The sequence below is a fragment of the Rhinatrema bivittatum genome, chromosome 2, assembly GCF_901001135.1.
Source record: "Rhinatrema bivittatum chromosome 2, aRhiBiv1.1, whole genome shotgun sequence".
NCBI lineage: Eukaryota > Metazoa > Chordata > Amphibia > Gymnophiona > Rhinatrematidae > Rhinatrema > Rhinatrema bivittatum.
Genome location: NC_042616.1, coordinates 392,047,744 through 392,191,922, shown reverse-complemented (window position 1 = coordinate 392,191,922; position 144,179 = coordinate 392,047,744).

Sequence of the window (144,179 nt, the reverse complement as noted above, 5' to 3'; positions counted from 1 at the left end):
GGACTACTCTTTTAGTGGGTGTAGAGTGACTAGTGATTGTTCCTACCTTCATAGTGATAACCGTATACTCAGATGGTCATTGTCGGTGGGATGCTAGTCCGAGCTAAACTTGATACCGGTAGTGACCAAACATTAATGGCAAGTAGTCCGGCCAGGAGAGTAGTTGGTCGCAGGAAAAGGGGGAACCATTGCCTCAAGGTCTGATGTGTTCATGAGGTTATTATGGAGTAGTCCGGCTTGGAGATAGAGATCAAGAAGGGAAGTAGATGGGATCAACTGGTGACAGAGGTAGTGGAGGTACCAGTACCTATGAACCTTTGTAGGGATTGGGAATGTTTAGGGAGTAACCTCAAAGGAATGGAGTTGTGGGTTACTACACGGCCCAAGAGAAGCAAGCTAAAGCACAGAAAGAGCCCACACTAGCAGATATTTTTCCTTTTTCAGGAGTAGAGGTTGTTGTGCCACCGGACAATGGAAGGAAACACAGGGCACAATGGAAAGCTAAGAAGCGGATAAGATGAAATCAGATTAGCAAAGAACAGGGAGCTGAGGTTTTGGGGCTGACTGAGGAAATGCTAGCCAAATTTCCCCAGTTCAGATAGGAATTATGGGGAGATGATAACTTGAGGAGGTCCTTCGAACACATATCTGAGAGGATGGAATACAAGTAAATAAAGACACAATACCTGTATGTGAACTGAAGGATGGTTCATTTATCAGGCAATGAAGGATGTGACTGGGGAGATCCATAAACAAATATTAGTACCAATGATTTTCAGAAAACATTTATAGTCCTGGTGCATTTGCATCCCCTGGTAGGACATATGGGCTATCATAGTACGCTCGCCAGGTCATTATGAAGATTTTTTTGGATATGAATCAATCGGGAGATTCAGGGGTGTTATGACCATTGGCCACAGCCGCCCGCAGCCAACCCAACTCACGTCATGTGCGGTCCTGCTCTCCTCTTTGGGCGAACTTGTGGTTGTGGCTAGCCACTCCCGACGCATGCCGCCTATCTTCCAGGACTTCTTATGGCGGCTGGGACACCGCAGACCTCCATGCCTCCACTGTGCCTTCCCAGGTGTACGCGCGTGCGCGCCACTGAGTCTACCTTTAAGGACGCTATGGTGGGAACCTCAGGGGTGTCACCTATTGATGACATCACCAGCCGGGATTCATAAGCACCGCTTTGGGCCTGCACAAATCAACTTGGATTCTGGTGCTTGTGCCTGTCTGCCCGGACGTCTGTTCCTACTCAGATCTCTACCTCAGTTCCTGTACTCTGGATCAGATACCCGCTCCTCAGGGGCCTGTGTGCGCTTTTTGGGAGACTTGTCTCCAGATGTCCCCACTCCTCGGGGTGGTCCTTGTGCCTCTCCAGAGGTCCTGCTTGTTGGCCTCCTCGTTCCTCGGGGTTGCCCTGGAACTACTATACAGAGACTCTTGCTCTGCACTTCCCCGGTCCTTGGGGCAGTTCCCACTCTTCGGGGCCTACATCACCACGCCAGCAACCTGCTTTGCACTTCCCGCTCCTTGGGGCAGTACCTACGTCTCCATGCCAGTAGCTTGTTCCACTCTTCCCCGCTCCTTGGGGTAGGTTCTACGTCACTGTATCAGTAACCTGCTGCATGCCTCCACTCCTCGGGGCAGTGTCTACATCTCTACTCGAGTGCCTTTGCTCCTGTTCCCTGCTCCTCGGGGCAGCCTACATCACTGCTGCAAGGACTGACTCCTCGCTTCCCCACTCCTTGGGGCAGCCCCTACGTCATCATACCAGAGACTCTGTTACTACGCTATGCTACAGTTGTGTGTTCTACTACTGCTGACCACGCCTCCCGATGGTGAGGACCTGTGGGGCTCCTCCCCTCAGGCTGTAACAACACTCAACTTGGGCCAAGGATCCACAAACCCACGAATCCTAACAGATTGCCAAGTCCATGGCCCTGGCAGAGGTCATAGCTATCCAGGCCATCCCTGGCCTGGCACAATGAATCAGTGAGCAACAAAGGTTCCTGGAAACACTTGCAGCAGCTATTGATAACTTGAGCACTCATTTGGATGCTGCAGTCATTACTACTTCAACGCCTTCCAAGCTCATCACTTCCACCTTTATGCCGGTTCCCCGGTCTACTGTTACCTTGTCGGCACCTCCACGTTTTTCTGGGAATCCTCTTATGTGCAGAGAGTTCCTGAATCAGTGTAATATGCACTTTTGCCTACAACTAGCTTATTTCCCAGATGTGATTACCAAGACCTCATACATCCTTTCCCTCCTGGATGGTAAAGCCCTGGCCTGGGCGTCATCCCTCTGGGAGCATGCCGACCCGATTCTTCAGGACCTGCCTGGGTTTTTGGCTCTATTCTGCTCTGACTTCGACAATCCCGGCAGAAGTTCTGCTCTTCTCTACCTTCAACAAGGTACCCGGCCGTTAACAGACTATGTCATTGAATTCAGGACCTTGTCGTCCAAACTCAATTGGGACGCAGATTGCTTACGGTCCATTTTCCTAGAGGGACTGGGTCCCCAGATCAAAGATGAGTTAGCAGCTTGGGAACTGCCTGCATCCTTGGATTCGTTGATAGACCTTGTTGGTTGCATTGACTGCTGGCTGCAGGAATGCTCACAAGAGTCTAGAGCTTCCAAAAAATCCATGCCAACCTCAGCTCAAAGTTAATGCTCATCTTCTCCCAAGCTGGACATGGCTCCAAGCAAAATGGAAGAAAAGCCTATGCAGGTGGGCCATCTTACAACTCTCCCGCTGGTCTCTGCCTGCCATGCTAACTGCCTGGAGCCTGTCTCGCCTCTGCCTTGCCTGACCTCTTCACTTTCACTTCCCAGCCTTCCTCCACAATATGCATCATTTGCTGACATGTTCTCTAAAGAGGCCGTGGATACCTTGACCCCGCATTGTTCCTATGACTGCGCAATCAACTTGTTGCCTAACACGGAACCTTCTTAGGGTAGGGACTACCCATTGTCACTTACAGAGACTCAGGCCATGTCAGAATTCATCCGTGAGAACCTGGCAAAGGGGTTCATTCGACCCTCCACGTCTCTCTCTGGAGCAGGATTTTTCTTTGTAGGGAAGCAAGATGGCTCTCTCCGCTCCTGCATTGACTACTGGAGTCTGAACGAGATCACCGTAAAAGATCGCTACCCTCTGCCTTTGATTTTTGAACTCTTTGACAGACTTCAAGGGGCTAAGATCTTCTCCAAATTGGACCTCAGAGGTGCCTATAATTTAGTTCGTATCCGCAAAGGCAATGAATGGAAGACCTCATTTAATTCCCGCGACCTTGTGATGCCGTTCGGCCTTTGCAACACCCCTGTGGTATTCCAGAATTTGATGAATGAGGTCTTCAGGGATATGTTGTACCAATGCATGGTGGTGTACCTTGACGACATCTTGGTGTTCTACAAGGACTTACAGAGTCATTGCCACGGCATCGCTTGCATCCTCCAGCGTCTACGAGATATTCAGCTCTATGCCAAGCTCGAAAAGGGTTCTTTCGAGCAAGAGACTCTTCCTTTCTTGGGCTACATGGTCTCTAGTCAAGGTTTCAGAATGGATCCCCAGAAGTTGAAAAGTATTCGTGACTGGCCTCAACCTACGGGCCTCAAGGCCTTACAGAGATTCCTTGGCTTTGCCAATTACTATTGGTCATTTATTCACCATTATTCCACACTGACTACACCACTTATAGCCATGACTCACAAGGGGGCCAACCCTTCTCTGTGGTCACCCAAAGCCATGTCCGCCTTCCAGGATCTCAAGGCAGACCTTCTCCAGGAACTGTGCCTCCGCCATCCGGATCTCAGGCAACTATTCATCGTTGAGGTCGACGCCTCCCATGTGGGAGTAGGGGCGGTTCTAAGTCAATACTCAACCACCCATACCTTGCACACATGCTTCTTTTTTTCCCAACGCTTTTCCCCAGTGGAATGGAACTACGCGATCGGGGATAAGGAGTTGCTAGCTGTCAAGCTAGCCTTCGAAGAATGGCGCCCCTGGCTCGAAGGAGTCCAACACCAGATCACAGTGTATACTGACCACAAAAATCTTGAATATTTACATCATGCTCAGCATCTAAACCATTGCCAGGTCCATTGGGCCCTCTTTTTTGCCCACTTCAATTTCCTGCTGTGCTACCAACCAGCCAACAAAAATTGCAGAGCTGATGCTCTCTCCAAGTCCTTTGTTCCAGAGAATGTTTCTGACACTCCATGGCACATAATTGATCCCGTCAAGGTCCTCCTTTCTGCCACCTTTCCGGTGCCATCTGGGAAGACAGTGGTCCCTTGTCAACTGCACCAGAAGGTTCTCCATTGGGCTCACAACTCCCTGACTGCTGGACACCCAGGGCAGTCTAGAACACTCTGTATTCTCCAGTGGTTCTACTGGGTGCCTACCTTGAAGAAAGACACCCAGGCCTATGTCGAGTCCTGTCCCACCTCTAGTGGGGCATCCGTGGGGACTCTTGCAACCACTGCCTGCTCTGAGTGAGTCATGGACCTATATCGCTACAGATTTCATCATGGATCTCCCTTCCTACGGTGGCAACAACTCCACGGTGGCAACAACTTCCTACGGTGGCAACAACTCCTGAAGAGTTCACTATTGAAATGTAAATAATCATGTTTCTGTTCACTGTAAGTTCCACTAAGTTCCTCCTTGCGCCTTCATGTTTTTTGTTAATTGTTCAGCAAAAAATTATTAATTGTTAATTGTTTAACTGTTCAATGTAAACCGCCAACGAGGCGATAGTTTTCTTCCTTGTAAACCGGTGTGATATGTATATTATACAGGAACATCCGGTATATAAAATCCAAAAATAAATAAATAAATAAATAAATTTGGGTCACTGTCAATCGTTTTTCAAAGATGGCCCATTTCGTTGCTCTACCTGGACTTTCTTCAGCACCGCAGCTAGCGAAATTGTTATCCGCCACGTGTTCCATCTCCATGGGCTCCCTAAACATATCCTCTCGGATCGTGGAGTCCAATTTTCTGCTCGGTTTTGGAGATCTCTCTGCAAAGGGTTTGACATCTCTTTGGCTTTCACTTTGGCTTATCACCCCCAATCCAATGGACAAACAGAGAGAACCGATAGGACCTTGAAACAGTTTCTACGTGCATATGTGAATCTACGTCAGAATGATTGGGTTGACCTTTTTCCCTGTGCAGAGTTCGCCCTAAATTCTCATCAGTCCGCATCCACCGGCTCATCCCCGTTCCAAGTGGTTTATGGACGTCAGCCTCTGCCACCACTTCCGCTTCCACTATCCGTTCCTTCCCCAGCGGCCCAGTCGACCACCCAGGAACTGCATCAATTGTGGAATACCACGAAGCAGCTACTACAACAAGCAGCCCAAAGGTCAAAGAAATTCTTTGATGTGCACCATTGTGAAGCTCCCCAGTTTAAACCGGGTGACAAGGTGTGGTTCAGTACCCGGTTTATCTCACTCAAACTGCCATCGTCTCGCTTTTTTCCCAAATACATTGGCCCTTTTCCGGTGCTACGCCGGTTGGGTCCAGTCACCTACAAACTCCAGTTGCCTTCCTCTCTTAAAATCCACAATGCCTTTCACATTTCTTTGTTGAAACCCTTGTATTGTCCGACTTCTCTAAGAAACCACCAGCTCCTCAACCACTGTCATTGGAGGCCGACAAGACAAACCAAGTTCCAGACGTCCTTGATGTGAGGAAATGTGGAAAAAGGTGGGAGTACCTCCTGTCTTAGGAGGGTTTGGACCTGAAGAGAACAGCTGGGAACCTGCCACCAATATCCTTGATAAGGATCTCATCAGGCAGTTCCATGCCACACATCCTCAAAAACCCAAATCCCAGGGCGGGCCCTAGGAAAGGAGCCCTAGGAAGGGGGGAACTGTTATGACCACTCATGTAATGTGCGGCCCTGCTCTACTCTCTGGGTGAACTTATGGCTATGGCTAGCCATTCCCGATGCATGCCGCCTTTCTCCCAGGACTTCTCATGGTGGCTGGGATGCTGCTGACCTCCATGCCTCTGCCGAGCCTTCCTAGGCATGTGCGTGCGCCACAGAGTCTACCTTTAAGGACGCTATGGCGGGAATCTCAGGGGCATCGCCTATTGATAACATCACCAGCCGGGATTCATAAGCACCACCTTGGGCCTGCACTAATCGACTTGGCAATGAGTTCCTTTGCTTCTGGTGCTTGTGCCTGTCTGCCTGGATGTCTGTTCCTGCTTGGATCTCTACCTTGGTTCCTGTACTCTGGCACGGGTACCCACTCCTCGGGAGCCTGTGTGCACTTCTAGGGAGACTTGTCTCCATACCTCCCCGCTTCTCGGGGTGGTCCCTGCATCTCTCCAGAGATCTTGCCTGTTGGCCTCCCCGCACCTCAGGGTTGCCCTGGAACTACCATACAGAGACTCTTGCTCTGCACTTCCCCTCTCCTCAGGGCAGTGCCCATGTCTCTACGCCAGCAACCTGCTTTGCAGTTCCTGCTCCTCAAGGCAGCACCTATGCCTCCACACCAGCAACTTGTTCCACTCTTTCCCGCTCCTCGGGGTAGGGTCTACGTCGCTGCATCAGCAACCTGTTGCACGCCTCTCTGCTCTTCAGGGCAGCATCTACATCTCTACTCGAGTGACATTTATCCTGCTCCCCGCTCCTTGGGTCAGCTTACGTCAGTGCTGCAAGGACTGACTCCGTACTTCCCCGATCCTCGGGGCAGCCCCTACGTCATCATACCAGAGACTCTGTTAAGAACATAAGAACATGCCATACTGGGTCAGACCAAGGGTCCATCAAGCCCAGCATCCTGTTTCCAACAGTGGCCAATCCAGGCCATAAGTACCTGGCAATTACCCAAAAACTAAGTCTATTCCTTGTTACTATTGCTAGTAATAGCAATGGCTATTTTCTAAGTCAACTTAATTAATAGCAGGTAATGGACTTCTCCTCCAAGATCTTATCCAATCCTTTTTTAAACACAGCTACTCTAACTACACTAACCACATCCTCTGGCAACAAAGTCCAGAGTTTAATTGTGCTTTGTGTGAAAAAGAACTTTCTCCAATTAGTTTTAAATGTGCCACATGCTAACTTCATGGAGTGCACCCTAATCTTTCTATTATCTGATAGAGTAAATAACCGATTCACATTTACCTGTTCTAGACCTCTCATGATTTTAAACACCTCTATCATATCCCCCCTCATCCGTCTCTTCTCCAAGCTGAAAAGTCTTAACCTCTTTAGTCTTTCCTCATATGGGAGCTGTTCCACTCCCTTTATCATTTTGGTCGCCCTTCTCTGTACCTTCTCCATCGCAACTATATCTTTTTCGAGATGCTGTGACCAGAATTGTACACAGTATTCAAGGTGCGGTCTCACCATGGAGCAATACAGAGGCATTATGACATTTTCTGTTTTATTCACCATTCCCTTTCTAATAATTCCCAACATTCTGTCTGCTTTTTTGACTGCCGCAGCACACTGAACCGATGATTTCAATGTGTTATCCACTATGACGCCTAGATCTCTTTCTTGGGTGGTAGCTCCTAATATGGAACCTAACATTGTGTAAATATAGCATGGGTTAATTTTCCCTATATGCATCACCTTGCACTTATCCACATTAAATTTCATCTGCTATTTGGATGCCCAATTTTCCAGTCTCACAAGGTCTTCCTGCAATTTATCACAATCTGCTTGTGATTTAACTACTGTGAACAATTCTGTATCATCTGCAAATTTGATTATCTCACTCATCGTGTTTCTTTCCAGATCATTTATAAATATATTGAAAAGTAAGGGTCCTAATACAGATCCCTGAGGCACTCCACTGTACACTCCCTTCCACTGAGAAAATTGTCCATTTATTCCTACTCTCTGTTTCCTGTCTTTTAGCCAGTTTGCAATCCATGAAAGGCCATTGTCACCTATCCCATGACTTTTTACTTTTCCTAGAAGCCTCTCATGAGGAACTTTGTCAAACGCCTTCTGAAAATCCAAATACACCACATCTACCGGTTCACCTTTATCTACATGTTTATTAACTCCTTCAAAAAAGTGAAGCAGATTTATGAGGCAAGACTTGCCTTTGGTAAAGCCATTGTTCCATTAAACCATGTCTTTCTATATGTCCTGTGATTTTGATATTTAGAACCCTTTACACTATTTTTCCTGGCACTGAAATCAGGCTAACTGGTCTGTTGTTTCCCGGATCCCCCCTGGAGCCCTTTTTAAATATTGGGGTGACATTAGCCACCCTCCAGTCTTCAGGTACATGGATGATTTTAATGATAGGTTACAAATTTTTATTAATAGGTCTGAAATTTCATTTTTTATTGATTTCCTTCAGAACCCTGGGGTGTATACCATCCGGTCCAGGTGATTTACTACTCTTAAATTTGTCAATCAGGCCTACCACATCTTGTAGGTTCACCGTGATTTGGTTCAGTCCATCTGAATCATTACCCATGGAAACCTTCTCTGTTACAGGTATCTCCCCAACATCCTCTTCAGTAAACACTGGAGCAAAAAAATCATTTAATCTTTCCACAATGGCCTTATCTTCTCTGTGCCCCTTTAAACCCTTGATCATCTAATGGTCCAACTGACTTCCTCACAGGTTTTCTGCTTTGGATATATTTAAAAATGTTTTTAAGAACATAAGAACATAAGAACATGACATACTGAGTCAGACCAAGGGTCCATTAAGCCTAGCATCCTGTTTTCAACAGTGGCCAATCCAGGCCATAAGAACCTGGCAAGTACCCAAAAATTAAGTCTATTCCATGTAACTATTGCTAATGGCAGTGGCTATTCTCTAAGTGAACTTAATAGCAGGTAATGGACTTCTCCTTCAAGAACCTATCCAATCCTTTTTTAAACACAGCTATACTAACTGCACTAACCACATTCTCTGGCAACATATTCCAGAGTTTAATTGTGCGTTAAGTAAAAAAGAACTTTCTCCGATTAGTTTTAAATGTGCCCCATGCTAACTTCATGGAGTGCCCCCTAGTCTTTCTACTATCCGAAAGAGTAAATAACCCATTCACATCTACCCGTTCTAGACCTCTCATGATTTTAAACACCTCTATCATTTTACTGTGAGTTTTTGCATCTATGGCCAACTTCTTTTCAAATTCTCTTTTAGCCTGTCTTGTCAATGTTTTACATTTAACTTGCCAACGCTTATGCATTATCCTATTTTCTTCTGTTGGATCCTTCTTCCAATTTTTGAATGAAGATCTTTTGGCTAAAATAGCTTCTTTCACCTCCCCTTTTAACCATGCTGGAAATCGTTTTGCCTTCCTTCCACCTTTCTTAATGTGTGGAATACATCTGGACTGTGCTTCAGGGTGGTATTTTTTAACAATGACCACAGCTCCTGCACACATTTTACCTTTGTAGCTGCTCCTTTCAGTTTTTTTTCTAACCATTTTTCTCATTTTATCAAAGTTTCCCTTTTGAAGGTTTAGCACAAGAGCCGTGGATTTGCTTACTGTCCCCCTTCCAGTCATTAATTCAAATGTGATCATATTATTATCACTATTGCCAAGCGGCCCCACCACCATTACCTCTCTCACGAAATCCTGTGCTCCACTGAGAATTAGATCTAAAATTGCTCCCTCTCTCATTGGCTCCTGAACCAATTGCTCCAGAAAACTGTCATTTATTCCATCCAGGAACTTTATCTTTCTAGCTTGTCCCGATGATACATTACATGTTATAAAATTGGGTGTAGATTTGTGCATGCCAGGTTGTGCACACAAATCTACACCCGCGCGTAGGTTTAAAAATCTGGCCCTTTATTTCTTTTGCTATCATGTTACTACACTATACTACAGTTGTGTGTTCTACTACTGACCATGCCTCCCGACAGTGAGGACCTGTGGGGCTCCTCCCCTCAGGCTGTAACAACATTCACCTTGGGCCAAGGGTCCACAAACCCAAGAATCCTAACAAGGGGTTTTGTGAATCATGCCCAGAGTGCCAAAGTATAGTGACTCATATACTGCCTAAGGCTCTTTTGGTCCCCTTGCCCATTATGACTAAACCTTTTTGTAGAATAGGGCTAGGCATTATAGGGCAAATCGATAAGAACAGGAATGGCTATCAATATATGCCAGAAGTAGTGGATTATGCTGTACGCCTCTGTACGACCACAACAAGGATTATCGCTTGAGAGCTGTTGAAAATCTTCTGTCAAATGGGTTTTCCTTGGAAAGATTTTACCGATTGGGATATGAATTTTATGTCACACCTCATCAAGTAAGTTTGGGATATGTTTGACATCCAGCATGTGCATATGTCTGCTTTCCATTCACAAATAGATGAGCTGGTAGAAAGTTTTAATAAGACCCTAAATGGGATGATTGGGAAATATACGGAATGGGATTTAAGGAACTGGGATAGATTAATCCCCTTTCTCCTATTTGCAGTTAGATAGGTACCACATGCCAAACCAGCTTTTCCCCATTTGAGCTAATGTTTGGGAGGCAACCATAGGATCTATTGGATATAGTTAAAGAGCTGTGTGTGGGTCAGGAAGAAGACCAGAACAGTGTAGATGGGTAAATCACTGATCTTTGAAGGAAGTTGGGCACAATTTCTTGAATGGCTGAATAAGGTTTGGAAAGAGTACAAGAGAGCCAGAGGGGGAATTTCAAATAGGAGCCTGAGAGCTCTCCTTTGCCCCAGGTGATTGGTGTTAGTTCCCAATTCTCAGAATAAATTAATTGCCAATTAGAGATAGCCTTATCAGATAAAACATAAGTTGGCACCTCTAGATTATGAAGTAGAACAATGAGGGGGAGGAAGCAGGTTTACCATATTAATTTGCTAAAACCATGGAATGACCAGGAGAATTTCTTTGGGGATTGGGAAAAAGAAGAGAATGGAGCAGATTTATGGCCCCAAGTATGTGAGATGCAAGAGGGCATAGAAGTCAATATCAATGACCAGCTAACTGAGGAACAGGTTAAACAAGTGCCAAGGGTCCACGAAACCTACAAAACCTAGAAGATTGCCAAGTCCATGGACTCGGCGGAGGTCTCAGCTATCCAGGCCATCCCTGGTCTGTGCAAAGAATCAGTGAGCAACAAAAGTTCCTGGAAACACTAGCAGCTGCCGTAGACAACTTGAGTACTCGTTTAGATGCCTCAGTGACTTCCTACCACAACGTCTCCCAAGCTCAACCCTTCCAACTGTATGCCAGTTCTTCGGCCGACCGTGCCACTGCCGGTACCTCCATGCTTCTCTGGGAACCCTCTTATGTGCAAAGGTTTCCTGAACCAATACAACATGCACTTCTGTTACCAACCGGCTTACTTCCCAGTTGTGATTACCAAGACTACTTATTTCCTTTCTCTCCTGGATGGCAAGACTTTGGCAAGGGCCTCACCCCTCTGGGAGCATGTGGACCTGGTTCTTCGAGATCTACATGGGTTTCTTGCCTTATTTTTCTCAGTCTTCGATGACCCTGGCAGGAAATCCGCTTCCCTAGAGCTAGTCCTGTTACTGCTTCATGGAACAGCTAGTCCTGGAAATGATAAGAAAGATTACTCTAGATCTAATCCTCACTGCTTCTCAGTATTTATTATGAGAGGTAACAGTGGTTGAGCTATGTGGACATTTTGATCATAACATAATCAAAGTTAACATAACCACTGAAGGGAGGAAATTAAGGAAAACTAGTGTGGCAGCATTGAACTTTAAAAAGGGAAACTATGATAAAATGAGGAGAGTAGATGGGAAAACAACTAAAAGGAGTAGTTGCAAAATTAAATTTTTTTTCATTCAGCATGGATGCTGTTTAAAAACACCATCTTGAAAACCTAAACTAGATGTATTCCATGCATTAGAAAAGGTAGAAATAGGACAAAATGTCTGTCAGCATGATAAAATGGTGAGGTAAAAGAGGCTATTAAAGCCACTAGGTCTTCTTTCAAAAACTGGAAAGTAGATCTAAATGAATAAAACAGGAAAGAGCTAATGCTTTACATCTAACTTGCTAGTGGTTAATAAGGCAGCCAAAAGAGAATTTCAAAAGAAGCTTGCCAGGGAAGCATAACCTCAAAGTGAAAACTTTTTCAATTATATTCAAAGTGAAAAGCTTGTGAGGGAGTTGATTTACCACTAGATGACCACAGGGTAAAAGGGGCGCTCAGGGAAGACAAGGCCATAACAGAAAAACTAAATTAATTTTTTGCTTTGGCCTTTTCTCAGGAGGGTTTTAGGAGATAGCAATCCTGAAAGCATTCTTTGTGGATGATAATTCAGAGGACCTGAAGCAAATCACAGAGAACTGGGAAGATTTAAAGGAGCAAACTGACAAACTAAAGCGTAACAAATAATCAAGACCAGATGGTATATGCCCCAGAGTTCTGAAAGAACTAAAAAATGAAATTGCAGACTTAATACTAGTAATTTCTAACTTCTCATTCAAATCAGCTGTGGTACCTGAAGATTGGAGGTGGCCAGTGTAACACTCAATCTTTAAAATGTCTCCAGCAGTGATCCAGCACACTACAGACCAGTGTTTCTGAGGTTACTGCTGGGCAAAATGGTAGAAGCTATTCTGAAGAATACAATTTCTGGCCATCTGGATAGATAGAAATTATTGGTCAGAGCCAACATGGATTTAGCAAAAGGAAGTCTTGCCTTACAAATCTAACATAGTAAACAATGGCAGATAGAAACTGAAATGGTCTATCCAGTCTGCCCAGAAATGTGTTTAGGGTTGCAACTGCTGATCCATGCAGGTTACCCCCATGTTTAAGTGTTACATCTAATGTTACCACTGGTTACTCCATTTATTTATTTCCATCCTCTAGCCACTAGGGATCCTCTGTTAGATTTTTTTTGAAGGGCTTATAAAAATGGACAAGGGTGAGTCAGTTGATGTGGTATATATGGATTTTCAAAAGGCATTTGACAAAGTCCCTCATGAAAGACTCATCAGAAAATTGAAGAGTAATGGGATAGGAAGCAATGTTTTATTGTGGATTGATAACTGGAAAAAAGATAAGAAACAAAGAGTAGGACTGAAAAGTCATTTATCTCTATGGATAAATGTAAATAGTGAAGTATCCCATGGATCTGTAATGGGACTAGTGCTTTTTAATATATGTATAAATGATCTAGAAAGGGAATATCAAATTTGCGGATGACACAAAATTATTCAATATAATTAAAATTACAAACTGATTGTGAGGAATTGCAAGAGGATCTAACAAAACTGGGGAACTGGGTGTTTATATGTATTTATTTATTTAAAAAATTTTATTGGCCATTTCTCTGGTTCCAAAGATTCACCCAAGGTGGTGTTGAATAAACACACAATAAACAAAACAAACTGGAAAACAACAAACATAATATCTGCCATTAACATTTCACAGATCTGTTGGAAACAGGATGCTGGGCTTGATGGACCCTTGGTCTGTCCCAGTATGGCATGTTCTTATGTTCTTAATGCTGATTGATCTTAGCTGTCAAACTAATATTTACCATTTCAGTTTATTAGTAAAATATTTTGGTCCCAACTCCCAAAAAAGACAAAGTGTTAATATCAGTAACTTTAACAGAATATATGGTTAATTGGTAGCCAATAAAGTATCTGTAACACCAGAATCATACATGCCCTACAAGAGCTCTGGGGCACAATCTTGGCAACTGTATTTTGGACCACTTGCAGCCTGAACATAAGTATCTCAGAGAGGCCTATGTACAGGCCATTTCAGTCGTCCAACTGAGACATGAAATAAAGCCTTTTCATTCTCAGCTGTGCCAAGGCCCTCCCTTCCACTGGAGAGCAGAGGGTGGGTCCCTGTTCAGTACATGGCAACCTGCAACTGTATGGAGTGCCTGTCTCAGTCAACGGCATGGCAATCTGGTTGATCCTATAATTAGCATCTGCTTCTATAAAAACGTAAAGATTGAGCCAATCACATAGCTGTTACAACAAAACTGTGAATGGCTCATTAAATCAGTTCTGGTTCTATTTGTTACTTGGATAACTGTGAAAACTGTTGAGCTAATACATGCCAATGACCAATGACTCCCAGGACATAATACAGGGAATCACAAACAGCACAATGGTGTCAAAACCCACAAGACATACAATCAAATGCAAATAGCATAAAGGTCTAGACAGGCCAGATATGAAGACAGAAAACCAGAAGAGAGGTGGAGTGAGAGGAGAAACTTGCATTTTTCTTTTTTCACATTTTTATTTTGGGGACAAAACACCCAATATGGCAAAGAAAATGTAGGATGGGAGAACTAGATTTGGATCTAAACAGCAAAAAACATGTAGGAATCCAAACTCCAAAGGTGGTACATCATAGGCATGGCAGGTAGGCAGAGTAGGTGGTGTATCAGGGGCATGCAAATAGGCAGATTGACAATAAGACTCCTAAGGAGTTACATAAAGGTGCATAGCAGATAGGTATAGTAGCAGCAAGACCTCCAAGGTAGTACATCAGGGGCATAGAAGGTAGGCAAAATAGTAGCAAGACCCCAAAGGTGGTACCAGGGCCATGACTAGGGGGGAAGTGCAGGGGTAGCTTCTTCGGGTGCCAAGCCCAAGGGGGCATCATCATCAGAGCCACTTCTTCCTATAGACATAAATACACAAGACTTTCTTTTGGTTAGTGCCCCCAAAGCTCATGTTCGCTCTTCTCTCCTGTCTGCAGGGAATAGGTAAAGAGTGAGGTGGAGGTGATGCTGGAGTGGATAGCAGAATTTTTCTCTGCATATTTCTATTTCTAATTAGTTATCCTTTATTCTAGATTTGGTAAAGGTTTTATGTTCTGTATGTACAATAGAGGTGAAGCATTCTACTTGCAAGTAGTTTCTGTGTAGGGATCTGAGCAGTCCAGCTTTATATGTTTTCCCTCTAGAGGATGTATTGGTGTTTTAGGGCCATATGGAATATTTTTAGTGTTGCTTTTCATAAAGGGTTGGGGAGTGGGATGGTCCCATATTCTAAAGAGAGCAGTTATGAAAGCCAAAGGAATATGCACATAGCAGGCACCAACTCTCTCCTTGCCCTGGCTATAGAGAGAAGTGGCCAGTTCCATATCTGTTCTCAGGCCCCTAGGTAAGTTGCTGAGTGAATTGGCCTTGCCATGCCAAAGAAAGGTCCCAGTGGTGGATTCCTGCACCATGCCACCAAGTCCTCTAGAGAGGACCCAAAGAGATGCAGTTTTTGGTACCTCAGGGCATTTCAACCTCTGCTCTGTCTTCAAAGTTCTTTCCAAATCCTCTTTCCCTATAATATTTGCCAACCTTTGGTCTTGCCCTGGCCATCCATTGTTTGCACCTTGTTGCACCATTCCTCAGGCCCTTCATGTCACTCCTGCTTTGCCCTTCTTGGTGCTTTGGTCTTTTTATGGCATTCTTCCTCCATCCTCATCACTCAAGGTACACTTTCAGGATTTTTCAGCCACTCTTCTTGCTACATTGCTCTGTTCCTATTGTTCTGCTTTTAATCACCAGCACCACTGTTGTCATTGCAGCTCCAAGCCAGTCCTGGTACCTTAGGATGCTTCCTCCTTTGTTTCAGTTGTCTTTGAGCTTCTTTCCAAATCCCCTTCCTCTATGTTTCTTGCAAACTCTTGGTCTTGCCCTCGCCATTTGATGCTTTACTGAGGCCTTACTCATCCAGTTATCTTTAACAGTTTCATGCCCTCTTGGATGTTTTTGTCAAACTGTGTTCCCTTATGGTTTTTATAGTTATTGATCTTATCCATTATTTAGCTTTTGATACTTTATACAGTTAATTTCTACTTACATTCATCCAAGATCACCCCGTGGAAGCCCTAGAGTCTCTGTTCAGGTGCCATCTTGTGTAACCCCCTCTTAGGGGGACCTCCCAGAATGCAGAGGTGCATAACAGTCCTCAGGCCCACTGTCTCTCCCAGGTCTCCTTTACTACTTTCACACACCATCCACAATTCTCAGTAAGCCATTGAGGTACTGGAGTTCTTCCATTGGGGGGGGGGGGGCTCATAGGGATGGGGACCCCCTCAGATAATCTCTTAAGCTCTCCTTAGTTTCAATCACAGATGTACTCACTATTAAATGTCTTGACTTTTGGACTTCCTTGACCTTGAAAAAATAGACAGCACACTTGAAGTGGGTGTTCAAATTTAAAAATGTATACTGAAACCAAGGAAAAATCATTCAGAGTCTTAATTCACAAAAATAACTTTGGAAAATCATGATTTTATTTATTTATTTATTTTTGTATACCGACATTCGATTCAAGATATCACATCGGTTTACAGTGAAACATAGATTAAATAAGATATAGATTTCTTATTTTTACAGAGTAACTTATTGAAAATATAAAACAGGATTTACATCATCATGTATCTATACAAAATAAAAAAAATCCAAGTGCTTTTGTCTCTCAGGTACTGTTTCTCTGAGTCCGAGTTCCTTTTCTGATGGAGATCTACTTCTGGTGACAGAAAGTCCAAAATCATTCTTTCTTTCCTTAGGTGAATAGGAATATTGTTGGTAAAAATATTTCTCCCCAAAATACTGAAAAAACTGTCTTCAGCAATGAAAACTTTTCTTCTAATGCAGGACTCTGCTAACCCTCTTTTTCACTCTGCAGTGAGGGACAACAGGTCCTTATCCTGCCCCTCCTTAGACAGGAGTGACTTCCCTTCTGGGTAGGAACAGGTCTCAAAAACTAAGTCAAAAGCAGCTGGAACTCCTATGAAAGTCTCTTCTTTATCTCCCAGGGACATTCCCTCTTCAACACCTTCCATCCCAGAGACATTGGTCTCCATCCCTCTCAAGTAATTGTTCCAACATCTGCTCTGTATCATCTATAACTGAGAATTCCTCGAGCTGAAGTCAGTGCCAATACAAGTCTTGCAGGAACTGTCGAATGAATAGTGGCTTGGTATTGAGTCAGAATCTCCTGACCTAGCATCTGTGACTCTGTACTGTGATGCCCAGATGGTCCAGCATTGTCTTTTTGAATTCTGTGTAGCTTCTCACTGCCTTGCTATCCAATGCTGTATATGCATTTCTCATGCCTCCTCTCAGGTACAAAGCCAGATGCACATCTCATTGCTCACTGAGCCAATTGACAGCCTCTTCAACCCTTTCCAAGGTTACCAGGACACTTCCTGGTCATCTTCTGTGTTACTGGTGTGGACCCTTGAACCAAGACGAGATCGATGCTCCCTGAAATGAGGAGCCCTGCAGGTTCCCATCGTCGGCAGGCGTAACTGGCTGGTGTGGAGACCCAACAGGACTTTCACCAATACCAGCCCTCTTTCTCCACAGCTGAGTCCTTGAGTGCCGGGGCTGGTTGGACTTAGGCACAGGTCTCCAATGACGAGGAATCCCTAGATGGGCAGCAGACTGAACCAGAGTCAAGACTTTCCAAGGGTTGGGGCAGTCAGCCAACAAGGGATCCAGAAGACATACCAAGGGTCGAGGCGAGCGACGATGAAGCAAAGTCTGTAGATGTGCCAAGGGTCAAGATGGGCAGTGATCAAAGTCCAGAGGAGGTCTGAGGTCAAAGCCAAAGAATAAATCCAGGGGAAGACAAGATGAAAGACAGGAATCAGGAACACGGAGTCAGGTAACCAGCTTCTCTCTAGGAGCTCGACCTGTTGCTGAGACACCGATAGCTAGTCTGGCCCAGCCTTATATAGGAAGGCCATGATGACATCATCAGGAGGCACCGCAGGAACTTTCCCTACGCGAGGCCTTTAAATTGGCCTGAGTCACGCACATGCCTAGGTATGCTCACCTGGCAGAGCAGAGTTCCCTGCAGACATGGCCTATTGGTGCAGCAGTCTGCAGCACCTGCAGTCAGGGCAACCTCACGGTGCCAGTGGTCCTTCTGGCAGTCCGGCATCTCAGGTAAGTATGGCAGGTCGTGGGCCCATTCCACGGCCAGCTGAGCACAACATACTGGATCTTGCTTAGCCATTCTAATGTTTACTATGCCTTCCCATTTTGGACTTGGCAATATAGCTTGTCTCTGACCTGCTTACTGCTCCAGCTGAACTTGTGAGCCAAACTATTGTTTTAGAGTTAACTTTTGCAGAAATTACTTTTGCAGAAATTACTACCACTGCTGCTAGGCCATAGCTTCCTGATGTTGGGCTATCTGCTGACACATTATGACAGTTCCTTTCTTTACTGGGACATTCTTATTTTATCATATAGAAAAAATGAATTTTATCAGACACCCTAGGAAAAAGAGCATGATGCTGTTTATATCAAGTCTTCATTTTATCCATTCTACATCTGAGCTTAAAATGATAGTGGTATTAAGTCATCTTGATATGAGAACATTTTCCTTTTCCTGCTTTTTTTCTTTCCCATAATGACTTTTGTTTTTGTTTTGTAGAACCACAAAATGAGTCATTCTCATTTCAGGAAGTTCAACTTTCATTTCACGGCATGCATTGCCTAGCCAAACTAAATGCTACAAATTAACATCCATTAAATAAATGAATCATATGCTGTTTGCTAGAAGGCCACTCAGCAAAAACCTGCTTTAGTTTCCTTCTGTACTAACAAAGGACTTCACAGTACCTACCTATCCATCCAAATTGTGCAACTAGAATATGCTGGTCCTGTTGTGTGAAAGAATGCCCGTTAATACTGATTGTGCTTTCTATTCAGGACTAGTTCTATTGTTTGATAGTTGGTCAACTTGCCAGTGATCAGTGATCTTCTTTGGTCTAGAGAAGAAAAGAGAAGGGTAAACATAAACATGTTTGTTAGTCTTAGCCATTCCCCCCCCATAAAAACCTCCCACCCCCTCCCTCAAATAAGCACACTAGTCTTTTCTTTAAACACCAAAAACATTTTTCAAATGGATGGCTACAAAATATAAAACACCTAGACATTGTCCTTCGATAATCCCTATTATTAGTAACTGCCATACCCTAGTCAAAAGCTTCCTTCTCAACCAGTTGAGCCATACTGGATACTTTGGGGCCTGGGACAACTGTGCCATGCTGCTTTTACAAACTTTAGCAATGTCCTTTATAATTTTTCTTTTGACTACCAGTATTCATGGTCTGAGTTACTGTATTTATTGTTTCCACCTTTACTTCTATCAACCGTAGGCCTGGTCTGAGTGAAGGCATTTTCAATATTTATTCCCCAGACCCTCTCCCATCCCTTGCTATCAGCAGCCCAAGTTTAACTAAATTAATACTGACCACCAGCTCCGATGCCCCTTTTGCAATGGCACCTGAGCACCCCCATTTCAAATTGGAATCCCTATTTAGCCAGTGAGCTGCCACCATGGATAGGTTTTAATAGAACCGTACTTGGGTTCAAGCTCCTCCCCTCTTCCTCTTAATGTTTTATCATGTTTTTGACTGCTGATTAATTTTTTAGTTTAAATCTGTCAAGCCCTTGGTCTGTAAGGTATATTCACCTCTAAACAAAAAAGGCAGTTATATGCATCCAGCAACTCTTTGTGACTTATTTCTACTTAACCTAAAGCTCTTACAAAGTTGCTAAGTTCCTGTTTAATTTTTCCCTGCTTCTTTCCACTCTTGTAAGCTCCAATCTCCTCTCCAAACAAAGACAGGGATGCAATACCATTGTTTTCCATCTCTAGAGGATTATAGAACAGTACTTACCAAATCTGTCCTGGGGACCTCCCAGCCAGTTAGGTTTTCAGGATATCCACAATGAATATGCATGAGATACATTTGCATACACCAAGTCTCCATAATATATGAATTTATCTTATGCAATTTCATTGTGGATATTCTGAAAACCTAACTGGCTGTGGGGTCACCAGGACAGGTTTGGAAAGCCCTGGTACAGAAAGAATAAAGAATAATGGGCTTACATTTTAGAAAGAAGATTTAGATTTGACTTTATTCTAATCATACTTAACTAAATTACATTATCTGAATAGATAATGGAAGCTCTACCATGGGAGGTCTCTAAGACATGATTAAATAGCATTTATTAATTTCATTTATTTATTTACACATAACTTGTATTCTTCCCTTTCCCATAAAAGTAGTACAATAATAACATGTATTTCTTAACGCATGTTACCTCCTAAGGTAATCTTCCCTTAGCCTCCCCTCTCCCACTCCCCGGTATCCTCCCTTTCCCACTCCCCTCCCCTCTACTATTGCTCTACTACGCTATTGTTTTACCTATTTATCAGTTTTACTGTGTTATTGTTATATTGTAACTTTCCTCCTTTGAGTTTTTTGTAAACCGGCATGATGTGTTTCACGAATGTCGGTAAATAAAAGTTAATAAATAAATAAATAAATAAATAAGGTGTCCAAAGCATGGCACAACATCACATGCAATCAATGAAAACAAAAAAGACCCTCCCTCATCCTCCCCAAACAGACTCCCTTCTAAAAACCAAACCTCCATTAAATACTTGTCCATTTGTATCCTAACCATATAACCACCCATTTTCCAAGACTAATACAGCCCCACAATTATCCCAAATAGTCATTTTCAGATGTAACACTACAACTATCAGATCATCACTAACCCCTTCTGGAAATGCCTGGACAAATCACTATGTCTTAAAAAGTCAAAATATCAAATAAAAAGCAACTCCTTAGGCAATCTGTTCCAGAGGTCAGGAGCTCCATAAGCTCACATTCTGATCTTGGATAACCTAACGTCTTTGTTCAATGGATTAACTAACTGGCAGGCCGATACAGTAAAGCGCGCCCGCAGTTACCCCATTTCTAACCCTCTGTGTACTCACAATTTGGCCACGTAAGTCTAACCCGCGATTCACTATCTGTTTTTACCGATCCTTACCGCTTCTTTTACTTGACGCGTATCCCTTTCCGCCCGCGGCATGTAAATGTATGTAAACGATCCGATTAGCTATTCCCACCCATACAGTAACGTGCTATCTCCTTTTTAACCTGCTATCTTTCCGCATCTTTTACCTGCTAATTTACCGCCTACCCTGACCCTGGCATTAATGTGGTTTCACACTAATGCCAGGGTCAGGGTAGGCGGTAAATTACGAAATTTCACACGAAAATTCACAGTCCCAAACCAAACGAACCCAATCCAAGCATCAGGCAAGCCCCAGCAGAGAGAGATGAAATTTCACAGTCCCAGACCAAACCAACCCAATCCAAGCCCCAGCAGAAAGAGACGAAATTTCACAGTCCCGGGCAAACTTTCCCCCAGCCCCCGCTCACCTGCCCTGGCCACGGCCACGCAAGCCCCCAGCAGCAGCAGCAGTAGAAGGGCGACCCTAAACGACCATTTATTGTTGAAGTGGATGCATCCGCTGAAGGAGTTGGGGCCGTCCTTAGTCAGACCAATACATCAGGAATTTCGCATCCTTGCTCGTTCTTCTCTAAGAAATTTTCCTCAGCAGAGCGCAATTATTCCATCGGGGATAAAGAACTTCTAGCCATTAAGTTAGCACTAGAAGAGTGGCAGCAGTGGTTGGAGGGAGCGCAACACCGTATAACAATCTTCACCGACCATAAAAATTTGACATATCTTCAACAAGCTCAACGTCTGAACCCCCGGCAGGCTCGTTGGGCTCTCTTTTTCACACGTTTTGATTTTGAACTCTGTTATCGTCCAGCCAATAAGAATGTTAAGGCTGACGCCTTATCCAGATCATTTTCTACGGACGATACTGAGGAACCAGCACAGCATATCATCGATCCAGCCCGCATTATCCTTTCTGCTACTTTCACGGTACCACCAGGGAAAACAGTGGTACCTAAAAGACTCCATAATAAAGTACTAGCGTGGGGCCATGATTCCCAGTTCGCTGGCCATCCTGGTCGAGTACGAACCCAAAAACTTCTTCAACAATATTATTGGTGGCCCGGAATGCGCAAGGATATACAAGCTTATGTGGACTCATGCCCAATCTGCGCACAACATAAAGTTCCCACAGGGAGGACTTGGGGTCTACTACAACCTTTACCCATTCCCAGTAAGCCTTGGACACATATTTACACAGACTTTATAGTGGAGCTTCCCCCATCTGAAGGCAACACTGTGATATGGGTAGTGGTAGATCGCTTTTCTAAAATGGCCCACTTCATTCCCCTCCCCTCCCTTCCGTCTGCTCCACGATTGGCTCAATTGTTCATGCTCCACATTTTTCGTACCCACGGACTGCCACAACACATCACCTCTGACCGGGGTCCTCAGTTCACGGCTCGATACTGGCTCAACCTCTGCCTAAGGCACCACTGCTTTCCTCACCCTGTCACTGATCAGCATGGAAGGGGGTCCTGGGGAGGAAAAAAGGAAGAGAGAGAGAAAGAGAGAGAGAGAGAGAAATGGGGCAGGAGAAGGGAGAGAGGTCAGGAGAGAAAGAGGGAGGGGGAGGGAGGTGTGGGTGCTAGGGGATGAAAGAGAGATGGGTGGGTGACAGGGAGATAGAAGGATGGAGTGGAATGAGGAGGGACAGAGTTTAGTTGGCTTTGCCTCCCCTCAAAACCAGAAAGGAGTTTGGCTGCCCCAGCCATCATACAAATCATGTTGCATTGGGGCAACTGAAAATTTGGGGTTATATGATGTGAAGTATTATAGCATACACTGTATACTAATACACAGAAAAAGGTTGATGGCTATCCCAGTATCTATCTACTCAAAAGTGATAGTTGTTAACTTTTTTTTAAGTTGCATACAATATTCTTATACGTTTTTTATATGAAGTAACTAAGGTGCAAATCAGCATGGAGCACTCCCATGTTATTGAAACACTGCCTGTGAAGCAAGTTATATATTTTTTACTGTCCATCCAATGATAGTGGGCTAGATGGTGGAGGCAGTAAAATATGATGGCGAATATGAAAAAGCTATAATCTAGCAAACTAGAGCACCAAATCCCAACAACAGATGGCTAGCTTTAAACTTGCATGACCAGCGATTCACTAGTTTTCTCACAGCACACAGATGTTCCAAACCCACATCAGATTTTTGGATATACTTTCAAGATTCTTTTTCCTGTTGCCAAATTAGTGTTTTCATAAATTGCCTATTAATTCTTCACTAAAAGTCATTTCCCTCTGTTTGTCATATGCAAGGCCAAAGCATGAGGAGGTATCTACTGTATCTTCTTTGACTTGAAAAGTAGCAGCATTCGGGTCCTGAGCAGAAGTAGCTTCTGTTGAAGCAGCTGTCCCACACTACCCGATAGCAGTGAGCTATCTAGTACAACTGGAGTAGTTTTAAAGGTCCACAGTGCTCAGGTATGAAATGAATATATTCTGAATGTACTTTGTTATTTAATAATGAATGAGCTTTGTTATTTAATAACTGTGAAAAATATTCTGCATAATATAATCATTTCATTCATTTTTCTTAGTAAACTACAAAGAAATATTTCAGGGTATTCTCCTCCATACTGGCACTGGTTCAGTGTGTATCCAACAAGCCATGTGATGTTCCAAATTCTTTATTTCTCTCTACATATATGTAAAATAAAGTGTATGTTAGCATGTATATATATATATGTATATATTGAGAACAGATGTTTCTGTCTATTTTAAACTTACCAAAATTACTCAGTGCCACCTGAAGGAAATTATATATAACCCCTGGGTTGGTTGTTCCCAGATGGTGGTACCAGTAGCCATATCTCAAATCACAGTTTCAGGTGGTAAACTTCTCATAATGTTAAAATATCTCAAAATGCAGAGTTCCCTGAGCAGGGAAAAAGACAACTTTCAAGGTCCTTGCATTGTATTCACTTAAGTCCTAGTTTACCGTTCTTGTATAGAGCATTGATAAGCACTAACATCACTTTGCAGCGAAAAGCACACTAGAAGCTGACTTTGGTTTCCAACAATTCTTTTATTCATATAGAGGTAGATTTTAAAAGCGTTGCTCGCGCAAAAACAGCCACGCACGCATGCATGTGGGCCGCGCGTGAGGAACGCAAATTTTAAGAATCCACGAAATATGTGAGTGCATACCCATGCAGGCGTCAAGAATAAGGGGGGGGGGGGGGGAGGGATGGGGAATGTGCGATCCAGGGTAGGGCTAAGACTTACGCGTGTAACTCCAATTTTTAAAAAAGTTGACCATAGCATGCATCTGTGTGTTATCCGCGCAGCTTTGCTGCAGGTCTTGATGAGGAGCAAGTCTAGATCTCGCATTTTAGGGCTTTCAGCACAGCATGAAAGTTTGGGGTCAAGTGGGGGCTTACAGGATGAAGAACCAGAGGAGTCTTGAAGACCTCAATATCAACTGGAGAAACTGGTGGACTAATTGGAAAAACAGTTTTTTCCCCTTGCGCAAGCATATTTTAAAATCCGCCTGCATACGTGTGTAAAAGCTACTAAAGCCCTAGCAGAAACACACACTGGACATTTATTTGAGCCGCCTCTTAAGAGTATGCGCACACATGCACGCAGCAGGGGGATTTTAAATGATATGCGCATTCTTGCACGCACGATATAAAATTGCAGCATATCTCCGCTCACGCCGAGATGCATGTTTATGGGTGCTCGTGCATTCCTTTTAAAATTAGCCAGTCAGTATGAAATGTTCTTTACAAAGGTTCAGTTCTCGTTTCGATGGTACGAGTGTTTTAAATAAATGTGTGATTTCTTTTAGTCTTGCATAAGTTTAAAATGTTTAAATACATTGATTCAGTTGTTAATCTGCTGTTTCTCCCATCTCACTGGTTTAAGGCAAGCTCCATACTTCCCTACCAATGTTGGTGAAATATTAAAGATGAAATCCATTTCGCACAGTCATTTATCTCCTACCTTTCCATGCTTTTTTCTCTGAACTTTGCTTCCTCATAGTGGGGTGGATTTTAAATGCCCTGCGCGCGTAAATCCAGCCGGATTTACGCACACAGGGCACTCGTGTGCCAGCGCGCCTATTTTGCATAGGCCGCAGGCGCGTGCAGAGCCCCGGGACGCTCGTAAGTCCCGGGGCTTCGTAAAAGGGGCGTGTTGGGGGCATTGCGGAATGAAGCGACGTTTCGGGGGCGTGACGCACCGTTTCGGGGGCAGGCCCGGGGTTGTGGTCGAGGCCTCCGGACCAGCCCCCGGGTCGGGTGATGGCGCACCAGCAGTCCGCTGGCGCTCGCAGATTTATGTCTGCTTTCAGCAGGCGTAAATCTGCCAACAAAGGTAAGGGGGGGGGGGTTAGATAGGGCCGGGGGGGTGGGTTAGGTAGGGGAAGGGAGGGAAATGTGGGGGGAGGGCGAAGGAAAGTTCCCTCCGAGGCCGCTCCGAAATCGGAGCGACCTCGGAGGGAACAGGCAGCGCGCGCTGGCCTCGGTGCGCGCAGGTTGCACAAATGTGCACCCCTTTGCGCGCGCCGACCCCAGATTTTATAAGATACGCGCGGCTACACGCGTATCTTATAAAATCCAGCGTACTTTTGTTCGCGCCTGGTGCGTGAACAAAAGTACTTGCGCGCATATTTTTTTAAGATCTACCCCAGTACCTGAATGGCACCAAGCTATCCTTCTCCCTATTGTTACAGGAGTTTCCTTACCAGAAGGAATGTACTAACTTGCTGGGGAGGTTCAGAGAGATTTAGTAAATAATGCGTTGGATTATACTCCCCCATGTGGAGATTGATATGATGTTGCCTTAGCCTTTTTGACCACCAGGTATCAATGTAGGGCATGGAAATTTTAGATTTCCTGAAGGCAGGAGCTCTCCATCTTCTGTCTGCTAATTGAAATGGAGAAGCTAACAGAGTATTTTCCCTTTTTAAGCCAGTTGGCCAGACTGACTTATTTGAAGCTGTGTTTACTCTTTTTGATCCAAATTTGGAGATTCTTTTTGTGAGATCCTTGACACACCCTACACAACCCCAGAGCTTGCCATGGACCATGCCAATAGCAGTGCAGGCATTGGACTCAAGGACTTGGAACAAGATAGAAGCTGGAACAAGAACTTCAAAGACCAGGGACAGGATTCAGGACCTCAAATTCAGACTCAGGAGCTAGGAACTCAGACTCAGGAACTCAGACTCAGACTTTAAAACCAAGGAAGGGCTTTCGAAGACTTGAACCAGCAAAGAAGACTCTGAAGACTCTAGACAGGATGAAAGCTTGGAACCAGGAACAAGGTGAAATTTGGATTCAGGAACAAGGCAAAGACTTGAATTCGGGAACACGACAAAGAGATCACAGGAACCAGGAGACCAGGAACATGAAACAGGAAACATGGAGTGCTAGCAGATGTTTGTGAAGGCCTAGAGCAGACTGAAGAGTCCTTGAATAAGGTGGCAGGAGATGACATCATTGGGAGGTGCCACGGCCTTTCCCACTGTGGGCCCTTTAAATCCAGAGCAATGGCATGCACGTGCACCTAAGGAGAATACCGGCAGGAGCAGAGATGGAAGTTGGTGGCCCTTAGGCCATGAAGACTAGGACAGCGCTGGGCAGCAGATTGGAAGATGGCAGCATTTCGAGCTGCGAAGATCATGGGCATATTGGCAGCATCTCTCAACTGCAGGAAATGGCAGCCAGGTCCAGGCAGCATTGAGGAAGGCAGTGCTCTGGCTGCACAGAAACACAAGGCAGTGACAGTGGCACCATCAGCCACGGAGAGTGGTGGCACAAAGCCTCACTGGGAGATGAGTGAGCCACTCGTGGGCCTGTCCTGTGAGCAGGGATCACAGCAAGTACAAATATTAACTAAATTGGAGGGAATTTTCAGAAAATGTATTCAGAATAGACAGGGAATTTTTATTCTTTATTTTGGAGAAGATCCCCAGACCCACTGGAAATAATTGTGGATTTCTCAAGCCTCAGCAACTACTTCATAAACCATTTGGACTATAGAGAAGTTCTTCTAAAGTATTTAACAATCATGGGAGATTAAACTGAGAGTTTTTTCTAATATTCTGGTGAGCATTTAGGTAGGAACTTTGTGAACTTATTCTTAGTTTTGCCTGATCTCAAAACAGAGAGAGAGGGTAGGATGTGTTACTGTTCTAACAATCAAAAACTAATTTTCTTAATTTTCCAATGTTAATAAATTCTTCTTTTACTATAATGCCATTTGCTTCTGCTTCCTAAAGAGTATAAGAATCTAAGGCCTGGATTCATCATTCTTGGCAGAATGATGAATCCTGCGAAAATGGGGGGCGGGCCTGCGAAAGCCCGCAGCCTTCACACCACAGCAGTGCAATTTTGGCGGCCGCAGTGTGCCGGCTTTCGCACCAAATAGTTCCACCGTGAAAGGTGGCGCTATTCGGTGCGCTACAGCCAACGATAATGTTAGTAACATTATCACCGGCAGCGAAGCCACTGCTGACTCCGCCCTGCCCAGCCTCGACTCCGCCCCTCCCCACCCCAACTCCGCCCCAATCTAATTTGCATGCTATCGTACACAAAAAGGGCCTTTTCGCGTGTGATAGAGGCTTATCGCACGCGATATGGCCATATCGCGTACAATAAGGCTTTGGAAAATAACCCCCTAAATGTGTTATGTAAATTTGCATGCATTAATTTTGCTTAAATTACTTGAAATAGTGGTAATATTGTGTTTTTTTTAATTTTAATTTACTTTTATTTTCTGCTCCAACCTCTCCTCCTCAATCCTGGGAGTACCTTTAGTTATGTGGGCATGCTATGCATGCCCATTCTAAATAGCACAGCTGAGAGTTGGAGTTATTTATGTGGCCCCCTCCCTTAAGTGTGGTTATTACATGAAGAGAAAAGACAAAGACTGATTGTAACATTATCTTATATTGAAATTCCCAGGAAAAAAAGAAAAAAAAATTAAAACAAATGTCCCTAGGTATCAAGTAAAGAAAAACACATACGAAATAATGTACAAGTAAATAAATACACATGAACCAAATCTAAGCACAGCAAAATATAAATAGGATAAAAACGTAAAAACAAAAAGCAACTTAAAACTCAATATAAACATAAACATGCTAAAATCAATGAACAAACCTGCAAAATTACCAAAATTGCAGCCATCCAAGGAGAATAGAAACACAGAAATATTCCAGCAGAAGAAAAAGACTATGGGTTGGATTTTCCAAAGGTTATGCGTGCCGGGCCTATTTTAAAAAGGCCCAGCGACACGCATAAAGCCCCAGGGCTTTACTAAAGGGGAGGCCAGGGGGCGGGGCCAGAGGGCTGCAACACAGCGGCCATTGCTGCTGTGTCAAAGGATCGCGTGCTGGCAGCCTGCCGGCGCACACAACTTGGGCATGGCAGTGCAGCTCGGCGCGCGCAAGGTCAAAAATTGTACCCCCCCCTTGCGTGCACCAACCCCTGATTTTATAACTTAAGCGCGCCTGTGCGCGCAAGTTATAAAATCAGGTGTACATGTACGCCCACGCGCACCTTTTTTAAATCTACCCCTATATGGCCCATCTAATCTAACCATCCATGTAATTTATCTAGCCCTTACAAGTTCATCACTCCTCAGAGATCCCCTGCATCTATCCCATGTTTTCAAGAATTTCACCCTCATCCCATGACCCCTTGTTCTAGAGCCTCCTTTCCATTGAAAGAGGTTCACCTTCTATGTATGGAAACCTTTGAGATATTTTAATGTCTCTATCATATCTTCCCTATCTCGTCTTTCCTCTAGGGTGTACATGTTTAGATCTTGGAGTTTATCCTAATATTCTTTAGAACAAAGACCACTGATCATTTTAATATCCACACTCTGCATTGACTCCAATTGGTTTATATCCTTTTGAAGATGTGGTATTCCAAATGAGGTCTCTCCAGAGACCAATACAGGGGCAATATCACCTCCCTTTTTCTGCTGATTATTCCTCTCCCTATGCAACCAAGCATCTTTCTGGCATTTGCCATTGCTTTATCTACCTATTGGCCACCTTAAAATCATCAGATACATTCACCCCAGTTCCCGCTCCTCTTTTATGCTTAGAATAATTTCACCTCCAATACTGTTTCTCTTCTTTGGAGTTTTGTAGCCCAAATACATTACTCTACATTTTTTAGTGTTAAATCTTAGCTGCCAGTCTCTACACCATTCATCAAGCTTTATTACATCCCTTCTCATGTTTTCCACACCTTCCTGGCTGTCTATCCTGTTGCAGATTTTGGTATCATCAGCAAAAAGATAAATCTTTCCCATCATTCCTTGCGCCATTTTGCTCACAAAAATGTTGAATAGAACCAGTCCCAGGACTAATTCCTAAGGTACACCATTAGTAATACCCCCCTCATCAGAGTAAACTCAACTCTATTTACCCCTACCCTTTGTCACCTCCCACTCGACCAGTTTTTAATCCAATCAGACACTCTCGGACCCATTCCAAGGGCACTCAATTTATTTATGTCTCCTGTGTGAAACCATGGCAACGGTCTTACTGAAATCCAACTATACAATGTCTAGCTCACTCCCTTGATCCAACTCTCTGGTCATCTAATTAAAAGAAATTGATCAGATTCATCTGGCAAGGTTTACCTCTAGTAAAACCAAGTTGCCTTGGATCTTGCAATCCATTGGATTTCAGAACTGCATTACCCTCTCTTTTATCAGTGATTCCATCAATTTGCTCACCACAGAGATCAGACTAACTGGCCTTTAGCTCCCAGTCTTCACCTTACTTCCACTTTTATGACTAGGAGCCACATCTGCCCCTTTTCAGTCCTATGGAGTTACTTCCCACTCTAAAGAATCATTGAACAGGTCAGCCAATGGAGCTGCTAGGACTTCTCTAAGTTTCTCCAATACCCTCGGAAGTAACCTATTTGTATTTGGCCCCATCGCTTTATCTACTTTAAGTTTAGTTAACTTCTCATGAACACACTGTTCTGAAAATCGATTGAGCTTTACCTCATGTCTAATCTTATTTGTATTCATTTTATGTGGTCCTGCTCCAGAATTTTCCATAGTAAACCCTGAACAGAAGTATTTGCTAAGCAATTTTGCTTTTTCTTCATGAGCCTCTATTCATATTCATATTCATAATTTTCCCCTTCATCTCTGAGACTCTCAAAACCAGTTTTGCACTTCTTTCTATCACTAACATATTTTAAAAAGTCTTGTTCCAAATTTTACTGTATTTGCTATTTTTTTCTTTCATTTGAATTTTTCCCAGCTTCTCTTAATTTTACCAGATATTGTGCCTGTCTTCCACTTTCTGAGATTTATTGTAGCTTATGAATGTTAACCTTTTCTCCTTTTTTTTTAACAGATATTATTTTATGTAAAATTTTATGTAAATTGTATTTTTTGTACATCACTTTGGGTGAAAGTTTTTATCTGTAAACTGATAAAAAAAATGGCAATAAATAAATAAATAAATAAATAAAATAAACCTTTGCAGCGACATCTTTAGAAAACCATAGCAGCCTCTTTTTTCCTCTTTCCTTTATTTACTTGCCTTACAAACAGATTAGTTTCCTTGCTAAAACTCAAGTAGTTAAATTCCTGCCTGAAGTTGAAGGGTAATTTGATCCACAATGCAGGAGCAGCCACTGAAAAAGCTTTTGCTCTCATCCTGACTCTCCTTAGGGGCTGATGCAATACAGTGTACTCAGCCGAGTGCACCGTATAACCGGCAGTTGGGTGTGGGTTGTATAGGTGCTAAATAATCCCCTTATGCAATAAGGGGATTAGCACCTCTACATTGCATCCAACCAGAGTGAAACTAATAGCACTCATAAATTGTGAATCCATGTGAATGAGGCTATCAGCTATTCACTCCCAGAGCAGGCGTTAATTGCTGAGCACTCCTAAAACTAGTACAGAAAAGCAGAAAAAACTGCTTTTTTGTACTGCCTCCTACTTAATATCGTTGGGATATTAAGTAGGAGGAACAGCTCTTTAAAAAAATAATTAAAAAAAAAAAAGCGCCGGCAGTCGGGTGCAGGAAGCGGACACTCAGTTGGCAAGCGTCTGGTTCTTGAACCCCTGGCACATCCACGGGTTAGGAAAATAGACGCTGATAAATTCAGCATCCATTTTTTTAACCTGACTGCCCACACTGTAAGGAGTGAATAAATCAATATTAAAGTGTCGGGCACTTAATATTAATTTATTCACAACTTCACTTATTGCCCATTGGTCCTTTTCACTGACATTTTACTGACAGTTGTCAGTGAAAGGATCAATCGCATTTCAGGACAGCCTTCTGAAAGGTGATTGGTCCTTTCACTTATATGTGACAGTGAAGGGACCCATCGACAATAAGTGAAGGAGTGAATAATTTAATATTAAATGCCCGACACTTTAATATTTATTTATACACTCCTTAGGTGTCGGTAGTCAGGTTCGGAGGATGGGCGCCTAATTTATCAGTGTCTGTTTTCCTAACCAGTGGACAGCTGGTTGCCCCTAGCACCTCCTCGACAGCGTGATCCCTAATTTAAATATTGCATCGCACCCCCAGGAGAGGTGCCTGGGGAAGCATTAGGAAAACGGACGCTGAACACTCAGCACCCGCTTTCAGCGTAACGTTTTTGCATCAGCTCCTTAGTGACTTAAACGATGGAGTGGTTACAAGGGCTCTTTGAATAGAGCATAGTATACCCTTTAGGGATAATTTTGTAAAATTGTGCATAAATTACCTGGCAAATACGCTCATGTTACACCAATGTTCAAAGCAGACAGATGTGCATAAGTGTGCTTTGAAAATTATCCCACCAAATTTATCCTTACCCAATTACACCTGCTAAATATCCACACAAATTTCCCATGAAAATTTATGTGCATACATTTTAAAATCTAAAAGTATGTGCATAAGTGTAAACCCTTCCCCATCTCCACCCACAGGAGCACCTCTGATCAGTCCCAGTAAATGTGCATGTGAACAGAACACATGCATGCAAGTTTGCCAGCATATTAGATGGGCACTTTTTAAAAAGCCCATTTCTGTGGGTAAAACAGTGTTTTACCTACGGAAAAGCTTCAGAAAATGGATCTCCCTCTGCCCATGTCTTTGTTTTACAGAAACATAATGAACATATTTTTCAACTGTGCTTATTTTTAATAGGTGCAGTATCTCATTTCTGGGTTCTGTACCCAAGATTGATGAAAAGGCCTCTTGTGCTTATTTCAGTGTTTCTGGGATGATGCATGACTTCCTATAAACTGAATATGGCATCCTAGTAGTACCCTTAGAACTTTCTTCTGATAAACAATTTGTACATGCTATTACCTTCATTTTCCAGTGCGCTTATTCTGCACAAAGATATATTTCTGAAATGGTACTTTTACCCAAGCCATGTATGTCTTTTGCTTGAGGCACTCTTTGTCAATAGTTGCTTGCTTGAGGTTCCTAATCTATACCTATCTTTAGGGTCTTAAATTTTAGAGGAAATGAAAGAGCAAGATAAATATATCAAGGAATATTTACAGTAGTGCACTATGGTAGAAAAAAAGGCCCTGATTTACTAAGGCTTTATTCCCTGTCTACGAAGGAAAAAAGCTCAGTAAATCAGAAAAGGGGAGGTGGCATAGTAAGAAAACAGAAGTTTTCTATGCTGTCATACTGCAGAAACCTAGGTCTCAAGCTGTCAGCCTTTTGAGAGACCAGAGTGAGAAAGGTGTACCAGTCCTCTTCTCTTGTTTCTTTCATTTATTTTCTAGCTGCAATAAGCCTCTAGAAAAGGAATATAACACGTCAAAAAAGCTGCAGGAAAACACTTTCCGTAGAGTGTACATCAAAGCAAAGGCTTGAATGAGTTTTATTAAGGAAATGCAATTTATTCTTTCCATATTGTTCATACAAACTTCAGACTCATCACGGCATGCAGTAACACCAAAGACAGAGCTCTGTTGATTGAGTACTGAAAGATGTATAGAAGCTAAGACAGTGAAACAACCGCAAGTGCTCCTTCCTTCCATATGAATTGATCTGGTAAGACAATGACACATTTAATATTAGACTTGGATCACCCCAGAAACTTGCACATACTTACAAATGGGTAATTGATTTGTATTCTGTGCTGCTGACTTGCAGGTTTCTGCTTCCATGCTTGCTTTTTAAAGGGAAAGTGGCCTCATTGCTTTCTTTTTCTTTTTTTTTTTTTTTTTCCTGGCATGTCTGTCCATGTTTCTATCCCTTTTCATGATGGTAGCTTTCTGCCTCTCCCTCCACCAGTAGCATCTCTATATAACTCCTCTTTTCTACGGTAGTGGCTGGCTTTTTGTTTTGCCCAATGGCAGGAGTGTGCCTCTTCCTCTCTCTTTGGCATCGTTACAAAGTTAAAGTTTCATGTTCACCTAACATACAACAACAGGTCCTCCGTCTGAAACAGAACAGAAACAGCAATTTGTGAGTAGCTGTTCCCTTTATCTTTTTTCCATGGCCATAGGTTCAGTTTACTTCTCCTCTGTCGTTTCTCTCATGCCTGGAACACAGCAGGATAGTGATAATTGAATAACATCAAATGCCATTATTTCATAGCCTAGTTGCCTAGAGTACTCTTGGAAGAGCATTGTGGTGCTGGTATGTAGGAAGAAAGAATAGGCAGGAAATATATTCAATTGTATATTTCTTTGTAATCTTTGTGCAGCTTGGTACGCCACCTGGAGTAATTCTCTATCTTTCAATCAATGAATTATATAAAGCACAGCAGCATTTGCATGTTATCTCACTAGCAAGGAGGCACGTCAACTTGTTCAATCAGCCCAGTCGGAGGTTTGAGAAGGACAGGGCACTGTTTTCTCTGCCTGAGTTACTGCAGACCCAGCCACACAGTAGAAATCTCAGGGGCAAAAAAAAAGGAAAGAGGTACTTCCCAAGAAAAAGACAGCAAAAGAAAGAAGAGTGAATATCCATGATTAAGACAGGGGGCGCACGGATGCACATTTGTGTGCATTCTCTTGGCCCATGCCCAGGTACATGGCCATTGTATAACCTACGCATGCATATGTGTGCATGTTTTAAAATTGCCTGGCCGTGCTTACATGTGCACCAAATTTTAAGTGGGTGTGTACCTGTGTAAATTGGGGGATTTTAAAATGGACGCGCGAAGACGCCATTCCCAGTTTTACCAGTTCGCCCCCAGTTCACTCCTCCCTCAGTTAGCCCTGACCGTTAAAACCCTGCAGATCTGCCTAGATTTCTTTAAATTTTAACTTACACAGCATCCATAGCAGAACTAAAGTTATGCAGCAGGGGGCCTTGGGCCACATCTTTGCTTCATGGCCCGGAGCGCCCACGCCCTGCCCATGGTGAGAAGCGGGCTCTGCGGGACTTACGTGCACATCTTGGCGGCTTTTAAAATCCGCTCGCTGGGCGCAAGCCCAACTTCTTAGCACATCCCCTAATTAATGTGTGTATCAGGCTTTTAAAATTCACCTCTAAAACTGAGGATGTCTTATCCTTGTGCCATCAGCAAAATGCAATGTTTAATTATTTCATTCTTATTTGTGTCAGTAGTCCCAGACAAGACCTCCGAACTTCCTTTGTCTAGGAGTAGGGAGAGATGTAAAATCCCTTTAAAAAAAAAAACAAACAAACTAGAGGAAACCGTGTTTCAATATTGCTGATATAAACAGGCTGCTAATTGTTTTGCTTATAGGACTGAAAGAAGGAGATGTGTGAACAATTTATGATACCTACTTTCCTTCTTTAGTGCAGAAATTTGCATACAGTTATGACCATTAAGCAGAGGCAGAACAAAATACTCGATAGCATCACAATTGTAGCCCACCTCAGCAACTTATAATAAGACCACCAGGTAAGGGGAGAAACAGTAGAAAATAGAACAAAATCTCCCCAAGTGGGCAAAGCGTAAGTAACCTGGATCCTTACACTCAGAGAGAATTTAAAAAATCTTAGAGGGCTTCTGGTCAAATACTATCCCTGATTCAGTCTCTACACCTACAAAAAAATCCCACGGCCCTAGTGCATGGTAAGGGCAAAGGTAGCGCCGGCGCTACCTTTGCCCTCACTATGTCACAGGGGCCGACCCTGTGACATAATGAGGGCAAAGGTGGCGCCGGCGCCATTTTGAATACTGGCAATATGGCCCGAGTGCAGGAGGTCGCTCCCGGACCCCTGCTGGACTTTTGGTAAGTCTTGTGGGGGTCAGGAGGCCCCCCCAAGCTGGCCAAAAGTCCCTGGGGGTCCAGCAAGGGGTCCGGGAGCGATTTCCTGCACTCAGGCCGTATTTATAATATATTCAAAATGGCGCCGGCGCTACCTTTGCCCTGTCACATGGTAAGGGCAAAGGGCCATCGGCGCCATTTTTTTTTAGCGCAGCTGATGGCCTGGGAACGGGAGATCACTCCCGCGGTCCCTCTGGACCACCAGGTATGTGTAAAACATTTTTTGGGGGGGTCGGGAGAGTGGGGGAGGCTAAGGGGGTAATTTTAAAGGGTTGAGGTGGGTTTTTTTTTATCAGCGCGGGCCTCACTGAAAAAAATTAGTGATGTGAATTGGAATTGGAACCGATCCCAATTCACATCTCTAACGATCAGATTCCCCCCCCCCCCCCCCCCAGCTGAACCCAATCGTTAAAACGATCGGGCACACGATTCACATCCCTACTTTTTTTAGTTGTTCTGAGACGGTCTCTCTGTGCCAGGGAGAGAAGCTGCTAGCAGTGACATTTTGTTTAATTCACCCTCTGGGGTAGGTTGCAAGCACCATTTGGGTGTTGTGGGTGGGAGAGATACATCCAATTTCTAGCTAGTTTGCTGGAATTGCCATTGAAAAATATATTTCATCAATTTTCCTGCTGTGCCAACAATTCCAGCTTTTTTAACTGCATTTGTTTAATTGAACTCACTCAATCTCTCTGTGCACTGGGCATCAATGCCAGTGGGCACTGGGTAGTTTAGCCGACCCAAGTATATTATCGGGACAGTCTGTGCAGTGAAATCCCCAGTGTGCCTCTTTTGTAGTTACAAGCTCGATGTGTGCATACACATTACATTAGTGCATATCAAGGCACTGTGCCAGTGGGTACTGGGTAGTTTAGCAGACTCAAGTATACTGGGACAGCTTTGAAGGCTCGTGCTCTACTCTAGGGGCCAACCCATTCCAAGGAAGCCCTTTCCTGCTCAAAGAAAGGGAACTCTCCCCGGTGTAGCAGCCTCTCTCTTAACACTGGTTGACCCATGTTGAACCGTTGTTCACATGGCACCCTGCTTCACTTCGCTATGCTTTGAAGGCTCATGCTCCACTCTAGGGGCCAACCCATTCCAAGGAAGCCCTTTCCTGCTCAAAGGAAAGGGAAGTCTCCCCAGTGTTGCAGCTTAACTCCGGTTGACCCATGTTGAACCGCTGTTCACATGGCACCCTGCTCCACGTTGCTACACTTTGAAGGCTCATGCTCCACTCTAGGGGCCAACCCATTCCAAGGAAGCCCTTTCCTGCTCAAAGGAAAGGGAACTCTCCCCAGTGTTGCAGCCTCTCTCTTAGTATCTGTCAACCACAGTGAGACCCTGCTCCACATTGCCTCGCTTTGAAGGCTCGTGCTCCACTCCAGGGGCCAACCCATTCCAGGGAATCCTTCCCTGCTCAAAGGAAAGGGAACTCTCCCCGGTGTTGCAGCCTATCTCTTAGCGCCTGTTGACCCATGTTGAACCGCTGTTCACAGTGAGACCTCCTCCACGTCACCACGCTTTGAAGACTCATGCTCCACTCTAGGGGCCAACATAAGAACATAAGAAAATGCCATACTGGGTCAGACCAAGGGTCCATCAAGCCCAGCATCCTGTTTCCAACAGTGGCCAATCCAGGCCATAAGAACCTGGCAAGTACCCAAAAACTAAGTCTATTCCATGTTACCATTTTTAATGGCAGTGGCTATTCTCTAAGTGAACTTAATAGCAGGTAATGGACTTCTCCTCCAAGAACTTATCCAATCCTTTTTTAAACACAGCTATACTAACTGCACGAACCACATTCTCTGGCAACAAATTCCAGAGTTTAATTGTGCGTTGAGTAAAAAAGAACTTTCTCCGATTAGTTTTAAATGTGCCCCATGCTAACTTCATGGAGTGCCCCCTAGTCTTTCTACTATCCGAAAGAGTAAATAACCGATTCACATCTACCCGTTCTAGACCTCTCATGATTTTAAACACCTCTATCATATCCCCCCTCAGCCGTCTCTTCTCCAGGCTGAACAAAACCTAAGCTCTTCAGCCTTTCCTCTTGGGGAGCTGTTCCATCCCCTTTATCACTTTGGTTGTCCTTCTCTGTATCTTCTCCATTGCAACTGTAATGCATCACAATCTGCTTGTGATTTATCTACTCTGAATAATTTTGTATCATCTGCAAATTTGATAACCTCACTCATCATATTCCTTTCCAGATCATTTATAAATATATTGAAAAGCTCTGGTCCAAGTACAGATCCCTGAGGCAATCCACTGTTTACCCTTTTCCACTGAGAAAATTGACAATTTAATCCTACTCTCTGTTTCCTGTCTTTTAACCAATAGGGATGTGCAAAACTTTGTTTTCAGCCTGTCGCAGGAAAGATTGTATTTCCCGTGGTTCGGGCCTTTGTGATTCAGGGGGGACCTGAATTTTAGTTAGAGCGCACTAACAGGAGTTAGTGCGTGCTAACTCCCCATTAGTGCGCACTAACATTTTAACGTTAGCACGCACTAACGGGAGTTAGTGCACACTAACCTGAAACCAAATTTTTTCTGAAATTTTGGAAAAAATATGTTGGGTTTTTGGGGTCCCCGAACCAAGACGAATTAGGCAATTTCATTGGAATTTCCTAATTCGTTCTTGACGATAGCACATCCCTAGTTTGTAATCCATGAAAGGACATCTCCTCCTATCCCATGACTTTTTAGTTTTCTTAGAAGCCTCTCGTGAGGCACTTTGTCAAATGCCTTCTGAAAATCCAAATACACTACATTTACCAGTTCACCTTTATCCACATGTTTATTAACCCCTTCAAAAAAATGAAGCAGATTTGTTAGGCAAGACTTCCCTTGGGTAAATCCATGTTGACTGTGTTCCATTAAACCATGTCTTTCTATATGCTCTATAATTTTGATCTTTAGAATAGATTCTACTCTTTTTCCTGGCACTGAAGTCAGGCTCACTGGTCTATAGTTTCCCAGATCGCCCCTGGAGCCTTTTTTAAATATTGGAGTTACATTGGCCACCCTCCAGCCTTCAGGTACAATGGATGATTTTAATGATACATTGCAAATTTTAACTAATAGATCAGAAATTTTATTTTTTAGTTCCTTCAGTCCCCTTTAACAAGGAAACCATATTGTGCCTACGCTAACTGTTAGAGCCAGAACCACCCAAAGGGGCCATATCTTGCCAGTACACGTCAAGGTACTACTTCCCTGGCCTTTTTTGATACTGGCACCTTACAAACCCTTCTAGGGATCACATCTGGAGTCACTCAGTCTGCAACCTCAAGGTGTCTAGAGCAGGTCCTGGATGCCTTGCCCAGGAAAACAAAGAATTTATCTCCTTCCCCTCCAGAAGACAGGAACAACACCAAATAATGACTGATTTCTATCAAATTGCATGCTTTCCTTTGGTCTTGGGAGCTAGTGATTGCACTCATGTGCCCATAAGGGCACCGGGAGTAGACGAGGCCACATACCACAACCACAAGGGATTCCAATCCCTAAACTTGTTAGTGGTCTGCAACACTAAGGGCATCATCATGAATATGGTGTCCCACTTTCCAGGATCCACTCACAATGCCTACATTATTTCACAATCAAGAATTCATGAACACTTCCAGGAAGGACATATCACTGGGGGATGGCTTCTAGGTAGGAAGAAACCCACTACTTCTAACACCTACCCATTTCCCTTGCTTACTTTTGTCACCCTTATATTTAGGGTGCCACTGCAGGGCTCCTGTAAACTAGCCCTGTGAGCTGTGCCACTATAAATCCCAGAAGGTATATGTAACCTTGATTTCTGTGTCTTCTCCTCCTACAGGCGACAGAGGCTATCCACTGAAAACCTGGCTCATGATCCCCATTGCCACCCCAGCAACTGTAGCTGAGTGTCGCTACAGCAGGCCACACCATAAGACCGGGCTGTCATAGAGAGAACCTTTGGCTTACTTAAAACACGCTTCCGCTGTCTGGCCAGATCTGGAGGATGCCTTCTTTAGAGCCCCCCTAAAGTGTGTGAGATCTTTCTAGCCTGCTGTATGCTACATAACCTTGCCAAAAACAGACACATGCCTTCTCCGGAGGAGGACCTCAAGAGAACGAAGAGGAAGAGCATATGACTCAGGATGAATTGCAGGAAATACATCACTTAAGTCAAAAGCAGGCTATACAAGAAAGGAGCACTCTCACTAGAAGACATTTCAGAAGGTGATAGTGCATTTATTTACAAAACAGCGCATTTATTTACAAAAAAGTGCAGCAAAATAAAGAATAACAAAGCATCACTTCCTTGGCCGGCCTCTTTCTCTGGCTTCAGGAAACTTAGGCTACCCCACCCTGGAGCTCCTGCGCAGTGGACTCCTGCCACTGCTCACGATGCTCTCAGAGGGCAAAGGAGGTTGTGGCAGTTCAAGTTCATTGCTGTAGGAAGATACAGCCGGAGGCAGCAGTGGCAGTGGTGGTGCTGGTGGTGGAAGCATGACATGTAGTGCAGGCAGGGGTGGTGCTTGCTGAGATGCCATCCAGGGATAGCCTGGTGCAGGCTGAGGTGCAGGTGGCTGTCCCACAGCAGGCTCTTCAGCACGGGCAGGTGCCATCCATGGGAATGGTGGCCCCTAAGCTGGAGGGTAATGCATCCAGGGCACCATGAAAGGCCATGGAGCCACTGGTGGCTGTGGCTGAAGGAGGGGGCATCTGCTGCAGCATCTCCCTCCACACTGCAGTTTGATCATCTTTTGCCCGGCAATGGTCCCATACCACCTGCTGAATCTCCATGGTATCATGGAGGCCTTGCACTTCCTCCCTGATGGTATCAAAGAGGGCATCTGATTCCTGCCTCACCACATCATACAGGCCTGAGATCCTATCCAAGAGCCTGCTGTATTAACAGCCTCTCAGCCTGTCTGGTCAGATGCACTGCTGTCCTGCGGGCGATCCTGTAGCAGATGTGTCCTCAGGTCCTCTTCCTGCCGCTGCTGCTCCTCTTCCTCCTCAGGCTGTTGCAGCTCCTCATGGGCTCGCTCCCTCCTCATCTGAATTGTCAGGGATTACCTGCAGACAACGATGCTGCCTTTGGGGCTGTCTAGGTGCAGGTCCTGGATGCTCATCACCTCTAGAAAAAGAAATAGGTAAATATCAAATACTGGCATTCAGTGTTTTCTGTACTTTGGTTCATATGCCCTGCATCCTCCACTAGATAGACCTAATTACTAGTCCTTTGGTACAGAGCTATAAATCCAGGTGGGAGACCCTGAGGCAGATGGAGGGCTTAATCCAGGCTGCAGAGTGCTTGAGTATTATGAATTTCTAAGGAGACAGAGCACTTTAAGTGTGCTCTACATGTTTGGGTCACAGTCTACCACTGACACAAAGACAAGGTCCTGTCTTTTGAAGAGTAATGAAAGGGGAGAGAAGCAGAGAAAGTCATAAAGATACCCCTAATGTAATTTCTGCTGTTGGGACACAAGACACAGTCAGGGTGGACTTTTGGAGTCACTGTGTAGGACAGGTATTGTGGTCAGGGATGCATTCACTGTTAGCTGATCCCACCCCACACCATGGAGGCTAAAGGTTTGCACAGCCCCTGAGCCTTGAGGAACACATGGCTATGAGATAGAAAACCATTACATCCTAACTTGTTTAAAACTTGGGGCCCTGCTTGTACCTGCACACACATTTTACACACTCATGCTTTAAACATACATCCTGTTTTTGCAGGCTCCTCTGTACGGGTGCCTTTTCTCTTAAGCTGTAGGAAAGCACAGAAAACACACAATAGATGTTACCTCTGCCATTGGTATAGAAGGTTATTTTTGTGCCCACATATGTTTGCTATCCCTTGGGGAACTTTAATATATATTTTATATATATATATATATATGTAGTTATTTGTAACTGCTTCCTCCTCACTAATAGGTTACTCATTTGTTCTTTGTACACCCCTGTTCTATGTAAACCGGCATGATGTGATTGTATCATGAATGCCGGTATATAAAAATTTTAAATAAATAAATAAATATAGGCTAAGCAACAACGCATTAAACACTGTACTTTTTTTCCATTAAAAAACCCCCCAATTGTATTATAGCTGACAGCATACACACCAGAAAGATCACTGCACCCTTTCACATAAGTGAAATCAACAAAAGGTGTATGCTGTCTTTCTAGATGTATGTGTAGATCAGGCATTCCTGCAATGTTTTTAGAGCTTTAAAGAAACCTGTCCTGTGTGGTGAATAATGAGCTGACCACAAACAGCTTTGGTCTACACTGTGTACATACAGATAGGTAGAGATGTAGCCAATAATGGCTTGCATAGCATACATGAGCAAATTTACTATGGCATAATGTTTAATAAGGCTGTATAAAGAAGTACACGTAGCCTACTTTTAGAATGCAAAATACAATGCTCACCTTCCTGCCGTAGACGCTGCATGGTGTCTAGCTGCCCAACTTCACCCACAGCTGCTTCAGATAAGGTGCTCATCACCAGCTGTTCTGATGGGGTGAAGCTGCCTTGTCCCTCTGCAATCCTCCATGCCTGCTTCTGCTTGACATGCCATCTCAGGTCTCACCACTTATGCATCAGTTCCCCAATGCTACAGTTGTGGTGGAACACAGAGTTGACTGCATGTCTGATCCTCTTCCATATCTGCTTCTTCCTGTAGGCTCCCACCATCTTGGACTGGAAACCATACAGCACATTCTGTAACTGCACGACATGCTCAACAAGCAAGTCCACCTCAGCTGGTAGGAAGTTGGGCTTTCTGATCATTGCTCTACATACCTGAGACATGGTGCAAGTAGGACAGTGAATGGTGCAATAGATATTTTTATAGGCTGCATAATTTGTGCACCTCCCTGCGTACATTACGTGCATCAGTGGGTCCAATCTGAGCGCATAGAAGTTGAGCAAGTGGCCCATTAAAATTGATGTGGGATGTGCGCACCGGCTGATTTGGGCATGCTGCAATTAACATTGGTGCCGCACAAGTGAATGCTGTTTGATTTCAGCACATGTAAAGAAAATTCATTATAGCTACATGAGTTAATTAGAATGAGGCTTAGGAATGGCAATTCTCCACCCACTCATCATCGCACGGGTTGGCTCGAGTGTTAATAATATCCAGTGTGAAATGGCTGAGGATGTTTAAGCCATCAAGGGAAGCATTTTGAAACTTAAGCTTTATCATTGTGGAGAACATTAACAAATGACTGCCTTGCTGTGTGAGGGAGTGGATTGATAATCACCTAGCCATGATTGGGTTGATCTTCTCTCTGACCTTGCGATCCAGATCCTGCAGTCTTCACTAGGGTTATTATGTGCTCGATATCTAGACTGGCATTTGGCATGCAGCTGCTATAGGAACAGGACTAAAACTTTCTGGTAAGTATAGTTTGCAAATTAAAGCCCAGGGGGTCATGTCTATTAACTTTATCAGTTCAGAGACATTTATGTGGATAGTTTGTATCTCCTATTTTCTTTTATGTATCTTTTCTCTCTGAAAGGATCCATGCCAGATGTTAGATTTCAAACATGTCTTATCTGCTTCCCTCCCATCCCTATGTGAGATCAATACTCAATTAGAACTAGTTGGTGAAATTTCCACATCACCAGAATCTCTTCTGTTAAATAGCTCCTAGCAAGACTGTATTCTACAGCTTTGCATGTAGAAGCCTTTTGAGAGGTTGAGGGGACTAGCATTATATACCAGCTACAACTTGCGTGTCCTGTCCGCAGTAGGCCCATGATCGGGCCTACTCACCCTTGCAGATCTGCTCCCGGACCCGGACCATCCTCGCTCACGGCTGTGGTCAGCCGCCTATGCCCCTGAGCACCTACTGCCTCCTTGGCTGTCCTGACTCATCCGCAGACCTCCTCAGCTCCCGGCGGGTCTCCCCACATGGGCTGTGGGGAGACACTGCTATCCAGCCTCCTGTGGGCCTTGGCTTAGGTGCGCATGTGTGCGCCTCTTGTACCTTTAAAAGGGGTGCGGCGGGAAACTAGCCCACGGCCCCGGATGATGACATCATCGGGCCCTGCTATTTAAGGCAGGGCCCCCGCCACTAGTTCCTTGCCTTGGCAACAGGTCTCCACGTTTGTTCGTGTGCTAGTTGCCCCTTGTTCCTGGTTCCTGATCCTGACTTTGTTCCTGGTTCTTGATCCTGACTCCGTTCCTGGTTCCTACTCCTGATCCATACCCTGGTCCCTTCCTTGTCTCATTGGATTGATTCTCTGGCTTTGACCCTTGCTACATTGGACCACGCTTAGGACTGATTCTCTGGCTTTGACCCTTCTATGTTGGACCACGCTCAGGACTGATTCTCTGGCTTTGACCCTTGCTACGTTGGACTACACTCTGGACTGATTCCTTGGCTTTGACCCTTGCTCTGCTCTGACTTAGTACCTTTTCTTGCTCAGCCGCCTGCCCGGATACCAGCTTGCCTTGACTATGCCTTGGTTTCTACCTGGACTTGACTTTTAGACTTCGGCCTGTATTACCTTGGTGCCCCTGTCTCTGCCCTGTTCTTATTGGCATCCAGGTCCCTGGATCCCTGCCTCGTCTGGACCTACATCGGCCCCGTGATACCTCTGCTGGTTCCCGGCAACCCTTGCACCTCATCTACTGGGAGCCATCACATGGAGGCCCGCCTAAGATCAGCTGGCCCCGGCACCCAAGGGCTCAACCTGCGGGGAATGAGGGCTGGTATTGGCGAAGCTCCAGTTGGCCTCCGTCTCCTAGTCAGCTCCGCCTCCTGATGGTGGGAACCCATGGGGCTTGCCTTACGGATAGCATCAACCTCACCTCGGGCCAAGGGTCCACCACCAGCACAACCGATTGCCACGGCCATGGACTCAGTGAAGCCCTCCACCCTCCAGGCCATTCCGGGCCTAGCTCTGAAGATCCAGGAACAGCATTGGTTCCTAGAGGCACTGGCCGCCTCCGTCGAGCATCTCTATGCTAGACTAGAAACCCACACTGGAATTACAGCACCAACGTCTGTACCATCGCCCTCTAGGGCTCTGCTGGCCCTACCCGCTCCATGTCACTTTAACGGGGACTCTCAATTCTGCAGAGGGTTTATTAATCAGTGCTATATGAAATTTGCTCTTCAGCCTTCCATCTTCCAGGATGAACTCACAAAGGTTACCTTCATTCTCTCTGATTTGGAAGGCAAGGCGCTGGCAAGGGTTTCTCCCCTGTGGGAATGTTCAGACTCTCTTTTTCAAGAGCTCTCATGTTTCGTGACTGTCTTCCATCAGACATTTGATGACCCAGGGAGGCAGGCTATACCTAGTACCAGTCTTCTACGTCTGCAGCAAGGTCAACAGACTCTTAATGATTACACTATCAAATTTCAGACTCTTGCTACAGAACTGGCTTGGCATGAGGATTGCCTTCAAGCCATTTACTTGGATGGTCTCTCATCCCAAATAAAAGATGAACTCGCAGCCCGCAAGTTACCTTCCTCTTAAGAGGATCTTATCACTCTGGCAGGCCGTACTGATCACTAGGGGTGTGCATTCGTTTTGAACTTAAATGGAAAACGCAACTTATTTTTTTTTTTTAACTTAAAAAAAAGATGAGGCTTAAACGATCGGATTTCCAATTTATTCAACATAGCTATGTTGAATACGTTGGAAATCACGATTGTTGATCTAAATAAAAATTTAAACCCCTCACCCTCCTTAATCCCCCTCCCCCCAAGACTTACCAAAGCTGGCTAAAAGTTCCGTGAGGGTCCGGGAGCGGACGCGTGGGGAATCACGTGATGCCGCGTCACTCTGACGTGGCGCCGACGTCACGTGATTCCCCTCGGGTTCGCTCCCGGAACCCTCGTTGGGCCCAAAAGGCACTTTTGGCCAGCTTGGGGGGGTCAGGAGGCCCCCCCAAGCTGGCCAAAAGTTCCTTTTGAGCCCAACGAGGGGTCCGGGAGCGAACCCGAGGGGAATCACATGATGCCGCGTCACTCCGACGTGGCGCCGACGTCACGTGATTCCCCTCGGGTTCGCTCCCGGAACCCTCGTTGGGCTCAAAAGGCACTTTTGGCCAGCTTGGGGGGGTCAGGAGGCCCCCCCAAGCTGGCCAAAAGTTCCTTTTGAGCCCAACGAGGGGTCCGGGAGCGAACCCGAGGGGAATCACGTGACGCCGCGTCACTCTGACATGACGCCGACGTCACGTGCTCCTTGCAAAGGAGTTCAGGAATGGCGTCCTGACCCCGCTGGACCACCAGGGAGTTTTGGTAAGTCTTGGGGGGGGGGGGGGATTAAGGCGGGGGAGGGGTTTAAATTTTTATTTGCACATATGGACATAGACTCAACTTATGGAATTCTCCATATGTCCATATTGACCGCAAATGGGACCCCCTTTCGACTTATGGACTTATGAACTTAAACTTTTGGTCTGCACATCCCTACTGATCACTGCCTCCAGGAGCGTCACCGTGAAGTTCAGACACCCCGACGTCTTACTGTGGAGCGTTCCCATTCTCCACCTGTAACAGGGTCTGCAACAAGTGGAGTCCCGCCATCTACCAAGATGGAATAACCCATGCAGCTGGGTCGAGGGCACCTTACTCTGGAGGAATGCCTTAGACGGAGGCATTTGGGTCTGTGCCTGTACTGCGGGGCTTCTGGCCACCGCCTCCTGTCTTTTCCTGTCCATCTAGGAAAGTCCAAGACCTAAGTTCAGTGGGGGGTCCTGAACTTGGGCGCTACTACTCTGGCCCCTCAATTGTCTCTGCCAGTCACCCTGACTTGGGACTCTCACTCTTTTTCAACCATGGCTCTAATTGATTCTGGAGGAGGTGGGAGCTTTATTCTTAAGGACCTGGTATACCTACTAGGCATCTCCACTCGTACCATCGAGATACCATTGTGATTTGCCTCTATCCATGGTGAACCGCTACCCAGAAGTATTTCCCAATTGACGGCACCTGTACATCTTCTCACTGGAGCTCTACATGAAGAGGAGGTTGTGCTGGAGAAGTCCATCCATCCAGTAGTTTTGGGATTACTGTGGCTCCAGTGCCATTCTCCCCAGTTTGATTGGGGAACCTTACAGCTCGTCGAGTGGAGTCCAGCCTGTCGTCAACAGTGCCTCAAGAAGGTGGCAGCTTCTCCTGCGATTCCTCTTGTGGTGACTACTTCTTGTCTTCCGCCTCCATATGCGAACTCCTTTTTGTAGCAGAAGGCGGATATCCTCCTGCCTCTGCGTAAGTTTGACTGCCCTATTGAGTTGATGCCTGGTACCATGCCTCCTAGGGGTAGGACCTAAGAACATAAGAACATAAGAAAATGCCATACTGGGTCAGACCAAGGGTCCATCAAGCCCAGCATCCTGTTTCCAACAGTGGCCAATCCAGGCCACAAGAACCTGGCAAGTACCCAAAAACTAAGTCTATTCCATGTTACCATTGCTAATGGCAGTGGCTATTCTCTAAGGGAACTTAATAGCAGGTAATGGACTTCTCCTCCAAGAACTTATCCAATCCTTTTTTAAACACAGCTATACTAACTGCACTAACCACATCCTCTGGCAACAAATTCCAGAGTTTAATTGTGCGTTGAGTAAAAAAGAACTTTCTCCGATTAGTTTTAAATGTGCCCCATGCTAACTTCATGGAGTGCCCCCTAGTCTTTCTACTATCCGAAAGAGTAAATAACCGATTCACATCTACCCGTTCTAGACATAAGAACATAAGAACATAGGAAATTGCCATGCTGGGTCAGACCAAGGGTCCATCAAGCCCAGCATCCTGTTTCCAACAGAGGCCAAAACCAGGCCACAAGAACCTGGCAATTACCCAAACACTAAGAAGAACCTATGCTACTGATGCAATTAATAGCAGTGACTATTCCCTAAGTATAATTGATTAATAGCCATTAATGGACTTCTCCTCCAAGAACTTATCCAAACCTTTTTTGAACCCAGCTACACTAACTGCACTAATCACCTCCTCTGGCAACAAATTCCAGAGCTTTATTGTGCGTTGAGTGAAAAAGAATTTTCTCCGATTAGTCTTAAATGTGTTACTTACTAACTTCATGGAATGCCCCCTAGTCCTTCTATTATTCGAAAGTGTAAATAACCGAGTCACATCTACTAGTTCAAGACCTCTCATGATTTTAAACATCTCTATCATATCCCCCCTCAGTGGTCTCTTCTCCAAGCTGAAAAGTCCTAACCTCATTAGTCTTTCCTCATAGGGGAGCTGTTCCATTCCCCTTATCATTTTGGTAGCCCTTCTCTGTACCTTCTCCATTGCAATTATATCTTTTTTGAGATGCGGCGACCAGAATTGTACACAGTATTCAAGGTGCGGTCTCACCATGGAGCAATACAGAGGCATTATGACATTTTCCATTTTATTCACCATTCCCTTCCTAATAATTCCCAACATTCTGTTTGCTTTTTTGACTGCCGCAGCACACTGAACCGACGATTTCAATGTGTTATCCACTATGATACCTAGATCTCTTTCTTGGGTTGTAGCACCTAATATGGAACCCAACATTATGTAATTATAGCATGGGTTATTTTTCCCTATATGCATCACCTTGCACTTATCCACATTAAATTTCATCTGCCATTTGGATGCCCAATTTTCCAAATTTCTACCTGCTAAGTGTACATTCAAGAGAACTTGGCTAAGGGTTTCATCCGCCCATCCATTTTGCCGGCGGGCGCAAGCTTTTTCTTCGTCATGAAGAAGGATGGGTCTTTGAGACCATGTATAGATTACCGCAGCCTTAATGCTATAACCCACAAGGATACATACCCATTGTCGTTAATCTCGGAACTGTTCGACCGCCTCCAGGGAGCTACCATTTTCACCAAACTGGATCTCTGTGGCTCCTATAATCTGGTTCGCATACACCCGGAGGATGCTTGGAAAATGACATTTAACACCAGAGACGGGCATTATGACTATCTTGTCATGCCTTTCGGACTTTGTAATGCTCCTGTGGTATTTCAGCGAATGATTAATGAAATTCTTTGCGACCTCCTGTATACCAAGGTCATAGCATATCTAGATGACATCCTCATCTTCTCAAAAGACATGAGCACACATCGAGCTGATGTCTGCACTGTACTCCAGTGCCTATGGCAAAATCATTTGTTCGCCAAATTGGACAAATGTCTATTTGAAAGATCCAGCTTGCCTTTCCTAGGCTACATCATTTCCCAGTGAGGTTTTACTATGGACCCTAGCAAATTAAAGGGTATTTACGACTGGCCCCGACCAGTGGGTCATCAGGCACTTCAAAGATTCCTTTGATTTACAAATTATTATCATCTCTTGATAGCAAACTACTCCCTGCTGGCAGCGCCCCTCATGGCTATAACTCAGAAAGGCAGCGACATGAATAACTGGTCCTCTGAAGCTCTAGCTGCCTTCCAAGACCTCAAGAACGCCTTCCTTTCTGGTCCTTGTTTACTCCATCCAGATCCGAACCACCCCTTCGTTGTAGAGGTGGATGCTTTGGCTATAGGGGCTGGGGCAGTTCTGAGCCAGTACTCGACCTGAGGAGTTCTCCATCCATGCTTGTTCTACTCCCATGAGTTCTCCCATGCCAAACAAAATTATAGCATAGGGAACAGGGAGTTATTAGCTATCAAGCTTGCCCTCAAGGAGTGGCACCCCTGGTTGGAGGGCGCTCAGTTTAAGTTCACCGTCTTTATGGATCATAAGAACCTTGAGCACCTCAGACATGCCCAGCGTCTCAATGCTCACCAGGCCTGCTGGGCATTATTCTACTCTCGCTTCAATTTCGAGCTCCGTTACCGTCCGGCGGAGAAGAATCTCCAAGCAGACGCTCTCTCTCATTCCTTCGACCCTGAAGATGTTCAAGATGAGCCGAGTACATTATAGACCCTGCCTGTATCTGCTTGTCAGCCACCATTACGGTTCCAGCCAGGAAGACCGTCGTGCCTCGCCAGCTCCGAGAAAGGTTCCTGCATTGGGTGCACAACTCCAAGCTAGCCGGCCATCTGGGACGTACCCGAACACTATGCGTACTCCAACGTTACTACTGGAGGCCCACTATGGTATCTGATACTCATGCCTATGTGGACCCATGTCCAACCTGTGCCCAGCAGAAGCCACCAGTAGGTTAACCTTGGGGCCTCCTCCAGCCATTGCCTGCACCAGAAGAGCCATCACTCTTGTCCACAGATTTTGTGGTGGACCTCCCACCATCCAAGGGGAATAAGGTCATCTAGGTTATTGTAGACCGATTCTCCAAAATGGCTCATTTTGTCCCTTTGCCTGCCTTACCATCGGCCCCAGAACTATCACGTCTCTTCTTTCAGCATGTCTTTTGCCTTCATGGTCTGCCCATGGATATTGTCTCGGACAGGAGTCCCCAGTTCATCGCCCGTTACTGGCACTCTTTGTGTAAGAAGTTTGGAATTACCAATAATTTGACTACAACTTACCACCCTCAAGCTAATGGCCAGGCTGAGTGCACAAACCGCTCACTTAAGAACTTCCTACATGCCTACACGAATGACTAGCAGGACAACTGGGTGGAATTGTTACCCTGTGCAGAATTTTCCCACAACTCCCACATTGCAGCAGTCACTGGAATTTCTCCTTTCTCCATTGTGTGCGGCAGACAACCTCGGCTACCATTGCCAATTCCACTTTCGGTGCCCTCACCAGCAGCTCAGGCTACAGCAGATGTTTTCCAAGCACTTTGGACCCAGACAAATCAACGCCTTCACCAGGCTGCGGCACGTGCTAAGAAATCTGCTGATGCCCACCGTCGACAGGCTCCCGAGTTCCAGCTAGGCCAAAAGTCTGGCTAAGCACTCATTTCATTCAACTTAAACTTCCTTCACAGATGTTTGCACCCAGGTTTATTGGCCCATTTGCTGTTACCCAGCGTATTAGACCAGTTACTTAACAGCTCAGGTTACCACCTACATTTGGAACACACAATTCCTTTCACGTGTCCCTACTCAAACTGGTGGTACTCTTGTGGCCTTCTTGTAAGGCTCCTGAACCTTCCCAGCTTACCATGGAAACCGATACCGCGTATCATGTACAAGAAGTCCTTGACTGCCGAAGAAGAGGCCCGCATTGGGAGTAGAGATGTGCATTCGTTTATCACGAATTAGGCAATTTCAACGAAATTGCCGGCCATCCATTGCTCCTACCATGTGACAGGGGCCGACCAATGGCACCGGTAGCCCCTGTGTCATCATAAGGGCAAAGGGTCATCGACGCCATTTTGATTTGTGGCAGGCCCGACAGCCCAATGGCCCAGAGGGAGAGATCGCTTGCGGGACCCTGCTGGACCACCAAGGCTTTTAGTAAGTCTTGTGGAGGGATCAGGATGGTGGTGGTGGGGGGGGGGGGGGGTGTAATACAGTAAATTTGAAGGGTTGGGGTGGGTTTTTTTCTGATTCGGATTTTTTTTTTATTCGTTTTTCCGGTTTCAGGTTCGGGTTTCAGCTTCATTTTTGCCGAAAAATGATCCGTGGGAAAACTGAAACTCGACCCGACCCAGAAAAACGAAACTCATCTCTAGTTGGGAGTATCTTCTCTCTTGGGAAGGTTACAGCCCTGAGGAGAACTCCTGGGAGCCTGCAAGCAACATCTTGGACAAAGGACTTCTCCTTCGCTTCCATCATGCCCATCTGGGCAAACCCAAGCCTCCAAGGGGGGGTAAAGGGGGGGTTACTGTTGCATATCCCGTCTACGGTAGGCCCGCGACTGGGCCTACTCAGCCTTGCAGCTCTGCTCCCGGACCTGGACCATCCTCGCTCGCAGCTGTGGGCAGCTGCCTACACCTACCTACTGCCTCCTCGGCTGTTCATGATTCCACTGCGGACTGCGGAGAGATGCCATCGTCCAGCCTCCTGAGGACCCTGGCTTAGGCGCATGCACCTCTTGTACTTTTAAAGGGGCCGTGGCGGGAAACTAGCCCATGGCCCCGGATGATGACATCATCGGGCCCTGCTATTTAAGGCAGGGCCCCGCCAGTAGTTCCTTGCCTTGGCAACAGGCCTCCACGTTTGTTCATGTGCTAGTTATCCATCATTCCTGGTTCCTGATCCTGACTTTGTTCCTGGTTCCTGATCTCGTTCCTGGTTCCTGCTGCTGATCCGTACCCTGGTCCCTTCCTTGTCTCGGATTGATTCTCTGGCTTTGACCTTTGCTACGTTGGACCACTCTCAGGACTGATTATCTGGCTTTGACCCTTGCTACATTGGACCACGCTTAGAACTAATGCTACGGCTTTGACCCTTGCTACGTTGGACTACGCTCTGGACTGATTCTCTGGCTTTGACCCTTGCTCTACTCTGACTCAGTACCTTATCTTGCTCAGCCGCCTGCCCTGACACCAGTTTGCCTTGACTATGCCTTGATCTCTACCTGGACTTGGCCTTTAGGCTTCAGCCTCTGTTACCTGGGCACCCCCTGTCTCCGCCCTGTTCCTATTGGTGCCCGGATCACTGCCTCATCCAGACCTATGTCGGCCCTGTGATACCTCTGCTGGTTCCCAGCAACCCTTGCACCTCATCTACTGGGAGTCATCTCACTGAGACCCGCCTAAGACCAGCCGGCCCGGCACCCAAGGGCTCAACCTGCAGGGAATGAGGGCTGGTATTTGCAAAGCTCCAGTTGGCCTCCGTCTCCTAGTCAGCTCCGCCTCCCAACAGTGGGAACCTGTGAGGCTTGCCCTACGGGTAGCGTCAACCCCACCTCGGGTCAAGGGTCCACCACCAGCGCAACAACAACAGAGCCTATTTTCAAGGCTGGGTGCTGCCTGAAGCTCTATAAAAGATACGATGTTAGATAAATTATTTGGCTTTTTCTATCCTAAAGAATATGAGCATGTGGATGTGTGTACTAGCTTAAAGTTATGGATGTGAAAGAGTGGTAAATTGATAGGTAGCTACGAGTACTCTGTCTGTATGATATAGTATATATGTGCTGTAATATTTAAAGAGTCTATGTTTTAAAGATATATTATTGCTTAAGCCTGCCCCTAGATATTTCTTCACAGTCTGTATATACTGGATGAGGTACAGGAGTAGTGCAGACCAGACATTCTGTCTAACGGTGGAAAAAGGAATAGGGCTGTTAAGTGCAATTGTGTTCTGTCCCTCAAAATCCTTCCTGCTCTTTGCTTTGCAGATGAAAAACCCCTATCCCTAGCACACTCCATAATTTTTTATGTGTGTACTCAGTTCCCCCTTCACTCTGTGTTAATAATGATCCCTATGTGCAACCCCCTTTGAGTCTTCAATCCCCTTTGAGTCTTTAATCTTCCCTGTCTTAGTCATAATAGAGTAAACATGTGCTATGAAAGGAAAAGTTTGGTACACAACCCTGAGTGGCTCCCTGGTTACCTGAGCTATACTGAAATAATGAAAAGAAGATTGCAATGGAAATGTGAGCAATTTGTTTTTTTACATGTGCTGGATGTCCTTGTAGCTGCACCTTGCAGCTGTATGTGGCGATGGTGATGGCGCGGCAGATATTCATTCCAACGCTGCTGCTGCTTCTGCTGCTGCTGATGCCACACCTCCGTGGCTTGGCAGATGGCTGTTCCTCCTTGACCGTTGGAAGATTTGGTGAAGGTGACAAAAAAGAAAAACCTGAACTCATAATAAATGTCTACAATTGTAAAACTGCAACTATAATTTTGGTTTTGCAGGGGAATTTTCCTAAGTACTCCCCCTTCCCTCTTTTTTCCTTCTCCCCTCTTCCCTTCTCCCCTTTCCTTCCCCCACTTTTCCTCCCCCCGTCTTCTCTTCTCCCCTCTTCTCCCCTCTCTTTTCCTTCCCCCTCTTCCTTTCTCCCCTTTCCTTCACCTCTCTTTCCCTTCCCCCCCTTTTTCTCTCCCCCATTTTCTCTCCCCTCATGTCATTACACCATTTGAAATGTTTACATTTTTACTATGCACAAAATATGTACAATATTTACAATATATACAAATATTCAAAAAACGATTGAGGAGGGGAGCACTAGGGACAAAAAATATGTAAAAAAAAAAATCCCCTTCAGGGAGTTAGGGAGGCAGGGACGAGGGAGGATGCTCACGACTGTGACATGCAATTTCCCAGGACTGTTATAGCTGCCCCCAGCAGCTGTCTGGCCCAGAGAATCACATCCATGGTCCTCAGCATCCTCCTTTGGAAGGCAAGCATAGCCCTCAGCTCCTCTTGCACCCCTCTCACGTAAGTTCTAAATTTGGCCTAAATTTGCTGCTAGTTAGAGCCTCATCATCGGGAGAACGTGCTCCCGATGATGAGCCTCTGGGCTGATCAAGTGAGGGGGGGGGGGGGGAGCACAGAGAAATGAGAGGACCATGGATGTCTGCCAGGACCAGCAAAGGCTGGCCCATTTGTGTCCTCATGTTCCTAATTCTCTGGCAAAACAGGAAGAAGCCCCGGCTGCGCCCCTTCAGCTGGAGGTGGTTCCATTTCCTGATGTTCCATGGCTGGGGGGGGGGGGAGAATCCAGTTCCCTCCCCCTATGAGGTGGTGTGGGATCTGGGCCTGGTGCTTCATCTTCTTCTTCAGAGTCTGGAGCAGGTTAAAACAAAAGCAGGGGTCAGAATAAAGTGTACCTATATGCGGAAAAACATTTAATCCATGTAAGAACATTGCCCATTAGCATGGAAGATTCACTTACAACCAGGCCAGCCCACTCCGCATGCAACCACTCGAGCCGCTTTCTCTTCTTGAGACCCAGCCACCAGGCCTTCTTCTTCAGGTCTATAGGAAAGAAATGGGAAGCTACCATGAGTATGCTCTATAGGTGCTAAAAGGACCTCCAAACTGATATGTGACAATGATTACTATAACTATATTTCGCCATGATACTGAGCTTCAAAGTAATGTAGCTGTGGGAATATCCTCCTGCATTAACATCAATCCTGCAACTGCCCCTCATTTATGCCTTCTCTATACACTGTTCATTAATAGCTCTCCTAATGTCTGTGCTTCTCTGGTCACTCATTAGCCAACACCAATTCATACAGTTTTTCTTGTTATCATCTAGTAGAATGCATGCTAATGAGTAAGGAATATACTCAGCTGGGCATAGATGACTGTCTCATGCACATTAATTGTGAAACATAAGAAATTGCCATACTGGGTCATACCAAGGGTCCATCAAGCCCAGCATCCTGTTTCCAAAAGTGGCCAATCCAAGCTGCAAATACCTGGCAAGCACCCAAAAACTAAGTATATCCCATGCTACTGATACTGGTAATAGCAGTGGCTATTTTCTAAATCAACTTGATTAATAGCAGGTAATGGACTTCTCTTCCAAGAACTTATCCAAATCTTTTTTAAACCCAGCTACACTAACTGCACTTCCATCTCTTCTTTACAGCATTTACAATACTTACAGCAGTAAGGCTTCCACCATTCCATGTAAATGTGGTCTACTGCCTCTGTTACCTATTATAACTTCAATGTAGCTATGATCATCCATAACAACATTTCTAGGTGTTAAATTACCATATACATACATAACCATATAATATAAAAGTCAATGGTGGCCACTGCCATTACCTGTCCTTCACTTGCCTAAAGTCCCTGGTGGTCCAGCGGGTGTCCTGGGAGCAATCTTCCACTCTCAGGCCATCAGCTACCAGTAAACAAAATGGTGCTAGTGGACCTTTGCCCTTACCATGTGACAGGGGCTATTGGTGCCATTGGCCTGCCTCTTAGGAGCAATGGATGGCGCGGGCCATAAGAACCTGGCAAGTACCCAAAAACTAAGTCAATCCATGTTACTGTTGCTAGTAATAGCAGTGGCTATTTTCTAAGTCAACTTAATTACACTTATTAGTGTAAGGCCAGTGGGCCACTAAGTGATAATATTAAGCAGAATTATTTTTCAAAACCCCATAAACGGGAAATACTTTACCAAATTTAAATGAAAGTTTATTTTGTAAAGTACTAGTTGGCTCCTCTTATGTAATTTTTCTCCCTGCCCCATAGTTTACAAGTAGATTTGAGATAGGGTTGCATGGGTGGGAAAAACAAACAAGGAAACAACTCTATTGTTGTTTCACGAATGTCGGTAAATAAAAGTTAATAAAATAAATAAATAAATAAAATAAATATTGCACTTTCAAACAGAAGTAAAAAAACTTCAAAAGGCATACATCAGTCAAGCAAACGTCCCAAGCAGAAAGAAATAAACTACAAAAGGGACAAGTCAATCACGCAAACTTCCCTAACAGAAAAAAATCAAGCAAACATCCCAGCAGGAAGTTTAGTTAAGCAAGTTAGAGAGACACCAGATTTTAGTCAGTGCCAAATCATAATCTTAGCAGTTCCTGCTTAAAGCAACTCCCTCAAGATGCATGTATTGCCAGAGAATGTGGTCATGCAAACCTACACGTTCACTTTTCAAGTCATTTTAGAGCCTTATCGCAACGCAAATGGTACATTGAGTATGCAAGTGGAGGAGTTAATGGAAATGAGGGTCTGCTTGCATGGAATGCAATAGAGTAATGCAGGATTAATGAGAGAGAGAGAGAGAGACTGTGTATAGAATCAATGTGTTGGGGCAGGTTTGGGAGGGTCTTTTATATACACAATCAGAGGAATTAACTGCAAATTAGATATGACTGATGAATTTCTATCATTTGAATCAATGAAAAGTGCCAACAAGAGGAACTGATTACCACAAAGCAGTCTCTACTGCCTTGTTTAAATTAACTCCTCATGTTGGTAACTTTCATTGATTCCAATGATAGAAATTCATCAGTCATATCTAATTTGCAGTTAATTCCTCTGACTGTGTATGTAAAAGACCCCCCCCCAAACCCGCCCCAAGTTGAAAGTGTGTCCCTTTACAGTGGTATATATAGCATGTCACATTCCCTCTATACAGAGTTAGTCTCTCTCTCTCACTCATGCATTACAATGTGTGATAACATACTGTATACATTAAAAACAAGTGATATGGTCATTATATAATTTGCCTAACCATGCCCATTTTTTTTTATCACAGGTGCTATTTCCACTATATTTATAGCATTTTATGTATTTATTATTTATTTATTTATTTATTTAAAGCTTTTTTTTATACCGACTTTCGTGATACAAATCAAATCAAATCGGTTTACAGGGAACAAAGACCTTAACAGTAACAGTACACATTAAACCATAACTAGAAGGAGAAAAAGTTACAAAAAAAACAAGGGAATACAACTGGGAAGTGGAAATGCAGCGAGGAGGAATTTGATAACTAATTACAGTTAGGTATGTGGTAGGAACTTGGGAGGCCTACGTTTAATCTGAGGCCTATGTTTAATTTTGATCAGTCTAGGCCTACGTTTAATTTTGATCAATCTAGGCCTTAGTCTGAAATAAAAAAATATTTTGTGCCCATATTACATTCTGTATAAATCAGTACAATGATGTCTGATAGAATACTTGCAGTTATACCTTAAGGCTAGATTTTCAAAGTGTAACACACAAATAAAACAGTTTTATGCACAGAAATCATGCATTGAAAATCAAATCAAAGGTTCTATGTGTAAAAGTATGCATGTAACCTGCTCTCATATGTATCTGTTCTTGCAATAGGAACTAAACCTTGCCAGCTTGACTCTTAACATACATTAGGGGAACAGCAAGTAGTAGTAGCAGTACTACTTTATCCATATTAACCTAGTTTTTAAGGTCAAATATTATGCTGAGTTTTACTATTGTTTTTCTCTAATAACGAGGAACAAATAATGTTTGTCTTGGGGAAGAGCATTTTTAGAGAATGCAGCTAACTTGCAGGTCCATGGGCACTTTGTACTCACAGGTCAGCATGCCAATTTTTAAATTTCTTTCTCACTGAGAGGAAATCATTACAAGATAAGGGAGATGTAAATACAAACTATGAAAAATTTCAATTTCTTATCTGCTCTCTTAAATGACAAGAAATTCTAACTTGCAATTACTGTATATTGAAAATAACATTCTGCAGGTTAAAATGGTTCTTGTTCATTTTTTGATCCAAAGAAGATTTTAGGTTGAAAATATATAAAAGTGTCTGAGAGTTGTATGGGCAGACACTCACCCTCCTATCTGAACAATAAGCCAGACTGAGAGGAAGTGCACTTGGCCACAAACAGCCTCAGATCTGGAGATGTGCTTTTGTGTTATAACATGCTGTCATGGTTCCGGCAATAAGGATGTACTTAGAATCACCATAGAAGAGCTAGATGATGATTGATAGTGGTTTCTCTTTTCCTCTGGTGACCAGAGCAACTCCAAATGAGAACATAGTAGCATTATTAGCTTCTGCTGACAGTCAAGCTAAGATAGATTTTGCTATGTCCGGCTAAGCCTCCCTAAACAATAAGAAACCAAAACTTGAAATGTGACTGTACGTGGGTCATTCTGAATAAACATGTAAGTCAAGCCATAAATATCCCAAAAGTTCAATAACATTTAGAGATGAGAAAATACAGATTTTTACAAGATACATTCCTCGGTGCTTTAAGGCATTATTCACTGTTAGCACAGATCTAACAAATTAGTTGATGTAGCTCAGATTGAAAATATTGCCATTCTGACTTAAAAAATATGATTTCTGGTGCACCAAGTAGCTAAGTCCTTTCAAGTGAATGGGATTTCCCTGGCATTCAAACCCTGTCTCTGTGAATGGTGAATGGTGAATAAAATGGAAAATGTCATAATGCCTCTGTATCGCTCCATGGTGAGACCGCACCTTGAATACTGTGTCCAATTCTGGTTGCCGCATCTCAAAAAAGATATAATTGCGATGGAGAAGGTACAGAGAAGGGCAACCAAAATGATAAGGGGAATGGAACAGCTCCCCTATGAGGAAAGACTAAAGAGGTTAAGACTTTTCAGCTTAGAGAAGAGACAGCTGAGGGGGGGATATGATAGAAGTGTTTAAAATCATGAGAGGTCTAGAACGGGTAGATGTGAATCATTTATTTACTCTTTCGGATAATAGAAAGACTATGGGGCACTCGATGAAGTTAGCATGGGGCACATTTAAAACTAATCAGAGAAAGTTCTTTTTTACTCAACGCACAATTAAACTCTGGAATTTGTTGCCAGAGGATGTGGTTAGTGCAGTTAGTATAGCTGTGTTTAAAAAAGGATTGGATAAGTTCTTGGAGGAGAAGTCCATTACCTGCTATTAATTAAGTTGACTTAGAAAATAGCCACTGCTATTACTAGCAACAGTAACATGGAATAGACTTAGTTTTTGGGTACTTGCCAGGTTCTTATGACCTGGATTGGCCACTGTTGGAAACAGGATGCTGGGCTTGATGGACCCTTGGTCTGACCCAGTATGGCATGTTCTTATGTTCTTACGTTCTTATCTTTCTTATTTGTGTCACCTCCTTTTTTTGTTCCTTACGGGATTTGCAGCTTACCAATCTATCCGATGACCCGTGCATCTGGAAAAGGGATGAAAAAAAGTGAGTGCGTATGCACCAATTAATGTTGTGACCACACAGCACGCATCCTGTTGAAGCTGAAAAGAATGCAATGGCAAATAGCTATTTGGCCAGGCCAATCAATATGAAATAATCGCTTTTCAAAGCTGGAGCAGAGGCTGCACAGGAAGCATAAAAAGGGTGAATATGGGGAAATTAGAACTATAATGAAGCATTTTAAGCCTGCCCTGCTCCAAATTACAGAATATATTAGCTGTCTCCTTTTCCTATGCATGAGCATCATTATCCCTTTTCGGTTCTGCAAAGTCATGCTAGAGAAATCAGTCATCTATTGAAAGTAGTTGGAAAATTGCACTAAGAATGCTCAGGCCGTGATGTTAGTGTATTCTAAGGTCAAGAAACCAAAAATGCCTACCCAGACTTCTATCTTCACACCATCTTATTTGCATATTTCTCTGAGGCACTTCATTTTTGCGCCATAGGTTTCAATGGGGAAAACTCCAGCACTCACACATGTGTAAAAAATGTGCTTATTAAAAGGGCTTTGGAAAATGCAAAGCATCATGTGCGGAAATCATTACAAATGTATGGAAACCCCATCTCTAACATCACTGTCATACAATTCTGTTATCTTATTCAATATGGGGTAGATTTTCAAAAAACGCGAATAGGCGTACTTTTGCTGGCGCATCAGGCGCAAGCAAAAGTACACTGGATTTTAGTAGATACGCGCGGAGCCGCGCGTATCCACTAAAATCCTGGATCGGCGCGCGCAAGGCTATGAATTCTGTATAGCCGGTGCGCGCCGAGCCGCGCTGCCTACCCCCGTTCCCTCCAAGGCCGCTCCGAAATCGGAGCGGCCTTGGAGGGAATCCTCTAACGCCCTCCCCTCATCTTCCCCTCCCTTCCTCTATCTAACCCACCCGCCCGGCCCTGTCTACACCCCCCCCTTACCTTTCTCTGGGGATTTACGCCTCCCGGAGGGAGAAGTAAATCCCCGCGCGCCAGCGGGCCTCCTGCGCGCCGGGCCGCGACCTGGGGGCGGGTACGGAGGGCGCGGCCACGCCCCCGGACTGCCCCGGGCCGTAGCCACGCCCCCGTACCCGCCCCCAAAACGCTGCTGACACGCCCCCGAAACGCCGCAACGACCGGGCCCGCCCCCGACACGCCCCCTCGGAGAACCCCGGGACTTACGCGAGTCCCGGGGCTCTGCGCGCGCCGGTAGGCCTATGTAAAATAGGCTCACCGGCGCGCAGGGCCCTGCTCGCCTAAATCCGCCCGGTTTTGGGCAGATTTAGGTGAGCAGGGCTCTGAAAATCCGCCCCTATATTGCTACCTATTTGACCTTGCAGGTAACCCCCTTGAATGGGCATACCTTTTGTGCCCAGTCTAGGTTGCATCTCATCTCCACTGTTACAGTTTGTTCCATGTTTATCTTAAAGCCTGATACTTCTGAAAATGCACATGATTTCATTTGTCAGGTACTGAGCTTACTGGATTTCATATTTTTCATAATTATTTTAAAGCCTGAGATGTTTCCATCTGTAATCAGTTCATGTATAGTAACAGCTAAAGATTATTCTGGTGTCATAATACAGTATATAAACATAGGTTACTGCAAAGTCTGCGATTCATGATCATTAATTTGTATACCACTTATGTGAGAATTTTTCTTGATCTTCTTAATTAAAGGTTCTAATGTTAGTATAAATAAAAGGAGTGAGACTGAGCTGTCTTACTTTGTAACTCTCTGTCAAGCAAATTATTTCAAGACAGCTGAATTTATTAATACAGTGTTATATAATCAATTATTGTTCCTGCAAGAGCAAATTTATTTAAAATAAAATAAAAAATATGTAAGTCCATGAAAGTTGATCAAACACTTTTTTTTTGCATTGAAACATATTAACATAAATGATTTCATCTGTACTATGCTCCACTGAAGCTACTCATTCCTATGTTTCTCCCTTTCACATATCCAACTTGATCCTTAGAGATCAATTGTGGAATTAGTCTGTTCACTAATACTTTTGCAAACAACTTAACAACAAAGTTAAGAAGAGAAATTGGTCTGGTACGTATGAAGATGGAAGTTCTGGGTGTTTTCCTGTTTTGGGTGTCAAAGCGATGAAGGCTTTCATCAATGATTTTGGTAGTTTCCCAGAACTCACTGCTTCATTAAATACATTAATTAGTGGTACAGATATTTGATCAAGGAGAATTTTATAATATTCTGAATTTAATGTATATATACCAGGGACTTTAAAAGTTTTACTTGATTTAATATTCACTATGACCTTCTGTAGGGAAACTGGGGTATTTAATGTCTGCAACTGGTCTTCACTGAGAGAAGGTTATTCTAAATTGTTAAAAGTATAGATCTCTCTCTACTGTATAGTCTTCATCTACTGCCGGCTAAGTGGCAATGAATAGCGGGCCCTTAGGCTCCTAAGTTCAGCTGAAAATAGGCACCTAATTTAGGCCTTGATTCATCAAACTATTGCATGTGATAGGAAGAGGGGTGTGATTTTTGGTAATAGCTTATTTATTGCAAAGTGTGCTATCATAGCACTTTGCATAGGTGTTACCGCAAAGTGCGATAACTTTGTGGTAAGTGCCACAACTGCTGTAATTCCTACCTATAATCACTGGGGTGGGGAGAGAGAGAGAGAGAGAGAGAGAGAGAGAGAGAGCACCTAGCCATAATGTCCTCATACTAGGTAGGTATTTATACCTCTATATGAGGCCCACATAGTTACTCGAGGTGACGTTAAAGTAGGAGTGTAGGGGTTAGGGGCCACTTTGACATTCAGAGTGAGACATACAAACAGAACAGTGCTCTCTTGTGAAGATTTGATGACCTTTGGAATGAGGAAACTCACCCAAAGATGAGATGAGATTTGTGAAATGTTCTCTCAACCTAGCTTGATGTTACCCAGGTAGAGAGTCCATCAATCTAGGTTGAGAGAACATTGCACAAATCTCATCTTTGGGTGAGTTTCCTCTCTCCGAAGGTCATCAAATCTTCACAAGAGAGCAGTGTTCTGTTCGTACGTCTTACTTTGAATGTCAAAGTGTCCTTTTGCATCGAGGATATCTCCCCAAGGCCTACTGCCCAGGAGGGAAGGGTTAGGTCAGCCGTCATAGTTGGTGATTTGATTATTAGGAATGTAGATAGCTGGGTGGCTGGTTGGCATGAGGATCGCCTGGTAACATGCCTACCTGGTGCGAAGGTGGTGGACCTCATGCGTCACCTAGATAGGATTTTAGACAGTGCTGGGGAGAAGCCGGCTGTCATGGAACATGTGGGCACCAACAACATAGGAAAATGTGGGAGGGAGGTTCTGGAAGCCAAATTTAGGCTCTTAGGTAGAAAGCTTAAATCCAGAACCTCCAGGGTAGCATTCTCTGAAATGCTCCCTGTTCCACGCGCAGGTCACCAGAGGCAGGCAGAGCTTCGGAGTCTCAATGCATGGATGAGACAATGGTGCAAGGAAGAGGGATTCAGTATGGTTAGGAACTGGGGAACCTTTTGGGGAAGGGGGAGTCTCTTCCGAAGGGATAGGCTCCACCTTAACCAGGGTGGAACCAGACTGCTGGCGCTAACCTTTAAAAAGGAGATAGAGCAGCTTTTAAACTAGAACAAAGAGGAAAGCCGACAGTCGCTCAGCAGCGCATGGTTTGGAGAGAGGTATCTTAAATGAATACTAATGATGCATTAGAATTAGGGCATCCTGCCAGTGAGGTTCCAATAATAAGAAAAGTAGTCCAAGTGCCTGTAACTAAAAACTCACCTGAGCTAAAAAAATTCTAACTTATCCATATCAATTAAAAAGCAGAATGAAAATACAAACAAAAAATAATCTTTGAAATGTTTGTATGCTAATGCCAGACATCTAAGAAATAAGATAGGAGAATTAGAATGTATAGCGGTGAATGATGACATAGACTTAATTGGCATCTCAGAGACATGGTGGAAGGAGGACAACCAATGGGATAGTGCTATACCGGGGTACAAATTATATTACAATGACAGAGAGGAGCACCCGGGAGGCGGTGTGGCGCTTTATCTCCGGGATGGCATAGAGTCCAACAGGATAAACATCCTGCATAAGACTAAATGCACAATTGAATCTTTATAGGTAGAAATCCCATGTGTTTTGGGGAAGACTATAGTGATAGGAGTATACTACCGTCACCTGGTCAAGATGGTGAGACTGACAGTGAAATGCTAAGAGAAATAAGGGAAGCTAACCAAATTGGTAATGTGGTAATATTGGGAGATTTCAATTACCCCAATATTGACTGGGTAAATGTATCATCGGGACACGCTAGAGAGATAAAGTTCCTGGATGGAATAAATGATAGCTTTATGGAGCAATTGGTTCAGGAACCGACAAGAGAGGGAGCAATTTTAGATCTAATTCTCAGTGGAGCACAGGTTTGGTGAGAGAGGTAATAGTGGTGGGGCTGCTTGGCAATAGTGATCATAATATGATCAAATTTGAATTAATGACTGGAAGGGGGACAGTAAGCAAATCCATGGTTCTCGTGAGAAACCTTCAAAAGGGAAACTGATAAAATGAGAAAAATTGTTAGAAAAAAACTGAAAGGAGCAGCTACAAAAGTAAAAAGTGTGCAAGAGGCGTGGTCATTGTTAAAAAACACCATCCTAGAAGCACAGTCCAGATGTTTTCCACACATTAAGAAATGTGGAAAGAAGGCAAAACGATTACTGGCATGGTTAAAAGGGGAGGTGAAAGAAGCTATTTTAGCCAAAAGATCTTCATTCAAAAATTGGAAGAAGGATCCAACAGAAGAAAATAGGATAATGCATAAACGTTGGCAAGTTAAATGTAAGACATTGATAAGACAGGCTAAGAGAGAATTTGAAAAGTAGTTGGCCGTAGAGGCAAAAACTCACAGTAAAAACCTTTTTAAATATATCTGAAGCAGAAAGCCTGTGAGGGAGTCAGTTGGACAGTTAGATGATCGAGGAGTTAAAGGGGCACTTAGAGAAGATAAGGCCATCGCGGAAAGATTAAATGATTTCTTTGCTTCAGTGTTTACTGAAGAGGATGTTGGGGAGGTACCCGTACTGGAGAAGGTTTTCATGGGTAATGATTCAGATGGACTGAACCAAATCACGGTGAACCTAGAAGATGTTGTAGACCTGATTGACAAACTGAAGAGTAGTAAATCACCTGGACTGGATGGTATACATCCCAGAGTTTTGAAGGAACTAAAAAATGAAATTTCAGACCTATTAGTAAAAATTTGTAACCTATCATTATAATCATCCATTGTACCTGAAGACTGGAGGATAGCTAATGTAACCCCAATATTTAAAAAAGGCTCCAGGGGCAATCCGGGAAAGTACAGACCGGTTAGCCTGACTTTAGTGCCAGGAAAAATAGCGGAAAGTGTTCTGAACATCAAAATCACAGAACATATAGAAAGACATGGTTTGATGGAAGAAAGTCAGCATGGCTTTACCAAAGGCAAGTCTTGCCTCACAAACCTGCTTCACTTTTTTGAAGGAGTTAATAAACATGTGGATAAAGGTGAACTGGTAGATGTAGTGTACGTGGATTTTCAGAAGGCGTTTGACAAAGTTCCTCATGAGAGGCTTCTAGGAAAAGTAAAAAGTCATGGGATAGGTGGTAATGTCCTTTCGTGGATTACAAACTGGCTAAAAGACGAAACAGAGAGTAGGATTAAATGGACAATTTTCTCAGTGGAAGGGAGTGGACAGTGGAGTGCCTCAGGGATATGTATTGGGACCCTTACTTTTCAAAATATTTATAAATGATCTGGAAAGAAATACGATGAGTGAGATAATCAAATTTGCAGATGATACAAAATTGTTCACAGTAGTTAAATCACAAACAGATTGTGATACATTGCAGGAAGACCTTGTGAGACTGGAAAATTGGGCATCCAAATGGCAGATGAAATTTAATGTGGATAAGTGCAAGGTGATGCATATAGGGAAAAATAACCCATACTATAATTACACAATGTTAGGTTCCATATTAGGTGCTGCAACCCAAGAAAGAGATCTAGGCGTCATAGTGGAAAACACATTGAAATCGTCAGTTCAGTGTGCTGCGGCAATCAAAAAAGAAAACATAATGTTTGGAATTATTAGGAAGGGAATGGTGAATAAAACGGAAAATGTCATAATGCCTCTGTATCGCTCCATGGTGAGAGCGCACCTTGAATACTGTGTACAATTCTGGTCACCGAATTAAAAAAAAAGATATAATTACGATGGAGAAGGTACAGAGAAGGGCTACCAAAATGATAAGGGGAATGGAACAGCTCCCCTATGAGGAAAGACTAAAGAGGTTAGGACTTTTCAGCTTGGAGAAGAGTCAGCTGAGGGGGGATATGATAGAGGTGTTTAAAATAATGAGAGGTCTAGAATGGGTAGATGTGAATCGGTTATTTACTCTTTCAGATAATAGAAAGACTAGGGGGCACTCCAAGAAGTTAGCGTGTGGCACATTTGAAACTAATCGGAGAAAGTTCTTTTTCACTCAATGCACAATTAACCTCTGGAATTTGTTGCCAGAGGATGTGGTTAGTGCAGTTAGTATAGCTGTGTTTAAAAAAGGATTGGATAAGTTCTTGGAAGAGAGGTCCATTACCTGCTATTAATTGAGTTGACTTAGAAAATAGCCACTCCTATCACTAGCAATGGTAACATGGAATAGACTTAGTTTTTGGGTACTTGCCAGGTTCTTATGGACTGGATTGGCCACTGTTGGAAACAGGATGCTAGGCTTGATGGACCCTTGGTCTGACCGAGTATGGCATGTTCTTATGTTCTTATAGTGGCCCCTAACCCACTACACTAATACCTAAACCTCACCGCGAATTACTAGGTGGGCCTCCCATAGAGATATAAATACCTATCTGGTGTCAGGGCATTATGGCTAGGTGCTCTCTCTCTCTCTCTCTTTTTTCTTTCTCTCTCTCAATTCTGGCAGTTTGTGCTTTCCATAGGTATTAGTGCAAATTGTGATAAACTGCCTATTACCATAAAACACACCCCTTTTCCTATAACATATGATATGTAGTGCATTTTGATAAATCCAGGCCTAAATCAGCACCGTCATTGGTTCATTCAGGAAACTGAGAAGTTGCTAAGGTAAATTTGATTCCACATTTGTCATGCTTTTTTGAAAATTTCCTATACGTTTTGTCCATCATTGCTCACAGCAGTTTCCTGGAGATGAACATTTAATCCCAGGGGACATACAGAAAGGAGAGAACAATATGGAAGTGTGGGATAACAATACAGGAAAAGTGAAAGGAGGTAAAAGAGAGAGAACAATGGAAGTTACAAGTAAGAAGGGAAAAAGAGAAGCACACAAAAGGACAAGTGCTCCTGAAATGTGAGTGGGTGTAAGAAGGACTCCCACGGATTCCTTTGGAGCAGCACCAACTGCAGATTCCTTCCTCTCCTGTCTCAGGTATGAAAAAAATATATTCATATCATACGTATCGTGCACATTTTTTGCAGAGATTATTGAAAAATAGGGTTTAATGCATGATAAGAGAAGAGAGTCTGGGGAAATATGGAGTGTTTGTGATAGTCCCTCCTACCAAATGGTCCAAATAAGTTTGTACAGTACTATCTTTAAATAGAAGAAAATGTTAGCAGCATAAAATATTAACATAAGAAAAAAACCTTCAGATTTTCACTTAATTATCCAAATTCAATTTTGGTAAATTTGAGCGCTGTAGTTTAGCAAATCGGAAACCTTCAGTATTACAGGGAACTTATTTTTAAAAAGCTTTCTTCTGTTTTGCTGTATGGTAAAAAAAAAAACTTCTACCACAATTTCTTAAGCAAATCTTATGTCTGAATAGAGCAGCAAAATTCAGAAACTATTTTATAAGGAGGAGAAAAAAGACTCAGAACTAAATATGCAGAAGTTCTCTAAGGAACACCATATGCATATTACTAGGTAATTCAGTTATAGGTCTAAAAAAACCTCTGTATATTTCTTTATTTGAATTTCCAAAAAATATTTTATATATATGTTCTTGTTTTAGTATAAATCAAGTGCTTCATAAACTTGATAAATAATCAAAAGTCAAAAAGAGAAAATACAGAGTGCATAGGCCAGAGTTTTCAATAGAGATACCAATAGCGGCTTGATCCCCACAGAAAAAGCATTGAACTCTGCGATTTTGAAGCGAGTATTAAGAAGTTTTTCTTCCTTTTTAACTGTTTTGTGATAAGAGGTATTTTAATGCATTATGGGGTACATTTTCAAAGATGCGCACGCGCGTCCATGTGTGCACGCTACCCGGCAAATGGCCACTGTGCTAGGGGCTATAGTCCCGCCCCGCTCCCTGGACCGCCCCCTCCACACCCCTTTCCCGAGGCCTCCGGGCCTTACGCACATCCTGGGGATTTACGGGCGTGACTGGGCCTTGAAAATTGGCCCGGCGCGCGTAAGGCCAGTCACACGTGTAAATCCCCGGATTTACGCACGTAACGTGTTGAAAATCTACCCCTATGTGTATCGATAAATGCCTTGAGACAGCCTGAGGGCAAAACGTTGGCTAACGTTGGCTTTGAGAATTTGATTGACATCAGGGCATTCAGCCCTTTAATCCTCAATATCGGACTTTGGTTTTATCAGCCTTCAGAAAGTGATGTTTGGCTGCATAATTCATTATACAAATTGCTCCTAACAAGATAAGTACCTTTCTTCAATTTTCTCAGGCTTTAAACTTTGAACAATGAGATATTTAGCTTTCTGGTTCCGACTTCGGGGCATGACATCCTCATCATTTGAATACAAAATTAGAGGATATACATGATGCTTATTTATCAAGTTTTATGAAGCACTTGATTTTGCTAATCTATTCAGACATAAGATTTGCTTAAGAAATTGTGGTAGAAGTTTTCTTTTTCTTTTTTACTTTTGATTTGTACTTCTACTTACCTGCTGTATGGTAAAACATTTTCAAAATGAGAGAGTAAATCGGAGTGGCCTCAGAGGGAACTTTCCTTCTGCTCCCCCCACCTTCCCCTCCCTTCCCCTATCCAACCCGTCCCCCAGCCCTACCTAAATCCCCCCCACCTTTATTTTCTCTGTGCCGGAGGCCTCGGTCCCGCCCCCAGACTGCCCTCGGACTGGCACCCCACCCATGCCCCGCCCCCTTCCCGCCCCTTTTTCAAAGCCCCGGGACATACACGCGTCCTGGGGCTTGCGCGCGTCGCCGGGCCTATGCAAATTAGGCTCGGTGCGCGTAACCCCTCTGCATGTGTAAATCCAACCGGATTTACACACGCAGGGCTTTTAATATCTGCCCCTTTATGAGGTAAATTTTCAATGACTTATGTGCTCTTTATGCACATTAAACAAGGGTTAACCTTCCAAAATCAGTCCCATGGCATTTTAGCAAGGTGACACCATGCTCACACTTTCAGGGGTGCAGGATAGAGGTATTCCAGTGGGGGGCATTTGGGAGGTGTGGTTGGAAACTGCACACAGGTAACCAGAAGTGCACATAAGTAGGATAACTGGCGAACTTTACACAATCAAGGTTCAAATGCACTTTACAGGAAGCATCCTTCTTGTGTTTAAAAATCACTGGATTTGTACAGAGTATCAGTTAGGAGCCCTATTAAAAACGTGTCTTGATCCTCTACTCATTTTGCTATAAATCATGGCCCAACATTGTTGTCCTGTTCTTGTTTTCACGCCACAAATGAGTCTGACTGCTCTTTTTTCACTCTGACCTGTGTCCATTTGGGGCACTCAGCCTAATAGAGAACGGTTCTAAACATTCCTGGTCATCAGAGGTTCTGAACATCAGTTATTAAAAGTGAAATGAATAAAAAAAACCAACCCTTAAATAAACTACACAAAAAAAAAACCCCAGCTGTGCTAGGAATTTGTGTTTCTCTTGGCCCAGGCTCCTCTCATCATAATGCAGTAAATAAATTCTGTTCTCAACGGAACAATCCCAATGCATGTGTTAGCGAAAAGTAATTTTGAATGTAAAATAGAATATAACTCTGAATTTTAAAAAAACAACACTTAATACATATAATATAGAGAGTGACAGAGCAAGTAAAGGATTATAGCACCTAGAGCATATTAACACATGTTCTGAATTATTCTGCACACATCATATGTCATTTTCATCTAATGCTTTTCGTTTATTAATTTCTTTGGGGGACAATATCATCTTCTGGGCTGGAGGAAAGACAAGAAGAAAATTAAGGTTATTTTTAACTTTGTCATATAAAAATGCCTTCCTACCTCCAAGACAGAGTGAAGAGGTACACAAACTACATTTTTGGTGCTTCTTCCCGGTTGAACAAAACTCCAGTGTGACTAACACCATGCCTAAGCAGTCTGCCGGTGCTGGAGTTTCCGTAAAAGCCATGCCTATGCGCAGTGCTTTCAAAGATCAGAGTCTAGGGTCAATGCCAGACGCATCATCATCGTAAACATATTTATTCCTCTTTGAGATTTTTGGGGAATTGAGTACTGGTGTAAGAAAGTCTGCTTGGCAGCCCTGAAAATGTTCCATTTATTCATAGAGAGGTACAGTATAGGCAACGACTGTGTACGCTTCCCCCACATCTGTGCTTCAAGCCTCTTCTAAAGAGATTAAGGTTAAAACGTTAATTCAGTCTCAGTACTTTATTAATTCAATCATTTAGTACTTGGCCTCCCTGCTAAGATTGCCAGTAAGGGTTTCAGTTTAAAACCAGATGGAGCAGTGGTTGTACTAATGTACTAGAACCTTTGTTATTTTTTCTTAAATCGGTCAGTCAGGCTCCAGATTAGTAAAAGTGAGCTTAATTGTAGCGTAAAAGTACAGTATTCTGAGACATTGCTTCGATGAGGAACATCCAGTTGTAAAGTTATGTGGAACTGACTGAGGGCTGATCCCTGGACCTTACCCCAGTCTCATGGCTAGAGCAAGAACAGGTCGGCACCATTATGGAAATTGGTACAGACAGGGCCAGGTGCGAGGGTGCACCCGGCCCTTATGCTGGATCCTTTTAAAGGTTCTATGAGGATATTGGAGGGGAATCGGGGTGGAGGAAGGGGGGGGGGGGGAAGAGGGGGCTGGGCCCAGGAACCTTTTTTTTTAATTTTCGGGAAGGATCTCTGTCACTTGGGGAGGTGGTGGTGGAGAGTATTGCAGCAGGGGCAATCTCTGACAATTGGGGAGGTGGAGGGTGGGGAGGATGGCAGCGGGGACAGGGCCACATTTTTTGTTTTAGCTTTGCAGAGGGGGGAGGAGAAAGGGGAGGCCAAGGTCAATGCCATGCAGTTCTTTTTTTTTTTTTTTTTTTAAATTAACATTTTGGGAGAGTTAAGGCCAACTTGAGTGGCTGCCCTGGGTTGAGAAGGGGGCCAGCACTGACTCCTGCTCTACTTCCCCATTTGCATGTGTCTTTTTCTTTCAGGTCAGCAGTCCTTTAAGGCAATGGCAGTCCCATGAGGTTTTTGAAAAACAAAATTGATCCACTGGGCCTCGCCTAGGGAATAGACCGAGACCCAAAGCAAAGGCCTCAGCCTAGACCAGAGTGAGACGCCAGAGCTTGGGCCTAGGCAAAGGCCGGCGTCACACCTAGGCATAGGATGTGGCCTAATGCACGAACTAGGATCTAGGCCCAAGCACAATGTCAGGGTCCCGGCCAAGGCCCAAGCCTAGGCCTAATGCTGGTGCCTTGACTGAAACCCCCAAAATGTAAAAAAAAACCCTTACCTGATCCAGGGATCCAGTGATGCTGTCCAGGCCTAGGGCCGACACCTGGGCTTTGGCCTATGCTTGATGCCATAATCCAGTCCAAAGACTGGGTCCTGAAGCCAGAGCTTCATCCTGGACCCAAGTCCAATGCTGCAACCTAACACAGAGGCTGGGTCCCGATGCCTGTGCCTTAACCTAGGCCCGATGCTGCAACTTGGTCCGGAGACTGAATCCCGATGCTGGTGTCTCATCCCAGACCTAAGCCCGATGCTAAGACCTGACCCAGAGGCCAGGACTTGACACCTGAGCCTCGGCCTAGCCTGGGGCCTGACACCACCACCCGGTCCGAGACCAAGATCCTAATACCTGGGTCATAGCCCAGGGTCAGCCCCAGGCCTTAAAGCGGTCCATTTCTATCTTCTTTTTTCAGCTCTTGAACCCAACTGACGCCATCCTCTGGGGTCATGCTGGACTTAATTAACTCCGGCACATTCACCCCAGCAGATGGCACCATTTTGATGTACAGCAGTGTACGGCATTGTCATATATCTAAATGGTAGGGATGTGAATCGTGTCCTCGATCGTCTTAACGATCGATTTCGGCTGGGAGGGGGAGGGAATCGTATTGTTGCCGTTTGGGGGGGTAAAATATCGTGAAAAATCGTGAAAAATCGAAAAATCGAAAAATCGAAAAATCGCAAAACCAGCACATTAAAACCCCCTAAAACCCACCCCCGACCCTTTAAATTAAATCCCCCACCCTCCCGAACCCCCCCCAAATGACTTAAATAACCTGCGGGTCCAGCGGCGGTCCGGAACGGCAGCGGTCCGGAACGGGCTCCTGCTCCTGAATCTTGTTGTCTTCAGCCGGCGCCATTTTCCAAAATGGCGCCGAAAAATGGCGGCGGCCATAGACGAACACAATTGGACGGCAGGAGGTCCTTCCGGACCCCCGCTGGACTTTTGGCAAGTCTCGTGGGGGTCAGGAGGCCCCCCACAAGCTGGCCAAAAGTTCCTGGAGGTCCAGCGGGGGTCAGGGAGCGATTTCCCGCCGCGAATCGTTTTCGTACGGAAAATGGCGCCGGCAGGAGATCGACTGCAGGAGGTCGTTCAGCGAGGGTTCTGGCGCCTCGCTGAACAACCTCCTGCAGTCGATCTCCTGCCGGCGCCATTTTCCGTACGAAAACGATTCGCGGCGGGAAATCGCTCCCTGACCCCCGCTGGACCTCCAGGAACTTTTGGCCAGCTTGTGGGGGGCCTCCTGACCCCCATGAGACTTGCCAAAAGTCCAGCGGGGGTCCGGAAGGACCTCCTGCCGTCCAATCATGTTCGTCTATGGCCGCCGCCATTTTTCGGCGCCATTTTGGAAAATGGCGCCGGCTGAAGACAACAAGATTCAGGAGCAGGAGCCCGTTCCGGACCGCTGCCGTTCCGGACCGCCGCTGGACCCGCAGGTTATTTAAGTCATTTGGGGGGGGGTTCGGGAGGGTGGGGGATTTAATTTAAAGGGTCGGGGGTGGGTTTTAGGGGGTTTTAGTGTGCCGGCTCACGATTCTAACGATTTATAACGATAAATCGTTAGAATCTCTATTGTATTGTGTTCCATAACGGTTTAAGACGATATTAAAATTATCGGACGATAATTTTAATCGTCCTAAAACGATTCACATCCCTACTAAATGGCTCCATCGGCTATGGTGAATACACTGGAGTTAATTAACTCTGGCGCAACCCCAGAGGACAGCGTTAATTGGCTTTAAGAATTGAAGAAAGAAGACAGAAGTGGAGTACTCCAAGGCATGAGCTCTGAGTCCTGGACTCCATGAGATGAGCTGAAGCCAAGGTCTCAGGACTGGCCTTGGGCCTGGGTTCAGGCCGAGGTCCCAGTATTGGAATATGATCTCCAGACTAGGTCACAGCATCAGGCCGGAGCCCGAGCCCCGGCCTGGGCTGAGGCCCAGGTGCTGGAACCATTGGCCTTGGATTCAGGTCCCGACATTGGGCCTGGATCCAGGTTGAGACCCCATCATCAGGACCTGTTTTCTGTAGTGGGTCATGGTGTTGGCCCTTGGCCCAGGCCCTTGCCTAGGCTGAGATCCAGGTATCAGGTCCAGGCCTTAAAGCCAGGGCCTTGTGCATGGTGTCGGCCGAGGCTACAGCAATCTTCCATGACCTAGGCCCACACAAGGCTGAGGCTTCTGCCTGGGTCTAAGCATTGGGAGCACCCTGATGTTTAGGCCCAGGCTGAAGCCTCAGCCTTGCATAGATCTAGGCCATGGTAGGTTGCTGCAATCTCTGTCTATGACCCACACAAGGCCCAGGCTTTTGCCTAGGCCTAGGCATTGGCATCGGATGCCCTCCAGACCGGGTGAGTGAGGGTCAGGGAGGATCCTGGCCCTGACATTTTTTCGGGTGGGAGGGATGGGTCACAGCTAGGGGTGTGCATTCGGATTGACCGCATTAGTAAAACGCAACTCATATTTTTTTTTTACTTAAAAAATTGATTCGACATAAACGATCGGATTTCCCACATATCGAACATAGATATGTTCGATATGTGGGAAATCGCGATTGTTGAGCCAAAATAAAAATATAAACCCCCTCACCCTCCTTAATCCCCCCCCCCGACTTACCACAACTCCCTGGTGATGGAGCGAGGAGTGAGGACGCCATTTCTGCAATCCTTGGCGAGAAGCATGTGACGTCGGCGGCATGTCGAGTGACGCCGGCGTCACGTGATTCCCGGCTCGTTCGCGCCGGACGGCTCGTTCGGCCCAAAAAGAACTTTTGGCCAGCTTGGGGGGGCCTCCTGACCCCCCCAAGCTGGCCAAAAGTTCTTTTTGGGCCGAACGAGCCGTCCGGCGCGAACGAGCCGGGAATCACGTGGCGCCGCGTCACTCAGACGCGACGTCACGTGATTCCCGGCAAGTTCGCGCCGGACGGCTCGTTCGGCGCGAACAAGCCGGGAATCACGTGACGCCGACGTCACGTGATTCCCGGCAAGTTCGCGCCGGACGGCTCATTCGGCCCAAAAAGAACTTTTGGCCAGCTTGAGGGGGTCAGGAGGCCCCCCCAAGCTGGCCAAAAGTTCTTTTTGGGCCGAACGAGCCGTCCGGCGCGAACGAGCCGGGAATCACGTGACGTCGCGTCTGAGTGACGCGGCGCCACGTGATTCCCGGCTCGTTCGCGCCGGACGGCTCGTTCGGCCCAAAAAGAACTTTTGGCCAGCTTGGGGGGTCAGGAGGCCCCCCAAGCTGGCCAAAAGTTCTTTTTGGGCCGAACGAGCCGTCCGGCGCGAACGAGCCGGGAATCACGTGACGCCGCGTCACTCGACGTGCCACCGACGTCACATGCTTCTCGCCAAGGATTGCAGAAATGACGTCCTCACTCCTCGCTCGATCACCAGGGAGTTGTGGTAAGTCTGGGGGGGGGATTAAGGAGGGTGAGGGGGTTTAATTTTTTTTTTTGCACATATGTACATATACCCAACTCATTGGATTTTTTTTATGTCCATATTGGCCGCAAGTGGGACCCCCTTTCGGACATAAAAAATATGAACATAAAATTTTGCTCTGCACATCCCTAGTCACAGCTTGGGAGGCCCCATGGAAAATCAACCCCCTGAAAATGAAATGAATAACGAAATGAACATTTTTTTTCTTCCCACTCCTAATGCATTGTACATGGGGTTACCAAATAGGCTGTGGTGTAGGTTGCAAGTTGTACAGCTCAACTGAATGTGGCTCTAAAATTGGATGATCACATTACCTGGTTCTGAGATCACTGCACAGACTCTCAGGATTGACATTCTCCCATTTTAAAATAGTGTGATTTGTGTTTAAATTGCTGCAGTGCTTAGCCCTGGTTTATTTATGAGATAAATTAGTGCTTTATGACCCGATCAGAGTCTTGCATTCCTCTCAATTTAGTTTACTAGCACTTTCCTCAGTGTAAATAGCTAGACTGCAAGTGATGCAGAATCAAGCTTTCTGTGTTTCTTCTCCTAGTCTGTGGCTTATTCTTCCAAAAGAAGGATGAATGCTCACCAATATGTGGAGCTTCCACAAGGCAATTAAGTCATTCTTGTTTTCAGAAGCCTTTCTGTAGATATTTTTTTTTAATTCTTTATTTTAATTTTCTCATTAATTATAACAAGCAAAATACTTCGTAATACAAAGTATCCAACATTATCAAGTTAAATCTTAAATTTTTACCCTTATAATCAAAATACAGCAATGTCTTAAAGAAAAATAGTAAACTGTTGGATAAAGAATCAATATGAGCGAAGAAAAAAAAAGGTAAATATGATAACATCATTTAAACAAGGCAACAAGAGATAGCAACCGATTCTATTTCACTGCTCTCAAACATTTTCTGCACTTTGGGGGTGTGAATCGAGGAATGCCTGTAGTGCCACAACTTCAAAAAAACATACTTTGATCTTTATACCACACTTCACATTTGCATGGATATCTCTAAAGAAATCTGGCTCTCCTAGCAATGGTGCCAGATTTCAGTTTGAGAAACTCCTGTCTCCTTATTTGTGTAGCCCTGGACAGATCTGGATAAATCCAGATCTGTTGGCCATGGTAATTTAACAATCTATTGCGTAAAAATAAACGCAAGATTGTGTCTCTTTCTTGAGGAAACATAAAGGAGACAAATAGAGTTTCTCTCGATGTTATCACTGTATCCAAAGTTGTTTCCAAAACATCAGATAAATCAATAGATTGCCCCAGTTGCTCTCTCTTACAGTAGATTTTTTCAAAATATAGTAAATCTTTACCAGAGCAGGAATAGCCTGTTCTGGTATTTTTAATACATGTAGAAGATATTCTTTAGCAACGATATCGTTGCTAAACGGTTCAGTACACTGGAATACAGTGGTGTTGGGTTATTTTTGTTGTGGAAGATATTCTTTAAACATATCCTTAGGTGAGATCATTCTCAGATATGGGAAATTCAATATTCTTATATTTGAGTATCTTAGATTATTTTCCATTAATTCCAATTTCTTCGTATTTAAGGTCTCACTTTTAACTAAATTATGTTGGACAGTTTCTATCTTATTCAATCGTTGTTCTTGCAATTCCAATTTATCCTGATGTACTATGGCTATTCTTTCTACTTCTACTATTTTTTTCTGAACTTCTAAATGAGTATTAGTCAACTTTAAGATTGCCATCTCTAATGACTTAATTGCAGCCCAGATCACATCCATTGTTATCACTGATGGAGGTGGAATTAAACTTATACTCTCTTCAGGTTTTCCCCTCTCACCTCCCCCTGCATCAGTGTTTCCCATCCCCAGCCCTTCTTCAAGTGGTTTCATTTTAGAAGACTCTACAACACCAGATTCTTGTAGGACTAATGGGGGGGTAGGGACATTGGGAGCTCCGGGGCTTAACGAGATGGCTTCGGCCAAAGAAGCAGACTCTCGCTCCAAGTCCACTTCTAATGCGGCCCTGTCCGCCGGATTGTCAGTTGTTGTAGACAGAAAGAAGGATGGAATATGGGATTGAACTTGGCCCGATACAGGAGAGGATGTAAAAACCTCCCTTATGCGAGCCTTCCTTTTAGTATGCGGCATTCCAATTGTACATCCAGGAACAGCCCACTTCTCCTGTGTATTATCTCTGTTATTCCTTAAGTCCAACAGTTTGCTAATGGGGGCCAAGAGAGAGAGATTAATCCAAATTTACTCACGTTTATTGGCTTCCAAGGATAAATACAGTTCAAGCAAAAGTTAATCAAACGTGTACTTGGAGAAAACTAATTTCAGATGAGGAAGTGCTTTCAAATGTGTCCATTTTGAAGTCAATGACTTTTGGAGAAAATTTGGTCGGTGAGGGCACGGGGGGAAAGCGGGAAGCGATAGTGGCGATCTTGTTGTGGAAATATTGGGTGAGTTGTTTGCATTTGGTGTTAGGGTCCTCGCATGGTGGGGTCTTTGGGGATGTCTTTGTGAGGTTTGATATAAGAGAGAACAGAGCTCTCGGGTTGAATTGAAAGTCGTGGATTTTGGCGGTGTAGTGGTCGCGTTTGGCTTTGAGGGTGTTGGTTCTGTAATCGTGTAGTAAGGTTTTGTATTTGGCAAGTTGCTTGGCAGAGGGGTCTTTGCGCCATATTTTTTCTTGAGTTCTGAGATTGTGTTTTTGTAGTTTTAGTTCAGGGGTGTACCAGGGTTGCTTCGTTTTAGTGGATGGCTGGATTTCTTTCATTATTAGAGGGCAAAGTTTGTTGGCTGTGTCTTTAGTGATGTGGTTCCATGTGGTGATGGCCGTTTGGGAATCTGAGAGGTCAAGGTTTTTTAGGTTATCAGTGAGGGTGTCAATGAGGTCATCTCTAGGACAGGCTCTCCTGTATTGAATTGTAGTTTTTGTGTTAGGTTGGCTGGTGATGTTCTTGATTGAGCAGGAGGTTTTAATAAGAAAATGGTCCGACCAGGGAACGGGAGTGTATGTAGTGAGTTGTGGGAGGAGGTGGGAGTTCATGAAAATAAGGTCGAGGGAGTGTCCAGCTTTGTGCGTGGGGCTGGTAATGATTTGATGGAGGTCCATCGCGTTAAAAGATGAGAGGAGGGTTTCACAGCTGTGAGAGAGTGGGAGTGTGTCAATATGGAGGTTGAAGTCTCCAAGGACTATGGCAGGTATGTCTCTGCTGATGTTTGCTGCAATGCATTCGATGATAGGAGAGATGTCAGAATCTAAGACGCCGGGAGGAGTGTATATAAGGCATGGTGTAAGGTGAATGTCCAAGGTAGGAGCCGGGATGCCTTCTCCCCTCTCAACCAGCTCCTCTCTCTCTCTCTCGACCCCCTTTCTGTAGATATTTAAGGTTTTTTGATTTAGTTGGGTGTAGAGGAGGATACAATGATGGAATTTGGATTGTTTTTGTCTTTTATTGTGTTGTAGTATATCATAGGTTTATGAGTTGGTTCAATGGTTTTAGTATTGTTTTCTGTTTTTAATCTTTGTAACTCACTTTAAGCACTATACAGCTTGAGAAAGCAAGACATACATTTTAATAAATAAATAAATTAGGATATCCAGTAGAGGCAAGTGAAAGGATAGCCTGAGTAGAATATAGGACTAAAATGAGGGCTTCTTGTAAGCGATGTGCAGGGGAAAAGTTTGGTTTCATTTTTCCTTTGTTTTGGTTCATTTAGCATGCATTAAAACCATATGGAGGGTAATTTTCAAAGCCATTTCCATGGGTGAAACAGAGTTTTATCTTTGGAAAGGACTTTGAAAATATTGCCCATCTTGTTTGCAAGTGTGTTTTTTTTGAACATAGCAGCAGTTATTATGAGGATGTCATTTGCTTGGCTCATGTCCTACCCCAGTCCCTCGCTCCAATGAGCTCAGGAGTTTGGAGGGCTTAAACAACCCCGCCCTCCAATCCCAGCATTGATGCCAGAGATGCTGCATGCCAAGGGTGCACACTCACCACGCGCTCTCTCCTCCTCTGATTCAGGCTTCTCTTGTAAGTTTAGTCTCACTTCTGTTAAATCCAGGCCCTCTTAATTGGTACATCTGGCTGGATCAATTACTGGCCGAGGCTTTTGTTGTCTTGTTTTATTTTTGTTTTAGTCTGTTTGCCGTTATTAGGTCTTGTCTTTGTATTTTCCCTTACATGTATTTTTATGCTTGTATTTATATTTATATTTTATGTTTGTACTTCTGTTTCCTCCCCCGAACCTTGGAGGGCATGGGATAAAAATAATTTCATTAGGACGGCAGCCTTTGCTGATGGTAGAGGGCAGCCCTCTGGCCACACCAAAGCCTTTTCAGACTGGCTTTGATGACGTAGACTCATGTGTGTGAAGTAACACAATGTGCTGTATGGGCGAATCCAAGAGGCTAATCTGACCACAGGCAGAATTACCAGGAAGGCACCAGCGATCACTACAGCTACGCCATGGTTGCTCCAGCAGAGAAGGCACAGATGCAGATGGTCTGAAGGTACAGACAGATCCCCAAGCAGGGAAGTGGAGAGAGACAGGAACTAGCATACATCAGGGCAACCGGTGAGCAGCAGAGTCCAACAGATGATCCAGGGTCTGGGCAGGTGGCAGGTAAACAAGATCCAAAACAGTTCAGGCAGAATTCAGAACAGTCTGAGGTTCAGGCAGGCAGCAAGTAAGCAGACAAAAACAGAACAGTCCAAGATCAAAACAGGCAGCAAGCAGACAGAAACCAGCATGGTCTAAGATCCAGACAGACAGCAAACAAACAGAAACCAACATAGTCCAAGGTCCAGGCAGGCAACAAACATACAAAATCCAATCCAGAACACAGTCTAAGATCCAGACAAACACCAGAACAGTCCAAGTGGGAAGCAGGCAGGCACATCCAAAACCAGGCACAACATGCAAGACAGAAACCAGGAACAAGCCAAGCAAACCTGTTGCTAAGGGAAGAAGGCCCTCTTCAGACTGGCTAAATAATCTGGTGTGTAACATAATTATCGGGGTGAACGTCCAGCTCAACTTCCAATGTGCACAAAATCATGCGTGTCGATGAGCACGTGCACCTATGCATCTCTCTGCTGGGTCTTAGTAGTGTACATGTCAGGACACCCATTAGTGGTTCCCTGCTGTGCAAGGAGCATCCAAAGCTGGGGATTCTGGGAAGGAGCTGCTCCTTTCTGCATGATTCTGAGCATGCACATTATCTTTATATTGCAATACATTTGCTTCTGGTTTTTCTTTTTCCAGGGGTTTTCATTATGTAAACATTTTTTTTAATCCTGGCTATTGTTTCTTCTTTATGAGATCAGTTGTTTTTGCTGTGGTCTTTTGTCTGTTAAGCCTGACTCTCCCTCGAGAGCATGATCTCATTAACCATTGCTGCCACTTTGTAAGAAGGAGATTTTCAGGCCTGACTGCACAGTAGTACTACGTAGTGCATTTTAGCTTTATAGGCATATCATTTACAAGCTAGAAGGTCACGGGCCTTTTTGGTTATAGGCCCCACCTGGTGGAACCAATGGCCTACTTCCCTGCATTTCATAAATGATTTTTGTGTTTTTAGAAAACAATTAAAAGCTCACCTTTTTCAGGAAGCTTTTCAGTAAAATTATCTTGTATTTTAATATTATGGCTGTGATTGTTATGCATTTTACTTTGAGCATGTGATTGCATTTTGATATTGCATTATGTAAATATTGTAAACTGCCTGGCACAAATCTTCTTAAATAATTAAATAATATCTTTTTAGAATGCTGGTTTTGTTTCTGTGGGTTTTTTTTTCTTTTGAGTTTAGTTCCTCTCTTGTGGGTGTATTGTTAAGCGTTTTGGGCCATTTTTAAGAGGGAGGCTCCTAGTCAATATTGAATGGCATTTTATGAAGATGCCAGATCAGTTTTCTTATCTGAGTTTTGTATTTATGCATGCTGTGATGAGTCAAGATCAGCAGTTGACCTCAGTTGGGAAGGGGGCACTAATGGGGAGGGTCTTCAAATGAAACCAAATGAATGAGTTAGTATTACTATATCTTCTTTCATTTACTTTTTGGTTAGTACGAGTCAGCCAGCAATGTCTCCTATAAGGTATCATGGGACAATTGAAATTGCCTATATTAATGCTAATTCGGTTTGAAAGAAGAGTGTTACTGACTCTTGGCATACAGATGCTGATATGATTTTATTAAATTAAATGACTACAATAGCTCACACTTACTTAGTTATACTGAGGATGGGTTGGGTTGGGTTGGGGGTAATGTTTTGGCTTTTGTGAACATGAAGATAAAGTATGAACAGTTGCTGATTTATGCTCCCCCACTGATTAAGGGTTTAGCTATAAAATTAAGTAATCAGATACATGTTTATTTTATCATCCGCCTAATGTTATGAAGGCTGAAATGATGCAATTAGTAGAAGTTTTGTATACTTTGCAGATTACATCTGCTACTCTTCTGATAATGGGTTTAATTTTTTTTTAATGATTCCAGATTAATAATGTTGAAGAGTTTATGGATGCTTTGTGAATATTGGGAATTGAACAAATGATTCATACTGCCAGTCATGTAAAGGGCCAGATATTGGGGACCAAATATTCAAAGAGATAACTTATCTGGCTAATTTAGAAGAGATATTCAGAGGTACAGCTATCAAGCAGTTGGAGCACTGAGAGGAGAGGATCACCTTGCTGGTGCTGAAAAGAAATGGTAAGTACTGAAAAGATTCAGTAAATTAGAATGTAAAAGATTTGGGGGGGGGGGGAAATAAACTATTGGGGTATATTCTTTAGTGTGTTTGTGTGTCTGTATTAAATAGCTAGTCAAAGGGCAAGCAAAAACCAGGAGTTTGTGTATTGTCTTTCCCTCCCTCCCACCCACTCTTAGCTCATCCTTTAATTTATAGGCAGGCGAGCCTTTCACATTAAAAAAAAAAAAAAAAAAAAATAAGCTGCCTTTTAAATTAAATTCAGAAATTCCCCATGCCTTATCAACAGTTTAATCATTCCCTTGTAGGTCACTACCAGATATATACTATACACTAATACATTTAAAGGATGCTAATTGTATGCATTCCTGCTCCCATAGCAACATAAACTTAACTAGGAAATGAACAAATTTAAGATGAAGGCAGTAGTCCAGCAGCAAGAGAGGGGCCTCCCAGTATTTTACATCAAGTGTCACTTATATGATTTTTTACCTGCCAGTGAGAAGTTGAAAGTGTGCATCTGATGCAAAGAGCTCCTGTCTCTCAGAGAATGAGTCCGATCTCTGATGGCTAGAGTGGCAGACCTGGAGGAGCTGAGGCAGACAGAGAGGTATATAGTTGAGACCTTCAGGGACATAGTAGCCAAGTTCCAACTCCAATCTGGTAGCTCTGGTGCTGCCTTGGAGGAGGAAGGTCTCCTGGTCGGAGAGCATCAACCTGGTGCAGCAGGAAATGATCCTGTAGCAAGGACCTGCTCTCCAGGTGGTACATTGTCCTCTCACACCAAGGATGTGTCTCCCAGGGCTACTGCCCAGGAGGGAAGGGTTAGGTTAACCATTATAGTTGGTGATTCGATTATTAGGAATGTAGAGAGCTGGGTGGCTGGTGGGTGTGAGGGTCACCTGGTAACATGCTAACCTGGTGTGAAGGTGGCAGAGCTCACACGCCATCTAGATAGCATTTTAGACAGTGCTGGGGAGGACCAATGACATAGGAAAATGTGAGAGGGAAGTTCTAGAAGTCAAATTTAGGATTTTAGGTAGAAAGTTGAAATCCATTTCCTGTTCCACATGCAGGTCCCCAGAGGCAGGCTGAGCTCTGAAGTCTCAATGCGTGGATGAGACGATAGTGCAAGAAAGAGGGATTCAGTTTTGTAAGGAACTGGGAAACCTTATGGGGAGGGGGGAGTTTTTTTCTGAAGGGATAGGCTCCACCTTAACCAGGGTGGAACCAGGCTGCTGGCACTAACTTTTAAAAAGGAGATAGAGCAGATTTTAAACTAACTCAAAGGGGAAAGCTGATATGGTTCGGAGGAAGGTATCTTCGAAAGATACTTGGGCATCCCAAAAGAGAGGCTCCAATAATAAGAAAAGTAGTCCAAGTGCCTAGAATTAAATATTCACCTGAGCTAAAACATTTCAGTTTATCGCTGTCAACTGAAAGCAGAATGTTAATACAAACAAAAAACACATTTTGAAATGTTTGTATGCTAATGACAAAAGTCTAAGAAGTAAGATAGGAGAGTCAGCGTGTATAGCAGTGAATGATGACATAGACTTAATTGTCATCTCAGAGACATGGTGGAAGGAGGATAACCAATGGAATAGTGTTATACCAGGGTACAAATTATATTGCAATGATAGGGAGGATCAACTTGGTGTGTGTGTGTGTGGGGGGGGGGGGGGCACGCTATGTCCAGGATGGCATAGAGTCCAACAGGATAAAGATCCTGCAAGAGACTAAATGCACAATCCAGTAGGAGCACTGAGAGGAGAGGATCACCTTGCAGGTGGCTGAACAGAATCGATAAGTACTGCTTGGGGAAGTTTTTAAGGCACTGGAGGGGCATCCAGGGAGTCCTTTTAAAGTATCGAGCTAACGATGTCATCAATGGGCACCTCGCCGGGATTCCCACTGCTAGCTCTTTAAATCAAGCACTGTCAGCATGTGTACGTGCCCTAAAAAGAGGGAAGCCCAACAGTGTCCTCGGAGGGAGACTGTGCACGGCGGCCTGCCACACTGCACAAAGAGGAGCTGAGACAGCACCAGCGAGGACAGCGGATGAGAGCAAGGGCCGATATCATGCTGATTCAGGGGTCGGCCCTGGTGTTGGGAAGCATCAGAGCCAGGCCTGGGTAGGAGATGAGTGTGGAGGTTCACAGGAAGCTGTGAGACGCCAAACGCAACACCTATTTTTTGATCCACCAGATGCCATCTTTGGAAATACTTTCTGTTCCCTATAGAGAAACTCAAAGGTTTTTTTCACTTTTCACCTGAATGTTCAGACTAATTGAGCTAGTCTGCAGACCATTCCAAAATCTTTTGGCATGCAATGTAAACAATTAGTGTGGAAAAATCAAATAAGCAAGTTTATGAAGAAAACAGCACCAACAATTCTTAAGATACGTTTATTTTTGCAATTCATTAGTTTCTATTTTTTTTCCTTCTACTCCCTATTATGATGTTGAATATCCAGCCAATTTTGACTGTTTTAAGGAAGGATCTCATCTAGCAGGTCATAGTTATGTAAAAACAAAAGTCTGTGTAATTCTTCTAATGGATAAAATATTATCCTTTTCCATCATTTCGAATGATCTTCATTCAGGAAATTTCAAGTTGCGCAATATTAAGCTTGCACCAAATGCTGTTAGCAAAATGTGGCTATGTTAAAATTCAAAATTAATAACAAAGCAGTATGACATAGAATTAAACTGCCTGACATTAATAAGTAATAAATACAAGGCTTCTTATACTCTCTGCAAGGTACTTGAGTAGGAGCAATCAGTTTTGATTCTGTATCGCATTGCTTGCATTTCATTCCCACAGAACTTCATTGCTCATATTTTTTTTATTTCTGCTGAAATGCTTAAGTGATCCAAAACAAATGTATATTTCCTCATTTAGCTGACATGAAGACTCCATATCAAATGCATACTCCATCAAGCAGAAAATGAAATTTTTGGCTGACTTAGTGAATAAATTCACTGCTCATGCATACCATTGTAATAACATCAGTGATTGCACAGTGGAATATGCTAGTATATAATATTAGCAGTTAAAATAAGAAACATTACCTGCTGATGATACAGACAAGTAAAGATGAATAGAGACAGAAATTCAGTCCCCTACTGGGGATGGGCCTTGATTTCTTGGTCCACCACTATGTCTTCCTCTATGGTGCTTGATGATGCAATAGAATATCTACCAATGGTTCTAATTTCATCAGGAAAGTTCAACAGATGAATCTTTATTTCTTTCCTCCCTCTCCCTTGTCTTGAATTTGTCCATGGGTATAACAGAGTCTACATTGCTTACAAGTATAATACTGCCCAGTAGGTGGTTCTAAAAGCCCTTACAGGTGGGGTAGAAGAGGAAACTAAAGTCGCAAGACACTTTGCATTTTGGGAATGAATAGGACTCTAAGGACTGGATCCTGGACAGGTGGTTGGCCAAGTCCCCTCCAACCTACACATATACAGACAGATGACTCTCCAGAAGGGCATATGAAAATGAGAGAGATGACAAGAAAGGAGGAAGCAGAAGGATGATGGAAAGCAACTCCTCAAAGATGGTAAAAAAAAAAGCCTCTTTTTTGTCTATAATGGTTGAACTATCCTGGAAGCAGCGATAGGGCTGTCATCATTGCGGAGGGGAATAGACTCTTGTAGACTGTTTAATTTGCTACAGGGATTTCAAGATTTGAAAGCAGAGCAGTTCTGTGCCTATAAACTTTTAAATTGGACTGGAGACAGCCGTTCACATGCCAGCATTTGGAACCGAGTTAGAAGCCACTGCAGGGCTGTTTATTTATTTATTTATTTATTTATTTATTTATTTATTTAAAAACTCTTCTATACCGTCGTTAAGTTGGAGAACCATCACAACGGTTTACATAAAGGTTTACATAAAGGCAGCATTAGAGAGCAGAGCAATTCTGTGCATATAAATTGCTAAACTGGGCTGAGTGCACAGACAGCTCTACTAGAATTTGGAAGTAGGGCAGGTCCATACACGCACATATACAATAAACTGAATAGATATAGATAAAGATATAGATATGTGGGGCACTATTTATTTATTTTATTTAAGTTCTTTTAATATACCGATGCTCAAGACGCGGTCTTATCGTACCGGTTTACAATGAAACTAGGGGGAAAACCAATTAACAATAGGTTGAAGGTAAAAAAAGTTACATCGAACAGGGGGCAAAACATGGACTTTTGAAGAAAGGAAAGATTTCAAACTAATACAACTGGAGATTACCAAAATGGTAACGAAATAGATGAAAATTAACATAAGGTTGCTGAATTCGGCTGGAGAGTTGTCTCAGGTAGAAGTTAGCATAACATTTCCAGGGAGGAAGTGCCGGGGAGATGACTTCACTAGAATAGTTTAGGCCTTATTATAGGTTAAAACTGTTGCAGTCCCGGCTGCAGCGTTGGCAACCGGGACCTTACCTCTCCGACTGGGGTTCCGGGTCCGGAGTCCGCCAGTCGGAGGGCCGCGTCCGGGCGGGCCTGCGCGGCCTGTTCAGCGGCGTCCCCATGAGGGAGACACCGCCGAGTCGCTGAACATTGCTCCTCCCTTCCTAGGCGCGCGCGCGAGGGGGGCAATTTAAAGGCCTTTTCCCGCTGGACCGCGGGCCACCCCTTGTGATGTCAGACGTCGGCAGATATTTAAGGCCGGCGTCTGCCCTCAATCAGTGCCTTGCAACAAGGTTCCTGCTTTCCATGTTGCTGTGTGCCCCAGACGGTGTCTATTCTCTCTTGGGATCCTGATCCTGTCTTCAGCTTCAGTTCCAGGTTTGGATCTTCGTCTTCAGTTCCAGTTCCAGGTTCGGACCTTCCTCTTCAGTTCCAGTTCCAGGTTTGGATCTTCGTCTTCGGTTCCAGTTCTTCTTCTCCTGCTCCAGTTCCCGCTTTGTTCCAGTCCCGGCTCTTCGTTCTCCAGTTCCTGCTCCGCTTCTGTTCCAGTTCCAGACCTTCCTCACTTGTTCCGGCTTGCTTCTCTGGTGCTGACTTCTGCCTGCCTCAGACTCTGCTCGCCTGCCGCCTGTATCGACCTCAGACCGTCTCTTCTAGATTGCTGCTCGCCTAGGTCCCGGCATCCCGGGGTCCCATGGGCTCCTCCCGGGGGAGCCTCGGGCTTCCAGGGTGAAGTCATCTCCTTCGGTCACCTAAGCCCCAGCGGCTCGGATCCTCAAGGGCTCCTCCCGGAGGGATTCGGGTTTCCAGAGTGAAGAGCTTCTTCTCACTCAGCCAGCATCCGACTCCCGGCCTGTGTTCTCTCCACGGAGACTCCTTCTTCCATCATCCTCTCTCTCCGTCAGGCCGGCTCAAGGATCCACTGTTACTCTCGCAACAAAAAGGTGTGCAATGTTTAATAGTAGGAATCTTTTAGGAATGGAAGGTTCAAGGGGACTTGAACTAGTAGTTGATTGAAAGGAGGGGCCTTCCCCAAAAAGCAGATTGGTTTCAATGAGGGTATACAGTATATAGTGTGCTCCCACAAGAACTGGGTGGTGGAGTTGTTGCTGAAAGAGAAAGTTGCTGTTGGAGTTGGTGGAGGAGTTTGAAGAGCTGTGTAGCCTCTGAGAAGAAGTTGTGCTGGGAGCCAGGAGGGACCCCATGAAGTTGGAGTACAGGATCTGGAAACTTCAAACCAGACAAACGGGCCAATATAGTACCGACGCGTTAAAAAAAAGTGCGGCAGTGTCCGGCGCCCGCTCATTTGACGCGCACATTTTGGTTCACAATCCACTCGATTCAGTATTCAAATTAGACGCAAATCGAAGTGACACCAAAGGCACGCCTATCAAGCGGTAGGCATTCGCAATCGATTTTACTATATAGGACATTATAGAATGCCTACACAGTATCCAGGGTGTGCTGCTTCCATACATGTCATTTCAATGGAACGGGAAATGTCATTTTGAAAATGTAACGAAAATGTTACATTCCAAACTTTTCATCGATCTGGAAACTTATCCCGCGTCATAATCCTACCTTGGACATGTATATAAGTCGCATCGCCAAGAAAGTCCCTTTCTATTTGGTTCAGGCTAGGACAGAGCGGTTACAGCGGTACTTTTGGATATCTTTCGAAAGGTCGGCAACGCTTTCAGCAGGTAAGGGCATACTAATGGATGCTTCTTTCCAACAGACCCCCGCATGGACACGAGACATCCATGATTGGAGGCCCCACTCCCTTCCAACGTCCATGGCCGCAGCCCTGAGCACCCGGACGTCCATGATCAGAGGCCCCGTTACCTTCCACGTCCGGATGCTCAAGGCAGCGGCCATGGACGTTGGAAGACAGTGGGGCATCCGATCATGGATGTCCGGAAAGAAGCGGGAACGTCCATGGTGTGGTGTGAAGCAGGCAGACTTTATTACATTCCACGTCCATGGCATGGCCACAGCCCTGAGCACCCGGATGTCCATGATCGGAAGCCCCGTTACCTTCCACGTCCGGGCGCTCAAGGCAGTGGCCATGGACGTTGTAAGGCAGCGGGGCTTCCGATCATGGACGTCTGGAAAGAGGCGGGAACGTCCATGGCGTGGTGTGAGGCAGGCAGGCCTCACTACATTCCATGTCCATGGCATGGCCACAGCCCTGAGCACCCGGGCGTCCATGTCAAGTGTCAGTTTTTCTTTTCTGACCCCCAGCAATTCAAAACAACACCAAAATACTAAATGTAATTTAACTTGTTTTTTTTCCTGCTAGCTAGAAGTATAAGCTGTGTCATTCCTTACAAGCAACATAAACCAGACCTTGGCCAACCACAACATAGACCTATGAAATTACCGCCCTCCGGTACGAAGACTGGGCGTTGAATTGCGCCCTGAGCGCCCGCCAGGTCTCGTCGGCTGGGTCCTGGTCCCGCGGGCGCCCAGGGCGGAAGTACAGGTGGGCTTCATCTTCCACTATGAGAGATGCCAGCAGCCTGACATGCCCCTCCGTAAAATTCGGAAGCCTCCCACGTGGCATGCTGGCAGTCGGTTGGCTGGAAAGCATTAACAAAATGGCCGCCCGGGCATGACGTTCCACATGCAAGCATCCTGCCTCTTTCTCCCAGTGTCTGTACAGGTGATGGACCCACGGAGCCACAGGGACACCTAATTGTAGACACCGGAAGAAGGACTGTCGCGGTGTCCTTCACCCGGCATCAATACAGGCATCCATGTCTGCGATGGACCCACAGAGCTGCAGGGACGTTTAATTGTAGACGCCGGAAGAAGGCCTGGTGTGGCGTCCTTCTCCCGGCGTCCGTAGAGGCATCCATGTCTCCGTTGGTTCACGGAGCATCATGGACGCTGAAATAACGTAAGAAGCAATAATAAAAGGAAAGGAAACAATTTATTGAGGATTAAATGGGATCACAATTTATTGATTTTATACTTCAAGAACTAAATAATGCAATGGAAAACACAGAGAAGACAAGGGAAAACTCCAACTAAATTTTATTTGTTTCACTATTATTTGTTATTTTAAATAAACTTCTCTGCTTGCTGGGAAATGGTTGATAGATGTATCACAGCTCCTGAAAGAAACACAACACAAGATTAAACATACTGTACTGTCATAAAACAATTATATCTCAAATTTTGCAGAGCTATGTACTACAATAAAAGTGCCACATCAGTATGGAGAAATGAATGTATAACAGTTAAGAACTTACACGAGAAATAAGATTCGATGATCCTTCGTCGGACATCATTCCCCCTTGTGGTATTGTCCGCCTCGGCTGCTGGTTCCACAGGTAGATCTGGCAGCAAGTTTTCTGCTACCTCTGCATGCACACCAAATCGCTGACAAATGTTGTGTAGCATGCAGCAGGCAACAATGATGTTTGCCACCTTTTCTGCACTGTACTGCAGAGCTCCCCCAGAGTGATCCAGACATCGGAATCGTCCTTTCAGAACTCCAAAAGTTCGCTTGATAACGTTTCTGGTGCTGCCATGAGCCTCATTGTAGCATTTTTCTGACGCAGTGCGTGGAGACTGGAGTGGAGTTAGCAACCAGGGCTTACAGCCATAGCCGCCATCACCTATAGGGGGAATAATCAGGAATGCATCAAAAACAACTTTACAGTGCTTAACATCTTAAACACATCACATATATAAATGCATACATATTGTTTACCGAACATCCCAGATATAGAATCCCAGGCCGTAGCCGATGTCACTTACCAAGTAGCCATCCTTCACTGTACTTTCCTTCTGGCAATGGGTCCCTATAGATGAATGTGCCAGAATGTAGGCATCATGGCAGCTCCCAGGATACTTCCCTACAACATTTAGAATCCGAAAGTGTGCATCGCAAACACTTGAACATTCATTGAATGGAAGTGCTTGCGATTCCAGAATGAACTCTTTTCCTCCAACCTGGGGGTATATGCAACATGGGTGCAGTCTATAGCACCCAACACATTAGGCATCCCTGCAATACCCATGAACCCACTGAGGATCTGTTGCAGCTCCACTGGATCCATAGGATCCAGTGGAGCTGCAACAGAGAAGGAGGGCTGTGTCATACCCGCAATGACACTCACAGGGGTTTGAAAACTTCCGGTACCAGAACAATTTAAGGCACCAAGAAGTTTCGTCAACCCTGGCACAGCATGGAGGCGATTGGACAGGGCCTCAAGGTTGCAGCGCAGATCTTCATAGAGGAACAGGATTGCCCGTGAGCTCATCTGGTAGGTTCGGACTACATCTCGCTCGGACATACCAAAGATAGTTGTCCATGGGCGAATGATATGTCCAGGTCTGCCGATGGCCCATCCTGGTCTACCGATGTGCCAGTCCTGTGCATGGACGACTCTGTTCTGCTGTGCCTGCATGAAAAACAACACAAGAAAATCAGCAAAACCTAATACATCTGAATCCTTGCCTGAAACTTCTGAGTAACCTGAATCCTTGCCTGAAACTCCTGAGTATCCTAAATCCTTTTCTGAGTCTCCTGAGTATGCCAGTCTTTGTCTGCGTCTTCTGAATATCTAAGTCTCCATCTGAGTATCCAAGTCTTCATTTGAGTCTTCTGAGTATCCAAGTCTGTGTCTGAATATCCAAGTCTCCATCTGAGTATCCAAATCTTCGTTTGAGTCTTCCAAGTATTTCAGTCTTCGTCTGAGTTTTCTGAGTATCCTGAGTCTTCACCTGAGTGTTCGTGTTCCTGCCCTCAGTCTCCATCTGGCCTCACGCACTCATCGTTCCCAAGCAGCGGGTCTAAAAGGGCTTTTGAGTGGCTGGAGGGCTACTCTTGTGACCAGCATTGCGTTGCTGGGTCTCACTGGTGCGTGCAGGTCCAGTGGAGGCCAGGCCCAGCCTTGTTCCTGTTACGGATTCCATCGCTTGTCTTCAGTCCAGCCTTGCTCCTCTTCTGCCCATGCTCGGGCAAGCCTCGCCTGCCTTGGCACTTCTTCGGAGTTCCTCTGGGATCGAGCCGTGGCCCAAGTTCGCACACTCTCCCTGAAAGTGGAACCGCTCCCTAGCGCTTCCCAACAGTTAGTAATTTTGAAGGATGTAAGAATTAGCATAAAAACACTGAACTTGTAATTTGCTGCCCAATGGTAACAGGATAAAACTTTGAATTTTGATACACAATTATCTTTTTTGGTATCCAGAAAAATTAGGTTTTGACATTTGGAGGGTGAATATCTGGTCCTATTCAGATGCTGCCACTTAGCTGGATAGTTACTTATCTAGCTAAGTAGTTAGCCGGATAAGTGGTATGAGAGATATGGTATTCTGAGGAAGACTTACTTATCCAGCTAACAAACCCCTAGATTCATCAAGCCATGATCTTTTGTCACAGGAGGAGTCCCACTATCGGGGGGGGGGGGGTATTGTTGCAATAGTGGGGCCCCTCCCCTGAAAAATTCATTTTTTAGTTCTTTCAGAACCCTGGGATATATATCATCCAGTCCAGGTGATTTACTACTCTTCAGTTTGTCAATCTGGCCTGCCATATCTTCCAGGTTCACCGTGATTTGGTTCAGTCCATCTGAATCTTCACCCTTGAAAACCTTCTCTGGAATGGGTATCTCCTCAACATCCTCTTCAGTAAACACCAAAGCAAAGAAATTGTTTAATCTTTCCGCAATGGCCTTATCTTCTCTAAGTGCCCCTTTAACCCCTCGATCATCTAATGGCCCAACGGACTCCCTTGCAGGCTGTTTAAAAAGTTTTATTGTGAATTTTTGCCTCTACGACCAACTTCTTTTCAAATTCTCTCCCAGCCTGTCTTATCAATGTCTTACATTTAACTTGCCAATTCTTATGTTTTATCCTATTTTCTTCTGATGGATCCTTCTTCCAATTTTTGAATGTGGCCAGGGGATGTGGTTAGTAGGGATGTGAATCGTTTTTTGACGATTTAAAACAATCGTCAGATATATTTTAAATCGTCAAAAATCATTAGAGCCGCGAATCAATAGCAATTCCCCCGATTTATCATCAAAAAATCATAAATCGGGGGAGGGGGGAGGGCGGGAAAACTGGCACACCAAAACAACCCTAAAACCCACCCCGACCCTTTAAAACAAATCCCCCACCCTCCCGAACCCCCCCAAAATGTTTTAAATTACCTGGGGTCCAGTGGGGGGGTCCCGGCACGATCTCCCGCTCTCTGGCCACGGCTGCGTTAAAAGAAATTGCGCTTGTGGCCCTTTGCCCTTATCATATGACAGGGCAAAGGTAGCGCTGGCACCATTTTGGTTCCTGGCACCCGACGTCACGAGTGCAGGAGATCGCTCCCGGACCCCCGCTGGACCCCCAGGGACTTCTGGCCAGCTTGGGAGGGGGGCCTCCTGACCCCCACAAGACTTGCCAAAAGTCCAGCGGGGGTCCGGGAGCGACCTCCTGCACGCGGGCCGTATTACCAATATTCAAAATGGCGCCGGCGCTACCTTTGCCCTCACTATGTCATACGGGCGACGTTGGCCCATATGACATTGGAGCGGCCTCGGAGGGAACTTTCCTTCCACCCCCCCCCCCCCGCACCTTCCCCTCCCTTCCCCTACCTAACCCACCCCCTCTGACCCCCACCTTTATTCGACACATAAACACATTAAATAATATACCCCAATAATTTTACTTCTCCCCAATACTTTTAAGTTTTAAAAATTTCTCCAATAAGTATTTCCCAATTCTTTTCAGCTACCAGCAAGGCAATCCTCTCCTCTCAGTGCTCCCACGAGCCTGTAGTTTCTAGCCTCCTCTCTGCTACCATTCTTGTAAAGCAGAACCATCACCACTCTTCTCCAATCCCACGAAACAACTCCCTTTTCCAGGGATCTATTGAAAAGGTCCTTCATTGGATCTACCAGCACATCTCTGAGCTCCCTCAGAATCTTGGGATGTATCTCATCTGGCCCCATAGCCTTGTCCTCTTTCAGTTTGCCTAGCTCTTCTCATACATTTTGTTCCATAAACAGAGTTTCGTCTACCACATCCCCATCTATGATCTTGTCTACCAGCAATGGTCCTTCTCCAGGATCTTCTTCAATGAACACCAAACTGAAGAATTTGTTTAATATTTCTACCATTTCTTTGTCTCTCTCCACACATTGTTCCTTGTTTCCTTTCAGTTTCACTATACCACTAAAGACCTTCTTTCTTTCTCTGATATATCTAAAAAATGCTTTACCTCTTCAGCAATCCTTTCTTCTGCTTGACTTTTTGCTTTCCTGATTTCTTTCTCCATCTCCCTCAGTTTCACCCAGTATTCTTCCCGTGTTCCTCCCCCGATTTATGCCAATTAACTTTAGAGCCAATAAGAAATGAAAGAAATAATATCCATTATATTAGGAATAGCCATTTCAGGGTTACACACATGTAGCAGAACATCATCAGCATAAACAGATAATTTTCATTCAGTCTCATGGACCAGAATATCAGTAACCTGATGCAATAGTATTAATAGAAGTTCTAGTGCCCCTTTCTATTACAAAGGAACTCAAGAGAAAGCCATTAACCACAATATAAGAGCTGGAGCAACATAGTAATGATGGCAGAAAAAGACCAAATGATCCATCCAGTTTGTCCAGCAGGTTACCCCAAGCCCTATGTTAAAGGTAGCAATATTAAAAATCAAAACCAAGCAACTGTCAAACCCATAGCAAAATTACTACTAGCAACATTTTTATGGGGTGCGCAACCTTCCTGATAATTCATACAATGCTGCTGTTTCAATGTGCTTTGCTTTTGCTCTTGTCCATAGAAGCAAACCTGCACTTTTCCCCTAATGTCTGCATATCAGTTCCCTGGACTGTAAAAGTACAAAAGCCAAATACACTTACGGGTAGATTTTATAAAATTACGCGAGCGCGTACTTTTGTTCACACACCAGGCGCAAACAAAAGTACGCTGGATTTTATAAGATACGCGTGTAGCAACGCGAATCTTATAAAATCCGGGGTCGGCGCGCACAAGGGGGTGCACATTTGTGCAACTTGCACGCGCTGAGCCCAGCCCGCGCTGCCTGTTCACTCCGAGGCCACTCCGAAATCGGAGCGGCCTCGAGGGAACTTTCTTTCCACTCCCCCCCGCACCTTCCCCTCCTTTCCCCTACCTAACCCACCCCCCCCGGCCTTATCTAACCCCCCCCCCCTACCTTTGTTGGCAGATTTACGCTTGCTGAAAGCAGGCGTAAATCTGCGCGCGCCAGTGGGCTGCTGGCGCGCCATCACCCAACCCGGGGGCTGGTCCTGAGGCCTCGACCACACCCCCGGGCCGGCACCACGCCCCCGGTCCCACCCCGAACCGCCCCCTGACCCCGGGCATGCCCCCGTACACTCCTCCTCCCCGCCCCTTTTACGTGCCGGCGGCCTATGCAAAATAGGCGCGCCGGCGCACGAGTGCCCTGCGCGCGTAAATCCGGCTGGATTTACGCGCGCAGGGCTTTTAAAATCCGGCCCTTAATGAAAAAATCTCCAAACCAAAACCAGTGGAGAATATGAAACAGAGAGTCCCATTCTACATGGTCAAAAGCTTTTTCTGCATCAATAGAAATGGCAACTGCAGATTTCAATAATGAATGTGCAACAGCCAAAATGTTATGGAATAGAAGAGTCTTGACAGTTATTTATTTATTTATTTATTTATTTATTTAATTATGACTTTTTTATACCGACCTTCATGAATAGATTCACATCAAATCGGTTTACATAGAACAAGGGGGTTAACTGAATAAACTATTTAACAAAGAAGCAAAAAGTTACATCAAACAAGGAAATATAAACTTGGGGGCTAGGGTAGCCAGAAGCAAAGGACAATGGAACTAAATAAATGGGAAATATAGAGACCGCCGAATTAACCGTGGCATCTGGTTGAGAAGTAGAGTCTGAATATGTGGTATATTGACGGTTTTAGGGAGTTAGGGGAAGGCTTGATGGAAAACCAAGTCTTGAGTTTTTTTTTGAAAGGTTAGAGGGCAGGGTTCAAGTCTGAGGTCTTTAATAAAGCCAGATTGATTGGGATGGATCAGATTACTCAGAACTGGTTTCCAGCTGATGGGCTAACATTTTAGCAAACATTTTATAGTCTGCATTTAACAAAGAAATTGGTTTATAGATAGATACAAATAGGGGATCCCTTTTCGGATTAGGAAAGCCAACCATCTTGGCTTCATTAAAGCAAGAAAAAGAAAGTTCAGAGACTTTCAGGTCCTGAAATAGCATTAATAACTTAAGTACAAGCTCTATATGATATGCTCTGTAGAATTCAATTGAGAAATCATTGAGATGTGGAGATTTTCCCAACCTCAAAGAAAAAACAGTAGTTGTAACTTCTTTAGTGAAAGAAACCTCCAAATGAGCCTTCTCATCTGCTGAAAAGGAAGTATGATGAACCTTAGCTAGTAAATCATCAAAAAGTTGGTAGAGATAAATCATTCCTAACTGCCTAGTTCAATTGCTAGGCAGATTAATAAAATTAAAAAACATACTTTTAATTGTCTGTATAAGAATGCCAGAAGTCTAAACAATAAGACTGGAGAGTTGGAATGTGTGCACTGAACAAAAAGGTAGATAAAATAAACATCTCAGAGACCTAGTGGAAGGAGATTAACTAGTGGGGCACTATGATATTAGGGTACAAATTATATTCAAATTATAGGCCAGGTCAAATTGGCAAAGGAGTGCCACTATATGTTATGGTATGGAATCACAAATCCAAATAAATGGTACAACCAGTAAATCTAAAATGGATGAGTATTAGAGCTCCTTTTATATCTGTGGATAGTGTGCATGTTTTGAAAAAATAAGCGTGAGAAAATCAATAAGAGTACATTGAGACTTTGGAGATTTTATTATAAACACAAAAATGAAAAACAAAAAAATGATGTTATAAATTAAAGCAAGGTGACCCTGGACCGTAACAGAGTCTGTGATGTTATACAGACCGTTGGATTAAGGGGCCTACAAATATTTGGTGAAAGATTTGGATATTAGTTTTAGATTTACTGGTTGTACCATTTATTTGGATTTGTGGATACACACTACGGTACACTAGAATACAGTGGTTCTTGTGGGGAAGAGGTTGTGATGGATATGGTATGGAATCAACCAGGATAAAAGTCCTGCAAGAGACCACACACACACTGAGGAATTTCTATGGATCGATATTAACGGGTAGATTTTTAAAAAATATGCTCATGCGTCCATGTGTACGCGCTACCCGACGAGTGCACCTGGACGCATGATTTTATTTTTTTTATAATTCTCTATTAGGCATTTCATTATTACAGACTGAAACATATCACAATATATAATATAGGCTATCTTGTGTACAGTTTACATAATTTTAAGGAAAAGAAAAAATAAATATTACACACCTCAAAAGAACCATATAATTGGGGGGGCCATTTAAAGGAAAACAAAAAAGATAAAGGAAATTATATAACTGAAGAAGAGGAGGTTAATTAATTGAATTTCAGGCCCTACTCAGCTGTTTCTTCTTGACCCAAATTAACCTCAGTTTTATCTCTTAGGAAATTTTCAAGGTGAGATGACTCAGAAAAATTAAACTTATTGCCTTGAAAATTTATAAAACATCTACACGGGAATTTCAAATAAAAGGTTGTCCCAATCTCTAGTGTTTTATTTTTCAAAGCTAAGAAATGTCTTCTATGAGCCTGAGTAGGCTTAGAGATATCTGGCAAAACAAATATTTTCTGGCCAAGAAAGGTAAATCCTTGTTTTTAAAGAATTTTTCAAATACGAGTCCTTTCTCTTATTCCAAGGAAAAAGAAGCAAACAGTGTTGCTCTTTTATGTATAATATCAATAGATTCTTCAAGAAATGTTGATATTCCTGGGCTATTCTCTACCCTGCCTGATATATTATTTGGCTGGGTAGAAAAATAAAAGATTTTAGATATGGATGGGATCTCATTTTCTTCATATGCAAAATTTTCCCATAAAAACTTTACAAACATTTCATACGGAGATAACAGTCTTGTTATTGGAAAATTAACAAAATATAAGTTCTTGATTCTTATCAAATGTTCAATATTTTCTAACTCAGTATGTCTCATCAGACTGTCAGTAATGTGCATACTCTCAGTATTCTAAACATTCTGTACTTTCGTAGATAAAAATTTTACAGAAGATTCCATTTCAGTCAATCTTTTTCCCTGAGCTTGAATAGATAATCTGTTAACATTCACTAAAGAAGAAAGAGAAGAATTCACCTGTGTTACATTTGTGTCAAGCTTAACCAGCATTCTTCATAAGTCTCCAAGAGGTAGATCTTCAAAACATACGCACGCATGTACTTTTGTTCCCGCCACCGGCACGAACAAAAGTATACCAGATTTTATAAGATACACGCGTAGCCACGCGTATCTTATAAAATCCGGGGTCGGCGCGCGCAAGGCTGCGCAAAATCGGCAGCCTGCGCGCACCGAGCCACGCAGCCTGCCTCCGTTCCCTCTGAGGCCGCTCTGAAATCAGAGCGGCCTCGGAGGGAACTTTCCTTCCGCGTCCCCCCACCTTCCCCTATCTACCCCACCCCCCAGCCCTACCTAAATCCCCCCCCTACCTTTGTTGGGCAAGTTACGCCTGCTTGAAGCAGGCGTAACTTGCACGCGCCACCCCGGCATTCCCTGGCACAGGCCGCAGTGCCGGGGGACTCGGGACCGCCTTCCCGGCCCGACCTGGACCGTTGCCACGCCCCTGGACCCACCCTGGACCGCCCCCTGCCCCCGGGCACGCCTCTCGGGCACGCCCCCTCCCGCCCCTTTTACGAAGCCCCGGGACTTAAGCGCGTCCCGGGGCTTTGCGCGCGCCGGCGGCCTATGCAAAATAGGCACGCCGGTGCGCGAGTGCCCTGCGCGTGTAAATCTGGGAGGATTTACGCGCGCAGGGGTTTTAAAATCTACCCCCAAGTGTAACATTGGATGAATCTACAGTATTAACCTGAGAACTTCCAATGCTTACAATGGGGGTTCCACTCTCTGCTTCTTGATGTTGCAAATTCAAGCAAGATGTTACGGCAAAATCCACCGATGGAGAATTTAATTCTTGATCACTTACATTTACTAGATCACTTCCAATGGCGCTTTCCCTCTCTTACACCTGGAGGTTGAGGAGGTGTTGGGCCATTGCCCAGACTCAGGGAGGCATCCAATATGTCTCGAGCGCAGTCCTCTCGCGGCATATCTAGCCTATTAACATGGGCGTCCATTGGGCCAATCCTATAGGCGGCTGGAGATGAGGTAACAATCTTTGCCTTTCTTTTATGACCCATATAAATCAATAAGGCAAATTCAGCTATTACGTCGAATTCAGTTGAACGCGGTCGAAGCTGGTCTAAGCCACACGCCAGCAGCAATGGTACGCCACACTGCTGTGGGATTTAAAGGTCCCGCAGTCTCTGGAAGATGACGTCGACACACAACTAGGGACTCGACTGGTTCTTCTAATCAAGTCTCACCAAGTTCATCAGTTCCAGGTAGGCTACTGTGAACCTCCTCTCCTCCACCTCGGATACCACAGAATGCCGCACTGCCACAATATTTAAAGGTCCCACGGTCTCTGGAAGATGACGTCGACACACAACTTGGGATTCAGCTGGTTCTTCTAATCAAGTCTCACCAATTTCGTCGATTCCAGGTAGGCTACTATGAACCTCCTCGCCTCCACCTCGGACTCCCGGATGCATGATTTTATAATATGCGCATGTTGGGGGGGGGGGGGGGAGAGGCAGGCTGCCAGAGCAGCCTCTTCTAAAATGCGCGCAGCACACGCAAGTTTCAGCCACAAGCATAACCTCCATTTTCCCCGCATGCACGGGATTTAAAATTTAGCTGTTAGACATTAAGGAGGAGGAAAGGCCACCCATATAACCATCTATTCTGGATCAAGTAGCCAGCCATACAAAAGGCCCTCTATTGTGGGCTTCTTTATTATTTTTTTCTTTTAAAAACATTTTTATTAAAACAAGTCAATTTGTTGCATACTTTAAAGTAAATATAGGTTGTTAGTGATTGATTTAATGATATATGATTGAAGGATGACCTGTTGTGTAGAAGTCATATTTATGCTCCTCTGTAGGTAAGGCTGATAAGTTTTCGGTCTATACATGAGTATGGAGTTTAGATTTATTTATTTGTTTATATTCCGCCTTTCAGACCCTTCAAAGTGGATTACATTCAAGCATTGTAGGTATTTGTGTCACTTTATTGAACAGCAAAAGGACATTTGTAAGTGTGAAGAGTATTATTAGTTTATATTTGATCAGATAATTTGCCAACATTGGTTCATTATTCAGATAAGTCCTAAAGCAGGAACCAAGTGAAACATTGGCTATGTCCATGTTTCTTCAAACAGCTTGATGATTTTACAGCTTGAATCATCAGAGTTATTCTCCTGAACTAGATATATATATTATATAGTGTTCTTTTGAAGCAACTGAATGAAATCAACAGAAGTTTAAGCTGTTCTTTGAAGTACTCAATATAAGACAAGTTATTTGTTTCATTGAAATTTTGAATAAGAATTAATTTTGAAGAACACTAAAAATGAGCACAAGCACATATGTATTAACAATTTTGGATCAAAGTAAATCAGAGGTTTTTTGACGTGTGATTAAGAAAGAGAGCCTTTTAGGTTATCATGCCTATAATTTCAGTTCTAAGGTCTTTTTCCTTCTAGTTTTTCCATACCTAATTAGTTTGATTATACTCCATTTTTCTAAAAGAAACATTTTTCTAGTGGGCTGTTTTTATGTTGTAATATTTGTGACCAACCATGGTGCTGGCATATAGTAAAACAGAGTGCAGTACTAACTGAGAAATGGATTGTTTGAAATGAGGCAAGATATAAATATGTGTAGCATGTTTGATGCATTGAATAAGTGAGCTGAAACTTTGTATACATGATAAATACTTATGAAATGGAAGAGGTTTGCCTATTAACAAGTAATGTTATAAGGGTGTTTGTTTTTATTTATATTTATTATATATTATTTTTATTCTGTATTTATAATTTCTACTCATTTTTGGACACTGCTACAAGCATCTTTGTGAAGATGATGGTTTTATTAAATTAGAGAAAATAAAAGATGCACATGTATGTCCATGAATATTATAATGCTGTTACTTAACTACTCTGGAAGAGGGTGTGCTATAAATAACTATGAAGAAAATGCTGAGACGGGAAGATATTAAAAGGTCATGAGGGCTGATATGGGGAACAGAGGCTAACTAGTAGGACATTGCCATGATGTGTGTGGTAGATAATATGATACTGCCCCTTTAAAAGTTGTGAAAAAACCTCCAGAAAAAGGACTTTTAGGGATCTCAGTCCGGAAATTTCTTTCACTAGTGGATTGTGAAAGAGTGAAATGACAAAAGGTCACAGGAACCAGCTCTCATGATTTCCATGGGAGGAAAAGTATACTTTTGAGAAATTTTCTCTCATAGAAAATAATGTGAGCTGCAAAGTGCCAGCAGGCTCGAGGCTAACTTACTCCTTCTCAGGGCAGGAGTAAACATAATTGGTTTGAAGGCTTTCTGGACATGACTAAAAGCTGTGTGTGTCCATGGTTGCATAAGTCCTGGTGGGCTCTTCTTGGAAGAGAGCCAAGGGAGTTAATAGAGCATTGATGGTGATTCCTCCCTCGCCTGCTGACAAATACTATATCTTTTGTTCAGCTCTGTGAATAGAGCTTCTGCCATCAAGCAATAGCTCCAAATATCCTCTTTTATGACAAGAGAAATTCCAAAAAAATTGCAGTATTTCAAGCTATTTGCTTTTTAGGTTTGAGTGCATCATGCTCATAGTTTATAATAACAATTATTTTTTTTATGTGCATGTATTTAGCGTTGCCAGTGAACAAAAGAAAATAATATAGTTACAATCTGCAAATACTTTACAGTCTTAGTATAAAATCCACTTATTTTGGAGCTGTGATATATCCAAATAACTTTGGGCAAGCCAGGGAATAACTTTGGGCAAGCCAGGGAATAAAAATATTTACTTTTCAAAACTTGAACAGTGGCTGTATTGGAGGTCAAGTAAAAGTGAATATGAATGCATAATGGAACATGGAGTCCTGCCTCATTTTATCTCTTTTTTCCACAAGCAAAGTTATTCAGGTGTTGTTGGTCTCCTATTGCAAAATATGGGAAGCCATGCAAATGCTCGGATTGTGATGTCAGCATGATCTAAAGCAAGGAGGGGTAGGCAATTCTGGTCCTTGAGGGCCACCAATCAGTCAGGTTTTCAGAATATACATGAGATAGATTTGCATACACACTGCCTCAGTTGTATGCAATTTGTCTCATACATGCCTGACCTAAAGGCAAGAAACCCCAAACTTTAATCTCTCACTGCTTCATTTGCATACTCTCTGAAATACTTATTCACCCCAGTTTCATAGGAATAAGTACAGAAATCCCCAGCATTTCTATAATGCATAAGTTAAAAAATGTTTATTACAGTCAGAAAACAAACTGCCAATACATTAACAAGATGCAGGAACTACAGACATGGGAGATCAGCATGTGTCCAAATATTTAAAGAACAAATTTCTTTTCCACATCTACACAATCCTTTACTCATAGTTGTCCTCTCTATGAAGAGACATTATCCACTGGACACTAGCCATGTAAATTTCCCTAGCATATTTCACTAGCCATATACATCATACAATCTTCAACCTCTATATTGCTGTCATGGCCTCACAATCTCAAATCTCCTTTCACATAGGCCAGCAAGGCTAGAAGCACCAGCTACTGTCACACACAAGGGTTCTATCACTGCGTCACCTTCCCTGTATCCTCAGCAGTCATGTTATAACAGAGAGGGATCTGCATTTATTCATCTCATTCCTGTAAGAAACAGGCAACATTCTATAACACAGACATCATACATATTGGGGCTATGCGCACAGCAATAGGCAAATCAGCTGCCGTGCTAGAAAGGACGTGCTAGGGATAAATTGTGTGTCCCTAGCGTGTCCATGGTATCAGGCAACCAGGAGATGTGGCTGTGTGTGAGGTAGGAAAATGGACGCTCAATTAACAATCGTCCATTTGCCTAACCCAAACACAGCCACTGGTTAGGAAAACGGACACTCATAAAAAGTGAGTGTCCGTTTTCCTAGCCTGACTCCAGTCAAGATTTGTTTTTCATGCTGCTTCCTGTGGTTCCTCCTACTTAGTATCGTGATGATATTAAGTAGGAAGAACCACAGAAAAGCAGTATTTTTAACTTTTCTTTGGAGCTTTGGGGTGCTTCAATACTTAACGCCAGCTCCGGGGCTGACATTAATTTTTTCATGTTAAAACATGCACGTCAGACGCACAGTGATTTTTTGCATTCGGAGCAATAGCTAATAGCCTCATCTACATAGCATTTACATGTGATGAGCGCTATTAGCTACACGCTGCTTTGGACATGTTAATCCCATTATTGCGACGGGAGATATTCTAGCGCATACAAAATGCGTGCCCAACCACGTTTCAGGCTGTGTGCTGGGCTGAGCATACCTTTTGCATCGGCCTGATTGACTGACATAGTGCCTTCCAGGCTAGGATGCCCTGCATACCTCTTTGCTCTGAACAAGGATGCACATTTGGCTTCTTGCTCTTAGATCACACATGCTCAGTGCAGTTTCCCTTTCTTTTTCAAAATGCGACCAGTGTCCCTTAAGCAAATCTACCCATCCAATAAAGAATCATTGGACTCATGCATAGGGAAACGAGGCATCTAGTATATTCCTCAACTCGGATCAGGATAGGCCCAAAATGATTAATTATACATGGATTATTGCCCAATTTGCCATTGTTTGGACTTCCACTCAGCCTCTAACACTCAATAGCAAATGTTTTCATTCATCAGCCTTTCAGGAATGTAAAGGAGTGTTGCAGCCTGGGAAGCTGCGGTTCGAGTGTGGACCCTTGAGCCGAACCACCCTGGGTAGAGTAGCTCGGGAGGCGGAGCCACAGGCACAGGTCTTCACCCGGGAACCAGGAACCCCCCAGGAGGAGCCCGTAGGGTCCTGGAGCCTTGGGACTTAGGAGACACACGTAGGGGTCTTCACCCGGGAACTGGGAACCCCCCAGGAGGAGCCCGTAGGGTCCTAGTCCCTTGGGACTTCTGCACAGTGTAGTCTCTCTAGGAAGCCCGGGCAATGAGTAAGCACAGAGTCCAGTAGCAAGAGCCAATAGGCCAGGGAGCACAGAGCAAGTGGAAGCAGGATCAGAGTCAATAATGTCTTGACTGGAACTTGCAGGGTGCAAGCTGGGAGCCAGCAGCGAGTAGGCCAGAGCCTGGCAGGAAGTAGAAGGTCTCGGGACCCAAGACAGTCTGGTAGTGGTTCCAGCCCAGGCCTGCAGGAGGCAATGCCCTGAGGACAGGACTGTAGCAGCTGCGGCAGAGAAGCCGTGGGCTGAGGCAGGCGGCAGGCAGCGGTCGAATCAGGAACGAGCAGCAGTCGGTGGCTGGCGGCAGGCAGAAGCAGAATCAGGAACGAGCAGAGGTTGGTGGCTGGCGGCAGGCAGAAGCAGAGTCAGGAACGAGCAGAGGTCGGTGGCTGGCGGCAGGCAGAAGCAGAGTCAGAAACGAGCAGAGGTCGGTGGCTGGCGGCAGGCAGAAGCAGAGTCAGAAACGAGCAGAGGTCGGTAGCTGAAGCAGAACAACGGAAGTGCAACTAAGAACTACACACTGTAGCGACCCTCGTTGCAAGGCAATGAGAGAACGGAGAGACGCCGGTTATATCGGACTTGGGGCGTGGCGTGGTCAGCTCAGGAAGGGTCAGGCTTCCGGTGAGCGTACGTCCATAACGCGCTTCCCCGCGTGCGCGCGGGGCGGCAGTGAGACGGCCCAGCAATGGCGGACGCCCTGACTGCTCAGCAGAGCCACGGAGGCGGCGTTCCCGGCCCCGGAGGTGAGTCCTGCACACGGCTAGCAAGGGGGAAGTGGTAGAAACCGCAACAAGGAGTCCTGAAAAAAAAAAGGGTCTTTTTAATATTTAAACTTGTTTTAGATTTAATTTTTAGATAAAAATAATGGCAGTGATACTGCTTTACAGGAAAAGCTCATAATGCCAAGCAGGCACAATACATTGAATATCCCATCACCCGGGGTGTTTTCTTTCCTCATTGTTTGGCATCAACTGGTGGACATTCATGAATATGCAATGAATATTAAGATTGACACTATCTCAAGCTTGCCAACTATAGTTGATTCTTAATTTTAAAATCATAACTCTTGAATCTGACAGATGGCCTGCAGTAGTCAGCTGTTCAGCAGATTTAACCACATTTTCCAGAAACGTCCTTATTGTCTGGTTCCAGTTTAATCCTCATCTTGCCTGCTTTTGCTCTCATATGCGCAGTCATATGTCTGAAGGATGTTTCAAAGGGATGTTTTTAACCAAAAATAAATATGTTGAACAAACATATGAGACAAGATCTTTTTGTAGCCCTTATTTCTTCATTAACAAATAGCACAGAAATAAGAGTGAAAACATGTCCCTCCCTATAAAAGTTTTGAGTGCTTGGATTTAACCGAAAATAAAGCCTATCCAGAATCAACATTTATCTTTGGTCTGTTTTTCGCCATTCTTTTTCTTCTAATATGGCATAGATGGTTTATGACACACAGTTAATTTAAAAAAAATCACAATAATAAGGATTTATTTTACACCTTCAGTCTGAACAGTATCCTAATGTACTTTGAAAGCAATTTTCGAAATAGGTTGGTAAATAGTGATATATATGTGCAAATTGGCTGAAAATGTTTTTTCTTTCAATGTTGCTAAAGGTGAAAAGCATTTAATATAGATTAACTGGGTGGCACATAGAAGCCAATAGATTTGAGATTTCATTCACAATGAAGAAATAAAGATTGTGGGGAAAATCACAAAAGTGAGAAGCTCACTAGTTTTCTTTTAAGCAACAAGGTAGATTAAGAGAGCAGGTATGAGGGTATATAGTGTGTAGTAGGGATCCGTAGTAAGGGTGAGAGGGAGTGTACAGATCGACCAGCAGCAGACGCTTGCTGCGGGAGCAAGTAGCTCAGCAAAACACCCCTGCTGACTCAAGTGGTGCAGGCAGTGCAAACAATGGTGACTAAACCACCTCCCTTGGCCACGATCTTACTGAAGAGGTCTCATGGAGAGGATCCCAACAGCTTCTTAAATAATTTCGAGAGAACCACTAGACTGACTGACTGGCTGGAGGATAGGTGGACTGCCTATCTAGGTAACTTACAATTGGAGACTGTCAAACTGCTTTCCAGACCGTGAAGCCTGATGGCACAGCCACATACCAGGAAGTAAAGACCACCATTCATCAGAGAGCTGGGTTAACGCCAGAAACCTAACAACAATACTTCTGGTGTGGGTTCCTACATCCTGGAGAGAATCTAAAAAAACTTTTCCACAGGCTTTCAGAGGTCACCTGGAAGTAGTTCCAACCAGAGGGGAAAACTGGCAAGAAAGTTACCAAGACAATTCTCTTGGAGCAATTACTAAATAGCCTCAGACGGCCCATGCGGCAGTGGGTCTGCCAACCACTGAATCTGACACTAGAGAAGGCCTTGGAAGTGTCCGAGGCCTACTACCAGGCTCATTCTATACCAGAGACATCACGATCCCTGGAAAAGTTACGAGATAGGTTTAGAGGCCAACTAAACCCTAACAATCAGAGGCTCTGGCTGCTGGAAGAACTGGCCTGAATGCGGCTCATAACCCCAGTGCCCAACTTGGGGAGGGCCCCATGCTTCACTTGTGGAGAAAGTTGCCATTTTGCCAGGGGCCATCACCACCAAGAAGCTATGAATATTAATGCTGTGACACTGCATTATTGTCATTTTGTGGACATTAGCATGCAAGAGGCTGACACTTTCATAATTTCAGTAGAAATAGATTGGAAAAACCCAGCCCAGTCAATTATAAAAAAGCTCAGCCAGATAAAAGGAAGAAAACTCAGATTTACCATGTCAGCCTACTAAAAAAATGGGCTCCAAAGGAGTGTGGAGTGGTTCAAGGAGAATTCAGCCCTGGGCTCAGACCTGAGGCAGACTAGACCAGGTGCCATTTGGGGAGGAGCTGTCAACGTCTCAGTTAGCAGATTTAAAGTAGCTACTCGAGCAGAATAGGGAAATCTTCTACAGTTTGCCAGGATGGACCCATTTGGTCCAACATATCATTACACCACCTGATATGATAGTACTTCAATGACCATACTGAAGTTCAGAAGCCAGATGTTGCATTATTGAAACAGAAGTGAAAGAAATGCTCCAGTTTAGAGTTAAAGAAGAATCTAATAGATACCGATCTTTGCCCATAGTCCTGGAACCGAAACTGTATAGGAATATAAGGGTGGATGAGCTGATAGAGTGCCTAGGATTGGCTCAGTTCATCTCAACTCTGGACCTCACCATACTGGCAATAAACTATCATTTCAACTGGCCAGAAGCCCTCATTTGAATGATGAAGGAGAAGACAGCTTTCTTGACACCGGCAGGGATCTTCCATTTTAAGGTACTGCCATTTGGCCTCCAAGGTGCACCTGCAATTTTCTAGCACTTGGTCACCTTATGCTCTTCCCACACCAGGGCTATGCTGCCATATATCTGACAACATAGTGGTCTACAGCCCAGATTGGAGGCCTCACCTGAGCCAGCTCCAAGCTGTATTATCCAGTTTGAGGAAGACTGAGCTGATGGCATACTCAAAGATGATCTTGTGAGGACAAGGAGTCCAATATATAGGCTATACTTTGGGGAAGGGTCAAGTCCACTCACAGTCCCAGAAGATTGAGGCAATTACCAAGGTAATGGTCCCACAAACCAAAGGGAAAGTAAGAGCATTCCTAGGCCTGACAGGCTACTATATAAAGTTTATATCTAATTACCCCGAGAAGGCAGAGCCACTCATGAGGTTCTTTTTGAAGAAATCACTGGAGAAAGTCCAATGGTCAGCCAAGACAGAAAAGCCTTCAGATAGCTAAAGGAAGCAATTTGCTCCAACCTGGTCCTAATAATTTCAGACTTTATGGAACCCTTCATTATTAGATGTATACCTCAGAGGTAGTACTGGGGTGGTCCTCAGTCAAATTAAGGATGGCCAAGAGCATCTGGCGGCCTGTATAAGTCAGAAGCTCCTACCATGGGAGAAGAAGTACTCTACAATGGAGAAGGAGGCCTTAGCAGTAAAATGAACTCTAGAAGCCTTACAGTATTACCTCTTAGGGCAGCAGTTCACCCTGGTGATGGACCATCAAACCACTCATATGTATAAACCGGAACAAGGAGAATAACTCCAGGATGATGATTTGACTTCAAACCCTGCAACCTTACTGTTATAAAATTGAGTATAGGTTTGGAAAGGAGAACCTCAACGCTTATTTTCTGTCAAGATAGATGTCCCTGACACAGACAGCCACTCACCCAATTAAGGGTGAGTGCCTGTCTGTGTCAGGCACTCACCCTTAATTGACTCACCTTAATGTCAGTGCTTTTGCCCTCTTGCTTACTTAGCCCTCAAATAACTGTTTTATAATGCTTCATTCTATGTACATAGTTCCCCTCTTACCTTTTTGTTTTTTTGTTTTGTTTTTTACTACGATATGGTTTTTGTTTATTGTATTTCCTCCTTTCAGTTCAATGTAAGCCGGCATGATGTGCCTTACGAATGTCGGCAAAGAAAAGCCTTTAAATAAATCAATAAAATAAATAAGGGTGAGCTGAGGGGAAGGGTATGTTTAGGAAGTATACCAAAGACTCCCTCAAACAACCTTAAAACACAGGATAGAGCCATCTGCCATAGTCCACCTTAATGTGCAGACTCGCAAAGTATTCTGGGTCCCAGAAGGATCCCTTTCTAACAGTATAAAGGATCAAGGCCCAGAAGGGTTAGGAAGGCCCCGGGGAGCTATTTTGACCCCATGGTATGCCCATATGGAGTATGCATAACTGCTTTGGATGTTTAAAATGAGGTGAGTTTTTTGTTTTACTGTATCTTTGAAGTCTGTAAATAAACCTTTGTTCCTGTTCCAGAACATAGAAACATAGAAACATAGAAACATAGAAATGACGGCAGAAGAAGACCAAACGGCCCATCCAGTCTGCCCAGCAAGCTTCCCTCATTTCTTCTCCCATACTTATCTGCTTCTCTTAGCTCTTGGTTCTAATTCCCTTCCACCCCCGCCATTAATGTAGAGAGCGGTGGAGGAGCTGCATCCAAGTGAAATATCTAGCTTGATTAGTTAGAGGTAGTAGGAGTAGTAACCGCCGCAATAAGCAAGCTACACCCATGCTTATTTGTTTTTACCCAGATTATGTTATACAGCCCTTATTGGTTGTTTATCTTCTCCCCTGCTGTTGAAGCAGAGAGCTATGCTGGATATGCATCGAAAGTGAAGTATCAGGCACATTTGGTTTGGGGTAGTAACCGCCGTGACAAGCCAGCTACTCCCTGCTTTGTGAGTGTGAATCCTTTTTTCTTCTCCCCTGCCGTTGAAGTTATGCTGGATATGCGTGAAGTATCAGTTTTTCTTTTCCCCTGCCGTTGAAGCAGAGAGCTATGCTGGAAATTCGTGATGTATCAGTCTTTCTCCGATGCCGTTGAAGTAGAGAGCCATGCTGGATATGCGTCGAGAGTGAAGTATCAGGTACATTTGGTTTGGGGTAGTAACCGCCGTAACAAGCCAGCTACTCCCCGCTTTGTGAGTGCGAACCCTTTTTTCTTCTCCCCTGCCGTTTAAGCAGAGAGCTCTGCTGGATGTGTGAAGTAACAGTTTTTCTTTTCCCCTGCTGTTGAAGCAGAGAACTATGCTGGATATGCATTGAAAGTGAAGTATAAGAATGGAGTGATCAAGCTAGTTGAAAGGCATCAGGAATAGAGAACAGCTAAGCTTCCTGAAACGCTGCAAGGGGTAAAAAATGTGTTTCATTTTTAGTTTCATTTTTGGGAGGTTTCTTCCCCCCAAAATTCAATTTGTTTAATGTTTCATTCATTTCTTTTATTTTAAAAAAAATCAAACATTAAATGAGAAGGAAACATGGCCTCCAAAATCCTCCTTACCACACCTGGAAAAAGGACAGGCCAGGAACTCCCTTGGTCCCCACTTAGTCCAGTGGGGATCCACTGGCAAGCCTAGGCCCAGGCCGAAGCCTCAGTCTTATAAAGGGTGAGGCCACAGTAGGTTGCTATGACCTCAGCCTAGGCTGTATGCAAGGCCAAAGCGAGAAGGCCTGTTCCCAAGGCTTAAGCCTAAGCTGGACATCAGGGCCTAGGCCGGAGCCCGGGCCCAATGCCGGGGCTTAGTCTGGAGGCTAGGTCTCAACACCTGGGCCTCAGATCAGTCCTAGTCCAAATGCTGGGGCCCAGCTCAGAGGCCAAGTCCCAATGCCTGGGCCTTGGCCTAAAGTAGATCCTGGACCCAGGCCCGAGGTCAAGGCCTGACCTGGTCTTGATGCCTGGGCTTTGGCCTAAGCCAGGGCCCAGGTCCAGGTCTGACACCATGGCCCACCTTGGAGGCTGGGTTCCGATGCCAGGGCCTTGGCCCAGACCCAGGCTCAATGCTGGTACCTAACCCATAGACTGGATCTTAACATCTGGGCTTTGGATCACCAGGCCTGACCTGAGACCTGACCAAAAGGCCGTGTCCCAATGCCTGGGCCTCAGGCTAGGCCAGGGCCCAGGCCCAGAGTCAAGGTCTTGAAGCTTCATTGGTCACATCTTCTTCTGTGTCCTTTAACTGATATCATCTGCTGTGCCATATTGATGTACAGCAACTAATTCAGCAGTGCTGCTGAATATCCCATGTAAGTTAGCTGGATAAGTCTTTACTGGCTAACTTATATAGTCATATATTTTTTAATATTGAGGATTAGGATAGTCTCAGTTTTGTTTTCTTTTACTTTCCAAATAATTCCTTATATTCATTGGCCTTTGTGACTGCTGCCACACACTGAGCCAAAGATTTCAAGGTATTGGGTGTCAATAAGGACACCCATGTCCTTTTACTGTATGGAGACTCCCAGCTAGGGATGAGCATTCATTTTAAACAAATGGATAAAACATACAAATGAACCCATATTTGTTTCATTTTTTGACCCTCTCTCCAAAAATGAATGGAGGGGGGTCCCCACAAATGAAACAAAACATCTTAATATGTTTATGTTTCCCATTCAAGACTAAGACCCATTTAAGTTTATGGCTTTTCTTTAAGTAAATTAGCAAGTGCAGGTAACTTAGCAAACAGCTCATACCTGTGTGACCTCAAGGTCTTGCCAGAGATAAGGCAAGACAAATTGGCAAGGAAGCCACATAGAAGACAAATTACAGTAAAACATCTTTCTAAATGTTACTCAAAAAGTTATACAATATGTTACTCAAAAAAGTTCTTTGTTATATGTAATTGCCCACAAGCAAGCTTATTCAACTGTTCTCTGTAAACCGATTTGATTTACATATAATGTAAGAAGATCGGTATATAAAAACCATAAATAAATAAATAAATAAATAAATAAATAAATAGCTAGCCTATAGCTGCTATTTGGATCTTGTGATGCTGACATCCTCCTAGAGGAAACTCTGAGCATGTGCAAGAAGTTCTCTACTTCCTCTCTAGCTCTTGGCTAAGATGGATGTGTGCTTATAAAATCTCTTAGAGTTTAAGGAAAAAACTTAGAAACATTTGGCTTTGGCACTGGTGAATGCTACTTCTCTTCTCTATAATCCATTGATCTCATACACAGAAACAGAGGCAGTACACTGTTACTGATTTCGATTTTTCTCTTCACTGTACTAGAGGGTAATGGTGGGAACAGTGTGGAGATTGCAGTTGCAAGTGTTAGTGATTTTTTATCTCTTCTGTCTGGATCAGTGCAGTGAGCATTGCACACTCAGAGATTGAAGAGTCCTACCAGATTGCAAACATTTTTGGTTTGTTGGTGTTTATCAGGTTTTTTTTTGGGTGTGTGTGTGTAGGGGGTCAGTCAGAACTAATGCACACAATATAGCATGCATACACTGTATATGTGTTTGTGTGTATGTATGAGAGACAGTTATCCATTCAGTGAGTGATACTGCAAATAAGGGTATATTACACAATCAATAAATAAATAAATTTATAATATCCAAACCCCCAGTATGCAGTGTACTTCATTACATTCCATCATGTCAGGAAAAGAGAGAGGAGGGAATGTTGGCAGAGTTGGCAGCTTGGCAGGGGAAGCAATAAAAAAAGCAATCCTGCATCTAAAGTAAAGAGGGACTTTTTAGTTTCACAATATCAGGAGAAGAAGAAGGTTCAATAAAGAAGAAATTGAAATTTGGAAGGCATGTGCCACCATCATATGTTCCTCTTCCTTTTGATTTATAGCAGAGAGAATAGGTAAGAGAACAATCCAAGACTGGCATTAGGAGGGCAGAAGCAAAAGAAATGCAATGCCCAAAACCAGCAGCACATTCCTCTTTGGTGACTTCTGAGGCAGTGAAGGCAATATTTTCTGAGGAAGAATCTTGTCTGGGATTTTCTGAATCAGAATATATTGAAGAGCTAGTAGCCAAAGAGAATTTGAGAAGTTTAGTCAGTAGTGTCTTAGCCTCCTGTTCAGTGATAAGGGAGGGAGATGATATTGACAATGTTGAGATCAATCCTCAGGAAGAGCAGGCAGCACAGATAGAGAGTATGACAGAGTCCCTGGCATGTTTCCTCAGGGTCTGCCTGCTACTAGGGATGTGCATTAATTTGAAATGAATGAGTTAAACATAACAAAAGGGATCCTATTTGTTTTATTTGTCGGCCTCAGAAATGAATGGAGGGAGTCCCATGAATGCAACTAATATTTTTCAACCAATTTGTTTATGTTTCCCATTCATTTCTATGGTCCCTTAAAGTTTATGGCTCTGCAACAGTGGCAAGTAATTATAACAACCAGCTCTTCCCTGTGTGGCCTCACTAACTTGTCAGAGCTGTCAGGGCACTTTGGCAATGAAATCACACACATGATAAATCACAGTGAAGCATTGTTCTAAGCTAGTCTATCTCTGCTCTCTGGATCAAGTGATATTGACCCACTACCACCAAAAGGTTTGAGTACATGCAAGAAGTACTGTATGCCCTCTCTAGCTTTGGCCAGAGAAGGATGTATTTGGAGAAAGCTCTATGAGAGCTTTAAAAAGCAGCTTAATCATTTTGGATTTTTGGCATTGGTAGGCTACTTATAATCTTATCTGACCTACACTGGTGTTAATTATTGTGCCAGTTACCACAGAAAGACAAGCAGTGGTACCTACTGCAGAATTTTCTCTTCACTGGGGGAGGATCTGGGTATGGGTAGAAACAGTGTGGAGAGTTGCAGCAGCGCTACAGATTTTTTTGTCTGTGTTTAGGCATCAGTGAGGCGATTGAGCAGTGTATAGAGGCTAAAGTAAAGATCAGGCTGACAGTCTTTGTTAAACACCAATCATATTTTTCAGTATGTGAAGTCTATCAGTACTAGTGAACACCTGGCATTGCATGCAGCATAACACACATACTGTCTATATATGTGTGTGACAGACAGACAATTTTACACACATAGCACTAACCTCACCTGAATAAATTCTATTATGTCAGGAAAAGGGAGACATGGGATATTGGCAGGGTTAGCAGCAATTAAAAGGGCAGTCCTGTTCCTAAATTGAAGAGGGACTTTTTCAAGTCCATTATGGCAGGAGAGGAAGGCAGCTCCAACCAGAAGAAATTGAAATTTGGAGAAGAGATGTCACTACCATCTGTTCCTCTCCCTGTTGTTTTTGAGAAGACAGGAGAACCATCAAAGGCAGACAATAGCAGGACATTAGAGGTAGCAGAAGCACAATGCTTAATACCAGAAATGTGCTCTTGTTACTGATTTGAGGCTGTGAATGAAGTATTTGCAAGAACTGATTCAGATGAAGAATCTTGTATGGGATTCTCTGAATCCGAAATTGAAGAGCTACTAGCTGAACAAACCTTTGGAAGATTAGTTAGAAGCATCTTAGCCTCCATGTCAGTGATGGAGCAGATAGAGTAAATGGAGGAGGGTAAAGAAAAGGAGGCAGCAAAGGTTGAAAGTGTGAGCAATACTTTTGCCATTGTTCTTCAGGATCTACTCTGTCCCTTAATCCCAGTGCCAGCATCAGTCACCAACAATGTAGAGAAGAAATTGTGAAATAAATTTCAGATCTGGAAGTACTTCAAAGTGAAAGAGTACCTAACTATCACTCAATGTATTCACTGCGTGATGGATATTAGCCAAGGAAAGCATAAGGGACATCTAACAAACACTGGTATGCAGCATCACCTGGAGAAGCAGCACCATTAGTATTGGCATCAGGGGAGGGTAGATGTACTAGTATGATGAGCGACATGGGAGTTTATCCTTAATGCTGTGCCATAGTTGCATCCAAGTGCAGCTGGCTAAGGCAGCAGTGAGTAATGTACATTTCACCAGTGATATCTAAAGCACCGCAAATGCACATTGGTAGTTCCTGGTTGAGGCAGAGGTAGGCAGCAGCTCTAGCAGGCATAGAGCATCAGGGTGCAGGTGGACTTTTCTGCATTCCCTGTTGATATATAGCCCCCATATCTCAGCCGATATTTTACCATTCATAAGAGAGAAACTGTAGGGATGGCAGCTAGACCAGAGATCCAGGAGTCTAAATGCAGGTTTCTTTATGACAGACAATGTTTCAAATATAGTAAAGGCAATAATAGATGAGAGATTTCATTGTTTGCACACTTGTTGCACCTGGTAGTGAAAGATGCCCTAGGGCTGGGGCCCAAGAACCACAGAAATATATTCCTGAAGGAGCTGATAGAGAAGTGCATGAAAATAGCAGAACATTTTCTCCATGAAAAGCAGGAAGAATATGGGATGCATCATAAACACCTTATTCAAGATGTTGGCTTCCACTGGAATTCCACCTATATGATGCTGCAGAGATTAATTAATTGCCATTTCTGAAGGCTATATGACTTCAGAGTATTCAAGAGATTAGCTTTTCCTACTTTTCTCTTAGCCTCTGAAACTCTATTCTTTTAGGGCTGAGGCTAGAAAAAGATTAGCAAAGTTTAGGAAATCTTTAAAGACATTCCTCTTTACATAAGCCTATGTAGATCAGCTTCCTTAAAGATTACATTGAAGCATAATCCCATCTAATCTATGTTTAAGGGTCTGGATTTAGTTTTATTTAGTTGATTTTCAACTTTTGTTGATCATTTTTGTTGATCATTTTTACTGTAACTGGTTTCTAAATATTCTCTTAACATTTTTTGTTAAATTATTTATATTTTGTCATAATAGATATGGCCTACTAACTGCCCTGACAATGGCCTATTACTTTCTGTCTTTTTTTTTTTTACTTAGATGATGACCAACCAGTACACTGTTCCAGATTTATTATTTATGTCTAGTAGTCTTTTATTATTTAGGTCATTGCCTTTAGTGATACTTTCTTAGGTTTTTTTTTAATAAACAATGATTTAATATACTATTTTATATCATTTTACTTATTCTTTAATCTATATATACTTTTAGTTTGCTAGTACATTATTTTATTTTACTGCATTAGTTGATATCATTGTAATAATTTGCTTATGGAACTGTATTTTATTATTTTTTTCTTTTGTACATCTCTTTAACTTATGAAAGAAAGGCGATTAATCAAGACAAATAAATGAAATGAATGAAAAGAAAATCTATTGTTTTTCATGCCTATTGCACCATTTCTCAGACTTTTGATACCATTTGATACCATTCTTCCTCCACCTCAGCCTTTGAAGTAAAACTTTGGGATTTTACGGCTACTTTTCTCATCGCATTGCTGTGCTCCTACTTGTAGGACCTGCAACGGAGAGAGCTCACTCCTTCGTGGAGGTGAGATGGGGTGTGAAGAGTACCTTTGCGGGATTCTCTAGTTGGGTGGTTGGAGGTGATGAAACAGAAAGGTTCATCAAGCCAATTAGAGTTGTGGTTGTAGATGGCTTTGTGAATGATGGTAAGAGTTTTGTAGAGGATACGTGAGGGTATGGGGAGCCAATGGAGCTCTTTGAGGAGGGGGGTTATGTGGTCAGATTTGTGGGTGTTAGTGAGGATTCAAGCCACCGCATTCTGCAACATTTGAAGCAGTTTGATGGTAGCATAAGGGAGGCCTAGAAGTAGAGAGTTGCAGTAGTCCATCTTTGAACAGAGGGTCGCCTTTATGACTGTACGGAAGGTGTATGTATGGAGTAGGGGTTTTAGTTTTTTCAGTACATGGAGCTTGTAGAAACCTTCCTTTAGGACAGTGTATATATGTTTTTTGAAGTTTAATTGCTGTTCTATCAGGACACCAAGATACCGTATGAAGGGCTGTGAAGAGATCGAACAGTATGCAGGGTTGCTTAAGATCATACAAGAGACTAAATGCTCAGTAGAATCTATATGAGTAGAAATCCCATCAGTGTTGGGTAAGAGTATAGTGATAAGAGTATACTACCATCCACCTGGACAAAATGGTCAGACAGATGACAAAATGCTAAGAGAAATCATGGGGGGATCGTGAGAGAGGAGAGAGGATCTCCCGGCACGCTTACCTGCAGAGCCAGTCCCAGGAAAGACGGTGAGAGGGAAAACATCTCCGATGGAGTGCGGCTGAGCTGGCTGATGTCATCAGTGCAGGACCGTGGGATATTTAAAAACCCGCAGCTGAGCGGCGTGATTTGGGGATCGTGAGAGAGGAGAGAGGATCTCCCGGCACGCTTACCTGCAGAGCCAGTCCCAGGAGAGACGGTGAGAGGGAAAACATCTGCGACGGAGTGTGGCTGAGCTGGCTCACGTCATCTGCGTAGGACCACGGGATATTTAAAAACCCGCGGCTGAGCAGTGCACATCAGATGCCGGCGCGCGGCTTTGACTGGCTTCGACCGGCTTCAATTGCCTTTGACTGTCTGATTGGCAGCGATCTCTTCTGATGGACTTTGCTTAATTGGTATTTTTATTTTGAGTATTTATATGGGCAGGAAATGAAAGGCGAGAATCTATACCTCTTCTCCTGCCCCAAATAACACTGGGCCTATGGATGCTCATGTCAATAGGAAAGTGCCACAGACAGACTGTGAAAGTGCCACTCTTGAAGTGTCCCTGATTCCGGGCAATGGTCCAACTGCACCTCCGCAATCTCCAGGAGCGTTAATGGTGGAAGGATCTATTGAGGATAGTCAAGCAAGCGTGAGTAAGGGAGAAGGAGTTTCCTCCATCCCAGAAAGCTCTTTTGATGGAATATCGCAGAGAACTGTAGATAGAGCCACACTAGGAGCTCCTAGTAAGAGTCTGTTGAGTCCTAAACAGCCATCAAACATTACGCTGAGAGACTTGTGGAAAATGCTGGTTAAATTAGACTCTAATGTCTCACAAGTAAATGAATCCCTTACTTTCGATTGAGGAACAGGGGAAAAAATATTAGAATTAGATTCAGCTATGAAATCTATAATTGGTAATGTTCAAAATATTCAAAATGCTGAAAATATGCATATTGTAGATAGTTTATCACTCCATTCAGAGCTGGAAAATATGGAAAATATGTTGTGTATTAAAAATCTGCGCTTGGTTATTTTTCCGATAATGAGACTACTGTCACCATATGAAATGTTTAAGAAATTTCTAATAGAAAATCTTTCATATGAAGTTGATAAGATTCCAACTATATCTAAGATATTTTATTTCCCCTTACAATCTAGATCTTCACAGGATGGAGATCTGGAGAAAAGTCCAGGGATTTCTTCTTTTTTGGAGGAATCACTGGATATTATAAATAAAAGAACAACTTTATTTGTTTCCTTCTCTCTTGAGAGAGAGAAGGACCAGGTATTTGAGAAGTTCTTTAGGAACAAACGGCCGGATTTTAAATGCCCTGCGCACATAAATCCGGCCGGATTTATGCGCGCAGGGCCCTCGTGCGCCGGCGCGCCTATTTTGCATAGGCCGCCGGTGTGTGCAGAGCCCCAGGACGCGCGTAAGTCCCGGGGCTTCGTAAAAGGAGCATGTCAGGGGCGTGTAGGGACGTTCCGAAAATGACGCGGCGTTTCGGGGGCGTGACGCGGCGTTTCGGGGGCGGGCCTGGGGTGTGGTGCTGGCCCGGGGGCGTGGTCGAGGCCTCCGGACCAGCCCCCGGGTTGGCGCATGCAGGTTTACGTCTGCTTTCAGCAGGCGTAAATCTGCCAACAAAGGTAGGGGGGGTTTAGATAGGGCCGGGGGGGTGGGTTAGGTAGGGGAAGGGAGGGGAAGGTGGGGGGAGGGCGAAGGAAGTTCCCTCCGAGGCTGCTCCGAAATCGGTGCGGCCTCAGAGGGAACAGGCAGCGCGCGCTGAGCTCGGCGCGTGCAGGTTGCACAAATGTACACCCCCTTGTGCTCGCCGACCCCAGATTTTATAAGATACGCGCGTATCTTATAAAATCCAGTGTACTTTTGTCCGTGCCTGGTGCGCGAACAAAAGTATGCGCTCGCGCAAAATTATAAAATCTACCCCAAAGAGTGCTCCTTTTGTGGGCAAAGAGTATACATATTTCCTGATGTCTCGAGGCCTACACAGGCCCATCGAAGACAATTCTTAGCCCTGAAAGGTAAAGCCCTAGAGATTGGGGCTACTTTCTATTTAAAGTTTTCTTCTAAGTGTTATATTAATTTTCAGGGAAATAAATTTATATTCTCTGACCCATTACATTTGGAGACATTCCTTGCAGATAAATCTGAGACAAAGAGAGTTTAGTAACATCATACAATGAGGCCAGAAAGAAAACCTATTGATACTCTCTCCCCTCTCTGATTTTATTGAATGGTTATATGAATTATAGTGTGATCCCCCATTTATAATTTCTTGTTCAATATTTGTTTGATTTTCAGAAAGTGGTATTTGAATTTTATTGGATGTTGTATAACAAGATTTCTTTTGTTTATTTGAAATTATGGATGGTATATAATGAAAATTTTCAATAAAATATAAATTGAAAAATATAATCCTAGACGTGGAGTCAAAATGTATTCAATGCATTAAGAAAGGTGGAAGGATGGCAAAACGATTATTGGCATGGTTAAAAGGTGAGGTGAAAGAGGCTATTTTAGCCAAAAAAAAATCCTTCAAAAATTGTAAGAAAATAGGAAAAGGCATAAGCATTGTCAAGTTAAGTATAAAACATTTTTAAGACAGGCAAAGAGAGAATTTGAAATGAAGTTGGCTGTAGAGGCAAAAACTCATAATAAAAACTTTAAAAAATATATCCGAAGCAAGAAACCTGTGATGGAATCGGTTGGACCATTAGATGACTGAGGCCTTAAAGGGGCTCTTTGGGAAGATAAGGCCATTGCAGAAAGACTAAATGGATTCTTTGCTTCTGTATTTTCAAATGAGGATGTTTGGGAGATACTAGTCCCGGATATGATTTTCAAGGGTGATGAGTCAGATGATCTGAACCAAATTACTGTTAACATGGAAGATGTAGTAGGCCAGATTGACAAACTAAAGAGGAGCAAATCACTTGGACCAGATGGTATGCATCCTAGGATTCTTAAGGAACTCAAAAATAAAATTTCAGATCTATTAGTTAAAATTTGTAACCTATCATTAAAATCATAAATTGTACCTGAAGACTGGAGGGTGGCCAATGTAACCCCAATATTTAAAAAGGTTTCCAGGGGTGATCCGGGAAACTATAGACCAGTGAGCCTGACTTCAGTGCCAGGAAAAATAGTGGAAACTATTCTAAAGATCAAAATCATAGAGCATTTAGAAAGACATGGTTTAATGGAACACAGACAAAATGGATTTACCCAAGGAAGTCTTGCCTCATAAATATGCTTCATTTTTTGGAGGGGTTAATAAACATGTGGAGAAAGGTGAACCAGTAGATGTAGTATATTTCAATTTTCAGAAGGCGTTTGACAAAGTCCATCATGAGAGGCTTCTAAGAAAACTAAAAAGTCATGGGATAGGAGGCTATGTCCTTTCATGGATTCAAACTGGTTAAAAGAAAGGAAAAAGAGAGTAGGATTACATTGTCAATATTCTCATTGAAAAAGGGTAAACAGTGGAGTACCTCAGGGATCTGTATTTGGACTGGTCCTTTTCAATATATTTATAAATGATTTATTTATTTAAGTGTTTTTATATACCGGGATACATTGGGAACATCATCTCGGTTCACAGATAACTAAATACAGCAACAAGCTTCACAGAGAACAAGTAACAAAGTGTAAATGATCTGGAAAGGAATATGACAAGTGAGGTTATCAAATTTGCAGATGATACAAAATTATTCAGAGTAGTTAAATCACAAGTGGATTGTGATACATTGTAGGAGGACCTTGTAAGACTGGAAGATTGGGCATCCAATGGCAGATGAAATTTAATGTGGACAAGTGCAAGGTGTTGCATATAGGGAAAAATAACCCTTGCTGTAGTTACATGATGTTAGGTTCCATATTAGGAGCTACCACCCAGGAAAAAGATCTAGGCATCATAGTGGATAATACTTTGAAATCAGCTCTGTGTGCTGCAGCAGTCAAAAAAGCAAACAGAATGTTAGGAATTATTAAGAAGGAAATAGCTAATAAAACAGAAAATGTCATAATGGCTCTGTATTGCTCCATGGTGAGACCACACCTTGAATACTGTATTCAGTTCCGGTCACTGCATCTCAAAAAAGATATTGTTGCGATGGAGAAGGTAGAGAGAAGGGCGACCAAAATGATAAACGGGATGGAACAGCTCCCCTATGAGGAAAGGCTGAAGAGGTTAGGGTTGTTCAGCTTGGAGAAGAGATGGCTAAGGGGGGATATGATAGAGGTCTTTAAATAATGAGAGGTCTTGATCAAGTAGATGTGAATCAGTTATTTACACTTTCAGGAAATAGAAGGACTAGGGGCATTCCATGAAGTTAGCAAGTAGCACATTTAAGACTAATCGGAGAAAATTCTTTTTCACTCAGTGCACTTAAGCTCTGTAATTTGTTGCCAAAGGATGTGTTTAGTCCAGTTAGTGTAGCTGGGTTTAAAAAGGGTTTGGGTACGTTCTTGGAGAAGAAGACTGTCGCCCGTATGACATAGTGAGGGCAAAGGTAGCGCCGGTGCCATTTTGAAGATTGGCAATACGGCCCGCATGCAGGAGGTCGCTCCCGGACCCCCGCTGGACTTTTGGCAAGTCTTGTGGGGGTCAGGAGGCCCCCCCCAAGCTGGCCAAAAGTCCCTGGGGGTCCAGCGGGGGTCCGGGGGCGATCTCCAGCAGTCGTGACGTCGGGAGCCAGGAAACATAATGGCGCCGGCGCTACCTTTGCCCTGTCACATGATAAGGGCAAAGGGCCACTGGCGCCATTTCTCAACGCAGCTGTGGCCAGAGAGAGAGAGGGAGATCGCGTTGGGAACCCCCAATGGACCCCAGGTAATTTAAAACATTTTGGGGGGGGTTCGGGAGGGTGGGGGATTTCTTTTAAAGGTTCGGAGTGGGTTTTAGGGTTTTTTTGGTGTGCCGGTTTTCCCGCCCTCCCCCGATTTACGATTTTTAATGATTTTTTAAAACAAAAAAACCCGACGATAAGATTTCCCTCCCCCCCAGCCAAAATCGATCGTTAAGACGATCGATCACACGATTCACACCTCTATTAATTTTGTTTAACCTTCCAGGAAGGGGAGGGTATTGGAATCTGCTTACTGTAGCTGAGTTACCACAATCCTGATGGCAACTTCCATGGTATAGGAGCCTTTTTCATCTCTGGGGCATCCTTTTCCTCCTCTGCCAGCATGTCCTGGTACTAGAGAAGAAATATGTCAGAATGGGCTAAAAGAGAAAAAAAGATAACAAAAGATACACTCCTAACACAACAAAACCCAGAAAATGGAAAGCAAGATAGGAGGTACCCATTACCTCCACCACAGGGTGAACCACCATGTACGGCAGGCATGTTTACTTCAAACTTAGGGGTAGGTTTATCAAGGCACGCTAGTTTAGATTGGGGGGGGGGGGGTAAAATACCCCAGGGGGCATAGCTGCAATATTTAGCCCATCTGAGCAAAATATCGGCTTCAAGGACCTAAAAACACCCCTGAAGCATGACAAATTCCCCCCCGGGAGGGGTCTCTCAAGACCCCAACACTCCCTGCTGCCTTCCAAGACAAAGACATACACAAGAATAATAAAAAGCTAAGCTTTTCAATCGGGTGGTAATGCCCTACTCCCTTCCCAAACCCCTTCCCTTTCTCTTAAAACCTAACCCTGTCCCAAGCAAAACAACCTCTTTTCCAATAACCCACCCAGCAGCAGCCCCTCTCCCCTCCCTGCTCCCAGTCAAAATAAAAATTTTTTCCTGGGGTCTCTTATTTTCCCCAAACCCCTCCCCCACCCCCTACCAGAAAAAAAAAAGACCCTGGTGCTCTGGGAAAGCAATTGGACCCTCTCAGACCAATCCTGGCCCCCCTTACTTCTCAGAAGGCTGGTTGAGTATAATGAATGCCCAGATAGTTCCAGGCCTGATCGACAACATCTTGCCTGCCATTGACCCTATCATGGTTTTTTTTGGGGGGGAGGGGGTGATTTGGACTAGTTGGCCTTTAAGAAACAGTGCAGGGCCATTGTGATGCGTGTTAGCATCCCGATACCTCCGAGTTGTTTTATCTACACCTCCTGTATTCACAATAAAATAAAGGGGCTGACTTTTTTATTAGTCAACACAAAAAATCTAATAAATGGTTAAACTCGTATATTTGTTATCATGTTCAAATAGCCATTAAATCTTGTAGGACCCTTACTTCTAGAGTCATTATCCAAATCAAACTCTAATATGATATAGGGTCACTTTGCTTTATTTCAATTCACTATATTTTGTTCATTATTTATATCTTTTTTGTTGTTAAAGTAAAACAAGTCTCTCAAGCATGCTGACGAACTGTAAGTTGTCAAAAACCCATAAGAACCAAAGTAATGCGTTGTGAATCAATAATATAAATGTCAAATCACAATAAAAAGTATTTCAAAAATGTGATACTCATCGCAAACTGAATCAAAGTCCTGCGTCCTGACACGATTGTGTTTCGAACCAAAAGGTCCTGCTTCAGGGGAGATGACTCCTTCCAAGCTTTCTAACTTTGACATCTATTGAGATCTATATTCGTTCCATCAGCATAGTTCCAAATGGCTTTTACTTCATCCACTTCTTCTTACGCAGTCTGCGAGTCTGAACACAGACCGCGTAAGAAGAAGTAGACTTTGATTCAGTTTGCAATGAGTATCACATTTTTAAATATTTTTTATTGTGATTTGACATTTATATTATTGATTCACAACGCATTATGTTGGTTCTTATGGGTTTTCGACAACTTACAGTTCTTCAGCATGCTTGAGAGACTTGTTTTATTTTAACAACAAAAAAAGATATAAAAAAATGAACAAAATATAGTGAATTGAAATAAAGCAAAGTGACCCTATACCATAATAGAGTTTGATTTGGATACTGACTCTAGGAGTAAGGGTCCTACAAGATTTAATGGCTATTTGAACATGATAAAAAATAGACCAGTTTAACCATTTATTAGATTTTTTGTGTTTACAAATAGAGGTTCACTGGAATACACGTTTGTGTGGTTGTGGGTGTTGTTTGTGATTGATATCGTTTTTTATTAGTCAGCCATGTTATTTTATTTGTATAGAATTAACTATGCAAGAGCTACTTTGAATTGATTTGCAAGATTCGTGCATGCAAATTGCATGCAAAGCAGCTCATTTTAATAGTGGATGGTTTATGTAAAAATAGCATGTGATATCACTGCAACATGGTGATATTGCACAATAAACAGCATTTAATGTGTTAAACCCTGTTTATTGCCATAACGCAATTTAGTAAATCTAGGCCTTAGACTGAAGAACCAATTCCTTTTGTGTGGCAGCTGCATGCTCTTTCTACAAAGTTATAAAAATATATAACAAGAGGCAAAACAAACAAAATAGAAGACTGAAAATGTTACAAATATGATTATATCCAGGATTTTGGTGAGTGTGATATCAGGGTTCCTCAGACTATGTATTCTCAGTTTTAGTAGGTAAGCAACCATAGATGATTTTCCTCTTTATTGCTTGATCTGTAATTGAAAAATTGTAGGAGGATGCCAGGTGGCACTAGTGGGAATGAAATTCATTTTTTTCATTTTCTTTTTGATGGGCTTGGGAGAACATGTATTTCACAGAACTTCATTCTAAAGATTGAAGTACTTTGTCAAAGCTTCCTTAACTTTGTTGCAATCATTTTCCCCTGTATCTGGTAAGATCTTGAAAATTTGATGTACATCATTGCCTACAAAGTGAAGGAGCATGGCCAATCCTTTTTTGTAGTATATTCTTCTTCATCAGTGCAAACAGATTTTCCAGCCATTCTATCCCATGCTCTCAATAAGTTCCGGTCACGGAAGGAGAATCATGGACTGGCAAGGCTGGAAGATTTAGCACCTGGTACTTGATGAATCTGAGGGATTTTAGAAGGAAAATGCCAGCAGGGAGTTAAAACTGAGTCTATGAAACAATCAACTTGACCTTTGACTCCTGGAGCACCAAAAGACAGCAATAAGTTGGAAAGATAGCACAATGCTTGCCTTCCTGCAGCTGGCCTTGCATGTAGATTGCAGGAGCAGTTTACAGATTTGTTTGCAGTGAGAGCTGGGCCTGAATCTGATCAGCTGGGTTGCATCTCCTATGGAAATCAGGTGCAGGTACTGTTGTCCTGTCATCTGTGGATTGTCTCATTGTGTTTCAGAAATCAGTACCAAGGTTTGAAACTGAACTAAGCACATTTATTAGCACATGCTGTGCAGCTGACTGTCAAAGTAGTTGTTCTCAATACTTCCTTAGCCTGCCTGTGTGTGGAGCCTGAACCTCTGACCACTAGCCAGCTTTTTATGCAAATAAATTGCTTTTAAATTGTCCTCCACATATCTGAAAAGCATAGAGACCCTCATGCTTATCTTAAGGCCATTGATGTTGCAGAGAAAGACTAGTCCTAAATCCCCTCCTTCCTGGTCTGTTTGCCACTTTTCTGGTTCATGAGGATCCTCTTTTTAAACTCAGGATACCATCTAACATATTTGCCTAATCTTCTTTAATAATTGCTCACCACTACTTACTTTCCAGCCTCTAAAGAGTGCATGAACTACTTTGTGTTTTATTCTAATTAACCGAGGCTCAGGCTCATAGAAAGTCAGTAGCAGCGATGAGTCTTCAGCTCATACCCTGTGATTTCTCCTAACTACTAGTAGGCTATATCTATCTATATTGGTTACTGACCTTTATAAAACAGCATACTCCCCAAAACATATAATTAATGTTCTCTAAAGATTAAAAAGTATATCACTAATTTTTCAACATTATTACTGTCTTTAAAAACTGACATTCTATTATGCATTTTCAAAAAAAATAGACACAGTCTCAAAATTAGATTCTAGAGAATTTTACAATATAGGGTAGACAAATAAATATGCCCTGATCCATATTAGGTTTAAGGGTTGTTGTTTTTTTTAACAGACCATTGAAACAATGTCCCTCAAGTGATCATAACTCAGGCCAATGAAAGGATATTTGCCATGACAGAAGATGCATTAGTTACCTGCAAATTTCTAATCACAGGTTTACAAAAAAGGATCATTAACCTGGTAGTAAAAGCATACAGCAAAGCACAGATAGCAGGAAAATACAATCTACACTCAAACATACTCACAAGATCAAATCAAGAACAGATTGTGGACTCTGTCCAGACTGCTGTTCTCAACCCAGTACTCAGGAGCTTCCTAGTGGGATGATTTTCAGACTAAAAAACAATAGAGAAGCAATCCAACTGCAAAAAAAGGAAAACCAAGAGATACTGAGCAGATGGTATAGAGAATAAGAGTGTATAAAACTATTATGTAATATACTGTATAATATATTGAAACAAATTAAACAAAATTGAAAAAAATTAAAACACATTCATAAATAAACATACACATGTATGTGTACATAAAAACGATTGCAGAAATTGATAAAAGATCTTGAAAAACACAACATAGCCACATTTTGCGATCTATGCCTGCATCAAGGGTCTATGCCTCCATCATAGAGTTTACTTCAAGTCAGGAATCGGTTTTATGTATATATACGTGTTTATTTATGAATATGTGCCTATTGTATAAATTCTTGTAATAAATAAATTTGTAATTATATTAATTTTTATACAGTGTTTTATAATCATTTTAAATTATTTTTCTTTTGTTTATTAATTTATTTCAATACAGTACGTATTACGGTATATATTGTATAATATTTTTAGATACACATTCTCTATACCATCCACTCACTATCTTTTAGCAAATAGTCCTCAAGCACATTCATGGTGGACAACCTGAAAAACAGACCACTAAGATATTTCTCGGGACTGGGTTAAGAACCACTGAGCTAGTGAAAAAATAGTGCATAATGGGTTCTCATACATTTGTTAGCTCTTACCATTCAAAGCACAGTAATGTGGCAATCATAGACCCATCCACAAAATGTTTAATGTAAACAAAATAGGGAAACTAGCAAAAACAAAACATTGAGGTATTCAGTGCTGTTTGGTAAAGATTGGACTTAGGTCCTCATTTTCCAAACGTATCGCACGCGGTAAGGGCCGACTCCACGACAACGGCATGCACAGCGAAAAGGTAAGTGCCTTTTCACGTCCTATTTCGCTCCCAATAGCTACACCTCCTATGGTGGCACTATTGGGTGCGAAACCGGCAGCGATCGCACTGCGACAGTGCGATCGCTGTCGGCTAGCGCAGGCCCGCCCCCCGTTTCGGCCCCCCACCCCTCATCTTCTAAAGTATCGCAGGCCTGCGATACGTTAGAAAATGAGGCCCTTAGTCAGATAAATGGCAGCATTTGAAAACTACACTGCACTGACTGGCACCAGCTAGATCAGGGGAGAGTCAGTGGTGTCCTGGGGCAGAACCAATTATCTGGCTATATTAGCTAGATAAATGTAGATTTTTAGCATTATACTGCTAACATAGCCAGATAACTTTAGCGTAGTTGAAGTTATTTGGCTAGCTCAGGGGCATGGTGTAGATATTCTGCGGCTTATTGGTTATACAGCTAAGCTAGCCAGTTAAATGCCAGTTTTCAGTATAATCCTGCTAACATGGCCAGATAAATGCCAATTTTCAGTATAATCCTGCTAACATAGCCAGATAACTTCAGGACAACTGAAGAGCGGTCCAAAAATTAGCCTTGATAAAGTTATCTGGCTAATTTGAAGATAGCTGTGTATATTCAGCTGTGTACCCATACCACTAAATATCTCAGCTTAGACAGCCAGAGATGTTTATCTGGCTAACTTTTCTTGCTGGCCAGAGGCTGAATATGGATCTCATTGTATACAACTTCCTGGGGTTGCATACAGGTCTCAGGATATCTGCAATGAATATTCAGGAGATACATTTAAATACAATAGCTCTCATTAAGAGCAGGGATGCTTTGCACATTATAGCTGTACTGAAAAGTAGATTCATTCGTGGCCCTCAAGTACTCAAAGACAAGAAATAAAAGAGCAGTCAGGAAGTTAGAAGATGCCAGCAGTGGATGCCAAGTTTTCGCATCTGCGATGCAGACAAAGAGAGACAGATCATGACAGAATGATTTTCACAATCTGCAGACAAGCAAAATTAAAGTCATTAAAAGGAGAGTGCAGTGCAGAATAAAAGACAAATCTTTTCACCAGCTAACCAAATTACTCACACACAGCTGGATTTTAACAGTAGATACAGAAGTTAAGGCAATTTCTTTAAACCACCAGAATGAAGTGATTCATCTGTTCATTAAAATTTATATGAAAGAGGTTAATGGAAAAGATTTAAAGAACCCATTAAATCAAGGACTGAACAATTATTTGAAGACAAATAGACTCTCTCATTCTCTCAAAGTTGCATAGTCAGTTGACAATCTTCTTCAGGGACAGAGATGAAATTGATCTTTACAGCAGCAGAAAATGAGTTTACTAAAACATTTATAGGGAAACATTGGGACCAGGTCTTTACCAACTTATTCACCTGTTTAGAAATACAAATTGGGCTCTTGACATTGATAGGGAGAGACTGTAGGCAACAATTGTACTTACTCTAAAATGAGTACTGCAGCTGCATGGGCTTCCAGCTTTAATCCTAAACCTGATAGCTTCAGGAATTGTCAATATGAATACAAATATAGGCCAGTACTAGTCCTGAATTTAGTAGTTTTGGTAGGGCTGGCCTTGCAGGTACTGGAGGAACTATGCAGTCCTTGATCACAGTTTGCATATACCTGGCTCAAATATTGGACAGAGCTGGCTATCATCTGCCTTGGATCAGATTGGGACTTTTCACAGCCAGCTGCAATTTTTCAGTTTATTGTTGCAGTTCTGGCCGCGAGCACCGCGGCCAGGCCCTTACCTCCGCGTTCCCGGACCTGCTCCCGCTTCCAGAGGCCTGGTTTGTGGCCTGGTTGATGGCGTCCCCGCTGAGGCTGTGCCACTGCAAGCCCTCCCAGGGATGCCTGGCTCCTAGGCGCGCGCGCGCGCCACTTGGGCGCTTTTCTAGGCCGTTTCCTACCAGTGGTGACTCCGCCCAACTTCTGACGTCAGACGTCGCGGCCTTGATAAGCCGGCCGCGGCCATCTAGTCTTTGCCTTGCAACGGGTTAGCCTCCTGGTTTCCTCTTGCGCTGTGCCCTGGAGTGACTCGCTTCGCTTCGTCGCTCCGTTCCTGCTACAATACCTGCTGGTTCGTGCTTTCTTGCTACAATACCTGCTGGTCCCTGCTCTCTTGCTACAGTACCTGCTGGTTCGTGCCTGCCTGCTCAGTACCGGTTTGGTTGCTGCCAGCCTGCTACAGTACCCGGTTGGCCCCAGTCCGCCTGCTACAGTTCTTGCCTGGTTCCAGTACCTGAATCCTGCTACAGCTCCTGCCTGGTCCCAGTACCCGGTGCCTGTTGCTGTTCCTGCCTGGTCCCAGTACCCCGAATCCTGCCACAGTTCCTGCCTGGTTCCAATACCCGAGTCTCGCTACAGTTCCTGTCTGGTTCCAGAAATCAAATCCAGTTACAGTATTGCTACTGTCTTAGTCTGGTTCCAGTTACCTGTCCTGATCCACAACCCGCCTAAGTCCCAGCGGCCGGGCCCCTACAGGCTCCTCCTGGGGGAGTACCAGCTTCCAGGGTGAAGAGCATCTACGTCCTGCCTGAACATCTGCCTCCCGGCCTGCTACTCACTAGAGACTTTGACCATCTTTCCCCGTCTCCAGCAGGTCAGCTCAAGGGTCCACTAAACAGAGACTCCCATAACATTTATTCTGAAACTCCAGAGAGCAAATGCAGGCAAACTCTTGTGAGATCTGGTCAGCCACAGTGTACTGCTCATTTAACTTTCTTCACAAAATGCATGTAGATTGGAAGACTAAACTTGAAAATTGAAGAGTTTCTCAATTATCTTTGAATGCATAAAAAAAAGGTTTGAAACTGGTGGGGGAAGTCAAATGCGGGCATGTTCAGTAATTTCTCATTACTGTTATCAGGGTTGTTGAAGTGAGAGAGGATTGAGGTGCTTTATCCTCTGTTGCTTGAGCCTTTGAATCAGAGATAGTCAATATTTTCCCCATAAACACAAAAGCATATCTACCCCTATGGAGTTCATATTTTACTGCAATTGGTCTGGCTAAGTTTGGATTTTGCTGGACAAGGGGCAGGATTTAAATACTACTGTGGTTAGAGGCTACCGCTTAGCTGGTTAACTGTTCATCTGGCAAAAAATTAAGTGAGGGGTGGCAGGGAAGTTCTAGAGCAGTGACAATTGTCCAGCTAAAGCCGAATAAAAGCCAATATTCAACATTATCCAGCTTAGTTAGCCAGACGAGTCAAGGGCAGCAATTCAGCTGTCCTAAAGTTAGCCAGAATCCATTATTATTTATTTATTATAATTTTTCTACACTGCCTTAACGGCTCTCTCAAGTCATCCAAAGCTTTGTTCAAACAAAAAAAATGATACCATAAAAATCTACTCCCATAACACCAGGAACTTTGGAAGCACTAGGCGGAGTAGGTAGCCGCCTAAAGCACAGAAGTTTAGGGGTAGTGGGCTAGTGCTCCCTCCGGCTCTGATCAATATCAGCCCTGCGGGGTTGGAAGACAGGAAACAGCTGACAGCTGGCGCAGTCAGAAGGAGTATCAGCTAGGGCTGCCGGACCAGAAGGAGGCAGAGCAGCAGTGGAAGGCCCATGCGTTGTAGAGAAGGAGCAGTGTCAGCCGGGCTGCGCACACTAGCATGGTGAACTGAGGATGCTCATCAACTGGGCTGCGACTGATGACGGGGGCACATTCATCTTGCTGAGAGAGAGAGATGATTCGCCTAAGGCGCCTAATACCATTGCACTGGCCCTGCATAACACCCTATCAATCCCTTCCAATACTTTATCATCCACTGCCGACTCCCCATAAAAATAAAAGTTTAAAAACAACCTTATCATCATCCCAAACCATATAACTAAATATCTGACAGCCAGCACAACAGAAACCCTTGAAAAAAAAGCCCAAAGCCCCCTCCAACTCATGGAAGGCTAAAAATATTGCATCAGCTAGGGTTCTGGGAAAAGCTAAGATTTCACCTTCTTGCAAAAAAATAAAATAATTCAACTCCTTTTCCACCTGTACCAGTAAGTTATTTCACAGAATGGATGCCAACACCAAAAATGTTCTCTCTCTTTAATCTGGCTTTTCTGCATAACCTTAACTGATGGACTCTGCAATTAAGGCTCTCTGGCTAGATCTTAAGCTATGCTGTTGATGGCACCAACTCAGTGTCTAAAACAGACAGAGCGGGCCTTTGCCTCTCATGACTTTAAATACCAATGCTAGGATTTTGAATTGTATATGAGCTGCAATGGGGAGCCAATGAAGAAAGCAAAGCATTGTCTTCACTGGAATGAGTCTTGAACACTCCTAAACCACCCAAGCAGCATTTTAAGAAAGACGAGTATATTCAATGGCATAATTGCACCACTGACTATCTCAACCAAAGTTAGCTGGATAAGTTTATCTTGCTTGCTTCAGCACTCTGAAAGCAGCTGAATATTGTTCTCTATTATATTTGGGAGAGCTTTGGAACAGATAAGCAGCATTTAGAAGTTGAAGAGGAAGAAAGACAATTTTAAATTACCATTAGATTTCATCTTTCAATAACCTTTCTTCTCTTTCTCTCACATCCCTTTCTCTTTTTTTCATCTGCCTGTGCCCTTGGGAAGTTAAGGTGTCTCTGGGAACTGGCCTTCGACTGGCAGTAAGTGCATCATGTCCTTTTTCCAGGATCTGCCTTGGTGGTCAGGCAGAAGAGTCCCGGAGAACACTTTAAAGTCAGAGAGGTAGTACTGCTTTATCTTGACCCGTTTGACTCAGGAACTCTTTAGTCAGTATTCCTATGCAACCTTTGAAGCTATTGACGGGGCTTTGCGCGCGCCGGTGGCCTATGCGACATAGGCGTGCCAGGGCACAAGTCCCCTGCGCACGTAAATCAGCTTTTTAAAGGTGAACCGGTAGATGTAGTGTACTTGGATTTTCAGAAGGCGTTAGTTTTTTCTTTCTATCAGAATGCATTCTGCTTTGTTCATGTTGAGGCAAAGCTTCAGATGGTTTAGCATGTTTCTTATTGATTCAAGGTGAGAGGCTGCAAGTATCAATGCATCTTCGACAGTGGAAGTTATTGGTATGAGGAGTTGGATATCATCGGCGTACATGTAGTATGTAATGCCTAGACCTGAGATGAATTGGCAGAGTGGAAGTAGATAAATATTAAAGAGTGTGGTCGAGAGAGCAGACCCTTGTGGCACTCCGGTTTCAAGGGGGATGGCTTCTGATGAGTTGTTGTTGAAGTTGACTTTGAAATATCTGTTTTTGAGGAAGGATGTAAACCAGTCTAGAGTTTTGCCTGAGAGACCGATGTTTGCTAGTCTTGATATTAGACTTTTGTGGTCTACTGTGTCGAATGCAGCAGAGAGGTCTAGTAGAATTAGTACATGGCTTAATTTGTTGTCGAAACCTCTTAATATATTGTTTGATAAGTTGAGTAGCAGAGTTTCAGTGCTGTGGTTTTTCCTAAAACCATGTTGGGTTGGATGTAAGATGTTGTTGGTTTCGAGATGTTCATTGAGTTGTTTCAGGGCTACTTTCTCTGTCAATTTTGCGAGTAGGAGTAGGTTTGAGATTGGACGGTAGTTGTTCAGATCGTCTGGATCTAGGTTCTTCCTCTTTATTATTGGTTTGATCATTGCGGTTTTTAATTTGTCTGGTAGCTCACCTTCTTCGAGAGAGATTTATTTATAATTGCTGCTATGGTTGGGGCTAATGTTATGAGCTATTTCATTTAGATCTCATGTTGGGATTATGTCTAGATCATGGCGTGCTGGGTTTATTTTTCTTAGCATTTTTTCTGTTTTAGTAGTTGAGATTGGTTCAAAATTGGACCATGGTATTATGTTTGTAGTGGATATTTGGTCTTCTGTGATCGAGCAATTGTTGATGGCGCCAGTTATTATGCTTATTGTTTTTGAAAAACATGGCAACGTCTTGGCTTAAACTTTTGGTTTCTGTTGTGGGGGAGTTGTTGTTTTCAGATATGAGGTTGTTTACGATGTTGTATAGAGATTTGGAGTTATTGGTGGAGTTTTTCATTTTTTGACTATAGTAGTCACGCTTGGTGTCATGAATCATTTTTTTGTAGGTGGCGAGTTGCGTGCAGTATCTTTGCAGTGTTGAGGGACATTTGGTTTTTTGCCAGTCCTTTTCTTTTTTCCTAAGGTTGGATTTTGTGACTCTTAGTTGGGAGTTGAACCATGGGTTGTGTTTTTCTCTGTTGTTCTTTATCTGTTTTAATTTCTCGGGGTTTATGTTGTTTGCAATTTCTTCTGTAAGTTGGAACCAGGATTGTATGATGTTGTTTATGTTGGAGAGATCTAGATTTGCTAGTTGTTTTCCGAGTTCTTGTTGGAGAATCTTGGGTTGGAAGGGTGGTCGGTATTTGAAAGATAAAGATTAATTTGTTTTTGTCGTGTTGTTGATGTTTGCTTGTGTCTTGCATTGTAGGAGGTAGTGATCAGACCAAGGGACTAGCTTTTATGTTATTGATGTGTCTGAAAAGAAGTGATTTGTGAAAATCAGGTCCAGTGTGTGGCCCGCTTTATGTGTGGGGTTGTTCACTTGTTGGTTTAGGTTTAAACTTGATAGCATGTCAAGCATGGTTTGGCAGTTTTGCGATCTGGGGCTGGTGTCTGTGCGGAGGTTGAAGTCTCCAAGTATGATTGTCGGCTATTTCATGCTGATGTTTGTTATTAGGAATTCTAAGAGGGGGCAGATTTCATTATCCAGAAGTTTAGGGGGGGCAGTATACTAGGCATATTTGCAGGTTTTCTGAGTGAAAGAGGATATTTCGTATTGTCTCGGGAGATAGTGTGGGATCATTTTCATTGAGAAATGTTTTTTTATGATTAGGAGTAATCTCCCTCCTCTGCAAGATTTGCGTGGCATTGAAAATATGACATATGCATTGTTGTTTAGATGGTTTGTTATTACTTGGTCAGTATTTTAAGAAATACAATGAGTGTGATAATCAAATTTGCAGATGATACAAATTTGTTCAGAGTAGTTAAATCACAAGCAGATTGCGATAAATTGCAGGAAGACCTTGTGAGACTGGAAAATTGGGCATCAAAATGGCAGATGAAATTTAATGTGGATAAGTGCAAGGTGATGCATATAGGGAAAAATAACCCATGCTATAGTTACACAATGTTAGGTTCCATATTAGGTGCTACAACCCAAGAAAGAGATCTAGGCGTCATAGTGGATAACACATTGAAATCGTCGGTTCAGTGTGCTGTGGCAGGCAAAAAAGCAAACAGAATGTTGGGAATTATTAGAAAGGGAATGGTGAATAAAATGGAAAATGTCATAATGCCTCTGTATCGCTCCATGATGAGACCGCACCTTGAATACTGTGTACAATTCTGGTCGCCAAATCTCAAAAAAGATATAATTGTGATAGAGAAGGTACAGAGAAGGGCTACCAAAATGATAAGGGGAATGGAACAGCTCCCCTATGAGGAAAGACTAAAGAGGTTAGGACTTTTCAGCTTGGAGAAGAGACGGCTGAGGGGGGTTATGATAGAGGTGTTTAAAATCATGAGAGATCTAGAACGGGTAGATGTGAATCAGTTATTTACTCTTTCGGATAATAGAAAGACTAGGGGGCACTCCATGAAGTTAGCATGTGGCACATTTAAAACTAATCGGAGAAAGTTCTTTTTCACTCAAGCACAATTAAACTCTGGAATTTGTTGCCAGAGGACGTGGTTAGTGCAGTTAGTATAGCTGTGTTTAAAAAAGGATTAGATAAGTTCTTGGAGGAGAAGTCCATTACCTGCTATTAATTGAGTTGACTTAGAAAATAGCCACTGCTATTACTAGCAACGGTAACATGGAATAGACTTAGTTTTTGGGTACTTGCCTGGTACTTGTGGCCTGGTTTGGCCTCTCTTGGAAACAGGATGCTGGGCTTGATGGACCCCCTGGTCTGATCCAGTATGGCATGTTCTTATGTTCTCATGTTCTAGATCTGTATCGAAAAGAGCACCCATTATTTATGATATTCTCTCTACTGTTTTTGCATTACCGAAGCATGGATTTCAGATAGCGATACATCACTTCTTAACCAATGCTGTCCTCAAGAATATACTTATTGCTCCCTACCTTGGACGGGTTGCCGAGGTGGAGGACTTGTTATCTATTATAAACATATTCTAAACTTCTCACAAATTCATACTGATTTACCTGCACCCTATGGAGTTATACTATTTACAAGCAAAAAAGCAAATCTCTGGTATACTGCCTCCAGGACTCTTAGCTCACAATTGTTCCCCACTTATTGAATTTTTCTTTATCTCTCTCCCCTCTTCTGAAAATACTTTTATTTTGGGTGATTTTAATCTGCATGTATTTCAAGATCCCCCCTCACATGCTACTGAAATCTTCCTTAATGCTATGCTTGATTGTGATTGGCAACAAATCATTACTCCCCTCCCCCCCCATACACACACACACAGCCGAATACAAATTAGATTTAATACTTCTAAATCTAAAAGAATTTTGCAGTAATCTTGCTAGTGTCACAGTCTCAACCATTTCTTGGTCTGACCATTATTTAATTGCTACCACTCTTAGGTTTTGCTCCACCCTAGCCGATAGCACGCGCTCTGCTTCATGTATTCTCAACGGAAAATATCTTGATCCATTGCAATTTAAGGAGGAGTTTCTCCCTCTTATCTCTCTGCTGATTCTACTGAACAAATGGTCAATGCCTGGGCCTCTGCTTTGCTAAACACCATGGATAACTTGCTCCTATAAAAAAGGTTTCTTCCTACAGACAATTTCATGTTCCCTGGTATACACATACATTATTACAAAAAAAGCTCTCTGTAAATCAGAAAACATATGGAGAAAGCTCTAAACATCAATAAATCAAGAACACAATACTCACTACCTTACACAGCAAAAAAGAATTACTGCTCAAAATATATTCGAACATCCAATAATAGTGATGTGCATTTGTTTTAAACAAATTAGACAATAGGGAAGGGTTAGTTCAGCCGTCATAGTTGGTGATTTGATTATTGGGAATGTAGACAGCTGGGTGGCTGGTGGGTGTGAGGATCGTCTGGTAACATTGCCCGACTCAGGCCGAGTTTCGCCACATCAAAGTGGCTGCCTCAGGGGCTTTAAAAATCACTTTGTCAAATGTTGTAGCAGATTGGTAATTTTCTTAAAAGTGATTACACATGACGTATCTTAATGATTACACTGATGTATCTTAATGAAAGAAATGTAGCTCATACATTCTTGAAGGCTCCATATACCTAATGGTGCCTCATACGTTTATGCCGTCAGTCAATGTGCGCCGTCTCCATTCAATTAAGATACGTCAGTGCTGCGGTTCATGTGTAATCGCTTTTAAGAATAATTACCAATCTGCTACAACATTTGACAAAGTGATTTTTAAAGCCCCTGAGGCAGCCACTTTGATGTGGCGAAACTCGGCCTGAGTTGGGCGTTTTTATTGCTTTCATATGTCTCCTGCCAATAAAGATATTGAAAAAGACATTCTTTGGCATCTACTTTCCTACATTTGCTCACGGCTTTTCTAGATTGTTGCTTTTTGGGCTCGTTTGGTAACATGCCTACCTGGTGTGAAGGTGGCGGACCTCACGCGTCACCTAGATAGGATTTTAGACAGTGCTGGGGAGGAGCCGGTTGTCGTGGTACAAGTAGGAACCAATGACATAGGAAAATGAGAGAGGGAGGTTCTAGAAGCCAAATTTAGGCTCTTAGGTAGAAAGCTTAAATCCAGAACCTCCAGGGTAGCATTCTCTGAAATGCTCCTTGTTCCACGCGCAGGTCCCCAGAGGCAGGCAGAGCTCCGGAGTCTCTATGCGTCGATGAGACGATGGTACAAGGAAGAGGGATTCAGTTTTGTAAGGAACTGGGGAAACTTTTGCAGAAGGGGGAGTCTCTTCCAAAAGGATGGGCTCCACTTTAACCAGGGTGGAACCAGACTGCTGGTGCTAACCTTTAAAAAGTAGATAGAGCAGCTTTTAAACTAGAACAAAGGGGAAAGCCAACAGTCACACAGCTGCACATGGTTCAGAGGGAGGTACCTTCAAAGGATACTAATGATGTATTAGAATTAGGGCATTCCAACAGTGAGGTTCCAATAATAAGAAAAGTAGTCCACATGCCTGTAACTAAAAACTCACCTGAGCTAAAAAATTCTAACTTATCCCTATCAATTAAAAAGAAGAATGAAAATACAAACAAAAACAAACTTTGAAATATTTGTATGCTAATGCCAGAAGTCTAAGAAGTAAGATGAGAGAATTAGAATGTATTTCAGTGAATGATGACATAGAAATAATTGGCATCTCAGAGACATGGTGGAAGGAGGATAACCAATGGGACAGTGCTATACCGGGATACAAATTATATTGCAATGACAGAGAGGAGCACCCTGCAGGCGGTGTAGCGCTTTATGTCCGGGATGGTATAGAGTCCAACAGGATAAACATCCTGTATGAGACTAAATGCACAATCAAATATTTATGGGTAGAAATCCCTTGTGTGTTGGGGAAGACTATAGTGATGGGAGTATACTACCGTCCACCTGGCCAAGATGGTGAAATGGACGGTGAAATGCTAAAAGAAATTAGGGAAGCTAACCAAATTGGTAGTGCAGTAATAATGGGAGATTGCAATTACCAATATTGACTGGGTAAATGTATCATCGGGACATGCTACAGAGATAAAGTTCCTGGATGGAATAAATGACAGTTTTATGGAGCAATTGGTTCAGGAACTGATGAGAGAGGGAGCAATTTTAGATCGAATTCTCAATGGAGTGCATGATTTGGTGAAAGAGGTAACGTGGTAGGACCACTTGGCAATAGTGATCAGAATGATGAATCCTGTGAAAACGGGGGGCGGGCCTGTGAAAGCCCGCAGCCTTCAGACCACGGCAGTGCAATTTCAGCGGCTGTAGTGTGCTGGCTGCGGCTTTCGCACCGAATAGCCCCACCGTGAAAGGTGGGGCTATTCGGCATGCTACTGCCGCTGACTCCGCCCCTCCCCACCATGATCCCGCCCCTCCCTGCCCTGACTCCATCCCCAATCTAATTTGCATGCTATCACACGTGAAAAGGGCCTTTTCGCATGTGATAAGCCTTTGTAAAATAACCCCCTTTGTTTGAATCTTTTAAAAACTGAAATAATGATTCCTGGAAATTGATCTTTTTCAGATTTATTTATTTATTATTTTTATATACCGACATTCGATCTCAATCAAGATATCACATTGGTTTACATTCAAGTAGTGAAGGTATTTCCCTATCCCCAGAGGGCTTACAATCTAAATTTTGTACTTGAGGCAATGGAGGGTAAAGTGACTTGTTCAAGGTCACAAGGAGCGACAGCAGGACTTGAATGCTGGTCTCTGGTTCATAGTCCACTGCTCTAACCACTAGGCTATTCCTCCTCCCAAGATTTAAACAAAACGTTTTCTTTTGATAATATCACACTCTAAATCTCACAAACTGTCTGTAATTTTGGAATCATTTTTTACACCAAATTGGATATGAAATCACACATCAAGACGGTGTCACAAGCATCCTACTATAAACTTTGCCTTCTTAGATATATTAAACCTCTGCTTGAACCTGATGATTTTAGGACTGTTCTTCGATCTTTGATACTCACTGGCATCGACTATTGTCTCCCGCAATCTACAATTAAATTCCTTCAACTTGTTCAAAAGTGTGCTGCTAGATAACTTACATACCAAACCTCATGATCACATTTCAGGAATTCTCCATTCCTTACATTGGCTACCTGTTTAATGGAGAAAAATGTATAAAATAATATCCACAATTCATACATAATGTTAACAGCCCCTGTTGCAACTGACGGTCTGCGATGGCTTCGCCCCGCCTACCTTACTCTTCTTGTGGCTCCTCCCGCTCACCTCGGACTACTGGCTGCAGCAGCATCTGTCTGCTGACCTCTCCAGCGTCCCTGGACCGATTTTGGTGCTGCTTCCCGCCATGCTCCTCCAAGGTACCATAGGGTGCATGCGCGCACGCAGCCCTCATCTTTATTTCCTCATTGGCGCGAACCTCAGGGGCTTCCCCCTGAGATGACGTCACGCTATCCGGATATTTAAGCCTACTTCTTTTGCTAGCTAATCGAGTTAGCAATGACTCGGATACTGCGGATGGGATTCACTCTCCGTACCGAAGCTACTCTGCCACTCCAGCGTTCTCTGGAACTCTTACTGCTAACTGGGTACCCGCTCCTCGGGGGCCTCTTCTATTTCTTTCAGGTGCTATCAGGAACCAGTACTCGCTTCTCGAGGGCCCATGTTCCCTGAATCGCTGCCTGCATCTACCATCTTCTCTACTTGGAAGACTTCACTATCAGAATTCCATCTGTGAGTACAACTACCATCTATTAAACAGTACTGCTTCTCTGGAACCAGGTACTCGCTCCTCAAGGGCCTGCCCTCTGTTCCAGTGCCAGACCTCTCGTCTAGTGGTAACGCTGTGTGAGTACTATACCATGGAGTCTCCCTGTCTCAGAGCTTCACCAATTCTACCTGGGACTCTGTATATTTCTCACTGTGTACTCATAACTCTCAGTCTCTTTCCACTACAGCACAGCCAAGCAGAGGACCCGCTGTTCCAGCGTCCTGTGGGATACTCGCCCAGCTGGGTTCAACATCTACTACTCACTACTGCCACCTCTGGTGGTTTCCAAAACTGTTTAAATAAAGATTCAATCTGTGTTTGTGTGTCCAGAGTCTAGCCTGACACCGTGGTCCCTCACAGGACTGCCCCCCATGGGCGTGGTGAGCTGCCACAGTGTCCATGGATCCACCCAAACACCAATAATCATTACAGCCCTTGGTTGCGTGCTATTCATTTTTATGTTCCATCACGTAATCTCAGATCTCAAAATCAATTCTTGTTTGAAGTCCCTTCTCCAAGGCTCAAAATAACTCATGAGCATGCCTTTTCTATCGCTGGTCCCATTATATGGAACTCTATCCCGCTTCATATTAGTTCTATCTCTGGAGCTGAGGACTTTAAGAAAAGCCCCTAAACATCATCTATTTAGTCAAGCATTAATAGTGTTTCCCAGCCTAGCTTGTTTTTTAGATCATGCAAGTCTTTTTAAACCTTTTCCACCTAGATTCTTCATAGGCTTTATTTTTGTATATCATCTTTTTGGCTTTTCTTTGCCTTCTGTTTTATATTGTCCATGCAAATATTAATATTCTTAATATGAATGTTTTAATTGTAACCCACCCCAAACTTTGGAGTGCAAGGGCTATAAATCCTTTAAAAAACAAACAAACAAATAAATAAATAAATAGATAAATAGATGCATCTGGTACCAGTGCATGTACAGGAGAACAAGACTGATGCATCTGTGTAGACACTGAGGGCAGAAAAGGAGGAGCTGTTGGAGGTTAGCCTGAAAACCAGACATGTTTGGGAACCATAAGGACTGGATCTGAGCGTTACTGCTCTAGCCTGTCTCCATGTCTTGTCTGTTAATCTTACTTGCTCTATCCTTCCCTCTCACTCACTTTCTAGTTCTAGAGTGACAGAATGAGATGTGCACAGCTCCTTATACAGGGCTTTCAATCTTAGAATCCTTAATCAGCAATTAACTATAAACAAAGGGTCTGATTCCTAAGCTAAGATGGGTCATAAATGGCAGATCGGAGGCAAATTGGGATTGGCTTGAAGCTTTCACATTCAAGGCCATGAGATCTGGATTTAATCTGAGCTGCACTGGAGTAAAGGAGACTATGATCCAAATAATCTGACCTCATTGGACCTCTACCTTCCTTAGACGGCAGTCTGCTCTTGCAGACGGCAGTCTATGTGGCTGGCTAGGTCTATGAGGGTCTTGCAGACATCGAAGAAACATCCACCCACTTCGCAGCGCTCCCGGCATTTCCCTCTCTGAAGCAAAGCCCCGCTCTGAGCGGAGTCACAGGAGAAGAACCCATGCAATTGGCCACAGTAGGCTAACTCCTGAGGAACGCCTCCGATGTCGGCGGTCTGACCTCTGCCTTTATTGCGGAGAAGCTGGGCACGTAATAGCCCATTGTTTGGTACATACGGTAAACTCCTGGGCCTGTCCTTAGGCCTGACCTCACCAGCTCCCCCCACTAACCCTTCCTGTGACACTCTTGGTGGACAACCATGACTTCCATACCCTTGCACTAGTGAACTCCAGGACAGGAGGTAATTTCATCTTGAAGCTGCTGGTGGAACACCTTCAGATTCCTACTAGTCTATATCCGGTGCCACTTTCATCCATCCATGGCGAACCCCTACCTAGCAGGATTACTCACACCACCATTCCTGTGAAACTCTGCATGGACTCCCTCCACGTGGAGCACTTAGCGTTCCATGTCATTAACAAAGCCAAGCACCCTGTGATCCTTGGCCTGCCATGGCTCCAGCAGCACTCTCCCCAATTTGATTGGGCTTCCCTGCAGCTGTCCCAGTGGGGTTTGTCCTACCACACCTCCTGTCTGGAGAAGGTCACCGTCCAGCACTGCTTCATGACCTCACTCCTCCCTTCTGGTCTTCCACCCCAGTATGCGTCCTTTGTGGATGTCTTCTCTAAATAGGGAGCAGACACTACCACCTCACCAGTATGATTGTGCTATCAACCTCCTGCCCAACACTGAGCTTCCAGGGGACAGGGTCTACCCTCTATCTCTTACCGAGACCCGGGCAATGTCGGAGAACATTCCAGAAAACCTGGCCAAAGGCTTCATACGACGATCTACCTCCTCCGCGGGGGCAGGCTTCTTTTTTGTGGCTAAGAAGGATGGGATGCTTCGCCCATACATTGATTTCTGGGGATTGATTGCCATCACAAAAAATGACCACTATCTTTTGCCGCTCATTGCATAACTCTTTGACCGCTTGCAAGGGTCTATATTGTTCTCTAACCTAGACCTTCAAGGAGCCTATAACTTGATCCATATCCATAAAGGCGATGAGTGGAATACAGCTTTCAACACCAGGGGCAGCCATTACGAGAAATTGGTAATGCCGTTCGGACTCTGTAATGCGCCGGCCATCTTCCAAAATATCATGAACGAAGTATTCCGAGATATGCTGTACGAGTGTGTGGTCGTATACCTAGACGACATTCAGGTATTTTCCAAAGACCTAAACACCCATTGCTGAGCTGTCTCCCGTGTCCTTCAATGCCTCTAGGATAACAAGTTGTTTGCCAACTAGAGAAGTGTTCCTTTGAGAGGGAGAGCCTCCATTCCTGGGCTACATAGTTTCCAGACAAGATTTTCTAATGGATGCAGAAAAGCTCAGGAGTATTCAGGATTGGCCACAATCGACCAGCCTGTGGGCCTTGCAAAGATTCCTTGGCTTTGCCAATTATTATCATACTTTCATTCACAACTACGCAAAGCTGGTGGCCCCACTCACGGCCTTGACACAAAAAGGGGAGAATCCTAAGCAGAGGCCTCCCGAGGTGGTAACATTTTTTCAGAACCTAAAGGTAACCTTCCTTCGGGAGCTGTGTCTCCTGCACCCAGACCCACAATGCCCTTTCATCATGGAGGTCAATGCCTCCTCTGAAGGGGTAGGGGCCATCCTAAGCCAGTACTCTTCCACAGACACTCTCCACCCATGCTCCTTCTTTTCTAAGAAATCTTCCCCAGCGGAGTGAAATTACGGGATTGGTGACATAGAAATCTTGACTATCAAACTCACCTTCGAGGAATGGCATCAATGGCTGGAGGGAGCCCAACACTGGATCACTGTCTACATGGATCATAAGAACCTAGAATATTTACACTAGACCCAGCGGGTGAACCCCCATCATGCCCTATGGGCCATCTTCTTTGCCTGCTTCGACTTTGAGCTCTGATAATTACCTGCAGCCAAGAACTTCCGAGCAGATACCCTCTCCCGGTCCTTCATTTCCAAAGATACCATTGAACCACCAGAGATATCATAGATCCCGCATGAGTCCTGCTCTCCACCACCATGACTGTCCCACCTGGGAATATGGCCATTCCCCAGAAATTCCGTAACAAGTTGTTATTCTGGTCTCATGATTCCCGTGTCACTGGGCACCCCGGATGAGCTCGAACCCTCGACTCCCTCCAGTGATTCTATTGGTGGCCAAGTATTTGAAGAGATGTCTGGGACTACATGGATTCTTGTCCCATCTGCGCTCAGCAAAAGCCCCTGGTGGGTTGACCTTGGGGGCTGTTACAGCTGTTGCCAGCCCCCAAGGAACCCTGGATGCACATTTCCATCGACTTCATCGTGGACCTCCTGCTCTCGGATGGAAATACGGCCATCTGGATGGTAATTGACCACTTCTCCAAGATGTCACATTTTGTTGCCCTGCCCAGTCTCCCCTTGGCTCCTCAACTGGCTCAACTCTTCGTCCAACATGTATTCAGTCTCCACGGACTCCCCAAGCATATTCTATCCGATCGCAGAACCCAATTCATAGCCAAGTACTGGAGAGCTCTTTGTAAAAAATTCAACATCATGTTGGACTTCACGACCACCTACCATCCGCAAGCGATCCCTCCACACCTACATCAATGCACATCAGAACACTGGGCAGCACTATTCTCCTGGGCAGAGTTCACTCTCAACCAACATCCCTGTTCTGCCACCAAATCCTCGCCCTTCCAGATGGTCTATGGAAGGCAACCACTTCCTCCTCTGCCTCTACCATTGACTATCCCCTCGTCCACGGCTCAGTTGGCCCAAGAGTTACACACCCTGTGGAACCATACACAGCACCTGCTGCATGAAGCAGGACTTAAAGCCAAGAGATTTGTGGATGCTCACCGTAGACTGGCCCCATGCTTCAAACCTGGTGAGAGGATCTGACTCAGTATGCGTTACATCTGCCGCAAGCTCCTGTCCATGCGATTAGTGCCACAATACATTGGCCCCTTCCCGGTGGTCCGTCAACTGGGTCCCATAACCTACCAGCTCCACCTGCCTTCATCCTTAAGGATTCACAACTCCTTCTACACCTTGCTCCTAAAGCCCCTGGTTCTATCCTGGCCTTCTAGAAGGTTACCCGAACCATAACACCTCAACTCTGAGACTGACACCAATGTACTGAACATAAGAAGACCAGAAGAATACTCTTGGGAACCAGCCTCCAACTTAATAGATAAAGACCTGATCAAGCAATTTCATGCCTTACATCCTGTGGGGCCGAAACCCCCTGGAGGGGGGCCTAGAAGGGGGATACTGTTATGCCTGCCAACCGCAGAGACCCGCGGTTGGCCTCGCTCATCTGTTGCTGCCCTGCAGCTGTGGCAGCAGGCCCGAGCTCTCTGGTAGCCTCAGGGAGCTGCTGCCGCTCTTCCCTCTCTGGCAGCTGCGATGCTGCCAACTGCCACTCCTCTGCAGGTCCCTCCTATGCACGCATGCCTCCTCCCAGGCCTTAAAGGACCAGTGGTGAGAAATTGCTGCCAGCCCTCCCCGATGACATCACCAGCTCCAGCCTATTTAAGGCTGCATCGGGCTCCCAGCAGGTGGCTTGGCAACAGGTCTCCTCACTGTCTTCGTCCAGCATACTTGAGTTCTTGCCCCTGCATTCCAGTTCCTGCTCCTGCGTTCCAGTTCCTGCTCCTATGTTCCAGTTCTTGTTCCTCTCCCCTCAGACAGACCTTGGTTCTTGACCCAGCTTGCTTCTTGACCATGTCTTCTACCACCTGCCTTGGACCATCGCTCCATATTGGCCGCCCTCCTCACCTGGCTGTGCCTTATGGGATCATCTATGCAGAAGCCCGCCTAAGACCAGCCAGCCTCGGTACCCAAGGGCTCAACCTGCGGGAAATGAGGGCTGGTAGTGGCGAAGCTCCTGATGGCCTCTGCTTCCTTTCTGGCCTCGCCTCCCGATAGTGGGGATCTGTGGGGGTTTCCCTCACAGGTAGCGCCAACACCACTTTGGGCCAAGGGTCCACGTGCACAACAGTTCTATTCAATGTCTTGGGCCCAGAAAGGTAAATCTCTCTTCCTCTTGAAGAAATATGGGGATGATATGGGATACACAATGGCCTTTCAAACCCCTTGAAGATCCCTGGGTCCTGGTTTAGAAGAAGCTAAGGGTTCGGTTCTATTTTGCAAGGTGGCCTGGGAGAGGTCAGCAAATATCGATATCTCCTGATTTTCCCACTGCCACCGAATTTGTTTTCTGGCCAGATTGGCTATCTTCTCTTTCTGGGTATAGTCATGGAAGCAGACAATAATATCGCGTGCTTTGTTAGCTCCCATAGGCCCCAGTGTTCTGGCTTAGAAACACAGGATATTGGGCCCTGTGTCACTTGAGTATGGCCCTGTGCCATTTGAGTGTGGCCCTGGAGAGATTTGGGAGGTCCCATGCCCTATTATTTGGGGCTTTTGCAAATGATTGATAATATTTTTGAATGTTTGATTGAAAAGAAAAAATTCATGGAAAAAAAACTGATAAGACAGTTGCCTTAAACAAGAACCAGATGGCAGAGCATATTGTAGAAGAATATGATGTATGTTAACTAATGGGAAGTATATGTTGGGGCTGGGGTTATTCCCTCTTGACTCACTGACAAAAACAGATAGGACTCAATTCCAGAATAATGCTGCTTTATTGCAAGTGATATTTATTTATATATACTGACATTCAATTGGAGATATCACATTGGTTTACATTTGGCTACTGTAGGTATTTCCCTATCACCAGAGAGCTTACAATCTAAGTTTGTCCTGAGGCAATGTAAAGTAAAGTGACTTGGCCAAGGTCACAAGGAGCAACAGCAGGACTTGAAGCCTGGTCTCCTGGTTTATAGCCCACTGCTCTAACCACTAGGCTATTCCTCCTCCCTTATATCACAAATAGAAGGCTACTAGGATCAAGCTCCAATAGCATTATGAAATCCTTTACATACAGTGAAACTTAAATACTATGTTAAGAGAAAGAGAGAAGTATCTCAGGGTTGGTTGCATAAATATGCCTCAAATCTTAAGTTTCAGTTATTTCTGCAAGCAAGAACAGCACATCTTACTATAGATAAGACATTCAGTACTTATCTGAAAACCTTGATTTAGGCTCCTTCTCAAAGTCTTTTAGTTTCCATTCTCATAAACATAATTATTAGACAGTTTTGTAATATGTGACTTCAAAAAGTATTGATCTGCTACTTTAAGTTGAACTGGACAGAAGATTACAATCATAGGTTACATGGCCTATCAATTCCGTCATTATGAATGAAATCTCTGTGTGTCTTAAGTATCTATTAGAGAAGGCTCCACTAGAGCGAGTATTCTGAGGACTATATAGGCCTGAGTTCAAGGTTTAATGGAAAGGAGATTGGAGGGACCTACCAGAAGGTTAGAGTGCCCAGAATTCCTCTCCTCAAGAAGAGGATACTGCAGGGGCTTTTCCTCTCAAGGATAAAAGCCCAAGGTTAGAAGAATATTTCTCCCCAAGGGGAACTACCACAGGATCGAGGATCAAGAGAGCTAGAACTCCACAGTCCATGAAGAGGCTAGATGTACAGTCCAGGGGAATTGAGGCTTGGGGAATCCTGGGATTCCTTGCTTTTGGTTTCAGGAATGATTCTATAACATCTCAGGGGAATGCTGAATAGCTGCAGGGGTAAGAAGGGCTATGATGTCTGTGTGAGATGA